Source organism: Stylophora pistillata, chromosome 1 (assembly GCF_964205215.1).
Source record: "Stylophora pistillata chromosome 1, jaStyPist1.2, whole genome shotgun sequence".
In the NCBI taxonomy this organism is placed as follows: Eukaryota; Metazoa; Cnidaria; class Anthozoa; order Scleractinia; family Pocilloporidae; genus Stylophora; species Stylophora pistillata.
In genome coordinates, this window is record NC_142519.1 from 53,357,817 (window position 1) to 53,501,995 (window position 144,179).

General features: G+C 39.3%; 5 protein-coding genes, 1 long non-coding RNA gene and 2 pseudogenes across 7 annotated transcripts in view; 3 read left to right on the forward strand and 5 right to left on the reverse strand.

The window, feature by feature from the left end:
• LOC148743088 (uncharacterized) overlaps positions 1 to 3,932 on the forward strand; it is a 9,946-nt gene extending 6,014 nt beyond the window's left edge. Inside the window, exon 5 of the mRNA XM_088749687.1 lies at positions 3,637 to 3,932. Within this exon, the coding sequence (XP_088605813.1) occupies positions 3,637 to 3,712 (76 nt within the window). The 3' untranslated portion in view covers positions 3,713 to 3,932. The remainder of the gene's footprint in view (positions 1 to 3,636) is intronic.
• A 12,427-nt stretch (positions 3,933 to 16,359) lies between these two features.
• LOC148743089 (uncharacterized) lies at positions 16,360 to 18,552 on the reverse strand. The gene has a single exon (XM_088749692.1). The coding sequence runs from the start codon at positions 18,550 to 18,552 to the stop codon at positions 16,360 to 16,362; it is 2,193 nt and encodes a 730-aa protein (XP_088605818.1).
• Positions 18,553 to 43,399: 24,847 nt separating this feature from the next.
• Positions 43,400 to 44,266, reverse strand: LOC148743090 (uncharacterized). Its single transcript, XM_088749695.1, has one exon. The coding sequence runs from the start codon at positions 44,264 to 44,266 to the stop codon at positions 43,400 to 43,402; it is 867 nt and encodes a 288-aa protein (XP_088605821.1).
• A 2,145-nt stretch (positions 44,267 to 46,411) lies between these two features.
• Positions 46,412 to 46,888, reverse strand: LOC148743091 (uncharacterized). The gene has a single exon (XM_088749703.1). It carries the CDS (start codon positions 46,886 to 46,888, stop codon positions 46,412 to 46,414), a length of 477 nt encoding a protein of 158 aa, XP_088605829.1.
• Positions 46,889 to 46,891: 3 nt separating this feature from the next.
• LOC148743092 (uncharacterized) lies at positions 46,892 to 48,367 on the reverse strand (annotated as a pseudogene).
• A 16,139-nt stretch (positions 48,368 to 64,506) lies between these two features.
• Positions 64,507 to 65,190, forward strand: LOC148743093 (uncharacterized). The gene has a single exon (XM_088749934.1). It carries the CDS (start codon positions 64,507 to 64,509, stop codon positions 65,188 to 65,190), a length of 684 nt encoding a protein of 227 aa, XP_088606060.1.
• Positions 65,191 to 93,933: 28,743 nt separating this feature from the next.
• Positions 93,934 to 98,303, reverse strand: LOC148743094 (uncharacterized). Its single transcript, XR_016002212.1, has 3 exons — positions 97,994 to 98,303; positions 96,751 to 97,182; positions 93,934 to 94,637 (listed from the first exon to the last, which is right to left on the reverse strand). It is a non-coding gene; the product is annotated as an uncharacterized LOC148743094 (long non-coding RNA).
• LOC148743095 (uncharacterized) lies at positions 94,386 to 97,855 on the forward strand (annotated as a pseudogene). Its single transcript, XR_016002211.1, has 4 exons — positions 94,386 to 94,655; positions 94,905 to 95,090; positions 95,297 to 95,631; positions 96,636 to 97,855. The product of XR_016002211.1 is annotated as an uncharacterized LOC148743095 (transcript).
• Positions 98,304 to 144,179: the final 45,876 nt, after the last annotated feature.

Sequence of the window (144,179 nt, forward strand, 5' to 3'; positions counted from 1 at the left end):
CAAAACTTTAATGAAATCAACCTGTAAGCCGAGTAACAAGCTACCCTACGGAAAATTTATTCATAACATCTTTTTCTGGTATCGCACATTAGCAAGACTGGTAAAAACCGTTACGATTGGCAAGATTGAATTTAAACGTATGGGAAGAGTTGATATAGTTTTCGGAACGATTATGTCGCTAAAATATTGCTACCTTATAAAGAGCATTGGGTTTCTGCTCGATGTTAAGCTTCGGCCTACGCTATGTTAACCGCAAACTGACTCTGAAAGTGAAATATCAACTTGGAACAGACCGTAAATCCTTGGGAAATTTTTCTTGTAGGTACTAAAATAGGCTTTGCTATTCATAGCAAGCAAAATAATGGATACGGACTTTTTGTCTGCAATCAATGCCCTGCAGAAATTCACACACCAAAAAAACTGGCGTTCACCTCACAGTAAACAAAAATTGAATTCACGGAAAACGCGGCATTTTATTAAAGTTTACTCGTGTTTTCCATACGGAAAATCCGACGTTTTCCCACCGGTGAATCCCACTATTCGTTTTATTATACGGTAGTTTTCCTTCGCGGTAAATACTGGTAAACAACTTATTTTCCGGCAGTAGCCGCTCGGTTAACGCACGGTAAATGCTGATAAACAATTTATTTTCCGCCATTAACCGCTAGGTTAACGCGCGGCAAACAGCTTGTTTTCCTGTTGTTCATTAGCATTTTCCGAGTGAAAAACAGCATATTCACTGGAATTAACGCCTGAAAAGACGTATTTTCCGGGAAGTTGAATGTGTGTAAAATACAGGAAAACCAAATGTTTTCCTGTGTTTGCCGCTCGTATAACGCACAGAAAATGTCATACCTTCTTTTGTTCGCAACCATTTTTTCGTCCGGTGAACAAAATGTTCACATGAGTTTTCCAGTCGAAAGCATGCATTTTGTAACATTTTTCCGCGATGGTGAACTCGAGAAAATTCGTTTAAACGCATTTTCCGGCGTCTTACCATTTATTGCTGTTCGATTAACCTCGGTAAAATAACATGCACTCTGCCATTTACAGCCGTCTTGCGTATTCTAACGTTATGTTCCCTGGACTTAGGCAGTCAAAAGCATGCATTTCCCGATGTTTTGTGCAATTGTGAATTAGTGTAAGGCATGCATTTTCTCGCCTTTACCGCCGCTTGGTTAATCGCTGTTCGACCCAATTAGTGCAAGTGACTCAACTGCCTGAAAGGCCCCAAGAAGCTTAATTTCCTCAAATGATCCAAACGGCTCCAATGACTGAATTGCCTCAAATGACCCAGTTGCGATCAGTATTCTAAATATTAGACAAAATATCCTGATTGGCGTTTCCATGGAGCAGGATAAAGAGCAGGAAATAACGATTACGATCGACGGACATCTTATATTCATGGCGTTGACCGTCAGCGTTTCTCGGATAAAACACTTAAAAAATGCATTGTTCGGATGCGTAGGAAAGCAGCAGGAAAACGTTCCGGAAAACGAACTATTCATTAGCCTCTCCTTGGAGCAAGAAAACAATCGACGACCATTGCGTTTTCTTTTCGTTCACTAGAAGTGGTTCTGTGTGGAAACGCTTGAAAAATGCAGCGCTTGTGCGCTCACGAAAACTACCGAAAAACATGTAGGAAAATAATTTAAGCTGTTGACGAGTGTTTCTACAGAGCAGGCAAACAATAGACGAACAACAATTTTTCATGGCTTAATCACGTTCATTAGTGATTATATGAGAAAAAACTTGGCAAATGCAGCGTTCGCGCGCTCGGGAAAACTATATATAAACTGGCTAAGGAAAACAAGCTATATACTAGCTTTTTCGTGGAGCAGGAAAACAATCAACAAACATCATGATTTCGTGGGTGATTCTGCGGTAAAACGCTTGGAAACTGAAATCTAGCTCTCGTGCGTTCGGGAAGACCATAGTAAAACGATTAGGAAAACAAGCTCTACACTAGCGGTTTAGTAAAGTAGGAAAGCAATCACAAACATCATGTTTTCATGGCATTCAGCGTTAGTTATTCTGTGGGAAGACGCTTGGAAAATGTAGGGTTCGTGCCTACGGGAAAACTATAGAAAAACATTCAGGAAAACAAGTTATTCATTGGTATTTTCCTGGTGCTGGATAACATGCAATGAACATAGTGCTTTTCTAGAGTTTTTCTGAGAATTTGCGCTCCTTTTCCAGATATCGGAAAACATTAGTATATTGTTGAATTTTTCAATCATTCACCATTTTGGACCTTGATACTTCCCTATTGTCTAGGCATAGATCTTTACAACTGTAACCAGGTTTGATCCAAGGGCGTGAATAGCGTGAAAAGGCCAGAAGTCCATTATCAGATTATTATATAGAATACAGAGATAGAAAATGTTGACTCGCACGGATCGACTCGACTCGTCATTAAGAAAGTCGATCTGTCTCACCGGGAGTCGATTACCAAAAGAAGACAATACAAACTTAAGCGTTGACTTGGAGTATTCAGTGTTGACAAATCACAGAAGTAGACAATACACAAATAAGCGTTAACTTGAGGTATTCAATGTTGACGAATGGACATGATTTGCACGGATCGACTCGACTCGTCATGATCACTAAGAAAGTCGATCCGTTTCATCTTTTCATAATTTGGGTTAAAGATCTTGCATGGTAAAGGGATTAATACAGATTCCATCACACGCTTGAGAGGAACAGAAAGTGTTTAAGAACAAATATACGAGCATATTTTCCCGCCCAATGGAGGCTGTTGTTTATACATGCATTTTACCGAGCCTTAGAGGGTTCAAAACTCAGCCATTCAAAAGGAAACTTGGATTTAACAGGTGTAGCAAATAAGATAGATTTTAACTACCTCATCCCTCCTTCCCACTTTGACTCTTAAATATCTGCGTGGCACACAAGTTTATGGAACCGTCACAAAATCTCATAACTTCTATCTGTAAGGCGAGTGCAAACTTAGTCGCGGACAAAACTGTTATAGAATATTATTTGGTCAGTGTCTTGCTTCAGGAAGACGGGTTCGAACCGAGTAGGACTGGTACTGGTATCTTTTCCTCAGCCAGATAGAAAATACAGAAGAAAAACAAATGAGATCAAACGTTCAACCTAAATCAAGGATATATCTTCCATCTGCAGACTTGAGACAACCTGATAGAGGAGCTAACACCTGAATTGTTTCAATAGAAAGCGTTTACCAATCATTTATCATAAATATATGAGCATTAGCGTTCATTTAGCCGGAAGAAATTCTCCGATGTTTGTCCGTTATTTAATCCGAAAAGTGAACAAAGAGCGAGGCTCGGTGAAAACTTGGAGCTTCAAGAAACACTTATGTTCAAGGACAAATATTATATGTTCAATCGTCTTACTTCATTATCAGCAAGACTAGTAAAACTTTTAATGGATGACTGTCAGATTACAAACAAGCTGCAAGGATCACAACAAATATGTTGATGTGAACAATTACATTAGTAATTATCATCCCCGTATAGAAAACGCTATTGATCGAGTCTCTAATTCATGATGAACCTAGATCACGTTTCCTAGTATTTTAAACGCAAGTTGACTCTGATTGCCTCACAAACTTAGGTAAAACCTAGAATTCTTGGTATATTCTTTACGTAGGAACTTATACGGGAATCAGATAGCAGAGCTACCACGTGGAGTCTTCCGCTACAACACCAAGTTGATTGAACTGTGAGTAAAAAATATGCAATGCCTATTCCAAGACATACATTTTTAAATGACCTATACAGACCCAATTACATGTCTAAAACGTCTCAGCTTGCGTAGTTGCAAAATTTTGGTTCCAAATTTTAAGTCCCAAGGGCTCATAAAACATGCAATGGAGATTAAAGCTTAAAAACTAATCGTTCTTATGTGCTTGAAAAATTGCTGGCTACCGGAAGCCTTACTAAGTTACCCGGAAGTAAGTTTACATTATTTACCTTACGTAATGAAAGCATGATGTGGTCTCTTAAACATTAGAGTTTAAATAGCCTAGTTTTAATAACCCAGAAAATACATTAGATCAAGAAAAGATACTGTTCGTAGTTACTTTAATTTCGATCAAATAAAAGGGTTACCACCTGGAGTCTTCGATAACAACACTGAGTTAACTGTATTGTAAGTAATACATTTATCCGTTCATATTTCACACTACTGCACTACTGTTCAGAGAGACGCCTTTAAACGAACGTTGCAGGGTTCAAAACAAAGCCATTCAAAGGGAAATTTGAGTTTATTTGTATAATACAATAGATAAACTCTAGCTTCCTCCTCCCTCCTCCCCTCTTTGACTCTTAAATATCTGCGTGACTCACAAAAGCCAATGTAACCGTCACACAATCTCATGACTTGGACCTGTAGCGTGAGTGCAAACCTATCCGCGGACAAAACTGTTATGCAATACCATGCAGCCAGTGTCTTGCTTATGAAGACGGGTTGGAACTAGTAGAGCAGGTACAACTGATCACAATTAGTAGCAAAAATCAAAATATTCATGGTGCTGCAAACGATCAAATAAATTGGTAAACATTGACTGGCTCTCGAAATGTATCGGGTGTCCATAACTTTTTACGGAAAATTATCGGAAAAATGGAAATTTTCTCTGGCCAGATAGAAATTGGCACAAAGAAATACACGAATGATAAACTGTTCAACCTAAATCCAGTATATGCCCTCCAGCTACAGACTTGAGACAACCATATGCAGGAGCTAGCATCTGAAGTCTTCCAAAGCAGAGCGACTATCAGTCCTATACTATAATTATATGTACAAAAACTTCCATAAGGCCCGTAGAATGCTCCGATATTTGTCTGTTTAAAAAAAAAAGAAACAAATTAACAGAGCAAGGCTCGAAGGAAACTGCGAGCTTCAAGGAACGACTTATGTTATTAAAAGAAACAAATCTCCAGGCATAATGTCAAGGCAAACGGCAATATTTTGTTCGTCATCCTTCAAATATTTCTAGAGATGCAGACAATAAATCATTTAAAACAGGTTATCTTCGAAAAAGCGGGTTAATTTCTCTGCACGTCATTAATCCATGAATTCGCAATGAAATATTTTCTTTTAACCCGCAGATTGAAAATCAAATTTAACAAATGGTGAACACCATAGCGCACACTATTGAGTTTTGGATGCAGGCGGGAGGTTGCCAAGCACAAAACTGAGAAGCGCATGAGTCGCGCAAGGCGATAGCCGAGAGTAACGCTAGCTTCTTGAGTGCCATGCAAACCACCCAAAAACATTGACTGGCTCTCGAAATATGTTGGGTGTCCAAATCATTTTACGGAGGATTATCGAAAAATTGAAATTTACGTTGTCCGGAATGTTTAACCTAGATCCGGGATGTGTCCTCCATACACAGACTTTAGCAACCTGATAGAGAAGCTATTATAGTAATTATCATTTATCATAATTACAGGAAGAATAGATTTTATTATGTTTGGCAGAATTGCTCTGATATTTGTCCATTACTTGAAGCCTGGATATACTTTAGGCTTAAACGGGATTCGAACTCGTGCCTCCCAGCATAGTTAGTAGAGGGGACTATACTAACTGTGCTCCCAGACACTAATTAAGCGCTACTACCAAGTGAGCACCAGAGCCAAACCTTGGAAGCGAGGCACAGTTGAGAGGGTTTACCTTTTCAGTGGAGGGGACTCATACAACTTGTAATTACATAATTGCTAAAATTTAGCAATTTCCGTAAATAAGCTTCAACGAGATGGTTCATTTTTATCTGATTTTAATCATTATAATCCCAGTAAGTTTTAAAACAGGTCAGAGGAACACCTTTCGAAAGCTTTTCCCCTAACGGAAGCAATGTAAAAAATCATCACATTAGCCTTCTTACATTCAGAAACTCAGCCATTCGAAAAGATGGTGTCAGAGTTATAGTTTTCCGAACTCTAGCTCCATCTAGACTTCAGTTGCTTTAAGGGAATTAAAAATATTTTTAAAATGATGTTTAGACGTACTACACTACTCTGTTGTCAGTACCGCACCAGGGGATAACTCCTTTCCCCTAATTCCTGCGTGGTTTCGAACGTTTCCCTTACAAGGGCCTTCCCCTAACGCAAACAATGTAAAAAAAATCAACTTGGACTTGTTATATTCAGAAACTCAGCCATTCAAAAAGATGATATGGTGCCAGAATTATAGCTCCCCGAACTCCAGCTCCATCCAGGCTTCAGTTGCTTTAATGAAAGGAATTAAGTTTTTTTTAACTATGCCTAGACTTATTACACTAGTCAGTTCCTCACCAGAGGATAACAGTTTTCCCATAGTTCCTTGTTTCGCCGTTTTTTGTTCAAAAATAAATAAACATCAACCCTCCCTCCTGGCATAAAACCCGATTATGACGCAACAACATTTCATGACTTGAACCATTCCAGCTAATACAAATCAAGCTTTAGAAATAATTGCTTTACAATGTCACATGTTCAATCCTCTTACTTTATTCAAAAGGATTACAAGAGATATGTTGCTGTGAACAATACGTCAATACTTATCGTCCCTGTATAGTAAATGCTATTGATTGAATTTCTATTTCATAACCGTGAAACCGAGAGCGCCTTCTCAGTATTTTCAATACAAGTTGACGTTGTTGAGCCGAGAAAAAATGAACTCTAACTTCTTGAGTGCTTAGCAAACCAATCCGAAAAACATGGAATGGCTCTCGAAATATGTCGGTGTCCAAAACATTTTTACAAAAAATTATCGCAAAATTTGAATTTACGCTAACCAGAAAAAAAAAAATTTATCAATTGCCGAAATAAGCCTAGAAAGAGAAAATTAATTCTTTAACCCGCACATTTAGCAATGCCTGGTTCCAAATTTTAATAAAAATCCATTCTCTTAGTTATCAATTGCACTACTTTCAGCCCTTATTTCACCCAGTTCAAGGCAACAGTATCAATCCAGGAGATTATAACCAATTAACTGTTTATATCCTCTTGATCAAAAGGACATATTTAACTTTATCTTCAAATGACGGTTTTTTTTTTATCACAATCTGATTTCAGTCTATATTAATCCCTACAGGTTTTAAAGCGAGTCAGAGGATCACCTTACAAGGGCCTTTTTCCCCTACCGCAAGCAATGTTAAAATCATCGAATTGGACTTCGTATATTCGGAAACTCGGCCATTCTAAAAGATGGTGTCAGAATTATAGTTCTCCGAACTCAAGCTCCATCTAGACCTCAGTTGCTCTAAAGGACTTAAAATTGTTTTTTTTTTGTCGCACCTTCTCAGTATTTTCAACACAAGTTGACTCTTTTGTACTGACAACAATCATTCACTTGATTCTGAGGATGACTTTCGCACAGGTTGTCGAAACGTCAGTCACTACCATCGACAACAGTCCTTCTTTTTCTAAACTCAGTTATGTTAATTTCTTAGGACGTTATGGCGAAACCAAATCAAGGAACTACCACCTGGAGTCTTCACTAACAACTCCAAGTTGACTTACCTGTATGTAAAACATGTAACGCTCATTTACCAAAACCTGGTTACAAATTTCATAGCTATCAATTCCACTGCTTTCAGCCCTTAATTTCACCCAGTTGAAGGTAATAGTATCAATCCAGGAGAATATAACTAATAAACTGTTTATATGATAAAACTCAACTCTCCCTCCCCCAAGCCTAATAAGTCTCGTAGCCCTTAAATATTTACTTAGCATAAAACCGATTACGACGCAACAACATTTCATGACTTGAACCATTCCAGCTAATACAAATCAAGCTTTAGAAAAAACTGGTTTACAATATTACATGTTGAATCGTCATACTTTATTCAAAAGCATCACAAGAGATGTGTTAATGTGACCAATCACGTGAGTTGTTATCGTCCACGTATAGAAAAACCTATTCATTGAGTATCTAGTTCAGTAGTAAGCAAGGACACTTTCTCAGTATTTTCAACAAAAGTTGACTCTGATAGCCGAGAGAAACTTTAGATTCTCGAATGCGTAGCAAACCATCCAAAAACATTGACTAGCTCTCGAAATATGTCAAGTCTCCAAAACGCTTTACGGAAAATAATCGCAATAGTTAAATTTACGTTGGCCAGAAGAAAATGACACGACAAAAATATACGGTATGTAAAATGTTTAACCTAAACCCAGGATATGTCCTCCATCAACAGAGTTATGGAACCTGATAGAGGAGATATCACAGCAATTATCAGCCACTTACCATAATTAAATGAAGAATAGCTTTTATTCGGCTTGAAAGAAATGCCCTGATATTTGTCTATTATCTAACACCTGGATATACTTCAGGCTTGAACGAGACTCGAACTCGTGCCTCTCACATGCTAATTCAGCGCTACAGAGCCTCACGTTGAAAACGAGGTACAGTTAAGAGGGTTCTTCTTTCTAGTGGAGGGGACTCATATAATTTGTAATTAGATAAATTTCATTTCATCGGTGTCATTGAATCAATAAAGCTTTATTACCATCAGGTCAGCGAAATGTTACCAATTACCGAAAATAAGGCTGAAAAGAAAGAATTCATCCTTCAACCCTCTAAAGTTTCCCTCGTTCCAAACGCACCATCTGTTGAGAAATCCGAAAAGAAGCCTATAGGGGTATTTTCTATTTCGAACGAAGTTTTCTTTTTTCAACATTTTAGTGTGTTAAAAATGTTATGAATTTACTGATTTGCTAATGCAATATTTGTGTTTATCAAGGGACTTCATAACACCTTTAAATGTTATCTTTTTTATTACTGAGTCAATTAAAACGAATTGGTCAAAAGGACACAAATATCTAGACACACTCTGAGATTCATGATTACCTATTTAGGAGAGATTTTAAATTTAGTTATGTTCAATTCTTAGGTATTTAAGTAAAAACCAAATCAAGGAGCTACTACCTGGAGTCTTCACTAACAATTCCAAGTTGACTCACCTTTATATAACACATGTAATGCACATTTACCAAAACCTGCTTTCAAATTTGAATAGAAATCCCACTCTCATAGCTATCAATCGCACTGCTTTCAGCCCTTATTTTCACCTCAAGGTAATAGTATCAATCCAGGAGAATATAACTGATAAACTGTTTACATCCTCTTGATCAGAAGGACATATTTAACTTTATCTTCAACTTACGGTTTCTTGTTATCAGATCTGATTTCAGTCATTATCAATCCCAGTAAGTTCTAAAACAGGTCAGAGGAACACCTCTCATAGGCCTTTTTCCTCTAACGTAAGCAATGTAAAAAGAATCGAATTGGAAATCTTACATTTAGAAACTCAGCCATTCGAAAAGATAGTGCCAGAATAATAGTTCTCCGAACTCCAACTCCACCTAGAAATCAGTTGCTTTAAAGGAATTTAAAAAAAATTTAATGATGTCTAGACTTGCTACACTACTCTTTTGTCAGTTCCGCACCAGGGAATAACTCTTTTCCCCTAGTTCCTGGTTTTGCACGTTTCCCGCGCAAAAGTGAATAAACCTTAACCCTCCTGCCACGATGACTACTTACTCTCATAGGACACTCTATAGCCCCTTAATATTTACTTGGCATAAAAACCGATTACGACGCAACAATATTTTATGATTTGAACCATTGCAGCAAATACAAATCAAGCTTTAGACATAATTGGTTTGCAACATCACATGTTCAATCGTCTTACTTTATTCAAAGGGATCACAATAGATACGTTGATGTGAACGATCACGTTAGTATTTATCGTCCTTGTATAGAAAAAACTATTGCTTGAGTCTCTATTTCATGACTAAGCGAGAGCACCTCATTATTTTCAACACGAGTTGATTATGATAGCCGAGTGTAACGTTAGCGTCTCTAGTGCCTTACAAACCACCCAAAAACATTGACTGGCTCTCGAAATATGTCAGGTGTCCAAAATATTTTACGAAAAACTTTTGCAAAATTTAAATTGACGTTTGCCAGAAGAAAATGACACAACAAAAATATACGATGGACAAAATGTTTAACCTATATCCAGGGTATGTCCTCCATCAACAGACTTTAGGAACCTGATAGAAGGGCTATCACAGCAAGTATTAGTCACTTATCATAGTTACATAAAGAATAGCTTTTATTCGGCTTGAAAGAAATGCTCTGATACTTTTCCATTATCTGAAGCCTGGATATTCTTTAGGCTTGAACGGGCTTCGAACCAATGCTTCCCACATACTAATTCAGCGCAACTATCAACTGAGCTACAGAGTCACACATTGAAAGCGAGGGACAGTTGAGAGGGTTCTTCTTTGTCGTGGAGGGGACTCATATAGTTTGTAATTATGTAAATTTCATTTCATCGGCGACATTGACAATCAAATAAAGCTTTATTTCTAGCAGGTGAGGTAAAACTTAAGCAATTGCCGAAAATAGGCCTGAAAAGAGAAAATTCATCCTTCAACCCTCTAAAGTTTGCCTCGTTCCCAACGTGCCATGTGTTGAGAAATCTGAAAACAAGTTTGGGGTTACTTTCTATTTCGATCGAAAGTTTTCTTTTTTTAACATTTCAGTGTGTTAAAAATGTTTTGAATTTACTGATTTGCTCTTGCAATATTTGTGTTTATTAAGGGACTTGATAACACTTTTTAAATGTTATCTTTTTTTATTACTATAAAACAATTAAAAAGAAATGGTCAAAAGGACACAATAACTTAGAGACACTCTCGGATTTAGAATTATCTATCTAGGAGAGATCTTAAATTCGGTTATGTCAATTTCTTAGGTACCTGGGTGAAAACCAATTCTAGGAGCTACCACCTGGAGTCTTCACTAAGAACTCCAATTTGACTGAACTTTACGTAACACACGTTTTCTAGATACATATTTCTACGGAGTTTGGACTTTAGCCTATATATTCGTTATTGGACTTTTTACACACAGATCGAGGGGGTACCTTTTGGAGTGTTCATTAACAGCACCAAAATTATGCAAGTGCTAGTTCACAATTATTTCACGAGCGCAAGTTGAATGTGAGATAATAAATAATCAACAAAGTGCACAGGCAGAGTTTTTTGTAAATATCTCACATTTTGACAACGAACGGAAGTAAAAAGGTAATTCCTTTCTAAATGGAGTACAGTTCCAATGGCCTCAGCTCAAGTTCTTTAGCCCTTTTCTAGCAAGAGTGTTTGATCCAGTGCTAACCACTGGGATTCCCCTTTCCCAGTACACAGACAAAACCCAGACATCTGCTTTCCCCTTTACCCCTTTATGACCCGTCACAGCCCTTTTAGTATCTTTTTGACGCACACAACAGTGACGACACTACAAAGCTTTAATTATGAAATCAACCTGTAAGCCGAGTAAAAAGCTACCCTACGGAGAATTTATTCGCAAATCCTTTTTCTGGTATCACACATTAGCAAGACTGGTAAAAAGCGTTACGATTGGCAAGATTGAATATAAACGTGTGGCAAGAGTTGATATAGTTTTCGGAACGATTATGTCGCTAAAATATTGCTACCTTATAAACACCATTGGGTTTCTGTTCGATGTTAAGCCTCGGCACACCCTATGTTAACCACAAACTGACTCTGAAAGTGAAATATGAACTTCGAACAGACCGTAAATCCAGGGGAAATTTTTTTTGTAGGTAATAAAATAGGCTTTGTTATTCATGGCAAGCAAGATAATGGATACCGACTTTTTGTCTGCAATTAATGCCCTGCAGAGACTCACACAGCAAAAAAACTGGCGTTCACCTCACGGTAAACAAAGATTGAATTCACGGAAAACGCGGCATTTTATTAAAGTTTACCCGTGTTTTCTATATGGAAAATCCGACGTTTTCGCGCCGGTGAATCCCAGTATTCGTTTTATTATTCGATAGTTTTCTCTCGCGGTAAATACTGGTAAACGACTTATTTTCCAGAATTAGCCGCTCGGTTAACCCACGGTAAATGCTGATAACAATTTTTTTTTCCGGCATTAACCGCTCGGTTAACGCACGGCAAACAGCTTGTTTTCCTTTTGTTCATTGGCATTTTCCGAGTGAACAACAACATATTCATCGGAATTAACGCGTGGGGAAACGTATTTTCCGGGAAGTTGAATATATGTAAAATATAGGGAAACCTAATGTTTTCCTGTGTTTGCCGTTCGTATAACGCACAGAAAATGTCATCTTCTTTTGTTCGCAACCATTTTTCGCCCGGTGAACAAAATATTCACATGAGTTTTGCAGTCAAAAGCATGCATTTTCTAACATTTTTCCGCAACAGTGAATTCGAGAAGATTCGTTGAAACGCATTTTCCGGCGTCTTACCATTTACTGCTGTTCGGTTAACCTCGGTAAAATAACATGTACTCTGCCATTTACAGCCGTCTTGCGTATTCTAACGTTATGTTCACTGGAGTGAGCCAGGTGAAAGCATGCAATTCCCGATGTTTTCTGCAACGGTGAATCAGTGTAAGGCATACATTTTCTCGCCTTTACCGCCGCTTGGTTAATCGCTGTTCGACCCAATTAGTGCAAGTGACTCAACTGCCTGAAAGGCACCAAGAAGCTTAATTTCCTCAAATGATCCAAACGGCTCCAATGACTGAATTGCCTCAATTGACCCAATTGTGGTCAGTATTCTAAATATTAGACAAAATATCCTGGTTGGCGTTTTCATGGAACAGGATAAATAGCAGGAAATAACGATTACGATCGACGGACATCTTATATTCATGGCGTTGACCATCAGCGTTTCTCGGATAAAACACTTAAAAAATGCATTGTTCGGACGCGTAGGAAAGCAGCAGGAAAACGTTCCGAAAAACGAAGTATTCATTAGCCTCTCCTTGGAGCAAGAAGACAATCGACGACCATTGCGTTTTCTTGTCGTTCACTAGAAGTAGTTCTGTGTGGAAACGCTTGAAAAATGCAGCGCTCGTGCGCTCACGAAAACCACCGAAAAACATATAGGAAAACAATTTAAGCTGTTGACGAGTGTTTCTACAGAGCAGGCAAACAATAGACGAACAACAATTTTTCATGGCTTAATCACATTCATTAGTGATTATATGAGAAAACACTTGGAAAATGCAGCGTTCGCGCGCTCGGAAAAACTATAAATAAACTGGCTAAGGAAAACAAGCTATATACTAGCATTTTCGTGGAGCAGGAAAACAATCAACAAACATCATGATTCCGTGGGTGATTCTGCGGTAAAACGCTAGGAAACTGAAATCTAGCGCTCGCGTGTTCGGGAAAACCATAGTCAAACGATTAGGAAAACAAGCTATACACTAGCGTTTTAGTAGAGTAGGAAAGCAATCACAAACATCATGTTTTCATGGCATTCAGCGTTAGTTATTCTGTGGGAAGACGCTTGGAAAATGCAGGGTTCGTGCGTACGGGAAAACTATAGAAAAAAATTCAGGAAAACAAGTTATTCATTGGTATATTCCTGGTGCTGGATAACATGCAATGGACATAGTGCTTTTCTAGAGGTTTTCTGAGAATTTTCCCTCCGTTTCCAGATATCGGAAAACATTAGTATATTGTTGAATTTCTCAATCATTCACCATTTTGGACCTTGATACTTCCTTATTGTCTAGGCATAGATCTTTACGACAGTAACCAGGTTTGATCCAAGGGTGTGAAGAGCGTGAAAAGGCCAGAAGTCCATTTTCAGAATATTATGTAGATTGCAGAGATAGAAAATGTCGACGAATCGTCTCGACTCGTCATTAAGAAAGTCGACCTGTGTCACCGGGAGTCGATCACCAAAAGAAGACAATACATACTTAAGCGTTGACTTGGGGTATTCAGTGTTGAAAAATCACAGAAGTAGACAATACACAAGTACGCGTTAACTTGAGGTATTTAATGTTGACGAATCGACATGATTTACACGGATCGACTCGACTCGTCATGATCACTAAGAAAGTCGATCCGTTTCATCTTTTCATAATTTGGGTTAAAGATCTTGCATGTTAAAGAGACTAATACAGATATCATCTCACGCTTGAGAGGAACAGAAAGTGTTTAAGAACAAATATACGAGCACATTTTCCCACCCAATGGAGGCTGTTGTTTATACATGCATTTTACCGAGCCTTGGAGGGTTCAAAGCTCAGCCATTCAAAAGGAAATTTGTATTTAACAGGTGCAGCAAATAAGCTAGATTCTAACTACCTCATCCCTCCTTCCCACTTTTACTCTTAAATATCTGCGTCAGTGGCACACAAAAGTCTATGGAACCGTCACAAAATCTCATGACTTCTATCTGTAAGGCGAGTGCAAACTTAGTCGCGGACAAAACTGTTATAGAATATTATTTGGTCAGTGTCTTGCTCCAGGAAGACGGGTTAGAACTAATAGGACTGGTACTGCTGCTCTCAACCACGAATGAAAGTTGTGAGGGTGCTGTAAACCGTCACATTAATTGCTAAACATTGAATAGCTCTCGTAGAGTGTCTGGTGTCAAATCATTTCATCGCAAAATCTAAAATTTTCCCCAACGAGATAGAAAATACAGAAGAAAAACACCTATGAGATTAAACGTTCAACCTAAGTCTGGGGTACATATCCTCAATCTACAGACTTGAGATAATCTGATAGAGGAGCTAACACCTGAAGCGTTTCAACAGACAGCGATCATCAGCCATTAATCATAATTATATGAGCAATAGCCTCCATTAGGCCGGAAGGAATTCTCCGATATTCGTCCATTACCTGTTTTGAAAAATGAACTGAGAGCGAGGCATGAGGAAAAATTTGAGCTTCAAGAATCAACTTATGTTCAAGGACAGATATTACATGTTCAATCGTCTTACTTCATTATCAGCAAGACTGGTAAAACTTTCAACAGATGACTGACAGAATACATGCAAGCTGCAAGGATCACATCAAATATGTTGATGTGAACGATCACATTAGTAATTATCTCATCCCCGCATAGAACACGCTATTTATTGAGTCTCTATTGCATGACTAACCTAGAGCACCTTCTTAGTATTTTCAAGACACATTTTTAAGGGACTCCTACAGACCCAATCACAAGTATAAAATATCTCAGGTTACGTATTTACAAAATCTTGGTTCCAAACTTTAATTGCCCAAGGGCTCATGAAACATGCAATGGCCGTTCCTTAAAGTTGAGGATTAAAGCTTAAAAATTAATCGTTTTTATGTACCTGAAATATTGCTTGTCACGAGAAGCCTCACTAAGTTACCCGGAAATAAGTTTGCATCATTGCTTTAGATAATGAAAGTATGATGTGGTCTCTTAATTTTATCAGGGCTTTAAAAGCCTAGTTTTAATAACCCAGAAAAAACTTTAGATTAAGAATATATCCTCTTCGTAGTGACTTGGATGAAAACCAAATAAAAGAGCTACCACCTGGAATCTTTGCTAACAACACTGAGTTAACTGTACTGTGAGTACTACATTTATCCGTTCATATTTAAATAAATAAATTAAATAAATGCGTGTTTATTAAAAAAACCATCCGATAAAATGACATATCTGATGTTACTGTAAAAATATATATTAATGGGAAAAATTACAGTAATTAAATAGAATAAAAATGATTAAAAATGATTAGAAATACACATGGGGTGTTTACACAGCTAGAATATTTTTAAAAATTAATCTATTAAAAAAGCTATGTTTAAAACGTTCAGTGTTAATGCTGGGCCTGACGATGGATTTCCTTCGAATGTTTGCAATATAATCTTTGTATCTTGAGAGTAGGCTTTTTAATGGATGGTCATCATGTTTGAAGTTATAAAAAAGGCGTCTGTCGCTTTTCTCCAAAAGTTCATATATGTTGTAATTGACCGACGTATAGCGCCTCTTATAGCATCTTTTTAGAAACCTTTATGTAACAGTAAGTTCGGAAACACTTGCAGCATAAACTGAAAGACCGTATAATAACTTAGGGATCACAATTGAATTAAAGAGGTGGTCTATTTCGTCTTGGGTATATCCTTCTTGACGTAGGCTTCTGATGACAAATAAACACCTGTTGGCTTCATGGAGCTTGGCCTTGACATGCATGCTGAACTTACAATTATCTTGAAATGTGACGCCCAATAAAGAAATGTTATTATATTGTTTGATATTGTGAAACATTGGGTAGACTGTTGAATTGCCTTTCTTACGCATAACTAGCTCCTTACACTTACTAGTGTTACAATGCATGCCGTTTGCAACAGTCCAATCCATAAACTTGGACAAGGCAATGTCAGATATATCCAGGGAATCTCAGTGATCGTGACTAAGACGGTTGAGTCGTCTGCAGACTTAAACAAGGATATATCTCTGTACCCATCTATCTCTAGGTCATTAAAAAATATGTTGAAAGGATATGGGCCACTGACACTACCCTGTGTCGTTCCCTTGTGACAATTCTCTACTGGCAAGTCAAATTATTGAAAATCACCTGTTTTTTGCCTTCAAGAAAGTTGACATACCAGTTAACAATGCATGAATCAAGTGGACTGCGTCTCAGCTTTTCAACTAGGAGATTGTGTTTAACGTTATCAAAAGCTTTTGAAAAATCCATCGTAAACATTCTCACCGCTAAGGTGTCCCGTCTATCCAATGCCGCAAGAAATGTATACTGCATTTCCAACAGAGCGTTTACACAAGTTCCACCTGAACGGTACGCAAATTGAGAGTGAATCAGATGTTGCTCCAGGCGCCTCTTGTTAAAAATGTTATATACTGTTCTTTCAAACGTTCTAGCAATAACTGGAGAAACATTGATTCCTCTAAAGTCCGCGTATTCGACTAGTGTTTCGACTTTTGGGAGTGGATTGATGTTAGCCTCCTTCCAACGGCTTGGCCAAATCTGCCGAGCAAGAGACATGTTCCATAAATTTTCGATCACTGGGGTAAACATCTCAGCATAATCTTTCCATATCCAGAAAGGAATCCCATCAGGTCCGGTGGCAGTACGCTTTCTTCGTGTTAAGGCAATAAACACTTGAAATGTAGATAGTTGTAGAGCAGGAGTGTTCGCATCAATCTCGGTAGGAACTGCTTCAGAATATTCTCTATCAAAGCAAATGTCACCGAAATAATCATCTAAAGAAATGATGAAATCCTTGTCTGGTTCGAAGCTGCTTTTATCTTTACGCATGGAGAGTCGATCAACTTTCCTCCACCAGGCTAGCGATCCAAGTCTTCCAGACGCTAAAGCTCGGTGATTTTCAGCTATTAGTCGTCCTATCTTCTCCGTCAGTTCAGCTAGGTCTCTCCCGCCGCCTTTTTGAGATCTTGGTTTTTTCTTCAAAAGCGATTTCACTAATGGACTCATCCACGGAGGGTCTCTGGAAGACATTCGAATCGATTTGCTTGGAAAACATTCGTTTATTAATTTAGCTAAGGTGGAGTCCAGCGAGTTCACCGCTGTATCGATGTCAGAGTTATTATTAACATGATTCCAGTCTTTTTCAAGGAGCTTATGGTAAAACATGATTTTGCGATGCTCTCGGTAATCACGCATTGTGCTACTGAATCTCAAGGGCTTTAGTCTCACAGCTGCTGGTAAAATTACGCCTTTATGGTCTGTTTTCATTTGTGCGACAATAGGGTAGCACCTAGAAAAGAGGGCCTCATTATTAGTCAAGCAATTGTCCAAAACAGAATCGCCTCGAGTTGGAAATTCAACCAGCACTTTTAAACCAGATAAATTCGAAAGCTTTTCTAAATCAAGCCGGTTGAGGTCTCCTCCACATAGCACTGGTCCCCTTGGATGACGCTCGAGAAACTGATCTGCAGTATCCGTGACATATTCAATTAAGTCATCTTCCTGGTATTTAGATCTTGGTGGATGATAAATACCACACATCAACATATGATGGTCCGATGGTAATTCAATTTCCAGACTGATGGACTCAAAAAACTCCGATCTCGAAACCGATTTCACTTTTACATTTTTCCTCACATAAATCGCTACGCCTCCTTTCTCTCGCTTGTCTTTGTCTTTGTCTTTGTCAAACCAGTTTCGATCCCTTCTGTGGATGGTATAATTGGATATAGCTGCGACCGAGTCCGGCACGATCCTTTTTAAAAGTGTTTCGGAAACAACGCAGATGTCAATATCATTCGTAAATAAGTCAGCTTCAAGTGCCAGATTAGCTTTAATTCCATTCCGTGTCTTAGTCAAGCTACAGATATTTAGAAACATGCATTTATGAACCGCATATTTGTCTTCCGTAGTGGAATTAGGGCTAGAGTTCTTAATTTGAGAACGGTTAATTCTTGTTAAGTTGCTGTGATTGCATCCGCGGCATATCGACGGGTGCTTCTCGACTGGGCTTTTGGTAACCGAAACAGGAATAGCATGCCGTGTTGTTTTTCGTCCACCTCCAGGCTTTCCTCTGTAGGTAAATATTCCAGATCTTTTCAGGTCTTCAAAGATATGCGTTTCAATGACAGACTTAGGATAATGGCTTAAACGGAAAAGCGAGTTCCTCGAGTAGTCGAAGCGTGACGCGGTTATTTGACAAGATGGCGGCGTCGCGCTCAATTCATGGGGAGGCTTGCTAGTCGACAAAGTCTCATTTTTCCAAGGACCAGGATTGATGGAAACATCCATATCTATGGTAATATCGATCGTAGGCTCAAAATCTGGTGGTGAAAAACATGTATAACCGTGCTTCGACCAGGCAAGTCAGTACACGCTGAGTCGATCAAGGGATTTTAACCAGCCTGCGAGAATCGGAACGAAAGCTGAATCCTGATATTTGTCCATTATCTAAAGCCAGGACATGCTTCAGGCTTGAACGAAACTCGAACCCGTGTCTCCCACATACTAATTCAGCGCTACTACCAAGTGAGCTACGAAGCCACACGTTGAAAACGAGGTACAGTTGGGATGGTTCTTCTTTCTAGCGGAGGGGACTAATATAATTTGCAATTAGGAAAATTTGATTTGATCGGCGGCATTGACAATGAAATGAAGCGTGTTATGTATATAACACATGTTTATTAAATACATATTTCTGCGGAGTTTGGACTTTAGTCTCGATTTTCGATATTGGATTTTTTACGTAGATAATGAGAGTATCTTTGGAGTGTTCAATAACAGCATCAAAATATTTCAAGTGCTATTTAATGTGAGATGATAAATAAACATCAAACTGTACGGTCCTGAGTTTTTTATAAAACAATTTTTTTCAATACTAACACAATCAAGAAACTGCGTGGTGATTTGCTTGGTCAATCCATCACGCTACAAGAGTTGCAAATAAAAAGAAAACATCTACTGTCTGCTTCACGACACATTTTAAAGCGACTAATACAGATCCTGACACACGCTTGATTGGCAGGATTCGAAGTCCCATTCTCACTGTTATCAATTCCACTACTTTAAAAAAAAAAAGGGTGGGAGGAACACAATTCCGTTATATCAATCAAATTTATTCAACCCATATGATCACCCAGTCCAAGGTGATAATATCAGTCCCAATAAAAAAAAAAATGTTGAGAAGGACAAATTGACCTTAATATTAAAATCACGGCTTTGTATTTTACCAATCGTAACTAATCCCACTAAGTTTCAAAACAAGTTAGCGGATCACCTTTCCTGTCGTTTTTTCCCTAACAAAAGCAATCACAATAAAAAACAGTCGATTTGGATTTCTTGGCATACAAGGTATGCGCATGCTGTACTGAAGGAAACGGGTCATTGAAAAAAATGATTTAAGAATTGTTTTTTCGAGCTCCGAGTGACTTCATAAAAGGTTTTAAATGATGATAAGAGTACTACAGTGCTCTGCTCGTGTGGAGTTGTGATTTGTTGGGTTGTGGATTTCTTGAGGCGTTCCTCAAACCTGCCCCAGAAGGAGTTTAACATCAATAAAGCCACCGTTTTGCGGCCTGGGTTCTTCTGAATCTGCTCAGAAACTAAATTGATTTTCTTCCGCTCCTTATACTCTCGCAAATACCGGGCCTTGAGTTCTTGCATTGTCACCCACGATGGTCAATGGCTGGCGGCCTCTTGATTAATTATCAGCCAGATGTTGACACAATTGGCAAAACGTCTCTTGGCTTTTTGTTCTTTGGGAAAGTTCCCAAAGTCCTCCTATGGTGTGATCGGGATGTTCACAGATTTGATCGCGATCTGGAAAGCACCCAGGATATCCCTGCCAAACGCAACCATAACACTCGCGAATGGTACTTGTACAAGTATCATATCTATCCATGTAAATAACGAGTTGAACTCAAGTTTTATGCAGAAAGTATTATGCCATTCCTCCCCGCCCCTTTTCAGGAAGTCAATTACCATAACTTATCCAGTGCTTCCCAATAAGCTAATGGCGTAATCTATCATTCTTGTAAGCTTTTTAGTGGAATTGCTGAACTGCAGAAACTCGGCCATTCGAAAAGATAATTTAAGAGCTCTACTCCTAAAAACTCCAGGTTCAGCCATTCCTCATGAAATCTTTTCTGACCAAATTGAAAACTGCACTCTGACAATTATGATTACCCTTTCAGCTTTGCCAATTTCGTTACTTGTATAGAAACCAAATCAAGGAGTTACCACCTGGAGTTTTCAATAACAGTTCACCTGTACATAACACACTGAGGCGTTAATATCTGATAGGTTTTCCCAGATATGACCATACAATCTCCTTATGGTAATAGTAGAAGAACCAAGTGGAGCCCAATTCGGTCTGTAATCATCCAAGAGATTAACAAAATAGGACAACCGCGAAGCAAGAAGTCCTCTTACCAATTGATCGAAACTATGACAAATATCAAGAAAGTAACTAGACATCGTTTATAGATTATCATATAAAAACAATAATTAACTCGGCGAAGTCGACGACAACAGCCTATCGTTCTTTTGTGCTCAATAGTTAGCTCAGTTGGTTAGAGCTGGACTGTTGTGCGGGAGGTCGAGGTCGATGGTTCGAGCCCCGACCGGACCAACATTCAAGGTCTTAAAATAACTGAGGAGAATGCGCTACCTTTCTTTGATGTCAAGAAATGGGTAGAGATTCTAGTCTTCTTCTCGGATAAGGACGAATAAACCGTAGGTCCCGTCTCCTGCATCTATTAATTAGTTAATTTGGTTAGGCAGGGGACGTTAAAGAACTCACTCACGCGATTACTTTGATGTGGTCTGGCCTGTTTACTGGGAGTTGAGGGGGAGGGGGCATCTTCAAATAAGTTTCCTTCGATTGTTTTGTAAACTGCTGATGCAGTCCGGCCAAAGTCCCCCGAAAAGTGTTGTGAGGATCATTTAATCATATCCACATGTTAATTTGCGCAATATAAATATTGAATTATTATTATTATTAAATTATTATTACTCGGAAGCGAAATAGCGTTATTTAACTTTGATAATGAGACTCTGCTCTGCTCTCTTTAAATCTCATTAGGGCTTAAAAAAGACTTAATTTTAATAAACCAGAAAAGACATGTAGTTAAGAATGTATCCTTTTCGTAGTGACTTGGATGACAACCAAATAGAAGAGCTATCAACTGGAGTCAGCCATTCGAAAAGACATTGCAAAATTTTCACTTTTCTCTGACCAGACAGAAAGAGGGACAAAAAAAATACATGGATGATAAAATTGATGTTTAACCCAAATTTAGGATATATCCACCATCTACAGACTTGAGACATTTTGATGAAGGAGCTACCACCTGAATTCTTCCAAAATACAGCGATTATCAGTCATTTGTCATAAGTAGTTTCCGTTTGCCTCGAAGAAATGCTCCGATATTTGTCCGTTATCTCTTCTGCAAAATGAAGAGAGAGCGAGGCTTGAGGGAAACTGTGAGCTTCAAGGAAAAAAAAGAATAAAGAGACAAACATTTAGTCTTATTTTTTGGTCAAACGGGAATATTGTGTTCATTCTCCTTCAAATATTTATCACCTCCCCTCAGTGCCTCTTTATTTTCTTAGAGCACTCCATAGTCCTTTAGTAATATGTGCGTGAGACAGAAGCCGATGGCGATGTGATTATAATTAATGACCTAAATTAATAGAGCTAGTACAAATCAAGCCTTAGACATAACTGGTTTACGACATCACGCACAACACATCATAGACCATAACTTTCTAAACGTATCAAACGTGCAGATATTTTCCGAAGTTTTAAGAAATGCTCAGCCAGACATCTTTGCCAGAGTAGAAGATAAGTCATCCTAAGGAGGAAAAATGCAACTTCCCCTTTTCTCCACAGGGAAAAGCTAAACAACAATATAAGGGGACTTCATGACACTTTTTAAATGGTATTTTAAACCCATTCCTAGTTTAGTTTATCTAACCCAATTAAAACAAAAAAATGTTGAAAAGGACAGACAACATAGACTCACTCTAAGACCGCCTTTCTTGACATGTCAGTTACGAAGGAACCAGACAGACGCCTGAACACCATGCAGTGTCTACAGAATACCAAATCACACTAACTAGTACCTTGCGTGTGATTCACACCACGCTTGATCAGTGGAGCCCGGTATTGTCTGACCGGGCGAAGTGCTGCGTCCGTATGCCTACGAAAAATATAGAAAAATTTTCAGGAAAACAAGTTATACACTAGTATCCTCGTGGAGCAGTAAAACATCAACAAACATCATCAAAGTTTGTGAATATATGAAAGTCATATATTTGAACTGTGGTCAAAGAACGAGTATGAGAGCGATCTTTGCAGTAACGAACACCACTTAAGCAGTTCATTCAGCACTTCATGGGTTTATTACCAACCAACCTAATGACCAGCTCCCAGTTGGCTTGTTAGCCCAGTTTGTGGAGCACTGCACCAGCATCGCGGAGGTCATGGGTTCGTACCTCATAGAGGTCAGAATTTTTTACAGCCCGCATTTACACTACTGCTTCAGTAGTGTTCGTTACTGCGAAGATCATCCTCTTAGTCGTTCTTTTACCGCAGTTCAAATATTATGGCATTCATATTTTCAGAAACGTTGATTCATCAATTGTCGACGGGTTTATTACGAACCAACATAATGACCAGCTCCCAGTTGGTTTGTGGGCTGAGTTGGTAGAGCATTGCACCTGTATCGCAGAGATCATGGATTCGAATCCCGTACAGGCGTGAACTTATTTCAGGCCTCATTTTCACTACCGCTAAGGAGTGCGTGTCCACAAAAATCAAAAATTGAGCGGCAAATTTAAAAATTTCAGAATCGGCAGAACTTTGGCTATTAGTAGTCCATATTGAACTATTTATCGCTATGGGGTTGATTTGTCAAATGGTGTTTCCTTTTGGCAGAAAATGATGATACCCGATTTTCAGGGCCAAGTATTGAAAAATTAGTTTAAAAAACTAGCCATCTGGAAGCTGATGGCCTCCCGTAACTATAAATTCAGAAGAAATCCAGTTGCAATCAGCCTATTTTGCAATGTTTGCAGGTTTCATATTATAATTCCTATGACATTTGAAAAACAATAAGATTTTCACTGAGACCTGAGAGGAAGCCCTCTGTTTTTCCATGGAAATAACTAGTAAACTTCAAAAAATAATTTACCCTACTACCTTTATCAGAAATCAAATGAAAATTTTTGGTTAGAATGCCGAAGAAATGGGATGTTAGCTGATATAAATTTTTTTTCTGTGGAGTTTAGGTTGTGCTAGATGAAAGGGTACTCAAAATTGCAATTTTTCGGGAAATCAAACAAGAGAGTCCGTGAAAGACCGTGACAGACAGCTCTCTCATTCCAGCCCAAAGTCCAAAACTGGAATAAAATATATCTTCTTGTTGTTGCGGAGTTTTGTTACTTATTACTTTTTTGAGAAAATACAGCAGCTAATGGAATGCTTGTTTTATCACTAACTTGTACAATTTTATTATGTGAACAGTACATAATTATGCAGCACATATACAAATTTCTTTCAGGTGAATGATGCTGTTTTACCGGTACAAGAGTTAATTAATTGATACCATTTCTAATTTTAGAGCAGCCACCAAGCTGGAGATAATTTATAGTTTAAGAATCAAGATTTTATCACTGATAAGTAGGGGTTATGCAATTGTTGATCTAAAAGCCTTGAAATGAACTATTCATCATTGTTGTTATAGTTGCTAATCATAAACAAGTTGTGATCCCAATTCGATTATAGGGAATTTTTCCCACGGCCTGTCGCACGCTATGCAACTTAGCAATGGCGTTCTCATGCTCCTTTCAGAGAATAACTGGAAAAGACTGCTCGTTTGATAAAGCAAGAGCCTTGAAATTGTTACTTTACGCAATTGCTCAAAGGATATTTCGAATCATTGTTCTCACTGCTCAATTTCTGGAGTGAAAACGAAAAGTGAAATTATACTTGGTAGAGTGGGTGATTTCCGCAAGGACTAGACGCAGAGCTTAGACACAATCTGCCCACACCACCGGCGTGAACTCGGACCTGGCTGGCGGCGAAACACTTCCACGTGCTGTGTGCCACAAATCTTATCCCAACATGGAGCAAATAGAAAAGCGGATCGAGTAATTTTAAAAATGTTGAATTAATTCTCAGGTTCATGTTTCCAAAAGCTCCGCTGTCCCTGACCACTGTAGAGCATATACTCTGAGTGATCCTGAGGACCCAGATTATTCTGTGACTTGTGGCCACACCCTTTGTGACAACTGTGACCGCTGCTTGATTGTCTCGTCTGTAATGAGGGTGATTAAGGAAGGCTTAGAAACGGCTGAATGCTCGGACAATGAAAATGAAGAACTGTCTTTTGTTATTTCCCAGGCCAAACATTGAATGCTGGAAAGCCCATTTATTGCGGTCTGTAACTCAGGATGAATGCAGGCTTGACATCATGAGCCGCCTCAGCGCCCCGTCCATTTTTTTAGTACTTGACTGGGTGATGAAATATCTTCCACGTAAGTTCCGGCAAAGCCAGTCGGATTGGTTTGGTAAAAGAGGTATATCGTGGCATATAGTAGTGGCAATTAAATGCAACAGCGGAGAAATGGAAATGATGACATTCGTTCATGTGTTTGAGAGTGCTACCGCCCAAGAAAGTAGCTCGGTGTCAGTCATACTTGATGACGTCTTTATTCAACTCAAGGCTATTATGCTAGAGCCGCGGGCCATCTATATTCTAAGCTACAACGCTGGATGTTATCACTGTGCGCAGACTCTGATTAAAGCTCCTCAGATTGCCAAACGTCATGACCTTCAGATCTCTCGGATTGACTTTTCAGAGCGACAGGGAGTCGAGGAAAGGGCGCTTGCGATCGCAAAGAAGCCACTATAAAGTCAAATGAATAAAGGCTGATAGTTTCGAAAGAAACTGTTTGGGGCTACGACTGTGGGAGTAACGAAATAATTTGGATATATCAACAAAGTTGAAATGGTAAATTGGCCACCGTAATGATTACAAAAGCTGACGTTTCGAGCGTTAGCCCTTCGTCGGAGCGAATAGAGGAATTGTGGGTTGTGTGTGCTTTTAAAGGCAGAAAATGGAGCTACGTTATTGGTGGGTGCATGGCAACGAGAAAAACATGAACTATAAAGTCACACATGGCGAAATATCTGAATTCTGGACACGACGTTGAGATTGCTGCACTGATGAAAGAAGCTATGGAGTCTTCCAAGGCTGTGCGCGGCGTAATTGCGAAGGTGTGCACTCCTCTCAATGCTCCATCCATCAAGAATTTCAAGTGGGAGAAAGTGAGTTTTGTCAGAAACCTTTGCTACGGCCAGGAAGGGATAAAAACGTGGAGAGCCTACGATATTGGTCCTGGAAAAAGTATTCCCTGGTCAAACTGCGATGTCCCTGAACAATCGGAACTGCCAACGATGGAGATCAGGCCCTCGACCAGCGAGACTATCACAAGCTTTGTTCCAGTAGTACCTAGACGAATAGGTGGCCCAACCCCTGCAACTGATATAGAAGGCAACTCCGATTGTGTAGATGAGTCTTCAGATGAGTAAGGCGTTGATGTTGATGTCGCTAACAATTGTCCATTATTTACAGGCGTAGAAGAGGGATGTGTGAAGACGTTTATACGGCATTCATCGCTGGTTCAACAGTTGGGCTACGGAAAGCACAAGCGCGTTCTAGATTATGAAATGCTCTTTGACAGGACCATGATAGAATACGCGACTAACCTGGATTGTGGCGCGAGTAAATGCTCGACGGTCCTGGAAGGTAGTAAACCATCACTACCAACTGTGCCCACTACTCTTCCGATGGGATGGGCACTGAAATCGACACAGTCTCGTAGTACAAAGGTTACTGACAATCAAAAGTAGTACCTTAATTCTAAGTTTCAAATTTGAGAGAGAACAGGGAAGACAGCCGACCCGACTGATGAAGTCTCTAAAGCCATGAGGACTGCAAAAGATAGCAACGGGGAGAGACTATTTAGCTATGGGAATTTTCTCACAAAGCAGCAAATTAGCAGTTACTTTTCTCGCCTTGCTTCTAAGCGAAGTGCAGAGGTAGATCAACCTGATAGTGAGAACGAGACTCCGAGAATAGACTCTCAGAGTGTACTTAGTGACAAGGTTTTGTCTGAAGTCAGCATTCAGCATTCACATTTAATCATATATGACTCCTACAACATCTGTGAGTTAGTGTTGAACTCCTAACTTGGCTCCTTTTCTGTAACTATGTTATAGGGTATCTGCGAATTCTTTGGTTCTCGCATATCGGAAACAACAGTTCGAAGGAAAAAGCCATTTGTGACCTTGCCCTCAAACCTGGTACAAGGCTGTATCTGTAGCTGTGCAAGCGCTCATAACTGTATTCAGTACACGTTATTACTACCTGGCAGCTCGATTTCATCGTATCTGGCCACCAAAATTATTCTCGTCGTTATTTGGCAAAACACCGTATTATTTGATAAATAAACCTTGTTTAGAGATGAATACTATTATAGGGACGACTAATCGCCGGAGTTTGAACAATTTCGAGTTTTCGCATTTTAATTTTTCCCCTAATTTACGATTTCCTTTGATCCTTGGAGACATTTGCTCTTAGTTTGTTGTAAAATTGAGAAGTATCTGTTCTGTAAGATATACTTTGGTATCTAGTATCTAAGTTAGAGAATCTAGTATTTGGTATCTAGTATCTAAGTTAAAAAATTTTTATGAATCGTTTGTAGAAGGCTCGTGAGCGAATTAAAAAACACAGTGGCGTATAAACAAACCCACTTGAAAGCCAATTTACCGCAGGAAAAAATAAACCAGTCAACCTCGGGCTTGAAGATGCTGCCCGGGTCCTGGGATCTCGGGAAGCATTTTCAAGTCCGAGGTTGACCAGCTTACAGTTTTTCACTATATGGACTTCCCAGCCGTCAAACAAACCTCACGAGCACGTTAATCTCTACATGTTAAAGATAAAGATAAAACAAGAATAAAGATAAAAACGTTAAGAAAAAAATTAATACATGTAAATAGCACGACTCAACTACCACAGGAATGACCACTATATTTTCAATGAGCTTTTTCGTTGAGCATGGGCGGAAATAATAGATCTGTCTGTCACGGTCGGTCGCAAAATCTCTTGTTTGATTTCGCGAATATGTGCAAGTTTAAGCGCTCATGTTTGTTACTGCGAAGATTGCTCTCAGAGTCATCAAACATCATGTTTTCATGGCATTCACCATTGTTCTACGGTAAAACGCTTGGAAACTGAAATCCAGCTTTCGTGCGCTCGGGAAAACCATAGTAAAACATTTAGGAAAACAAGCTATATAGTAGCGTTTTCGTGGAGCAGGAAAACAGTCATAAACAGCATGTTTTCATGGCATTCACCATTAGTTACTCTGTGGGAAGACGCTTGGGAAATGCAGCGTTCACGCACACGGGAAAACTTGAGAAAAACATTAAGGAAAACAGCTTTTCATTAGTATTTTCCTGGTGCTGAATAACATGCGATGAACATCGTGCTATTGTTCAGTTTTACTGAGAGCGAACAATGAATTTGCCGTCCTTTTCCAGATATCTGAAAACGTTGGTATAATGTTAAATTTTTCAGTCATCCACCATTTCGAACCTTGATAACCCCAGTAAACAACGCAGATGAGCAAGCGTGGTTGGAAATCAATTTGCCAAAGAATGCAGTACTTGAACAAGTGCTTGTTCGTTTGTTCAGATAAACTTTGTTAGCCAGAAGTTTTGGGTAAAGGTGTCCAAGCCTTCCAACCTTTCTTCAAGACTTTGCACTCGGTGAAAATCATAATCTTTGAACACACTATCCAGCTTTAGTATATAGAACTTTTTTGTCACGTGAAGCCTTTCAATTTCAAAAACATTAACAGTCCACTTATCTTTGTACTATGTACTTTTAGGCTTCGAAGGTTCAAACAAAAACTTTCTTGTGGTAACTTTTAGAGTTCAAAACCGGGTAGACTTACCTATTGCTGCTTCTTCCGCTTTTCAAAATTTCAATTGAGGTCAATGCAAAGTGCAACTGCCTCTGATTTAAATGAGAACACCTCTCATTACATTGGCTAGCAAAATGTACATGTGTTAATGAAGCAAAAGAAAGATAAACTAAATATATGAATGATCACTTTCCTCGTGATCAAGAAACCCTGAAAAAACACTCTCCCTTTTTTCATGAAATGCTACCTCCAAAAACTATAGTTCTAGTTCCCAAACTCTTTTCTAAAGGACACAATAACACAGACTCAGTCTAGGAATCATGATTACCCGTTAAGTACATGTTAAATTCAATTTTATTATTTCGATTTCTTAGGTATTTCTTATGACCTCAAAATCTCTTTATTAACAGTGCAATCTTATTAACTTCGGTTCTAAGCTCCTTCTTTGATTTCTTGCATCAGAAAGAGTTTGTAAGGCTGCAATTTTTGTTAAAGCTGAGTCTGAGGTGTTTAAGCTCAAGGGTCTTCGACAGCCATAATATGAATAAAAAAAAAAAACAAAACAAACAAAAGAGAGCGAGGCTCGAGGGAAACTATGAGCTTCAAAGGAACAGTTTATGTTAAGAACAAAACAAATATCCAGCATATTGTTAGGTCAAACGGGAATATAGTGTTCATTATCCTTCAAATATTTTTAGAAGTGCGGATAATAAATCATTTAAAAACAGTTCATCGTCGAAAGAGCGGGTTAATTTTACTGCACGACATTAATCTATGAATTCCTAATGAAATATTTTCTTTTGATCTGCGGATTGTAAATCAAATTTAACAAATGGTGAACACCATAGCGTACACCACTGAATATTTGGATGGTGCGGGAGGTTGCTAAGCACGAAACTCAGAAGCGTAGGAGTCGCGCAACTCGCTAGCCTAGAGTAACGCTAGCTTCTTGAGTACCTTGCCAACCACACAAAAACATTGACTGGCTCTCGAAATATGTCGGAATCCTAAACATTTTTTGGAAAGTTATTGCGAAATTTAAATTTACGTTTGCCAAAAGAAAATGACACAATAAAAATATACGATACGGATTAAATGTTTAACCTAAACACAGGATATGTCCTCCATCAACAGACTTTAGCAACCTGATAGAGGAGCTATTACAGCAATTATGAGTCATTTATCATTATTACATGAAGAATACTTTTTATTCGGCTTGAAAGAAACGCTCTGATATTTGTTCATTATCTTAAACACGAAGGCGCGCTATAGAAGTTTTGCACAGCAGCCATGTTGGATGGCAGGAACAATGAAAATATTTTGCATACGAAAGAATTTTTTTTCCTATTGGTAAAATAATCTATTGTTCCTGCCATCCAACATGGCTGCTGTGCAAAACTTCTATATAAGGAAGTCTTCCCTGGGAAGACCTGGGCTCATTTTTTACTCATCGTTAACGTGTGCGGGTCAAATTCAAATGCTGGTAGACGAACAAAAGGGGCTAATGAGATATCTATTGTTTACATCAACCAGCATGGTCGCATGAGGTAACGTGCGAACCACCTACTTCGATCTCAAATTTACCGCCCCAAATAAAGGCAGTTTCCATTGGAGAAAGGAGATATAAATCTCAAAAATTCTTGTATTGTGATGAAGACATAAAACAATTTTGAGTAATGCGCCCGCTGTTCACTGCTTTGGAGTAGCTGTAGCTCAAGCTGACTTGACTCTAAGAGTTCTACTTCACACGACGGTCGATTGACAAATGGTCCAGTGGGACCTAAGGCTCCTTTTATAGCGCGCCTTCGTATTTAAGCCTGGATGAACACAGGCTTGAACGGGACTCGAACCCATGCCTCCCACATACTATTTCAGCCCTTCTACCCAGTGAGCTACAGAACCACACGTTGAAAGCGAGGTACAGTTGAGAGGGTTCTTCTTTCTCGTGGAGGGGACTCATATATTTACTGACCCCATAAAATTCTATTGTTCTCTCTCTGTATTAAATCAACAATTGTAGTCTTTAAGATGACAAAACAACTGTAGGAGGAAAACGGAGGCGGTTTTTTTTGTTAGCAGGAAAATTATTAGGGGTATTATAATTAAACACGCCAAATAAGCATGCTGCAATATTAAAAATATTGCAGTGTCCGGGCTGAAATATCAAAAATATTGCAGCGTGCAGGTTACAATTATTAAAAATATTTCAGCTTGTTTTAGGAAATTTTAATGTATAAAGCGCACCAAAACTGATAGCTGACCACATTGTCAACATTACCGTTTGCGTTTACTCTCGTTCATTGCAACTTTACTTTTTGTTTCGAAGTGCCACTTTAATCAACTAAAACTTTCAAACACTGAAAAAATACAATTAAGGAAACTGATAGTATGGAGCACAATTTACTGCATTAAGAAATATTATATTCATCAGTTTATTTATAGGAAATAACAATTCTAGCGGAATTAGTGCTAACAACTACTGACTGATTACTACCCTCTTGATCACATTTTCCGGACTTACTACTTTGACCTCTCGTGCAGTACAATTTTCCCCGTAGAGCTCTGTGTAATAAGTAATCCTTCGACTTCTTACGAATCCATCCTCATTCTAAACCCACGTTCGCACTGAGTAAAATGACTGAATTCTCTGGCTTATATAGTATGCAAATTAGCAGTGTTACACGCCTTGCACGAATTAATTCGATCTTTAGAACTCTTTTAAACAACTTTAACAACGAGCTACAATAACAACCCTCGGCACAATTAAAATCTAAAATATATTCGTCACAACAAAGAACAATAGCAGTAAGCATCACAATTATCACACATAGGTGCGACTAAAATCGAAGATCCAACACAGACACAGAACAATAGGATTTCATGGGGATCAATAGTTATCATAGATAATTACTTCGGCACTTGGCATTATGAGAGATATTGCAGCCAGCTGAGACCGTAGGCCTCAGCTGGCTGCAGTATTTCTCATAATCCAATATGCCTCAGTAATTATCCATTAAATAATTTATAATTGGGTCAATTCCATTTGATTGGGGGCATTGACATTCAAATAGAGCTTTATTACTAGCGGGTGAGCTAAAATATTAGCAATTGCCGAAAATAAGCCTGAAAAGAGAAAATTCATCCTTCAACCCTCTTAAGTTTGCCTCTTTCCCAACGTGCCATGTGTTGAGAAATCTGAAAACAAGTTTTTGGTTATTTCTATTTCGAACAAAGGTTTCTTTTTTTAACATTTCAGTGTGTTAAAAATGTTACGACTTCTCTAAATTGCTATTATGATATTTGCGTTTATTAAGGCACTTTATAACACTTTTTAATGTTATCTTTTTCTATTACTATGAACCAACTTAAAAAAAAAGAGGTAAAAAGAATACAATAACATAGGCACACTCTCGGATTGATAGTTATCTATTTAGGAGAGATCTTAAATTTAAATATGTCCATTTCTTAGGTACTTAAATAGAAACCAAATCAAGGAGCTACCACCTGGAGTCTTCACTAACAACTCCAAGTTGACTCACCTGTATGTAAAACATGTGTATAAAATACATATTTCTGCGGATTTAGACTTAAGGCTCTATTTTCATTATTGGATTTTTTACGCAGATACTGGGGGCATGTACCCTTTGGGGTGTTCAGTAACAGAACTAAAATTAATCAAGAGCTATTTAACAGTTATTTTACGAGAGCAAGTCGAATGTGAGATGTTAAATAACCAAAAAATTGCACAGCACCGAGTTGTTTATAAAAAGCTCACATTTTGACTACGAACAAGAGTAAAAAGCTATTTCCTTTCCAAATGGAGTGGAGTTCCAATCGCTTCAGCTCAAGTTCTTCAGCCCTTTTCCAGTAAGAGTGTTTGATGTAGTGCTAACCGCTGGAATTTCCCTTTTCCAGTACACAGATAGAAAAAACCCAGACACATGCTTTCCCCTTTACCCCTTTACCCCTTTATGACCTATCACAGCCCTTTAGTATCTATTTTCAATATTGGATTTTTTACACAGATAATAAGAGTATCTTTTGGAAAGTTCAATAGCAGCATCAAATTTTTTCAAGTGCTATTTAATGTGAGATTATAAATAACCATCAAAGTGCACAGTCCCGAGTTTTTTAAGAAAAAAGTCACATTTTGAGGCCTTGTCTTATTTACTAAGTGATCTGCACAATGTTCTGAGGTTTCCGTCTCTTGTTGCTTCTCCTCCTTTATCGCGGATAGTTTATACTAAATACGAACACATGGCATGTTCAGGAGAGGCCGTTGTTCACCGGTTGAAACAGTTCATGTGCAGCACAGGCAGCCCAAGCTCACTACGAGAAAAGCGGACGTGACTCTTACCGTGTTGCGTAACGTTTTATATTTATGAAGGTTTGTATGGGATGTTATCGGTTTGCCTTAAAAGAGAGAAAAAAATGTCTTGTTTTGAAATAAAATGGGCTCACCTTATTGCCTTGTTGTTTTCTCTGTTGATTCCGAGCGTCTCAGGCCATTTTGAAGCGTTTTCGGCGAGTTAGCGCTATGTTGGTGTTCAACTGCTAAAAGGAAGACAAGGCCGGAAACCTATTTTAGAAGCGTCCGTCACCCGAAGCGAATAATTCAGCCAAAAAATTTCCACCAGTCTCGATTCCTCCAGAAAATCAAAGCAGAGATGTTGCAGTTCCATTTTCCATTCACTCGATTCACAATTCCTCACACAGATCTTTCACTAGCGATACTTTATCTCCAGATCGATAGGCTTTCCAATTTCGAATTTGGCTGCTTGAAACGATCGCTGCCCGTTTGCCGATCGCACATTATGTTGGGTAACAAAAATAAGCCCGGCGAGGGTAGCCAGCGGCCTGCAGTGCAAAAACAAACCCGTTAGCTCCCCTGGTCCCCTCGAGAGGTTTTGTCAAGACCGCATTGTTTTGATCGACCAATCACCATCGAATGGAAATGTGTTTACTAATTAAAATATCTCAGTGGAAACCCGAGATCGATCGCCATGTGCACGTTCCTGAGTGTCAAGCTATGAAGGAAACCTGCGGCGAAATTCCCCTTGCTTAACAATGTAAGTATGTTACCTTGTCATTTGTTTTATGAGGCACTCTGTACACAGAAGTTTCACGAATGGACAGTTGTGTTCAGACATTCGTTAATGATATTTCACGCTATGGACTGCAGACCGCTGGCTACCCTCGCCGGGCTTATTTTTGTTACCCAACATACTGTGCGATCGGCGAACGGGCGGCGATCGTTTCAAGCAGCCAAATTCGAAATTGGAAAGCCTATCGATCTGGAGATAAAAGTATCGCTAGTGAAAGATCTGTGGGAGGAATTGTGAATCGAGTGAATGGAAAATGGAACTGCAACATCTCTGCTTTGATTTTCTGGAGGAATCGAGACTGGTGGAAATTTTTTGGCTGAATTATTCGCTTCGGGCGACGGACGCTTCTAAAATAGGTTTCCGGCCTTGTCTTTCTTTTAGCAGTTGAACACCAACATAGCGCTAACTCGCCGAAAACGCTTCAAAATGGCCTGAGACGCTCGGAATCAACAGAGAAAACAACAAGGCAATAAGGTGAGCCCATTTTATTTCAAAACAAGACATTTTTTTCTCTCTTTTAAGGCAAACCGATAACATCCCATACAAACCTTTATAAATATAAAACGTTACGCAACACGGTAAGAGTCACGTCCGCTTTTCTAGTAGTGAGCTTGGGCTGCCTGTGTGTGCAGCTGTGATTTTTTGGGTTTTGGATTTGTTGAGGCGTTCTCCAAACTTGCCCCAGAGGGAGTTTAACATCGATAAAGCCACCGTTTTACGACCTGGGTTCTTCTGAATCTGCTCAGAAACTAACTTGATTTTCTCCCGCTCCTTATACTCTCGTACATACTCAGGCCTTGTCATATTTACCAAGTGATCTGCACAATTTTCTTAGGTTTCCGTATCCTTTTGGTTCTCCTCCTTTATCGCTGATAGTTAAGACGAAATATAACCACATAGTATGTTCAGGAGAGGGTTGTTCACTGGTTGAAACAGTTCGTGTGGAGCTGTGATTTATTGGGTTGTGGATTTGTTGAGGCGTTCCCCAAACTTGCCCCAGAAGGAGTTTAACATCAGTAAAGCCAACGTTTTACGACCTGGGTTCTTCTGAACCTGCTCAGAAACTAACTTGAATTTCTCCCGCTCCTTATACTCTCGCACATACCGGGCCTTGAATTCTCGCATTGTCACCCACGATGGTCAACCACTAGCCTCTTGATTAATTTTCAGCCAGGTGTTGACACAATTGGCAAAACGTTTCTAGACTCTTTGTTCTTTGGGAAAGTGCCACACCGCGTGAATTCTTACCATGGGTAAGTTCCCAAAGTTCTCCTACGGTGCGATCGGGATGTTCACCAGACTTAACCGCGATCTGGAAAGCATCTAGGACATCCCTACCAAACGCAACCATAAAATTCGCGAATGTTACGTGTTCAAGTATCATATCTATCCATGTACATAACGAGTTGAACTCAAGTTTTTATCAGAAAATGTTATGCCATCCCCCCCTTTTTTTTTTAAAGAAAATAAATTACCATAACTTATCCAGTGCTTCCCAATAAAGATAGTAGCATAATCTTCCATTCTTATGAGCTTTTTAGTGGAATTTCTGAACTGCAGAAACTCGGCCATTCGAAAACATCATGTCAGAGCTCCACTCCTAAGAACTCCAGGTCCAGCCATTCCTAGTTAAATTTTTTCTGACCAAATTGAAAAATGATGCTCAAAAGAACACAGTGACATAAACCGCACTCTGAGAACTATGATTACCTATTCAGCTTTGTTAATTTCGTTACTTGTACAGAAACCAAATCAAGGAGTTACCACCTGGAGTTTTCAATAACTTCTCCGAGTAGACTCACCAGTACATAACACACTCAGGCGTTAATATCTGATAGGTTTTCCCAGATATGACCATACAATCTCCTTATTCATAATAGTAGAAGAACCAAGTGGAGTACTCGGTACCCTTATCTCAATCCGATACCAGGGGTAGCTGTTTTTCCCAGTTCCTTGTTTTTCTCCTGTCCCTTGCGAAAATAGATAAATCTTAGCCCTCTCGCAGCTGTAACTATTTATTTTCTTAGGGCACTCCATAGTCGTTTAGTAATATCTGCGTGAGACAGAAGCCGATGTCAATGTGATTATAATTTATGACCTAAATTATTAGAGCTAGTACAAATCAAGCCTTAGACATAACTGGTTTACAACATCACGTACAACACATCATAGACCATAACTTTCTAAATGTATCAAGCGTGCAGATATTTTCCGTAGTTTCAAGAAATGCTCAGTCCCACATATTTGGCAGAGTAGAAGATAAAGCATCCTAAGGAGGAAAAATGCAACTTCCCCTTTTCTCCAGATATCGAGAAAACCTAAGCAACAATGTAGGGGAACTTAATGACACTTTTTAATGGTATTTTAAACCCATTCCTAGTTTAGTTTATCTAACCCAATTTAAACAAAAAAATGTTGAAAAGGACAAACAACATAGACTCACTCTAAGATCGCCTTTCTTGACATGTCAGTTATGAAGGAACCAAATAGACGCCTGAAAAGAACGCAGTGTCTACAGAAAACCAAATCACACTGACTAGTACTTAGCGTATGATTCATACCACCCTTGATCAGTGGAGCGCGGTATTGTCTGACCGGGCGAAGCGCCTTGTGAAAAAACTGTCAGTCATCTCCAAGGAAAAGGAACATTTGTCATCAGTTCTTTTTTCCAACAGCTATCCATCCTCCTTTGCACAGAAGGTCATGAAAAAAAAAAAGATAAGAATAATAAGAAACTCTTCCGTGAGCAGAGAGCCCGTTAGTTTATCTAACCCAGGTTAACCGGAGAAAATGGGCAAAAGGGAAAATAACATAGACTCACTGTAGGAATCACGATTATTCACTAAGAAGCGATCTTAGGTTCAGTTTTGTTCATTTCTTAGGTACTTAAATGCAAATCAAATCAAGAAGCTACCAGCTGGAGTTTTCAATAACAACTCCGAGTTGACAGAACTGTAAGTAAGACGTTCATAAGTTAATATTGGATGGATTGTTTGGGATATATAGGATCTTTCAACAGAAATGTGATTTCAATCGTTAATAATCCCACCAATTTTCAAAACAGGTCAGAGGAACAACTTTTATGAGATCTTTCCCCTAACCCAAGCAATCACGAGAGATAATAATCGATTTGGACTTTTTCCATACAATAGATGCATATACTGAACTGAAAAAAATGGGCCATTCGACAAGATGATTTAAGAAGTTTTTTTTCGAACTCCAAGGGACTTTATGAACTCTTTCAATGATGTGTCGACATAATACAGTACTCTTTTCTCAGTCCGACACCAGGGGTAACTGCTCTCCCTATTTCTTGGTTTTGCTCTTTTCCGGTGCGAAAATCACAGCCCCTCGACCCAATGCCTATTTATTCTCTTGGCACTCTCTCTTCACCTCACCATTTAAACATAGATCTCTACAACAATAACCAGGATTAAAAAGCTGGGGAATTTATCATTCTCAAGGCTTGAAATCAAAGAAGGGCCTCCAATGGAATTCTGATTGGTTTAAAGCTAAGGTCAAACCTTAAATTCTTGGCATCTTCTTTACGCAGGTCCTTACATGAGAATCAGATAGCAGAACTACCACCCGGAGTCTTCCATACCAACTTCAAGTTAATAAATCTGTAAGTTAAAAGCTCAAGACTTTAAAGATTAGTTCGATATGGTCTTTTTTTCTTTTTTCCCGCCAATTGCCTGCTTTTTTGCTATTTGAAAATTTCGAGCACAAATTTCTTCTGGCTAAAATGGCCTTTTTTTTCATGGCAAACAAAACGAGGCCAGGGATGGTCATATAGTAACAAACCATAGCAGTCTCTCAAGAAACCAACTTTACCATTTAGGCATAAATCTTTACAAAAGTAATCAGGCTTGACAGACTGGGGACTTATCATTCTCAAGGACAAGGAATAAAATGTTTGATCCACTAAGTTAAAATGCATGCAGTTAAAAGACTACATATCACCATGCATTTTGTGGTAAGAAATGAGTTGATGTGCTTTCCAGTGGCGAAATGTACCACTTGATATTTAAATAGAGCCAACCATTGCACAGTGCTTTAGTGTAGTTGGGATTCTCGTCTTATTGGTATGAACCGCTTGCATTTGGTTGGCATTTTTTCAATGTCAAGTACTCGAGATTAAGTGCACCAGACCATATTTGAGGTTGTCCTCAGTGCTGAGGCTAAGGAATTCATTGAGCTTAGGCTGGCTTATAGAGTGTCAGTTAAAACCAACTCAATAATATTGATCTTTTTATGGCCTATATTATTCATCTGATAATGTACCATTTGTGGAAAATATAAATTACTTTGTAGGAGGCTACGTAATAACAAGATTGGGAAGTTACCTGATGACCTGTTTACTCCACTAGTTGAGCTTCAGAAGCTGTAAGTGAGGATTCTTACTTTACATTTATTTTCCCTTGAAAGGATAACACTTTTCTTGGAAAGGTTTTGCGTAAGGTGTTTATTGGTGTTTGTTAGGTCCTCAGCGAGTTAGCGTCCCTTTCCAAAAGCGCGAAAAAAAGTTGCGAATACGAGAGAATGTTACTTAATGGCAACAATGCCTAAGATGTGCGACTTCATTCTTAAATCCAGAGAAAATCTTTCTGTAGGGATTGGGTAACAGTCAGACTGGAGAAAATGTCTTTCCTTTTTTGACCCTAAAGTACAATTTTCCTCTTTCCTTTAGTTTGTATTCTTTTTGTATTCACGCGCAGCGCGCGTGACTTTACAAACGAGTCAATCAGGTTAAAGAACTTTAACGTTTACACTGCAAAACTGACTTGGACAACTTTTTCTCGTGCATGTTTCATTGTTTTGTTTTTATGGAGTCGTTTACCGTTTTTGAGTTTTCGTTCAAGGCAATTTGTTATCCCTCAGTTTGGAATTCTGAGAAGTTTCTCAATTTTTGTTTAATCAGAATGTTGTGGTTTGTTCAATACATATTTCTGCGGAGTTTCGACCGTAGCCTCTTAATTCGTCATAGAACTTTTTACACAGATAATGGGGGTACTTTTCGGGGTGTTTAATGACAGCACCAAAATTATCCAAATGCTAGTTAATAATTATTTTACAAGAGCAAGTCGCATGTGAGATGATGAATGTGAAATGAATAACCAACAAGCCTAGAGTTGTTGGTAAAAATCTTACACTTTTACAAAGAACGAAAAAAGGAAGCTACTTCCTTTCCAAATGGAGTAGAGTTCCAATAGCTTCAGCTCAAGTTATCGAGCCCTTTTCTAGTAAGAGTGTTTGATCTAATGCCAACCGCTGGAATTTTCCTTTCCCAGTTCATAGATAAACAAAACCCAGACAGCCGCTCTCCCCTTTACCTTTCTATGACCTATCACAGCCTTGTTGTATCGTTTTGACACAAAAAAACATTGGCGACACTACAAAGCTTCATGAAATAAACTAGCCCTATGCAAAATTGGTTCGCAACATTCTGTTCTAGTATCATACATCAGCAAGACCGGTAAAAACCGGTACGAATGGCAAGATTGAATATAAAAGAGTAGCAAGAGTCAATATAAATTTGGGAACGATTATGTCGCTGAAAAAGTGCTACTCTATAAACACCATTGGGTTTCTGTTCTATGTTAAACTTCGAAACTCACTATTTTAACCACAAACTGACTCTGAGCCTAAAATATTAACTTAAAACAGAACGTAAATTCGGGGTAAACTTCTTTTTTTAGGTACTTAGAGAACAATGAGATAGCAGAGTTACCACCTGGAGTCTTCAATAACAACAGGAAGTTGACTGAACTGTAAGTAAAATATTCATGCAAGTTCCCGCTAAGTGACTGGCAGCACGCCCTTTGCCAAATTTGTACTAAAATAGACTTCGTTATTACTAGCAAGCAAAAGGGGGTCTGGGATAGTTAAAAATGGCAGCAGTAAACAAAGAATTAGCCATTGTTCCGTCCAACAGAGGACCAAAGAGCCAATACAGAGGAAGGACCGTATTAATGACACAATTTGATGTAAAATACTTAAAAAAAAAAGATGGGTCTTAATAAGCCATACAGGATACATACAAATAATACATATGGACTTTTTGTCTGCAATTAATGCACTTGCAGAGACTCACGCGGCAAACAAACTAGCGTTCACCTCATGGAAGATGAAGGCTGAATTCACGGAAAACGCGGCATTTTACTAACGTTTACTCGTGGGTTGCTAACGGAAAATCCGACGTTCTCGGTGTGTTTTCGCATCGGTAAATCCCAGTATTCGTTGAATTATTCGGTAGTTATCCTTCGCGGTAAACAATTCATTTTTCCGGCATTAACCGCTAGGGTAACGCACGGTAAACAGTTTGTTTTCGTTTTGTTCATTGGCATTTTTTTGAGTGAACGACAACGTATTCACCGGAATTAACGGCTGCCGGAAAACACGCATTTTTCGGGAAGGTTAATGTGTGTAAATACAGGAAAACGTAATGTTTTCCTGGGTTTGCCGTTCGTATAACGCATAGAAAATGTCATGTTTTCTTCTGTTCGCAAAGATTTTTCACCCGAGGAACCAAATTTTCAAATGAGTTATCCGGTCGAAAGCATGCATTTTCCAACATTTTTCCGCGATGGTGAATTCGAAAAAATTCGTTGAAACGCATTTTCCGACGTTTTACCATTTACATGTATTGCTGATCGGTTGACGTAAGAAAAATATCACGTATTCTGCCATTCACAGCCGTTTTGCGCATTCTAACGATATGTTCACTGGAGTTAACCAGAAAGCATGCATTTTCCGGTGTTTTCTGCAACGGTGAATTCGTGCAAGGCATGCATTTTTCCGCGTTTACTGCCGCTCGGTTAATCGCTGTTCTACCCAATAAGTGCAAGTGACCCAACTGCTTGAACCACTAAAATGACCCGATAAGCTCAATTTACTCAAATGATCCAAACGGCTCAAATGACTGAATTGCCCCTAATGACCCGATCGGGGTCAATCTTCTAAATATTAGACAAGATATCCACTGGCGTTTTCACGGAGCAGGATTAAGGGCAGGAAATAATGATCACAATATCGACGAACATCTTGTTTTCAGGGCGTTGACCGTCATCATTTCCCAGAAAAAAACACTAAAAATGCATTGTTTGGACGCGTTGGAAAACAGCTGAAAAACGTTCCGGAAAACGAACTATTCATTAGCGTTTCTGAGGCAAGAAAACAATCGACGAACATTGCCGTTCATCATCAGTAAATCTGCGCGAAAACGGTTGAAAGATGCAGCGCTCGTGCGCTCATGAATACTACAGAAAATCGAAGAGGAAAACAGCGCAAGTTGTTCACGAGCGTTTCAATACGGCAGGAAAACAATAGAGGAAACGCTTGGCAAATGCAGCGTTCGTACCCTTAGGAAAACTATAGAAAAACGTTCAGGAAAACAAGCCATACACTCTCGTTTGTGTGGAGCAGGGAATTAATCGACAAACATCATGTTTTCATGGCATTCACCATTAGTTATTCTATGAGAAAACGCTTGGCAAGTGCAGCGTGCGTGTGCTTAGGAAAACTATAGAAAAAGGTTCAGGAAAACAAGCTATACACTAGTGTTGTCGTGGAGCAGGAAAACAATGAACAAACAACATCAACGTTTGTAAATGTATGAAAGTCATATATTTGAACTGTGTTCAAAGAACGAGTATGAGAGCGATCCTTTCAGTAACGAACACTACTTAAGCAGTTGATTCACCTCTTCATGGGTTTAATTACTAACAAATCTAATGACCAGCTCCCAGTTGGCAATTGCTCAAAGGATACTTGGAATCATTGTTCTCACTGGTCAATTTCTGGAGTGAGAACGGAAAGTGAAATTACACTTGGTAGAGGGGTTGTTTTCCGCGAGGACGAGACGCAGAGCTTAGACACAATCTGCCCACACCACCGGCGTGAACTCGGACCTCGCTGGCGGCGAGACACTTCCACGTGCTATGTGCCACAAATCTTATCCCAACATGGAGCAAATAGAAAAGCCGATCGAGTACTTTCGAAAATGGTGAATTCATTCTCAGGTTCATGTTTCCAAAAGCTCCGCTGTCCCTGACCACTGTAGAGCATACGCTCTGGGTGATCCTGACGACCTAAATTATTCTGTGACTTGTGGCCACACCCACGGTGACAGCTGTGACCGCTGCTTGCTTGCCTGGTCTGTAATGAGGGAGATTGAGGAAGGCTCAGAAACGGCTGAATTGTCAGACAATGAAAAAGAAGAACTGTCTTTTGTTATTTCCCAGGCCAAACAGAGCATTGAATGCTGGAAAGCCCATTTATTGCGGTTTGTAAATCAGGATGAATGCGGACTTGACATCATGAGCGGCCTCAGCGCCCCGTCCATTTTTCTAGTGCTTGACTGGGTGATGAAATATCTTCCACGTAAGTTACGGGAAAGCCAGTCGGATTGGTTTGGTTAAAGAGGTATACCGTGGCATATAGCAGTGGCGATTAAATGCAACAGCGGAGAAATGGAGATGATGACGTTCGTTCATGTGTTTGAGGGTGTAACCGCCCAAGACAGTAGCCCTTGTTAGCCATACTTGATGACGTCTTTATTCAACTCAAGACTATTATGCTAGAACTGCAGACCATTTTTATTCTAAGCTACAACGCTGGATGCGCAGACTCTGATTACAGCTCCTCAGATTGCCAAACGTCATGACCTTCAGATCTCTCGGATTGACTTTTCTGAGCCACAGGGAGTCGAGGAAAGGGCGCTTGCGATCGCAAGGCAGGCACTATAACGTCACACATGGCGAAATATCCGAGATCCGGAAACGACATTGAGATTCCTGCACTGATGAAAGAAGCTAGAGAGTCTTCCAGGGGTGTGCGCGGTGTAATTGTAAAGCTGTGCAGTCCTTCGAATGCTCCATCCATCAAGAGTTTCAAGTGGGAGAAAGTGAGTTTTGTCAGAAACCTTTGCTACGGCCAGGAAGGGATAAGAACGTGGAGAGCCTACGACATTGGCCCTGGAAAAAGTATTCCCTGGTCAAACTGCGATGTCCCTGAACAATCGGAACTGCCAACGATGGAGATCAGGCCCTCGACCAGCGAGACTATCACAAGCTTTGTTCCAGTAGTACCCGGACGAATAGGTGGCCGAACCCTCGAAACTGATATAGAAGGCAACTCTGATTGTGTAGATGAGTCCTCAGATGAGTCAGGCGTTGATGTTGATGTTGCTAACAATTGTCCATTATTTACATGGGTAGAAGAGGGATGTGTCAGGAAGTTTATAGGGCATTCATCGCTGGTTCAACAGTTGGGCTACAAAAAGCACAAGCGTGTTCTAGAGTATGAAACGCTCTTTGACAGGGCCATGATGGAATACGCGACTTATCTGGATTGTGGCGCGAGAAAATGCCCAACGGTCCTAGAAGGTAGTAAACCATCACTACCAACTGTGCCCACTACTCTTCCGATGTGATGGGCACTGAAATCGACACAGTCCCGTAGTACAAAGGTTACTGACAATCAAAATAAGTACCTCAATTCCAAGTTTCCAAAATGGAGAGAGAACAGGGAAGAAAGCCGACCCGACTGATGAAGTCTCTAAAGCCACGAGGAATGCAAAAGATAGCAATGGGGTGAGACTATTTAGCTATGGGAATTTTCTTACAAACCAGTAAATTAGCAGTTACTTTTCTCGCCTTGCTTCTAAGCGAAGTGTCGAGGTAGAGCAGCCTGATAGTGAGACCGAGACTCCGGGAATAGACCTTCAGAGTGTACTTAGTGACAAGGTTTTGTCTGAAGTCAGCATTCAGCATTCACATTTAATCATATATGATGTCGAATAATATTTTAGCGTGTTTATTCGATGACTCGTATTCACAACTAAGCTTAATCAGAAAGCACATGAGTAATTAATTTAAAAGTCTCGTGATCAACTGTCAATCACAAACGTCCTTTGAACTCTGTACAAACTAAACAGAAAACAAAACCCTATGGGAGCTAATAAGTTTCACGACACACTCCCCCGGTTTGGGTTACATTCGTAACCAAACATACAAAAATTTGAATGCAATTTCGTATTAAGTACGAAATCTTCGCATGAGTTTACCCCTCATCGCAGCATTGCGTCGTGGTCTAGTGTTCGCAGAATTGCTCGGAGTATCACGAACAGGAGAACCGCTCGTCATTTCGGCTCCGTACTCTTCGATTTGATTAATGTCATCGTTACTGTTGACTTCAAGTGGAAACAAATGTTTGACACTTCGTTTTAACAGACGAGGAATACGATCTGCACTCGAGACTTTGATAATAGCAGCTCGAATGTTACCATCCCCTCCCGGGAAAAGTTCTTCCACTTTAGCTAATTTCCAGAACGTTCTGTTTGATGTATCGTTCTTGAGAATGACTACATCTCCGATGGCTATGTCAGCTCCCTTTCGATTCTTTGTGACTTGTACATGTCTCTCTCGAAGATTCAACAGATAGAATTTTCTCCATTGGTCGGTAAATTGGCGAAGAAGGTGGCGATGATGTCTTGCTCTTCGTGTAAGCGATTCATTGGTGCTGATGACCTCAGAATGACTGTCGTTCGCAGTATTGGTTACTCGTCGGCCATTTATTAGGTGCGAAGGGGAAAGTGTGTAACTCACGCCATCTTGATCGTCCTCCACGTAGGTCAGAGGTCTTGAGCTAACGACCGATTCGTTCTCGACAAGCAAGGTGTTTAACTCATCGTAGGTTAAGGTGGTTCTGCAAAGGGACTTTTTCATACAACGCTTGACGCTCTGGATTAATCTCTCCCAGAAGCCTCCCCACCAAGGGGCCTTCTCAATAATAAATCTCCAGCTGACACCATCGATGGCTAAGTAACGCAAGACTTCTTTCGACAGTGCAATCTTGACAATTTCCTTTGAGGATCCTCGGAATGATTTTCCATTATCGGACATTAGAGTTGCAGGCAGTCCCCGACGACTTGTAAAGCGGCGAAACGCTAATAGGAAAGACTCAACAGTGAGATTTGGCGTAAGTTCGAGGTGTACAGCTCTCGTTGAAGCGCATGAAAATAAACAAATATAGCACTTATTGCTGTCGTTTTCAGTAGTCGATTTACCACGTACGAAAAGAGGACCCGCAAAGTCTACTCCAGTATGAGTAAATGGTGGATCTTCGGAGACGCGAATGCTTGGTAAATCGGAGACATTGTAGCTTGAGTACGGCAGACCTTCGAGTCTTCGACAAGTAACACAACGTTTAAGCACGCGCTTCACTGCCTGTCTCCCTCGTAGAATCTAAAATCTCTCACGAATAGTCGTCAGCGTGTTGTTGACTAAACTGTGCTTTACTTTGTCATGAGTTTGACGGATTATCAATTCAACATAAGGATGTTTGGAAGGCAAAAGTATAGGATTTTTGTTGTCCGACGATAAGATTGTGTTATTAAGCCGTCCTCGACATCTTAGCAATTTGTTTTCGTCCAAAAACAGACCAAATTGATCCACACGCCGAGGTTTTTGTTGACACTGGTTTTGTACGAATTTGAACGCATCCTTGAACGAACTGGCTTGTACTGTTTTAATCCAGAGTGACTCAGCTCGGCTGATTTCTATTGAACTAAGTTCTTGATAATCTTCTCCTTTGGTTGATTCTTCTCTCTTTCCGCCCTTGCGTGTTGATGTACGTCGCTTTAAGATATCCACAAATCGTAGTACGTAGGCTGTAACACGTAGTAAGCGGTCAAGAGAGCTGACTTGTTGACAATTGATGAATTCGGCGAGATTGACCTCAGTTGGGATTTCGTTACTGGATGTTAACACACGGATCACATTCGGCGAGTTTTTCACAACTTCGGAGAGTGTGGCTTCATTGGTCTCGACCTTTGCTTGCTCTTGAGGCCACTCTTCTTCAGGCAATTGTAAGAATTGAGGGCCGCCCCACAACATAGAATTGTCGACCATTTCATTTACGGTCAACCCACGTGACGGTAAATCAGCAGGATTCTGCACTCCAGGACAATATCTCCAATCTTTCCTTGCTGTTATTTTGTCGAATCTCGTCTGCACGATGTTTGATGTATTGTTTCCAATGCTTATCGTTCTGAATCCAACAAAGCACAGCTCTGGAATCGACCCAGTAATTCACTCGATTCACTTGCTTCGGTAGCGTCTTCAATACGGTTGTCGTGAGTCGTGACAAAATGACAGCTCCAAGCAATTCTAAACGAGGGATAGATTGCTTCTTGATAGGCGACACTCTGGTTTTGCTTGCGACCAATCTCGTCTCGATGCGACCATCACTGTATACCACTCGCATATACACGACGGCTGCGTAGGCTCTCTCTGATGCGTCGCTAAACCCGTCGAGTTTTACATCAATCCTTGAAGTTCCACGGAAAAAATAACATCTCGGTATTCTGACATATCCCAGTGATTTCAATTCTTAGAATATCAAGTTCCAAGTTTTGTTCATTTCTCCTCGAAGTGGCTGATCCCATTCGAGTTTCTCGCAGCATAGAACTTGAAACGATATCTTTAATCGAATGACGAAAGGACTAAGAATTCCTAAAGGGTCGAAAATCTTGGCAGTAAGTTTAAGTACCGATCTCTTGTTGACCGGAACTGACTTTGCATATTTGTACAAATCGTCAAAGTTAAAGAATAGTTCGTCATTAACAGTGTCCCAGTTAACTCCTAGAACCTTGACTGTGTTCCCGTCGCTTGAAGTGAGGCTGTTCAAACTGGTACTTGTTTTAGCGTACGACTCGTCATCTTCCTTTGTGACATCCGGACAATCGCACGTTTGCTGACTTGCTTGGGTTTCAGTATTCGGCACTTCTAATTTCACAATTTCTTCGATTAAACTTGCAGAGTTGGAATTCCACTTTCTTAGACGAAATCCACCTTCGGCCATTATTGTTTTCGACTTCTTGTAAATAGCAAAGACGGTCTTTACGTCGTCTTCCCCAGTGACTAAGTCATCTACATACAGGGAATTCGCGAGCAATTTTGGCATTTCCGGTTCGCTTTGTCTGTAGAACCTCAAATGATGCTTGAATGTGGAGCACAAAATAGAAGGCGAGGGGCGTAGTCCAAACACTAAACGATTGAACCTGTACTGAACCATTTCAGTGTTTTCGGCTGTGAGTCTTCAAACCAAAGAAATCGAAGCATGTCTCGATCCTCTTTCTTGATTCCAACGTTCAAGAACGCTTTCTCGATGTCGGCTGTAAGCCCAACACTGTTCCATCTGAATTTCGCTAACATATCGAAGATATGTGGGATTAAATTTGGCCCTGTTTCTAAACAGTCGTTTAGTGATCTTCCTTCCCTTGAGGACTTCGCAGACCCGTCGTAGACGATGCGGACTTTAGTGGTTTCTCGATCCTTGCGGACTACCGCATGATGTGGCGAAAAGTGAATCCCTCTATTGATTTCTTCCTTGCCGCAAGATTTCTTTACTCGTTCAATGATTCCGTTTTTTTCCTGTTCTTTAATAATGTTGTCGTATTCGTTTAACAGTGCAGGTTCTTGACTCAGTTTGTTTCGTATTGAATTGAGTCGCGATGAGCACATCTGTTAGCTATCGGTAGCGGGTACGCAGTCTTCCTTCCAAGGTAAACCCACTTCGTATCTCTTTCCGTCGTAGCTTGGATCTCTTAAGACGTCAGCACTTTGTGTGGTTTCCACGTTAAGTTGCTCCTTAATTCCGATGGATTCGGTTTCCCAAAAATCCTTAACAGTATTCACAAGTTCGTCGTTTTCGTTCGCGTAATATAATGAGTCTACCTACCCCGTAATCACCAGATGAGAACTAACCTGTTTGCTCGAGAATTTCTCCCCTGTGGGTCCAGACAAAAGCCAACCAAGTTTACTCTTGACGGCGGTAGGGCCTGATTCGCCATGAACTGTTTCCCCGTTCACTATTTTCCAGTAATAATCAGATCCGATGAGAATGTCTATAGATTCGTCATCGCTTTCGTCGAATTCTTCAGCAAATTCTAAGCCGTCTAGGTGAGGAAACTTGCTTACATCAATCTTGTTCGGCAACGACGAACACATCACTGGAAAGCCAAGAGCGCAAATATCGATTTCTTCCCAACCAGCTCTTCCCAAACGGACTTTCACCACGTCACAGTCTTGCGTGCGGTGTCGCTGTTCTCCAAATGTGTTCAAATGTAGCATTTCTTTCCTCATAGGTTCGAGACTAAGTTGGGATTTTAATGTGTTGGTAACATAGGAGCGTTGGCTCCCATTATCGAAGAAAATCCGGACTTTGGATGATTTTGTCCCGTCTTCATTGGTGGCAACAGCTCGAGCAGTTTGCAGCAATACTGTTCCTTTCGTTCCGGAACTAGCAGTTGTTGTCGTTTGTACAAGTTGTGGACTCTCAGTTGCGTGACTTACAAGAGTCGAATTGTGCGTTTCCTGCAAATTTCTGTTTGGAGCAGATGGATCACGTTGATTGGAAATTGACTGGTGGCAAATTGACTGATGGTGATTGCCATGGCATCGGCGACAGTTCTTGCCGCATGATCCGCTCTGATGATCGCGTCTTAAACAAACAAAACATCTTCTATCTCTCTTGAAGATTTCGAAACGAGATTGCGGATCACTAACACTTTCACAAGAAGCTGAATAATGAATACCACTACAATAGACGCATTTGATTTGATTTACTCTTGGTGTAGGTCGCTTGCCGTCATGGGATAACAATGTTGAAGAAGTCGGCCTATTCCCGTTCGGTTTCGGTTTTTCTAAGTTCACATTTGTTTTCACACCATCGCTAATTTCACGGGCCTCGACTTCCTGTCGTATAACTTCTGATAGGTCGGACATTTCCCAGACCTCACGTACTGTATTTCTGGCCACTTGAATTCTGATTTCGGGCGGTAATTTAGACATTATCACAGGAATCAACAGATTTCCATACTGGCTAGAGCTAATGCCCAACGACTCTAAACCACGTATATTGATACTGATCCTATCGTAAACGAGTCGAGGCTGAGAGGCGTTGTCGTTAACACATCCTGGAATCTTAAGCATCTCATCCATGTGCTTAGAAATGATGTTCCGTGGCTTGCCAAAACGTTTATGTAATAGATCGATTGCAGAGTCGTAGTTAGCTTCAGTTCTAGTTAAACCTTGGATTGATCGTGCCACTTGCCCCCCCAAGAGCGAATGCAGATGATTAAATTTATCGATCTGGGTGAGTTATGGGTTGAAGTGTATGGAGCTATTGTAACTGTCCCAGAAATCTTGCCATTGTGTAACATCTCCCTTGAATTTCGGCAAAACTAGTTTCGGCAATTTTGCCCTTGGTTGAGTGGTCAGGGGATTAGCGTAATTCGGAGAAAGGACTGTGCTAACGTTACTGTTACATGATAACTGTAAATTCGTACCTGTAATATCCTGTGAATGCGATGCATGGACTCCAGCGTCCGCTGATAGCGTGGGATTGCCGTGAAATGGTTGACTCATATCACCAGTTGAACTCTCTGCGATTTTAACGACTTGAGTATTTCCAGAAGCCAAATTTTCACAACTACTTGTCGTTTGAAGCACTGACGTCGATTGTAACGATGTAAAAGGAGCAGTTTCACCATTCGTTCCCTTTACTGAGGAGGTTCCTTTGTCGTTAGACGTACAACTCGTGGCTCCCTTAATAGATTGTAGCATAAACTGCACACGCAGATTGATATCTTCAGATTCCTCTATTTCGTTCGCGGTTTCATCCACATGACAACCTTCAATAATTTCTTCATCGAGAGCTTTGACCAATGCTAGCTTTTCGTTCAATGAATCAGCGATAATCTTTAAACGTTGTTCGTCTATTTCATCAGCGTGTATAAGACCTTCGGCTTCGTTCATAAGTTTTGTTATCACACCTCGATTTCCACCACGTTTGGCACGGGTACGCGCTAAATTTTCGTCCATTCTTCGTCAGGGTTGAGGTCACTGCCCCACGTTGGGCGCCATTATGTCGAGTAATTATTTAACGTGTTTATTCGATGACTCGTATTCACAACTGAGCTTAATCAGAAAGCACATGAGTAATTAATTTAAAAGTCTCGTGATCAACTGTCAATCATAAACGTCCTTTGAACTCTGTACAAACAAAACAGACAACAAAACCCTATGGGAGCTAATAAGTTTCACGACATATGACTCCTACAACATCTGTGAGTTAGAGTTGAACTCTTAGCTTGGCCCCTTTTCTGTACCTATGTTACCGGGTATCGGTGAATCCTTTGGTCTTGACATATCGGAAATTACAGTTCGAAGGGAAAAGCCATTTGTGGCCTTGCTCTCAAACCTGGTACAAGACTGTACCTGTAGCTGTGGCAAGCGCCCATAACTGTAGTAGGTACACGTTATTACTACCTGGCAGCTCGATTTCATCTTATCTGACCACCAAAATGATTCTCGACATTTTTGGCGAAACACCGAATTATTTGACAAATGAACCTTATTTAGAGACGATAGGGACGACTAATAGCCGGAGTTTGGAACAATTTCGAGTTTTCGTATTTTTGCCCCTAATTCATGATTCCATTTGATCCTTGGAGAAATTCGCTCTTAGTTTGTTATAAAATTTAGAAGTCTCTGTTCTGTAGCAGATACTTTGGTGTCTAGTATCTAAGTTAGTTGTTGCGAAAAAAAATTTATGAATCGTTTGTAGAAGGCTCGTGAGCCAATTCAAAAACACAGTGACGTAAACAAACCCATTTGAAAGCCAATTTACCGTAGGAAAAAATAAACAAGTCAACCTCGGGCTTGAAAATGGTGCCCGAGTCCAGCGACCTCGGGAAGCATTTTTAAGCCCGAGGTTGACCAGCTTACAGTTTTTCACTATATGGACTTCCCAGCCGGCAAACCACACGAGCACGTTAACATATACATGTTAAAGATAAAGATAAAACAAGAATAACGATAAAAACGACAACAACAAAATTAATACATGTATATAGCACGACTCAACTACCACAGGAATGACCAATATATTTTCAATGAGCATGGGCGGAAATAATAGATCTGTCTGTCACAGTCGGTCGCAAAATTTCTTGTTTCATTTCGCGAGTATGTGCAAGCTTAAGCGCTCTTTCATTGACTACAGCCTTATTTCCCCAGAACAAAAGTCATATCAGTTAGAAGCCCATTTGTAAAGGGGTTTGACCTCTAAGTTTCGTTTAGTTTGTGATAAAGGTAGTAGGGTAAATCAATTTTTCAAGCTAGGTAGTAATGTCCATTAAGGAACATGGGGGGATCATTCAAATCACGCACAATGTCAGACTTCCTTTCAAATGTCATAGAAATTACAGTGCAAAACCTAGCAAAGTTGGAAAATAAGCTGATTGCATGTGAATATCTTCGGGCTCTTTATTTAAGGCGTAAGGTTTTCTTGAAAATTGCTAATTTCCAAGCCTAATTTGCTCACATCTGGCCCTGAAATCTAGTATCGCCATTTTCCGCCAAAATAAAAATCTATTCGAGAAATGAATCACATAGCGATGAATAGTTCAATATGGACTAGAATCGCATCATTGAGTAAAATCTCGCATTCTCATTGGTTAACGAAGTGAGGTATTTAGCGTGGAATTGCGAGTTGAAAACGAGGCTAAGCGAAATTGTTTCGCATCTACTTCACTAAGCACAACAACTATTGTCAAATTGTTACAAAGTTTGGTTTCTAAGTCAATTTAAAATGTTTTCAAAACCATTTTCACCTTCTAAAGAGCAAAAACAAACAAAGCGTTTTCAAAGTGAGCCTGAGGTTCTTCCTTGTTTTGAACTGAACTTCAAATTCTTGGAGAGGCATGAAAACCTCTTTCGCTCGCGACAACCCGAAAGCGAGAAAATCCTGTTAACACGGCCCAGAAAAAACAATCTCCGAGCTAACAGGTCACGCCAATCCGGGTTAAATATCCATCTGCAGACATAATCTTTTAGAAAAACAACAAAGGATGTAAAGCAAGTTGGCTGGGTTTTCAGTCGTACCACTACGACAGTAACAGCTGCCAATGCCAGCGACGGTCCACGCACTAGAGCTTTGCGAGAAATATATGTCAACAGCCTTGCACTTCCATCAGTAGTTGGCAATAACACAACATCAATGAATAATGGCATTGATGATCTAGAAGCAAGAGTTGCTGGTGGATTGTTCACCAATGTATCGCTATTAGGTAAATTTCCTTTGATCGGTGTCATTGAATGAAATAAAGCTTTATTACCATCAGGTGAGCGAAATTTTAGCAATTTCCGAAAATAAGCCTGAAAAGAGAAAATTCATCCTTCAACCCTTTAAAGTTTGCCTCGTTCCAAACGCCTTATTTGTTGAGAAATCCGAAAACAAGCCTAGGGTTATTTCTATTTCGAACGAAGTTTTTTTTTTTTTACATTTTAGTGTGTTAAAAAATGTTATAAATTTAGTGATATGCTATTGCAATGTTTGTGTTTATCAAGGGACTTCATGACACTTTTAAATGTTACCTTTTTTGTTACTATGAGTCAATTGAAAAGAATTGGTCAAAAGGACACAATAACCTAGACACACTCTCAGATTCATAATTACCTATTTAAGAGAGATCTTCAATTTAGTTAGGTCCAATTCTTAAGTATTTAAGTAGAAACCAAATCAAGGAGCTACTACCTGGAGTCTTCACTAACAATTCAAAGTTGACTCACCTTTATATAGGATATGTAACGCACTTTACCAAAGCCTTGTTACAAATTTTTTAATCGAAATCTCACTCTCATAGCTATCAATCGCACTGCTTTCAGTCATTATTTTCACCCAGTTCAAGGTAATAGTATCAATCCAGGAGAATATAACTGATAAACCGTTTACATCCTCTTGAGAAGGACGTATTTAACTTTATCTTCCAATTACGGTTCTTTTTTTATCAGAATCTGATTTAAGTCATTATCAACCCAGCCTGTCATGTATGTAACACATGTTTGTTAGATACACATTTCTTCGGAGTTTGAACTTTAGCCTCTATTTTCGGTATTGGATTTTTTACGCAGATTATGAGAGTATCTTTTAGAGTGTTCAATAACAGCATCAAAATTATTCAAGTGCTATTTAATGTGAGATGATAAATAACCATCAAAGTGTAGTCCCGAGTTTTTTTTATAAAAAATGTCACACGACAACGATCGGAAGTAAAATTCTACTTCCTTTCCAAATGGAGTACAGTTCTGATACTTCCAGCTCAAGTTTTCTAGCCCTCTTCTAGCAAGAGTGTTTGACCGAGTGTTAATCGCTGGAATTCCCCTTTCCTAGTACGCAGATAGACAAAAATCATGATTTCATAGGAGTAAAGCGAAATTATGTCCACCAGCGCACAGGGCTTCTAGCTGATTTAGCACGTGTCAAAGTTACAGTAAGTGGTCAGAGTTGGTCACTTATTAAATTACCACAGAAAACAATGGCGGATGTGAAGCGCGATAAGTAGAACATTTTCCTTTCTATATTTTAGAGGAAAAACGTTTTTTTTTAAGCCAGAACAGGAAACAGCTCTGATAGCTTTTATAAGGGTAGAAGATGTCCTACAGCAGCAGAGCGTGCGTCAGTAAGCATAAATGGAATACTGGAGAATTTGCAATTGCCCGCATTTATTTATGCTCCTACAGAGAATGCTGTTCAGGAACGGTTTCTTTGGCCCATGAGACGTTTTTTACAAGTAACATCGATTTTCGGCTATCTCTTCGTAAAAGAGATAAAAGAATATTTCTTGAATTCTGGGCGTAGAATTCTACCCTTACTCTCCATCAGAAAAGAAATCGCATCAACATCTGGGACCTGGAACGAATTTAAAAAAGAGATTGACTCAAGGAGATCCTGATATAAAAAGGCTGGAATGAATTGCCAAACAACATGACATCGTTTGTGCCAACGCTAAGAGTTTATAAAACAAGTGCGTTGCTGATGACAAGATGGTGAAAGCTGTCAGCAACTTGGCGGGCAAGACGACCTTGTTGGAGCAAATAGCAAAGAAAATTATTCAAGCTAAGAAACCACTCAGGTTGTGAAATAAGCAATCAACCCATAATTAATAAACCTCATTATTAAACGTTCTCCGGAAAAAATGAAACTAAATGGTCAAACGCGGATTCCACCAATGGCAACGTGAATATCACGTTCCTTCCCACACTCGAACGTCGTTCGAGCTGTAAAACTTCAATTTCTCGTGCACGATTTTTTTAGAAAACTGAAAACATAAAATCGAAGTATTGTTTCTCTATCTTACTAATTCATTAACGTATCTACATTGCTCATGTCCACACCTTCGTCCAAACTGACTAGTGCATATCCATAAGGATACGAAATGTAAGTCTCTCTGTTCACTACCCGCTTGTTAAAGACCCGGCACTCCGTATTATTTGACTAGTTTCACAGTTTTGACTTCTTTTCTGGAGGCTTCTCTGAAAAAGCGTGGCTGCATCTACATTGCGTCTCTCATCTGCAAGAGGGCGCTTAATTTCGTGCCAAACATTTATAAGCACGATCTCATAGTTCAGTAGGTTTCCGTGGCTTCCCGCTTCCCTTTTTTTCGCCGATTTCTATTCTGATCGAGAGTACTTCCTCCTGACACTCTCAGGCCTTGTCATATTTACCAAGTGATCTGCACATTGTTCTTAGGTTTCCGTCTCTTTTTGCTTCTCCTCCTTTATCGCCGATAGTTAAGACGAAATATAACCACATAGTATGTTCAGGAGAGGGTTGTTCACTGGTTTAAACAGTTCGTGTGGAGCTGTGATTCGTTAGGTTGTGGATTTGTTGAGGCGTTCCCCAAACTTGCCCCAGAAGGAGTTTAACATCAGTAAAGCCAACGTTTTACGACCTGGGTTCTTCTGAATCTTCTCAGAAACTAACTTGATTTTCTCCCGCTCCTTATACTCTCGCACATACCGGGCCTTGAATTCTCGCATTGTCACCCACGATGGTCAACGGCTAGCCTCTTGATTAATTTTCAGCCAGGTGTTGACACAATTGGCAAAACGTTTCCACACTCTTTGTTCTTTGGGAAAGTGCCACATCGAGTGAATTCTTACCATGGGTGAGTTCCCAAGGTTCTCCTACGGTGCGATCGGGATATTCACCAGACTTAACCGCGATCTGGAAAGCATCTAGGACATCCCTACCAAACGCAACCATAAAATTCGCGAATGTTACGTGTACAAGTATCATATTTATCCATGTTCATAACGAGTTGAACTCAAGTTTTTGTCAGAGAATGTTATGCCATCCCCCCCCCTTTTTTTTTTTACAGGAAATCAAATACCATAACTTATCCAGTGCCTCCCAATAAAGATAATAGCATAATTTTCCATTCTTGTGAGCTTTTTAGTGGAATTGCTGAGCTGCAGAAACTCGGCCATTCCAAAAGATCATGTCAGAGCTCCACTCCTTAGAACTCCAGGTCCAGCCATTCCTAGTTAAATTTTTTCTGACCAAATTGAAAAATGAAGCTCAAAAGAACACAGTGACATAAACCGCACTCTAAGAACTATGATTACCTATTTAGCTTTGTCAATTTCGTTACTTGTATAGAAACCAAATCAAGGAGTTACCACCTGGAGTTTTGATTAACTGCTCCGAGTAGACTCACCTGTACATAACGCACTCAGGCGTTAATATCTGATAGGTTTTCCCAGATATGACCATACAATCTCCTTATTCATAATAGTAGAAGAACCAAGTGGAGTACTCGGTACTCTTATCTCAATCCGACACCAGGAGTAACTGTTTTTCCCAGTTCCTTGTTTTTCTCCTGTCCCTTACGAAAATAGATAAATCTTAGCCCTCTCACACCTGTAACTATTTATTTTCTTAGGGCACTCCATAGTTTTTTAGTGATATCTGCGTGAGGCAGAAGCCGATGGCAATGTGATTATAATTTATAACATAAATTATTAGAGCTAGTACAGATCAACCCTTAGACATAACTGGGTTACAACATCACGTACAACACATCATTACCATAACTTTCTAAATGTTTCAAGCGTGCAGATATTTTCCGTAGTCTCAAGAAATGCTCAGTCCCACATCTTTGGCAGAGTAGAAGATAAACCATCCTAAGGATGAAAAATGCAACTTCTCCTTTTCTCCAGAGATCGAGAAAGGCTAAGCAATAATAGAAGGGGACTTAATGACGCTTTTTAATGGTATTTTGAACCCATTCCTAGTTTCGTTTATCTAACCCAATTTAAACAAAAAAATGTTGAAAAGGACAAACAACATAGACTCACTCTAAGATCGCCTTTCTTGACATGTCAGTTATGAAGGAACCAAACAGACGCCTGAAAAGAATGCAGTGTCTACAGAAAACCAAAATCACACTGACTAGTACTTAGCGTATGATTCACACCACCCTTGATCAGTGGAGCGCGGTATTGTCTGACCGGGCGAAGCGCCTTGTGACAAAACTGTCAGTCATCTCCAAGGAAAACTAACATTTGACATCAGTTCTTTTTTCCAGCAGCTATCCTTCCTCCTTTGTACAGAAGGTGACCTTCTGTACAAAGGAGGATGGATAGCTGTTGAAAAAAAAAAATTAAGAATAATAAGAAACTCTTCCGTGAGCAGAGAGTCCGTTCGTTTATCTAACCCAGGTTAACCGGAGAAAATGGGCAAAAGGGCAAATAACATAGACTCACTGTAGGAATCATGATTATTCACTAAGGAGCGATCTTAGGTTCAGTTTTGTTCATTTCTGAGGTACTTAAATGCAAATCAAATCAAGAAGTTACCAGCTGGAGTTTTCAATAACAACTCCGAGTTGACTGAACTGTAAGTTAGACGTTCATAAGTTAATATTGGATGGATTGTTTAAGATATATAGGATCTTTCAACAGAAATGTGATTTCAATCGTTAATAATCCCACCAATTTTCAAAACAGGTCAGAGGAACAACTTTTATGAGGTCTTTCCTCTAACACAAGCAATCATGAGAGATAATAATCGATTTGGACTTTTTCCATACAATGAATGCATATACTGAACTGAAAAAAGTGGGCCATTAGACAAGACGATTTAAGAACTGTTTCTTCGAACTCCGAGGGACTTTATGAACCCTTTTAAATGATGTGGCGACATAATACAGTACTCTTTTCTCAGTCCGACACCAGGGGTAACTGCTCTCCCCATTTCTTGGTTTTGCTCTTTTCCGGTGCGAAAATCTCAGCCCCTCGACCCAATGCCTATTTATTCTCTTGGCACTCTCTCTTCACCTCACCATTTAAGCATAGATCTCTACAACAATAACCAGGATTGAAAAGCTGGGGAATTTATCATTCTCAAGGCTTGAAATTAAAGGAGGGCCTCCAATGGAATTCTGATTGGTTTAAAGCTAAGGTCAAACCTTAAATTCTTGGCATATCTTTTACGCAGGTCCTTACATGAGAATCAGATAGCAGAACTACCACCCGGAGTCTTCCATACCAACTTCAAGTTAATAAATCTGTAAGTTAAAAACTCAAGACTTTAAAGATTAGTTCGATATGTTCTTTTTTCTTTTTTCCCGCCAATTGCCTGCTTTTTTGCTATTTGAAAATTTCGAGCACAAATTTCTTCTGGCTAAAATGGCCTTTTTTTTCATGGCAAACAAAACGAGGCCAGGGATGGTTATATAGTAACAAACCATAGCAGTCTCTCAAGAAACCAAATTTACTATTTAGGCATAAATCTTTACAAAAGTAATCAGGCTTGACAGGCTGGGGACTTATCATTCTCAATGGCAAGGAATAAAATGTTTGATCCACTAAATTAAAATGCATGCAGTGAAAAGACTACATATCACCATGCATTTTGTGGTATGAAATGAGTTGCTGTGCTTTCCTGTGGCGAAAAGAACCACTTGATATTTAAATAGAGCCAACCATCGCATAGTGCTTTAGTGTAGTTGGGATTCTCGTCTTATTAGTATGAACCGCTTGCATTTGGTTGGCATTTTTTCAATGTCAAGTACTCGAGATTAAGTGCACCAGACCATACTTGTGGTTGTCCTCAGTGTTGAGACTAAGGAATTCACTGAGCTTAGGCTGGCTTATAGAGTGTCAGTTAAAACCAACTCAATAATATTGATCTTTTTATGGCCTATATTATTCATCTGATAATGTACCATTTGTGGAAAATATGAATTACTTTGTAGGAGGCTACGTAATAACAAGATTGGGAGGTTACCTGATGACCTGTTTACTTCACTAGTTGAGCTTCAGAAGCTGTAAGTGAGGATTCTTACTTTATATTTATTTTCCCTTGAAAGGATAACACTTTTCTTGGAAAGGTTTTGCGTAAGGTGTTTATTGGTGTTTGTTAGGTCCTCAGCGAGTTAGTGTCCCTTTCCAAAAGTGCGAAAAAAAATTGCGAATACGAAAGAATGTTACTTAGTGGCAACAATGCTTAAGATTTATGACTTCATTCTTACATCCAGAGAAAATTTTTCCGTAGGGATTGGGTAACAATCAGATTGGAGAAAATGTCTTTCCTTTTTTGACCCTAAAGTACAATTTTCCTCTTTCCTTTAATTTGTATTCTTTTTGTGTTCACGCGCAGCGCGCGTGACTTTACAAATTAGTCAATCAGTTTAAAGAACTTTAACGTTTACACTGCAAAATTGACGTGGACAATTTTTTCTCGTGCATGTTTCGTTGTTTTGTTTTTATGGAGTCGTTTACCGTTTTTGAGCTTTCGTTGAAGGAAATTTGTTATCCCTTAGTTTGGAATTATGAGAAGTTTCTCAGTTTTTGTTCAATCAGAATGTTGTGGTTTGTTTAATACATAATTCTGCGGAGTTTCGACCGTAGCCTCTTGCTTCGTCATAGAACTTTTTACACAGATAATGGGGGTACTTTTCGGAGTGTTTAATGACAGCACCAAAATTATCCAAATGCTAGTTAATAATTATTTTACGAGAGCAAGTCGCATGTGAGATGGTAAATGTGAGATGAATAACCAACAAGCCCCGAGTTGTTGGTAAAAGTCTTAAATTTGGACAAAGAACGAAAAAAGGAAGCTACTTCCTTTCCAAATGGAGAAGAGTTCCAATAGCTTCAGCTCAAGTTATCGAGCCCTTTTCTAGTAAGAATTTTTGATCTAATGCTAACCGCTGGAATTTTCAGTTCATAGATAAACAAAACCCAGACAGCCGCTCTCCCCTTTACCCCTCTATGACCTATCACAGCCTTGTTGTATCTTTTTGACACAAATAACATTGACGACACTACAAAGCTTCATGAAACAAACTAGCCCTATGGAAAATTGGTTCGCAACATTCTGTTCTAGTATCATACATCAGCAAGACCGGTAAAAACCGGTACGAATGACAAGATTTATAATAAACGAGTAGCAAGAGTCAATATAGTTTTGGGAACGATTATGTCGCAGAAAAAGTGCTACTCTATAAACACCATTGGGTTTCTGTTCTATGTTAAACTTCGAAACTCACTATTACAACCACAAACTGACTCTGAACCTAAAATATTAACTTAAAACAGACCGTAAATTCGGGGTAAACTTCTTTTTGTAGGTACTTAGAGAACAATGAGATAGCAGAGTTACCACCTGGAGTCTTCAATAACAACAGGAAGTTGACTGAACTGTAAGTAAAATATTCATGTTCCCGCTAAGTGACTGGCTGCACGCCCTTAGCCAAATTTGTACTAAAATAGACTTCGCTATTAATAGCAAGCAAAAGGGGGTCTAGGATAGTTAAAAATGGAAGCAGTAAACAAAGAATTAGCCATTGTTCCGTCCAACAGAGGACCAAAGAGCCAGTACAGAGGAAGGACCGTATTAATGACACAATTTGATGTAAATTACTTAAAAAAAAATGGGTCCGAATAATCCATACAGCAAGGACTACATACAAATAATACATATGGACTTTTTGTCTACAATTGATGCACTTGCAGAAACTCGCGTGGCAAACAAACTAGCGTTCACCTTATGGAAAATGAAGGCTGAATTCACGGAAAACGCAGCATTTTACTAACGTTTACCCGTGGGTTGCTAACGGAAAATCCGACGTTCTCTGTGTGTTTTCGCATCGGTAAATCCCAGTATTCGTTGAATTATTCGGTAGTTTTCCTTCGCGGTAAACAATTTATTTTTCCGGCATTAACCGCTAGGGTAACGCACGGTAAACAGTTTGTTTTCTTTTTGTTCATTGCCATTTTTTTGAGTAAACGACAACGTATTCACCGGAGTTAACGGCTTTAAAACACGCATTTCCCGGGAAGGTTAATGGGTGTAAATACAGGAAAACGTAATGTTTTCCTGTGTAAGCCGTTCGTATAACGCATAGAAAATGTCTTGTTTTCTTCTGTTCGCAAATATTCTTCACCCGGTGAGCCATACGTTCAAAAGAGTTATCCGGTCGAAAGCATGCATTTTCCAATATTTTTCCGCGATGGTGAATTCGAGAAAATTCGTTGAAACGCATTTTCCGACGTTTTACCATTTACATGCATTGCTGATCGGTTGACGTATGAAAAATACCATGTATTCTGCCATTCACAGCCGTTTTGCGATTTTAACGTTATTTTCACTGGAGTTAACCAGAAAGCATGCATTATCCGGTGTTTTCTGCGATGGTGAAATCGTGCAAGGCTTGCATTTTCCCGCGTTTACCGCCGCTCGTTTAATCGTTGCTCGACCCAATAAAGTGCAAGTGAACCCAACTGCCTGAACCACCAAAATGACCCGATTAGCTCAATTTCCTTAAATGATCCAAACGGCTCAAATGACTGAATTGCCCCAAATGACCTAATAGGGGTCAATCTTCTAAAATATTAGACAAGATATTCACTGGCGTATTTATGGAGCAGAATTAAGAGCAAGAAATAATAAGCACGATCGACGAACATCTTGTTTTCAGGGCGTTGACCGTCATCATTTCCCAGAATAAACACTGAAAATGCATTGCTCGGATGCGTTGGAAAACAGCTGAAAAACGTTCCAGAAAACGAACTATTCATTAGCGTTTCTATGAGGCAATAAAACAATCGACGAATATCGTGTGTTCTTGCCGTTCATCATTAGTAATTCTGCGTGAAAACGGCTGGAAGACGCAGCGCTCGTGCGCTCATGAATACTGCAAAAAATCGAACAGGAAAACAGTGCAAGTTGTTCACGAGCGTTTCAATACCGCAGGAAAACAATAGACGAGGAACACGTCTTCATGGCCTAATCACGGTCGTTAGTAATTCTTTGAGAAAACGCTCGGCAAATGCAGCGTTCGCACCCTTAGGAAAACAATAGAAAAACGTTCAGGAAGACAAGCCATACAGCAGCGTTTTTGTGGAGCAGGGAAACAATGGACAAACATCATGTTTTCATGGTATTCACCATAAGTTATTCTGTGAGAAAACGCTTGGCAAGTACTGCGTCCTTGTGCTTGGGAAAAATATAGAAAAATGTTCAGGAAAACAAGCTATACACTATTCTCGTGGAGCAGGAAAACAATCAACAAACATCATCAAAGTTTGTGAATATATGATAGTCATATATTTGAATTGTGGTCAAAGAACGAGTATGAGAGCGATCTTTGCAGTAACGAACATCACTTAAGCAGTTGATTTAGCACTTCACGGATTTATTTCAGACCAATCTAGTGACCAGCTCCCAGCTGGCGTGTTAGCCCAGTTGGTGGAGCACTGCATCAGTATCGCAAAGGTCATGGGTTCGTACCTCATAGAGGTCAGAATTTTTTCAGCCCTCATTTTCACTACTGCTTCAGTAGTGTTCATTACTGCGTATCAAACTTTGCCTATTATTTTGGTTAGGATTTTTTAAGACAATGAAGCTTTTCTTATCTGTCCTTTGGGATTTTTCTCTTTGGTGAGGCGAACTTAGACTCGGTTTAACTCGGCTCTATTTCGCAAATTTTGAATGATGACATTTTGGTTCCCCACGGGAGCCTACTAGGGAAAACACAGACAGATTAGCAGGAGGTGAGTTAGTAAATGTCGCTACCTCGACAGGACGCGTCTGTTACGTTGATTCACAGTACGCGATTCGAATTGTAATCATGGCGTAAGCTTATCGCATGCGATAGAGTCCCAACGTGTAATGCTCCACTCAGTACACAGTATATAAATAAAATATGCATGAAATATAAAGTTTACGACGTATTTTATCAGTAAAAGTAATTTACTCCAGTCATGTTTTTGCGCGCAAGCGTTCTCGGGAAGCTGGGCCGGGAGCGATCTGTTTTCCATTTGCGTTAAATTTGTTGTTTTAAATTTCTTTTTGTTTTGCCCACGCGACGCCGTTTTAAAATAAACAGAGGGCAGGCAAAAAAAACCTGATCCTGAAAAAAAAAGGAAAGAAAACTGCGTGCGTTCTTTTTTCAACCACTGACGCAAGGAATGTAAAAGAAACAGTGCTGTTGTTGTCAAGCCTCAGGAACAAAGCAAGAGTGATTTCACACCTTACGTTTGAGTGATGTCACTTTTCGGACAGGGCCCAGATAGTTTGAAAGAACATATTTATCCTTCGTTTAGCGCGCAAAGCGACAGACTACAACGTGGAAAACAATGTGCTCATCACGTTAAAAAAATTCTTCTACCCACAAATTAAGAAAACCACTAAATCACAAACAATGAGCTTTTAACCTTACACTTTGCAATGCTAAAGTCGTCTTTAAAATGAGAACAATAAGAACACTAATGCGGCCTTGAATTACTGTCAAATATTGTAACTACTGTATCGTAGAAGTCCGAGCTTTCGCCGCTCAACGGCATCATCTAGAACAGATGAGATAAAATATTCCGCGAGGGCTGAAAAAAGGGAGAAAGGTGTCACTATACTAATGAGCTAGTGTCACTGTGAGGGGCTACAGTGTGGTATGGGAGGCGTTAGAACAATAGGTCCGCGAATTGGATGTATTCTTCTCAGGAGTTAAGTGTAGGTTATGTGCGCTTGTCAAATACTTTGAAGACTTCGTAAATCTTACTCACAGTGTTAGCTTTACGCCCAGTGGCAAGCTGTAGAAAGCGATTTCTGACTCCGGATTAGGTTCGCGAGCCTTTTTATGCCATTGTTGAACTTTAGAAGAATACCCTTAATTAATCTGCCCGCTTGCCGCCTCCCTTTATTTATAAACGTTGACAGGGTGTAACTACAACAGGTCATGTTTAACTTTTATAATCGCATGGCAGGTTATAAATGGCGTTAACGAAATCGAGGGAAGGGGAAAAAGAGGAGGGATAGAGCCTTGTTTCACTGTTTCACAAAGTTCCCCGGTAGCATACGTTGAAGCCGATTTGGGTACAAGTTTGATCTCCGCTTGTTGTTAAACAAGCCAGTTTACATTCTTAGAGATATAAACTGTACTGTATTACAACCTGATCTGCCCGAATCTCAGGCATTAACAAGCTTCTGTTCCACCTACAACCTGGAACAACTCATCTCAAGTGCAACTCGCACTATAGAGCCAACAATGTCCCTGATTGAAGTTATCATGGCCTCAAACTCCAAGCATGTTATTAAATCGAGCGTACTTCGCTCTTCGATAAGCGACCACGACCTTGCTTACGTTACTCTGAGATTAAAAAGGGAACGTAAATCAGCAGCATTCGTCACGAAGAGGAGCTTTAAAGAATATTCTAAAGAAAAATTTTCAAAAGAAGTTAGTTTTGCACCATGGTTAGTTGTGGATATTTTTGACGATTCAGATGATAAATAGTACATCTTTAACTCTTTGTTTAATCAAATGTTGGATGAACACGCGCCTGTGAAAACCTTTCGCATAAAGGGGAAGCCAAACCCTTACATTACAGACGAAATCCGCCAGCTTATGGCTACTAGAGATAGCTGGTAACGTGAATTCAAGCGAACAAAAGACTACTAGTCTCTTCGGAGTTCTATTGTTATCGCTATTGTTTTAATTGAACAAAGACTGAATACATAATTAATGTATGGGGTTATATGGTACTCTTGCCAGAAATCCGAGTTCGTTTCACAGCAAATTCAAGACAACAAGAATAATAGTAACACCATGTGGAAGGCAATTCGTAGTTGTATTCCAAAAAACTCTCGACTAAACCTCAGAATACCCGCCCATATCATTTACATGTCATTGAATAAGAATAGCGTCTATTGTGTTATACCTCAGTTTTCAAAGCCTCCCGACATATGTAAATGATGTGGACGGGTATTCTGAAGTTGCTCCAAAATCTCAATCAAAGATGACTTTTTCAAAGGACAGCGAAGTTGTTGCTAATGAATTCAAAAATTTTCTTGCATCCGTGGGCAAGAACACAGCCGAGAAAGTCAATTCAATGGCAGAGCAATTCAACGTCTTTGTCCCTAAAGAATATCTGGAGTTAGAACAATTTTCATTTGACGATTGTGTGAGTTGTGATCAAGTGGAACGTGTTATTTCCTCTATGTCATCAAATAGAGCTCCTGGAATCGACAAAATTCACATGTATGTTATCAAAGATTGCCTACCATTTATACTGCCATCAGTCACTTCAGTTGTTAATGCCACATTCAAATCATCTCAGTTTACGATCCACTGGAAAAAAGCTAAAGTTGTTCCTATTTTAAAGGAAGGTGACCCAGAAATTCCAAGTAATAATCGGCCTATCTCGCTTTTGCCAATGCTATCTAAAGTTTGCGAGAGGGTCGCCCATTACCAACTCAACTCATATTTGTCGATTAATCAACGACTGAGCTCTAAACAAATGGGGAATACGAAATGGGACTCAACTGAAACTTCTGTTATCCTTACAACTGATTCCATAATGGAAGGTATTGACAGAAAGAGACTTTCTGCAATTGTTCTACTCGATTTCAGTAAAGCCTTTGATTCCATCAACCACAGTGTTCTTATGGCATAGCTACAGGACGTTGGGCTTTTGGCCCAAGCCATTAAGTGGTTCAACAGCTATCTGTCTCCTCGATACGAAACCGTAAGGATTGACTCGTGCCCCAGCGGAGTACTCTGGGTCCACTTCTTTTCAATATTTATATTAACGACCCTCCAAGTATTGCCACATCTTGTAGTACTCAATGCTATGTGGATGATACTAAACTACTCTTGACGTTCAGCCTTGACAATAAAGAAAATGCCATCTGCAAGCTTAATGATGACCTAAGTAAAATATCTAACTGGACATTTGTGAACTTTCTTTTACTAATTCCCGAATAAACCAATCTTGTCATCTTTGGAAGTAGAACAATGACAGCCAAAGTTGGAGACTTCCGTCTAACACTTTTGGGAAAAGAGCTCCTGCCTGTCGATTGTGCCAAGGACTTGGGAGTGATGCTTGACTCAAACCTTACATACAGAGATCATGTGAAGTCAACAGTTGCTAGTTGCATGTCCAGGCTGGGACAAATCAACCGTGTGAAGCATGCATTCAACAAAGATACATTAAAAATCCTGATAAACGCATTAGTTTTTGGCAAACTGTATTATTGCTCCAACGTATGGTATAACACTACTGAAAATAATTTAAATAGAATCCAAGCTGTACAAAATTTCGCTGGCCGTATTTTATGCGACAAAAAGAAATACGACCATATTACACCAATTCTTAAACAATTGCACTGGATACCAATAAGACAACAACTGTACTACCGTAATGCAATTCTGGCTTTCAAATGCATGACTGGGTGCGCGCCTGAGGCCCTGACTTCACTTTTTGTTCAAAGATCAAAAATCTTAACACGTTCGACAAGGAACTCACAGAAACTACAGATCCTACTTTGCAAGACAGCAACCGGTCAAAGATCCTTCCACTATAGAACTGTTAGCCTCTGGAACGGTCTGGATACAGAACTGAAACTTGCCGCGAACATTGATATGTTTAAAAGAAAACTCAAATCTTTGCTTATTTCTGAATTTTTGAAATCTGATTAGTACTTCTGATTAGAATAGCTATTTATTTATTTATTTTTTTATTATTTTTTATTTTTTTAACCAAACGTATACATATGTTTTTATATATATTCTTAGATTATATCATATTAGATGTTGTGATTAATTAATTTTATTTGAATGTATAGTCAGTAATTTATATATTGTTTTTGAAAAGCCCCATTGGGGAGGCGACAGTAAAGTATGTATGTATGTATACACTGTTACAGTGCTAAGTTTACGAAGGAAAAGTGAGGTCACTCAAACGTAAAAAGGTGTGAAGTCAAACTTTCTTTGTTCCCTTCGGCTTGAGGACAAAGTGTTTTCTTTTATATTCATTGCGTTGAATACTCTAAACTGCCGGCACGCTGTTAGTTAAAAAAGAGGTAATTTTCAGGATCAGTTTTTACTATCCGCCCTCCGTGTTTCTTAAGTTGGCACCAAATTTTATAATCATATTGCACGTTATAAAATGGAGTTAAGGAAAATGAGCGAAAGGGAAAAGCGGAGGATTTGAACTTTGTTTCACTGTTAGAGTTCTTAGCATGATAGCGGTTTGTTATTCAAATACAAATAACTTCCAAGTTTGATTGTGAAAGTGCTGCTACTCTTCCTAGTAGACTGCGACTAGACTAGCTCTAGAGTAACGTTTTTGAATGAACATCACGTAATACGTAAAGTCAGGTGCATTTCAACGTACTACGTGATTGGTTTGAAACAAACTCACAACATTACTCTAAAAAAGCGGCAAAAAAAATAACATTCGTTGGGTGCAGCGGTCCACTAGGAAGACAAGTATCGTGGCCAGAAACATTCTCGTCTAAATAGCCGTTTTCGCTTGTCTTAGCCTGCTCAATGGGCCCGAAAAGATCAGATGACTTGTAGAAGTTGTATTTAGCCTAGGAGAGTTTGAATTAGGGAAGAAGCTGCAGTTGGAATGGTTCTCGTGTGTTCGAAAAGTTTTAATCAACATTCAGAGACGTCATATCAAAGCTATTATGCGTAAGTTTTCGCTTACTTATCGTCCAGACCTCGCTCTTCTTGTCACAAACCTCCCCACCCCACCCCCTTTAGATGTGTCTAGGCTGCGACAATCATTACTACACCCTCACCCACAAAGGCTGCGTTTGTAACACTAATCGCTTCCGAAGAAATTTGAATTTCGCGCTCGGTGAGCTGGCTACGCGCCGGTAATTACTAACCTTTGTCTTGCGAGCAATAGAAACCCTTTCCTTCAAACAATAGATAAGGACATATAAGGAGCGAAAGCTTGACTTATTGTGCAGCCAAAATCCCATCCAAATAATTTTTTACAGCCCTCATTTTCACTACTGCTTCAGTAGTGTTCGTTACTGCGAAGAGCATTCTCATACCCGTTCTTTAATCGCAGTTCAAATATATGACTTTCATATTTTCAGAAACGTTGATTCATCAATTGTCGACGGGTTTATTATGAACCAAAATAATGATCACCCGGCCCAGTTGGCTTGTGAGCTTAGGTGATAGAGCACTGCATCTGTATCGCAGAGATCATGGATTCGAATCCCGTACGGGCCTGAATTTATTTCAGGCCTCATTTCACTACCGCTTAGGAGTGCGTGTCCACAAAAATCAAAAATTGAGCAGCAAATTTTAAAATTTCAGAATCGCCCAAACTTTGGCTATTAGTAGTCCATATTGAACTATTTATCGCTATTGGGTCCATTTGCCAAATGGTGTTTTCTTTCGGCAGAAAATGACGATACCCGATTTCAGGGCCAAGTATTGAAAAATTAGGCTAAAAATTAGCCATCTTGAAGCTGACGGCTTGCCGTAACTTTAAATACAGAAGACATCCAGTTGCAATCAGCTTATTTTGTAATGTTTGCAGGTTTCATATTATAATTCCTATGACATTTGAAAAACAATAAGGTATTGACTGAGACCTGAAAGGAAGCCCTCTGTTTTCCATGGAAATAACTAGAAAACTTCAAAAAAGAATTTACCCTACTACCTTTATCACAAATCAAATGAAAATCTTTATTAAGAATGCAGAAGAGATGGGATGTTAGCTGATATAACTTTTTTTTCTGGGGAATTTAGGTTGTGCTAGGTGAAAGTGTACTCAAAATTGCAATTTTTCGGGAAATCTAACAAGAGATTACGTGACAGACCGTGACAAACAGCTCTCTCTTTCCAGCCCAAAGTTAAAAACTCGGTTAAAATATATCTTCTTGTTGTTGCGGAGCTTTTTTTTTTTTTTTTTTAATGTTTTGAGAAAATACAGCAGCTAATGGACTGCTTGTTTTATCACTAACTTGTATAATATTTTTATGTGAACAGTGCATAATTATGCAGCACATTTACAGTATTTTTTCAGGTGAATGATGCTGCTTTACCGGTACAAGAGTTAATTAATTGATACCATTTATACTTTTAAAGCAGCCGCCAGCTGGAGATAATTTATGGTTTAGAGAATCAAGATTTCATCACTGATCACTAGGGGCTACGCAATTGTTGATCTAAAAGCCTTGAAATGAACTATTTATCATTGTTCTTATGGTTGCTAATCATAAACAGGCTGTGATCCCAATTAAATTATAGGGAATTTTTCCAACGGCCTGTCGCACGGTATGCAACTCAGCAATGGCGTTCTCATGCTCCTTTCAGAGAATAACTGGAAAAGACTGCTCGTTTGATAGGTTAGATAAAAGCAAGAGCTTTAAAATTCTTACTTTACGCAATTGTTCAAAGAAGATTTCGAATCATTGTTCTCACTGGTCATTTTCTGGAGTGAAAACGGAAAGTGAAATTATACTTGGTAGAGTGGGTGTTTTCCGCGAGGACGAGACGCAGAGCTTAGACACAATCTGCCCACACCACTGGCGTGAACTCGGACCTGGCTGGCGGCGAGACACTTCCACGTGCTGTGTGCCACAAATCTTATCCCAACATGGAGCAAATGGAAAAGCGGTTCGCGCAATTTCGAAAACGGTGAATTAATTCTCAGGTTCATGTTTCCAAAAGCTCCGCTCCCTGATCACTGTAGAGAATACGCTCTGAGTGATCCTGACGACCCAAATTATTCTGTGACTTGTGGCCACGCCCATTGTGACAGCTGTGACCGCTGCTTGCTTGTCTCGTCTGTGATGAGGGAGATTGAGGAAGGTTTAGAAACGGCTGAATGCTCGGAAAATGGAAAAAAAGAACTATCTTTTTTTATTTCCCAAGCCAAAAAGAGTATTGAATGCTGGAAAGCCCATTTATTGCGGTCTATAAATCAGAATGAATGCAGAATTGACATCATGAGCGGCCTCAGCGCCCCATTCATTTCTCTAGTACTTGACTGGGTGATGAAATATCTTCCACGTAAGTTCCGGGAAAGCCAGTCGGATTGGTTTAGTAAAAGAGGTATATCTTAGCATATACCAGTGGCGATTAAATGCAACAGTGGAGAAATGGAGATGATGACATTTGTTCATGTGTTTGAGACTCAAAGACTATTATGCCAGAACTGCAGACCATCTATATTCTAAGCTACAACGCTGACTCTGATTGCACAGACTCTGATTACAGCTCCTCAGATTGCCAAACGTCATGACCTTCAGATCTCTCGGATTGACTTTTCTGAGCCACAGGGAGTCGAGGAAAGGGCGCTTGCGATCGCAAGGCAGCCACTATAAAGTCACACATGGCGAAATATCTGAATTCTGGACACGAGATTGAGATTACTGCACAGATGAAAAAAGCTATGGAGTCTTCCAGGGGTGTGCGCGGCGTAAGTGTGAAGGTGTGCAGTCCTCCCAATGCTCCATCCATCAAGAGTTTCAAGTGGGAGAAAGTGAGTTTTGTCAGAAACCTTAGCTACGGCCAGGAAGGGATAAGAACGTGGAGAGCCTACGACATTGGCCCTGGAAAAAGTATTCCCTGGTCAAACTACGATGTCCCTGAACAATCGGAACTGCCGACGATGGAGATCAGGCCCTCGACCAGCGAGACTATCGCAAGCTTTGTTCCAGTAGTACTCAGACGAATGGATGGCCGAGCCCCCCCAACTCCGATTGTGTAGATGAGTCTTAAGATGAGTCAGGCGTTGATGTTGATGTTGCTAACAATTGTCCATTATTTACATGCGTAGAAGAGGGATGTGTCAAGACGTTTATACGGCATTCATGGCTGGTTCAACACTTGGGCTATGGAAAGCACAAGCGTGTTCTAGAGTATGAAACGCTTTTTGACAGGGCCAAGATAGAATACACGACTAATCTGGATTGTGGCGCGACTAAATGCCCAACGGTCCTTGGAGGTAGTAAACCATCACTACCAACTGTGCCCACTACTCTTCCGATGGGATGGGCACTGAAATCGACACAGTCCCGTAGTACAAAGGTTACTGACAATCAAAAGCAGTACCTCAATTCCAAGTTTCAAAATGGAGAGAGAACAGGGAAGACAGGCGGACCCGACTGATGAAGTCTCTAAAGCCATGAGGAATGCAAAAGATAGCAATGGGGAGAGACTATTTAGCTATGGGAATTTTCTCACAAACCAGCAAATTAGCAGTTACTTTTCTCGCCTTGCTTCTAAGCCAGCATTCAGCATTCACATTTAATCATATATGACCCCTACAACTGTGAGTTAGCTTTGAACTCTTAGCTCGGCCCCTTTTCTGAACCTATGTTACGGGGTATCTGTGAATCCTTTGGTCTTGACATATCGGAAATTACAGTTCTAAGTAAAAAGCCATTTGTGGCCTTGCTCTCAAACCTGGTACAAGGCTGTACCTGTAGCTGTGGCAAACGCTCATAACTGTAGTCGGTACACGTTATTACTACCTGGCAGCTCGATTTCATCGTATCTGGCCACCAAAATGATTCTCGTCATTTTTTGGCGAAACACCGAGTTATTTGACAAATGAACCTTATTTAGAGATAAATACTATTATAGGGACGACTGATAGCCGGAGTTTGAACAATTTCGAGTTTTCACATTTTTGCTCCTAATTTACGACTTCGTTTGATCCTTGGAGACATTCGCTCTTAGTTTGTTGTAAAATTGAGAAGTATCTGTTCTGTAACATATACTTTGGTGTCTAGTATCTAAGTTAGTTGTTGCGAAAATTTTTTATGAATGGTTTGTAGAAGGCGTGTAAGCCAATTAAAAAACACAGTCGCGTAAACAAACCCACTTGAAAGCCAATTTACCGTAGGAAAAAATAAACCAGTCAACCTCGGGATTGAAAATGCTGCCCGAGTCTTGCGACCTCGGGAAGAATTTTCAAGCCCGAGGTTGACCAGCTTACGGTTTTTCACTATATGGACTTCCCACCCGGCAAACCACACGAGCACGTTAACATATACATGTTAAAGATAACAATAAAACAAGAATAACGATAAAAACGAAAAGAAAAAAATTAATACATGCAAATAGCAGGACTCAACTACCACAGGAATGACCATTATATTTTCAATGAGCTTTTTCGTTGAGCATGGGCGGAAATAATAGATCTGTCTGTCACGGTCGGTCGCAAAATGTCTTGTTTGATTTTGCGAATATGTGCAAGTTTAAGCGCTCTCATTAACTACAGCCTTATTTCCCCAGAACAAAAGTCATATCAGTGAAAAGCCCGATTGTAAAGGGGAGTGACCCCTAAGTTTAATTTAATTTGTGATAAAGGTAGTAGGGTAAAATTGTTTTTTCAAGCAAGGAAGTAATTTCCATAAAGCCTGAACATGGGGGGATCTTTCAGGTCTCGCACAATGTCAGATTTCTTTTCAAATGTCATCGAAATTACAGTGCAAAACCTGGAAAAGTTTTGAAATAAGCTGATTGCGTGTGAATATCTTCTGGCTCTTTATTTAAGGCATCAGCTTTTCTTGAAAATTGCTAGTTCCCAAGCCTAATTTGCTCACCGTCTGGCCCTAAAATTTAGTATCGCCATTTTCCGCCAAAACAAAAATCTATTCGAGAAATGAAGCACAAAGCGATGAATAGTTCAGTATGGACTATCATTACATGACTCGGGCAGTCAGAGGGCCAATAACTAAAATCAACCAATCTAAATGCTCTATTGCCGGTCAATATTCTCTCAGTATTGGACCGGCATTGTCCCGAATGGTCCCGAATGATACCGCTCTTGTGTCCCTTCGAACTTCAGTCGTATAATAAATCTCTTATTAACCAAGCTTGCTCGGGACCGTAATGGAAGAATATCGGCCCTCGGTCTTTTTTTTACGGACTGAGCACAGCGAGGTCCGTACTGTCAAGACCTCGTGCCGATATTCTCCCCGTACGGCCCTCGCGCTTGGTTAATAAGATATATTTAGTAGCCGGAGTTTGAGCAAATTTCGCTTTTCCCTTTTTTGCCGCTAGTTTCCGATTTTGTTTGATTCTTGTTGACAATCACTCTTAAGTCATGTTTGTTACTGCGAAGATTGCTCTCATAGTCAACAAACATCATGTTTTCATGGCATTCACCGATGGTAATTCTGCGGTAAAACGCTTGGAAACTGAAATCCAGCCTTCGTGCGCTCGGGAAAACTATAGTAAAACATTTAGGAAAACAAGCTATATACTAGCGTTTTCGTGGAGCAGGAAAACAATCCCAAACATCATATTTTCATGGCATTCACCATTAGTTATTCTGTGGGAAGACGCTTGGGAAATGCAGCATTCACGCGCAGGAGAAAACTTGAGAAAAACATTAAGGAAAAACAGCTCTTCATTGGTATTTTCAAGGTGCTGAATAATAATTATGCGATGAACATCGTGCTATTGTTCAGTTTTACTTAGCACGAACAATGAATTTGCCGCCCGTTTCCAGATATCTGAAAACGTTGGTATAATGTTAAATTTTTCATTCATTCACCATTTCGAACCTTGATAACCCCAGTAAACAAGACAGATGAACAAGCGTGGCTGGAAATCAATTTGCTAAAGAACGCAGTACTTGAACAAGTGCTTGTTCGTTTGTTCCAGATGAACTTTGCTAGCCAGAAGTTTTGGGTAAAGTGTCCAGGCCTTCCAGCCTTTCTTCAAGACTTTGCACTCGGTGAAAATCCTAATCTTTGAACACACTATCCAGCTCTAGTAAAAAGGAACTTTTTTGTCACGTGCAGCCTTTCAATTTCAAAAACATGAACAGCCCACTTATCTTTGTACTGTGTACTTTTAGGCTTAGAAGATTCAAACAAAAACTTCCTTGTGGTAACTTTTAGAGTTCAAAACCGGGTAGACTTACCTATTGCTGCTTCTTCCGCTTTTCAAAATTGCAATTGAGGTCAATGCAAAGTGCAACTGCGTCTGATTAAAATGAAAACACTTCTCATTACATTGGCTAGCAAAATGTACATGTGTTAATGAAGCAAAAGAAAGATAAACTAAATATATGCGTTGTCACTTTCCTCGTGATCAAGAAACCCTAATAAAACACTCTCCCTTTTTTTATGAAATGCTACCTGGAAAAACTATAGTTCTAGTCCCAAGCTCTTTTCTAAAAGACACAATAACACAGTTTCAGTCTAGGAATCATGATTACCCGTTAAGTACATGTTAAATTCAATTTTATTATTTCGATTTCTTAGGTATTTCTTATGACCTCAAAATCTCTTTATTAACAGTGCAATCTTATTAACTTCGGTTCTAAGCTTTTTCTTTGATTTCTTGCATCAGAAAGAGTTTTTAAGGCTGCATTTTTTGTTAAAGCTGATTCTGAGGTGTTTAAGCTCAGGGGTCTTCGACAGTCATAATATGAATAAAAAAAAAAACAAAACAAAACAAAAGAGAGCGAGGCTCGAGGGAAACTACGAGCTTCAAAGGAACAGTTTATGTTAATAACAAAACAAATATCCAGGCATATTGTTAGGTCAAACGGGAATATTGTGTTCATTATCCTTCAAATATTTTTCGAAGTGCGGATAATAAATCATTTAAAAACAGTTCATCATCGAAAAAGCGGGTTAATTTTTCTGCACGACATTAATCTATGAATTCCTAATGAAATATTTTCTTTGACCAGCGGATTGAAAATCAAATTTAACAAATGGTGAACAGCATAGCGTACACCACTGAGTTTTTGGATGGTGCGGGAGGTTGCTAAGCACGAAACTCAGAAGCTTAGGAGTCGCGCAAGGCGATAGCCGAGAGTAACGCTAGCTTCTTGAGTGCCTTGCAAACCACTCAAAAACATTGACTGGCTCTCGAAATATGTCGGGACCCAAAACATTTTTCGGAAAGTTATTGCGAAATTTAAATTTACGTTTGCCAAAAGAAAATGATAAATGAAATGAAAAGATAAAATGTTTAACCTAAATCCAGGATATGTCCTCCATCAACAGACTTTAGCAACCTGATAGGGGGTCTATTACAGCAATTATCAGTCATTTATCATTATTTCATGAAGAATAATTTTTATTCGGCGTGAAAGAAACGCTCTGATATATGTTTATTATCTCAAACACGAAGGCGCGCTATAGAGGTTTTGCACAGCAGCCATGTTGGATCGCAGGAACAATGAAAATATTTTGCATAAGAAAGAATTTTTTTCCCAGTGGTAAAATAATCTGTTGTTCTTGCCATCCAACATGGCTGCTGTGCAAAACCTCTATATAAGGAAGTCTTCCCTGGGAAGACCAAGGCTCATTTGTCACTCACCGTTAACGTGTGCGGGTCAAATTCAAATGCTGGTAGACGAACAAAAGGGGCTTATGAGATATCTATTGTTTACATACACCAGCATGGTCGCATGAGGTAACGTGCGAACCGCCTACTTCGATCTGAAATTTACCGCCACAAATAAAGACAGTTTCCATTGGAGAAAGGAAATACAAATCTCAATAATTCTTGTATTGTGATGAAGACATAAAACAATTTTGAGGAATGCGCCCGCTGTTCACTGCTTTGGAGTAGCTGTAACTCAAGCTGACTTGACTCTAAGAGTTCTACATCACACGACGGTTGATTGACGAGTGGTCCAGTGGGACCTAAAGCTCCTTTTATAGCGCGCCTTCGTATTTAAGCCTGGATGAGCTCAGGCTTGAACGGGACTCTAACCCATGCTTCCCACATACTAACTCAGCCCCTCTATCCAGTGAGCTACAGAGCCACACGTTGAAAGCGAGGTACAGTTGAGAGGGTTCTTCTTTCTCGTGGAGGGGACTCATATAATTACTGATCCCCATAAAATTCTATTGTTCTCTCTCTGCATTAAATCAACGATTGTAGTCTTTAAGATGACAAAACAACTGTAGGAGGGAAATTATTAGGGGTATTATAATTAAACACGCTAAATAAGCATGCTGCAATATTAAAAATATTGCAGTGTCCAGGCTGCAATATCAAAAATATTGGAGCGTGCAGGTTACAATTATTAAAAATATTGCAGCTTTTGTTAGGAAATTTAATGTATAAAGCGCACCAAAACTGATAGCTTACCCCATTGTCAACATTACCGTTTGCGTTTAACTCTTGTTCATTGCAACTTAACTTTTTGTTTCGAAGTGCCACTTTAATCAACTAAAACTTTCAAACACTGAAAATAAATACAATCAAGGAGACTGATAGTATGGAGCACAATTTACTGCATTTAAGAAGTATTATATTCATCAGTTTATTTATAGGAAATAACAATTCTAGCGGAATTAGTGCTAACAACTACTGAATGATTACTACCCTCTTGATCACATTTTTCCGGACTTACTACTTTAACCTCTCGTGCACTACAATTTTCCCCGTAGAGCTCTGTGTAATAAGTAATCCTTCGTCTTCCGACGAATCCATCCTCATTCTAAACCCGCGTTCGCACTGAGTAAAATGATTGCATTCTCTGGTTTATAAAGTACGCAGATTAGCAGTGTTACACGCCTTGCACGAATTAATTCGATCATTAGCACTCTTTGAACAAATTTAACAACGAGCTACAATAACAACTCTCGGCACAATTAAAATCTAAAATATAATCATCACAGCAAAGAACAATAGCAATGAGCATCACAATTATCACACATAGGTGCGACTAGAATCGAAGATCCAACACAGACACAGAACAATAGGATTTCATGAGGATCAATAATTATCATAGATAATTACTTCGGCACATCGCATTATGAGAAATATTACAGCCAGCTGAGACCTACGGTCTCAGCTGGCTGCAATATTTCTCATAATCCAATATGCCTCAGTAATTATCCATTAAATAATTTATAATTGGGTCAATTCCATTTGATCGGGGGCATTGACAGTCAAATAGAGCTTTATTACTAGCGGGTGAGCTAAAATATTAGCAATTGCCGAAAATAAGCCTGAAAAGAGAAAATTCATCCTTCAACCCTCTTAAGTTTGCCACGTTCCCAACGTGCCATGTGTTGAGGAATCTGAAAACAAGTTTAGAGTTATTTTCTATTTCGAACAAAGGTTTCTTTTTTTAACTTTTCAGTGTGTTAAAAATGTTACGAAATCCCTAAACTGCTATTATGATATTTGCGTTTATTAAGGCGCTTCATAACACTTTTAAATGTTATCTTTTTCTATTACTATGAACCAACTGAAAAAAAAAGGTAAAAAATTACAATAACATAGGCACACTCTCGGATTGACAGTTATCTTTTTAGGAGAGATCTTAAATTTAAATATGTCCATTTCTTAGGTACTTAAATGGAAACCAAATCAAGGAGCTACCACCTGGAGTCTTCACTAACAACTCCAAGTTGACTCACCTGTATGTAACACATGCATATGTATAAAATACATATTTCTGTGGAGTTTAGACTTAAGCCTCTATTTTCATTATTAGATTTTTTTACGCAGATACTGGGGGTACCCTTTGGGGTGTTCAGTAACAGAACTAAGATTATTTAAGAGCTGTTTAACAGGTATTTTACGAGAGCAAGTCGAATGTGAGATGAAAAATAACCAACAAATTGCACAGCACCGAGTTGTTTATAAAAAGCTCACATTTTTACTACGAACAGGAGTAAAAATCTATTTCCTTTCCAAATGGAGTGGAGTTCCAATCGCTTCATCTCAAGTTCTCCAGCCCTTTTCCATTAAGAGTGTTTGATCTAGTGCTAACCGCTGGAATTTCCCTTCCCAGTACACAGATAGACAAAACCCAGACACATGCTTTCCCCTTTACCCCTTTATGACCTATCACAGCCCTTTAGTATCTACTTTCGATATTGGATTTTTTACGCAGATAATGAGAGTATCCATATCAAACTCACGGGGTCCAAATAGTTTGTTACTGAATTTCGTGACCACGCCCACTTCATCGGCCCACTCAAATCGAGTGCGATTTTTGGATGTTATACCATCTTGCCGACTCTCTGTGTAAAAAGTTACCAATGTACCACCGAAATATTGAACTATAATATCATGGCTTTCCATTTTGTGTATTTTCGTACTACAAAGTAAAGTTTTTTCCTCGTCATTTTCACCTTTTCCCGAGCGGGTCCGTCAAGATTAAGAAGGCGTTCGTGGTCAAAACAAGACCGAGCGAGGAGTCTTGGGCGATTTCTCTCTTACGCAAGCGCAAATTGAAAATGTGCCGCCAAAATCAAAGAGAGGAACAAATTTCCTTTGTTTTGATATGTAAATTGTCAAACAAGGAGCAGATTGAACCTCGTCAAATGGCTAGTCAAAACAGCCACACCTTCCTCCTTTTGCTCGTTTCCTGTTTTATAAGCGTGAAAGCAGTGGGAGAAGAATCGGGTAGCTCGAAAAGCGCTCCGGGTATTAATTTACCATCGCCTACTTACGAGATAAACAAGTAAGATTTGTAAAGTTATTCTCCAAAAGAGTCGGAATAAATACATTTTTTTCAGGTTAGAATGCTGTTTTTACCCTAAACGTCGTCCAATAAAATTTTTTTCCAGCCTACTAATCTATACAATTTCGAAGGAAAATATTCAGATGCTTCACCGTCCCCGAAGGGTCTCCACTCATCGTAGCGTGTACTGTAGTCAATGTAGTGAATTTTCAGTGTCTTGTTGGGTTTGTCAACCTCCGTGACCTCAACATCATACGATTTTGTATCTTTTCTCTGTGAAATGACCTTTTTAACAGCGGTGTATGTTGAGTATTCGTTGCAGAATCGCTTTGGTTCTCTTATATCTCTCTTTGGCTTGTCCGCCATTTTGAAAATTTGCTCAGGAGGGCATCTGGGTTAGCGGCCGCGCCAGGCTGGAACCGACAAAAACAAATGTCCATCGCAGTGGGGAGGCAGTTTGATATGTTTGGAAAGTTCAATAACAGCATCAAAATTTTTCAAGTGCGATTTAATGTGAGATTATAAATAACCTTCAAAGTGCACAGTCCCGAGTTTTTTATTAAAAAAGTCACATTTTGAGGCCTTGTCATATTTACCAAGTGATCTGCACAATGTTCTTAGGTTTCCGTCTGTTGTTGCTTCTCCTCCTTTATCGCTTATAGTTTAGACTAAATACGAAAACATGGTATGTTCAGGAGAGGGTTGTTCACCGGTTGAAACAGTTCGTGTGGAGCTGTGATTTGTTATGCTGTGGATTTGTTGAGGCGTTCCCCAAACTTGCCCCAGAAGGAGTTTAACATCAATAAAGCCACCGTTTTATGACCTAGGTTCTTCTGAATCTGCTCAGAAACTAACTTGATTTTCTCCCGCTCCTTATACTCTCGCACATACCGGGCCTGGATCGGAATTCTCGCATTGTCACCCACGATGGTCAACGGCTAGCCTCTTGATTAATTTTCAGCCAGGTGTTGACACAATTGGCAAAACGTCTCTTGACTCTTTATTCTTTGAGAAAGTGGCACACCTCGTGAATTCTTACCACGGGTGAGTTCCCAAAGTTCTCTTGTGGTGCGGTCGGGATGTTCACCAGCCTTCAACGCGATCTGGAAAGCATCTAGGACATCCCTGCCAAACGCAACCATAAAACTCGTGAATGGTACGTGTACAAGTATCATATCTATCAATGTACATAACGAGTTGAACTGTTATGCTATCCCTCCCCCTTTTTAGGAAGTCAATTACCATAACTTATCCGGTGCTTCCCAATAAAGATAATGGCGTAATCTTTCATTCTTGTAAGCTTTTTAGTGGAATTGCTGAACTGCAGAAACTCGGCCATTCAAAAAGATGATTTAAGAGCTCTACTCCTAAGAACTCCAGGTCCAGCCATTCCTAGTTAAATTTTTTACTAACCAAATTGAAAAATGATGCTCAAAAGAACACAGTAACATAAACCACACTCTGAAATTATGATTACCCTTTCAGCTTTGCCAATTTCGTTACTTGTATAGGCGGATTCATGCTGACGTCATTGTTTACATTTTTGCTCATTTGCATACGGCATTGCGTAAAGAAGGAAGCCTGTTGATACAAATTGACTTCAGGCAGCTAAAGAGCTAGAAAACCTTAGTACATGGTGAGTTTTTTAGCTCTTTGGGTGTAATATTCAAGGAGAAATAGTCCATCAAAAACTGCAAAATTTCTGGGTGGCAAAAGCGCTAATGAGCTCATACATTCTATGTAAAATTTTGAGTTTTTAAACCCGTGTTGCACAAAAAGTATTCAATGCATCAGGCTCGTATTCTTTGGCCGAGTTAATCGTACTTTCACCTTTCACTATTCAGAACTGATCTATTTTTAGCTCCATCAGAAACTGAATTGTTTATGCTAATGAGGCAAATATTGTAAACAAGGATTCCCCTATAGAAACAAAGTCAAGGAGTTACCACCTAGAGTTTTCAATGACAGCTCCGGGTAGACTCGCTTGTACATAATACACTAAGGCGTTAATATCTGACCAAGTCAGGAGTCCAATTCGGTCTATAATCATACGATCAATCAACAAAATAGGACAACCGCGAAGCAAGAAGTCCTGTTACCAACTGATAAAAAATATGACAAAATTGGAGAAAGTAACTAGACATCGCTAATAGACTTTGGTAAAAAAAAAAACAAAAAACAATTAACTCGGCGAAGCCCACAACAATCGTTCTTCTGTGCTTAAGAAATTGCTGGCTAGTAGCAGCCGCACTAAGTTACTCGGAAGCGAAATAGTGCTATTTAATTTTGATAATGAAAGTATGCTACGGTCTTTTTAAATCTCATCAGGGCTAAAAAAAAAACTTAGGTTTTGTAAACCAGAGAAGACATTAGATTAAGGATATATCCTTCTCGTAGTGACTTGGATGACACAGAACTAAATAGAGGAGCTACCACCTGGAGTCAGCCATTCCAAGAGACGTAGTGCAAAATTTTAAATTTTCTTTGGCCAGACAGAAACTGGGACAACAAAAATACATGGATGATAAAATTAATGTTTAACCTAAATTTAGGATATATCCACCATCTACAGACTTGAGACAACTTGATGAAGGAGCTACTACTTGAATTCTTCCCAAATACAGCGATTATCAGTCATTTGCCATAAATGTATCAACAACAGCTTCCGTTTGGCTCTAAGAAATGCTTAGATATTTGTCCATTTTCTGTTCTGAAAAATGGAGAGCGAGGCTAGAGGGAAACTGCAAACGACAAGGCATTCGCGCAATATTAAAGATCGTGTTTAGTACGACCAGAAGGCACTCTCAATCCAGCTAGACAGTACGGTGTAGTTTACAGGAGTCACTGTGAATGTGGTAAAATTTAGATTAGTGAAACAAGAAGACCTATGCAGAAGAGAATGAGAGAACACGAAAGAGCTATATGTTTAACCCGTACCGAGACCTCCGCCGTTTTTAAGCATGCCAACAAGACCGGCCACCGTTTGCCTCTAAGAAATGCTCCAAAATTTGTCCGTTATCTGTTCTACAAGATTAAGAGAGCGAGGCTTGAGAGAAACTGTGAGCTTCAAGGGAAAAAATAATAAAAGGACAAACACTCAGGCTTATTTTTAGGTCAAACGGGAATATTGTGTTCATTCTCCTTCAAATATTTCATTAAGTACGTTTAATAAGTCATTTAGAAACGTATTGACGAGAAGGAAAGTTAGTTTAAGAGTATTTAAGCTCAGGGGTCTTCGAAAGGGATAATACGTGATTAAAAGAGAGTGGAATGATTTTTAGAGCGTGTGAGTTAATCAGAGGAGAGTATCTTTTTTCATTAGTTACAGGTGAATTGAATAAGATTTCTTAACCCTCACCGGTGACCAATTCCGCCCTCTTAGAGCACCTACTTCATTTGCATTTGCGAACACATCCTCGTGACTGGTAACAATAAAGTAATGTTAGAAAAACTTTTTTCATTAATAACACAATCAAGAAACTGCGTGGAGATTTATTTGGTCCATCTATCACACTGCAAGTGGTGCAAGTTAAAAAAAAACATCTATTGTCTGCTTCACGACACTTTTAAGCGACTAATACAGATCCTATCACACGCTTGATTGGTAGGATTAGAAATCCCATTGCCATTGTTATCTATCCCACTACTTTAAAAAGAAAAAGGGGTTGGAGGAACACAATTTCCGTTACATCAATCAAGTTTATTCAACCCATATGATCACCCAGTCCAAGGTAATATTATCCATCCCAATAAAAATTTAAAAAAAAAAGTGTTGAGAAAGACAAAATTGACCTTAATCTTAAAATCTCGGTGTTGTATTTTATCAATCGTAACTAATCCCACTAAGTTTCAAAACAAGTTACCGAATCACCTTTCATGTCATTTTTCCCCTAACAGAAGCAATCACAATAAAAAAAAAATAGTCCACTTGGATTTTTCGGCATACAAGGTATGCATATGCTGTACTGAAGAAAATGGGCCATTCGAAAAAATGATTTAAGAATTGTTTCTTCGAGCTCCGAGGGACTTCATAAAATGTTTTAAATGATTATAAGAGTACTACAGTACTCTTTTCTCAGTCCGACACCAGGGGTAACTTTTCTCCCCACTTCTTGGTTTCGCTCTTTTCCGGTGCCAAAATCTCAGCCCCCTGAACCCAGTGCCTATTTATTTTCTTACGACACTCCATATCCCTTTAGCAATATCTGCGTGACATAGAAACCGATGACAATGTCACTATAATCTGTGAATTAAAATATTAGAGCTAGTACAAATCAAGCTTTAGACATTACTGATTTACAACATCACTTGTCCAATCGTCTTGCTTCATTGTCAACTAGACTGGCAAGACTTTCCACAAACGACCGACTGAACACAAGAATCAAAACAGTTATGCTGGTGTGAATAGCCGCATAAATATCAGTAATAATAATCTACTTATTGATTGGGTCGCTGTTCCATGACAAGAGCACCTTGTAATTTCATTCCAAGCTGGCTCTGATTAGTTTTAAAAATTTAGATCAAATGTTACATTCGTAGCACTCTCTCGACTTTACTATTTAAGCACCGATCTCTACAACAGTAATCAGGCTTGAAAGGCTGGGAAATTTAGATTGGAGTTCAGATTGGTTTAAAGCTAAGGTCAAACTTTAAATTCTCGGCACATCCTTGACGCAGGTCCTTACATGACAATCAGATAGCAGAGCTACCACCTGGAGCCTTCCATACCAACTTCAAGTTGATAAATCTGTAAGTTAAACTCAAGGATTTAAAGATTAGCTTGATAATGCTTTTTTTAATCTGCCCGCCAATTGCCTGCCTTTTCGCTATTTCCAAATTTCAAGCACAAATTTCTGCTGGCTAAAATGGCCCTTTTTTCATGGTAAACAAAACGAGGCCAGGCATGTTTACATAGTAATTAGCAAACCATTGCACTCTCTAAAGAAACCAACTTTACTATTTAAGCATAGATCTTTAAAAAAATAATCAGGCTTGATAGGCTGGGGAATTATCATTCTCCAAAGCAGGGAATAAAAAGTTTGATCCACCAAATTAAAATGCATGCAGTTAAAAGACTACATATCACCATGCACTTTGTGATAAGAAATGAGTTGCTGCGCTTTCCAGTGGCGAAATGCAATGCTTGATACTCAAATAGAGCGAACCATCGTATAGTGGTAGGGCTTCTCGTTTTTGTGGCATAAAACAATTGGAGTTGGTTGGCATTTTTTTCAGTGTCAAGTACTCGAGATTAAGTGCACCAGACCATACTTGTGATTGTCCTCAGTGTTGAGACTAAGGAATTTATTGAGCTTAGGCTGGCTTAGAGAGTGTCAGTTAAGACCAACTCAATAATATTGACCTTTTTATGGCCTATTTTATATCTTAGATGTATTTATATATTATTCATCTGATAATGTACCATTTGTGGAAAACATGAATGACTCTGTAGGAGGTTACGTAATAACAAGATTGTGAAGTTACCTGGTGACGTGTTTACTTCACTGGTTGAGCTACCGAAGCTGTAAGTGAGGATTCTTACTTTATATTTATTTTCACTTGAAAGGATAACATTTTTCCTGGAAAGTTTTTGCGTAAAGTGTTTATTGTTCTTTGTTAGGTCCTCAGCGAGTTTGTTTCCCTTTCCAAAAGTGCGGAGATCCAGGAAAATATACCTGTAGGGATTGGGTAACAATCACATTGTAGAAAATGTCTTTACTTTTTAAATTTCAAATTTCAATTTCCCTCCTCCCTTTTGTATTGTTTTTGTATTCACGCGCAGCGCGCGTGATTTTACAAATTAGTCAATGAGGTCAAAGAACTTTAACGTGGACACTGGAAAATTGACGTGGACAGTTTTTCTCGCGCATGTTTGGTTGTTTTGTTTTTATGGATTTGTTTACTGTTTTTGAGTTTTCGTTCAAGTCAATTTGTTATCCCTCAGTTTGGAATTCTAAGAAGTTTCTCAATTTTTATTTAATCAGAATGTTGTGGTTACTTCAACACATGTTTGTTTAATACATATTTCTGCGGAGTTTCGACACAAGCCTCTTCCTTCATCAGAGGATTTTTTACAGAGATAAGGGGGGTACCTTTTGGGGTGTTTAATGACAGCACCAAAGTTATCCAAATGCTAGTTAACAATTATTTTATGAGAGCAAGTCGAATGTGAGATGATGAATAACCATCAAAGTGCATAGCCCCGAGTTGTTGATAAAAATCTTACACTTTGACAACGAATGAAAGAAAGAAGCCACTTCCTTTCCAAATGGAGGACAGTTCCAATAGCTTCAGCTCAAGTTCTCCAGCACTTTTCTAGTAAGAGTGTTTGATTTCGTGCTAGCTGCTGGAATTCCCTTTTCCCAGTACACAGATAGACTAAACCCAGACACCTGCTCTCCCCTTTACCCCTTTATGACCTAGCACAGCCCTTTAGTATCTTTTTGACACAAAGAACATTGACGACACCTCAAAGCTTCATGAAATAGACCTGTAAAGCGGGTTAAAACCTAGCCCTAAGGAAAACTGCCTCGCAACATCTTGTTCTGGTATCATACATCAGCAAGACCAGTAAAAACCGGTACGATTAGCAAAATTGATTAGAAACGAGTAGCAAGAGTCAATATAGTTTTGGGAACAAGTATGTAGCTAAAAAAGTGCTACCCTATAAACACCATTGGGTTTCTGTTCTATGTTAACCTTCGACACTCACTACTTTAACCACAAACTGACTCTGAACCTGAGATATTAACTTAAAACAGACCGTAAATTCAGGGTAAACTTCTTTTTGTAGGAACTTACAGGACAATGAGATAGCAGAGCTACCAGCTGGACTCTTCAGTAACAACAGGAAGTTGACTGAACTGTAAGTAAAATATTCAAGGTCCCGCTAAGTGACTGGCTGTACGCCTTTTGCGAAATTTGTACTAAAAAAGACTTTTTTATTAATAGCAAGCAAAAGGGGGTCTGGGATAATTAAAAATTGGACCCAGTAAACAAAGAATTAGCCATTGGTCCGTCCAACAGAGGACCAAAGAGCCAATACCTCTAGAGGAAAGACCGTATTAATGGCACAATTTGATCTAAAATACGAAAATAAACAAAACAAAACAAAACAAAACAAAAAACAACAAGAAAAAAGCAGGGTCTTCATAACCCATACAACAAGCATTACATAAAAATAACACATATGTAAAAACAAACTAGCGTTTACCTTATGGAAAATGAAGGTTGAATTCATGGAGAACGCTGCATTTTACAAACGTTTACCTGTGTTTTGCTAACGGAAAACCAGACGTTCTCTGTGTGTTTTCGCATCGGTAAATCCCAGTATCCGTTTAGTTTTTCGTTAGTTTTTCTTCGCCGAAAACAATTCATTTTCTGGCATTAACCGCTCGGTTAACGCATGGCAAACAGTTTGTTTTCGTTTTGTGCATTGGCATTTCTCGAGTGAACAACAACGTATTCACCTGAATTAACGGCTGAAAATACGCATTTTCCGGGAAGGTTAATGTGTATAAATAGAGGAAAACGTAATGTTTTCCTGGGTTTGCCGTTCGTGTAACGTACAGAAAGTGTCATGTTTTCTTCAGTTCACAACCATTTTTCACCCGGTGAACGAAATGTTCAAAAGAGTTTAGTGGTCAAACGCATGCATTTTCCAACATTTTTCCACGATGGTGAATTCGAGAAAATTAGTTGAAACGCATTTTTCGGCGGTTTACCATTTACATGTATTGCTGATCGGTTAACGTTTGGAAAATACCATGTATTCTGCCATTCACAGCCGTTTTGCGTTCGGTTAATCGCTGTTCGACCCAATTAGTGCAAGTGACCCGATAAGCTCAATTTCCTCAAATGATCCAGACGGCTCAAATGACTGATTTGCCTGAAATGACCTAATCGGGGTCAATCTCCTAGATTAGACAAGATATCTACTGGCGTTTTCATGAAGCAGGATTAAGAGCAGGAAATAATGATCACGATTGACGAACGTCTTATTTTCAGGGCGTTGACCGTCATCATTTTCCAGAAAAAAAAAACACTCTAAAAATGCATTGCTCAGACGCGTTGGAAAACAGCAGAAAAACGTTCCGGAAAACGAAGTATTCATTAGCGTTTCTATGAGGCAAGAAAACAATCGACGAACATCGTGTGTTCTTGCCATTCATCATTAGTAATTCTGTGTGAAAACGGTTAGAAGATGGCAGCACTCGTGCGCTTACGAAAACTTCAGAAAATCGTACAGGAAAACAATGCCAGCTGTTCACGAGCCTTTCAATGGGGCAAGAAAACAATAGACGAAGAACACGTCTTCATGGCCTAATCATAGTTGTTAGGAATTCTGTTAGAAAACACTTGGCAAGTGCAGCGTTTGCACGCTTAGGAAAACAACAGAAAAACGTTCAGGAAAACAAGCAATACACTCGCGTTTTCGTGGAGCAGGAAAACAATCGACAAACATGATGTTTTCATGGCATTCACCATTAGTTGTTCTGTGAGAAAACGCTTGGCAAGTGCAGCTTCCGCGTGCTTAAGAAAACTAGAGAAAAATTTTCACCAGCGTTCTCGTAGAGCCGGAAAACAATCAACAACTATCATCAACGTCTATGAATATATGAAAGTCATATATTTGAACTGTGGTTAAAGAGCGAGTATGAGAGCGATCTTTGCAGTAATGAACCCTACTTAAGCGTTGACTCATCATTTCACGGGTATATTACGAACCAACCTAATGACCAGCTCTCAGTTGGCTTCTTAGCCCATTTGGTAGAGCACTGCACCAGTATCGCAGAGGTCATGGGTTCGTATCTCGTAGAGGCCGGAAGTTTGTACAGCCCTCATTTTCACTACTACTTCAGCCGCGGTAACGAACACCACGGTGGTGTTTGGTACCGCAAAGATCGTTCTGATACTCGTTCTTTAACCGCAGTACAAATATATGACTTTCATCTATTCACAAACGTTGATTCATCAATTGACGGGTTTATTACGAACCAACATAATGAGCAGCTCCCAGTTGGCTTGTTAACTCAGTTGGTAGAGCACGGCACCGGTGTCGCAGAGATCATGGTTTCGAATCCCGTACAGGCCTGAATTTATTTCAGGCCTCATTTTTATTACCGCTTGAGAGTGTGCGTCCATAAACTGATCAAGAATTCAGCGGTAAATTTCAAATTTTCAAAAATTTCAAAATCGCCCAAACTTTGGCTATTAGTAGTCCATATTGAACTATTTATCGGTATGGGGTTGATTTGTCAAATGGTGTCTTCTTTCGGCAGAAAAGGATGATACCCGATTTCAGGGCAAAGTATTGAAAAATGAGACTAAAAAAACTAGCCATTTTGAAGCTGACGGCTTGCCGTAACTATAAACCCAGAAGAGAACCACTTGCAATCAGCTTAGATTGCAATGTTTGCAGGTTTCATATTATAATTCCTATGACATTTGAAAAACAATAAGGTATTGAGTGAGACCTGAAAGGAAGCCCTCTGTTTTTCCATGGAAATAACTAGTAAACTTCAAAAAATAATTTACCCTACTACCTTTATCACAAATCAAATGAAATGTTTTTGCTTAGAACGCTGAAGAAGTGGGATTTTAGCTGATATCGATATAGTTTTTTTTTTTTTCTGGGGAAATTAGGTTGTGCTATGTGAAAGTGTGCTCAAAATTGCAATTTTTCGGGAAATCAAACAAGAGATTGCGTGACCGACGGTGACAGACAGCTCCATCATTCCAGTCCAAAGCCCCAAAGTCGATTAAAATGTATCTTCTTGTTATGGCGGAGTTTTGTTATTTATTAATTTTTGAGAAAATACAGCAGCTAATGGAATGCTTGTTATATTACTAACTTGGAAGATATTTTTATGTGAACAGTCCATAATTATGCAGCACATTTACAGTATTTTTTCAGGTGAATGATGCTGTTTTACAGGTACAAGGGTTAATCAATTGATACCATTTCTATTTTAAAACAGCCGCCAGCTGGAGATAATTCATATTTTAAAGAATCAAAATCTCATCACTGATCACTAGGGGCTATGCAATTGTTGATCTAAAAGCCTTGAAATGAACTATTTATCATTGTTGTTATGTTGCTATTCATAAACAAGTTGTGATCCCAATTCAATTGTAGGGAATTTTTCCCACGGCCTGTCTCACGCTATGCAACTCAGCAATGGCGTTCTCATGCTCCTTTCATAGAATAACTGGAACAGACTGCTCGTCTGATAGGTTAGATAAAAGCAAGAGTCTTGAAATTGTTACTTTACGCAATTGCTCAAAGGATATTTCGAATGACTGTTCTCACTGGTCATTTTCTGGAGTGAAAACGGAAAGTCAACTTATACTTGCTAGAGTGGGTGTTTTCCGCGAGGACGAGACGCAGAGTTTAGACACAATCTGCTCACACCACCGCCGTGAACTCGGACCTGGCTGGCGGTAAAACCTTTCCAAGTGCTGTGTGCCACAAGTCTTATCCCAACATGGAGCAAATAGAAAAGCGGATCGAGGAATTTCGAAAGTGGTGAATTAATTCTCAGCTCCGCTGTCCCTGACCACTGTAGAGCATACGCTCTGAGTGATCCTGACGACCCAAATTATTTTGTGACTTGTGGCCACGCCCATTGTGACAGCTGTGACCGCTGGTTGCTTGTCTCGTCTGTAATGAGGGAGATTGAGGAAGGCTTAGAAACTGCTGAATGCTCGGACAATGAAAATGAATAACTGTCTTTTGTTATTTCCCAGGCCAAACAGAGCATTGAATACTGGAAAGCCCATTTATCGTGGTCTATAAATCAGGATGAATGCAGACTTGACATCATGAGCGGCCTCAGCGCCCCACCCATTTTTCTAGTACTTGACTGGGTGATGAAATATCTTTCACTTAAGTTCCGGGAAAGCCAGTCGGATTGGTTTGGTAAAAGAGGTATATCGTGGCATATAGCAGTGGCGATTAAATGCAAAGGCGGAGAAATGGAGATGATGACATTGGTTCATGTGTTTGAGAGTGCTACCGCCCAAGACAGTTGCTCGGTGTCAGGCGTACTTGATGACATCTTTAGTCAACTCAAGACTATTATGCCAGAACTACAGACCATCTATATTCGAGGCTACAACGCTGGATGTTATCATTGTGCGCAGACTCTGATTACAGCTCCTCAGATTGCCAAACGTCATGACCTTCAGATCTCTCGGATTGACTTTTCTGAGCCACAGCGAGTCGAGGAAAGGGCGCTTGCGATCGCAAGGCAGCCACTATAAAGTCAGAGATGGTGAAATATCTGAATTCTGGACACCACATTGAGATTGCTGCATTGATTAAAGAAGCTATGGAGTCTTCCAGGGGTGTGCAGTCCTCCCAAAGCTCCATCCATCAAGAGTTTCAAGTGGGAGAAAGTAAGTTTTCTCAGAAACCTTTGCTACGGCCAGGAAGGGATAAGAACGTGGAGAGCCTACGATATTGGCCCTGGAAAAAGTATTCCCTGGACAAACTGCGATGTCCCTGAACAATCGGAACTACCGACGATGGAGATCAGGCCCTCGACCAGCGAGACTATCACAAGCTTTGTTCCAGTAGTACCCAGACGAATAGGTGGCCGAACCCCCCAACTGATATAGAAGGCAACTCCGATTGCGTAGATGAGTCTTCAGATGAGTCAGGCGTTGATGTTGATGTTGCTAACAATTGTCCATTATTTACATGCGTAGAAGAGGGATGTGTTAAGACGTTTATACGGCATTCATCGCTGGTTCAACACCTGGGCTATGGAAAGCACAAGCGTGTTCTAGAGTATGAAACGCTCTTTGACAGGGCCACGATAGAATACGCGACTAATCTGGATTGTGGCGCGAGTAAATGCCCAACGGTCCTAGAAGGTAGTAAACCATCACTACCAACTGTGCCCACTACTCTTCCGATGGGATGGGCACTGAAATCGACACAGTCCCGTAGTACAAAGGTTACTGACAATCATAAGCAGTACCTCAATTCCAAGTTTCAAAATGGAGAGGGAATAGGGAAGACAGGCGGACCCGACTGATGAAGTCTCTAAAGCCATGAGGAATGCAAAAGATAGCAACGGGGAGAGACTATTTAGCTATGGAAATTTTCTCACAAACGAGCAAATTAGCGGTTACTTTTCTCGCCTTGCTTCTAAGCATTCACATTTAATCATATATGACTCCTACAACATCTGTGAGTTAGTGTTGAACTCTTAGCTTGGCCCCTTTTCTGTACCTATGTTACGGGGTATCTGTGAATCCTTTGGTCTTGACATATCGGAAATTACAGTTCGAAGTAAAAAGCCATTTGTGGCCTTCCTCTCAAACCTGGCACGAGGCTGTACCTGTAGCTGTGGCAAGCGCTCATAACTGTAGTCGGTACACGTTATTACTACCTGGCAGCTCGATTTCATCGTATCTGGCCACCAAAATGATTCTCGTCATTTTTTGGCGAAACACCGAATTACTTGACAAATGAACCTTATTTAGAGATAAATACTATTATAGGGACGACTGATAGCCGGAGTTTGAACAATTTCGAGTTTTCGCATTCTTGCCCCCTATTTACGACCTCGTTTGATCCTTGGAGACATTCGCTCTTAGTTTGTTGTAAATTGAGAAGTATCTGTTCTGTAACATATACTATGGTGTCTAGTATCTAAGTTAGTTGTTGCGAAAATTTTTTATGAATGGTTTGTAGAAGGCTTGTAAGCCAATTAAAAAAACACAGTGGCGTAAACAAACCCACTTGAAAGCCAATTTACCATAGGAAAAAATAAACCAGTCAACCTCGGGCTTGAAAATGCTGCCCGAGTCTTGCGACCTCGGGAAGCATTTTCAAGCCCGAAGTTGACCAGCTTACAGTTTTTCACTATATGGACTTCCCACCCGGCAAACCACACGAGCACGTTAACATATACATGTTAAAGATAAAAATACAACAAGAATAACGATAAAAACGACAAGAAAAAGATTAATACATGCAAATAGCACGACTCAACTACCACAGGAATGACCACTCTATTTTCAATGAGCTTTTTTGTTGAGCATGGGCGGAATTAATAGATCTGTCTGTCACGGTCGGTCGCAAAATCTCGTTTGATTTCGCGAATATGTGCAAGTTTAAGCGCTCTCATTAACTACAGCCTTATTTCCCCAGAACAAAAGTCATATCAGTTAAAAGCCCTATTGTAAAGGGGTTTGACCCATAAGTTTAATTTTATTTGTGATAAAGGTAGGAGGGTAAAATTGTTTTTTCAAGCAAAGAAGTAATTTCCATAAAGCCTGAACATGGGGGGATCTTTCAGATCTCGCAAAATGTCAGATTTCTTTTCAAATGTCATAGAAATTACAGTGCAAAACCTGGAAAAGTTTTGAAATAAGCTGATTGCATGTGAATATCTTCTGGCTCTTTATTTAAGGCATCAAGTTTTCTTGAAAATTGCTAATTCCCAAGCCTAATTTGCTCACATCTGGCCCTGAAATCTAGTATCGCCATTTTCCGCCAAAACAAAAATCTATTCGAGAAATGAACCACAAAGCGATGAATAGTTCAGTATGGACTATCATTACATAACTCGGGCAGTCAGAGGGCCAATAACTAAAATCAACCAATCGAAATGCTCTATTGTCGGTCAATATTCTCTCAGTATTGGACCGGGCGCTGTCCCGAATGGTCCCGAATGATACCACTCTTGTGTCCCTTCGAACTTCAGTCGTATAATAAATCTCTTATTAACCAAGCTTGCTCGGGACCGTACTGGAAGAATATCAGCCCTCGGTCTTTTTTTTACGGACCGAGCACAGCGAGGTCCTTACTGTCAAGACCTCGAGCCGATATTCTCCCCGTACTGCCCTCGCGCTTGGTTAATAAGATATATATAGTAGCCGGAGTTTGAGCAAATTTCGCTTTTCACATTTTTGCCGCTAGTTTCCGATTTTGTTTGATTCTTGCTGACACTCACTCTTAGGTCGTGTTTGTTACTGCGAAGATCGCTCTCATAGTCAACAAACATCATGTTTTCATGGCATTCACCGATGGTAATTCTGCGGTAAAACGCTTGGAAACTGAAATCCAGCTTTCGTGCGCTCGGGAAAACTATAGTAAAACATTTAGGAAAACAAGCTATATACTAGCGTTTTCGTGGAGCAGGAAAACAATCCCAAACATCATGTTTTCATGGCATTCACCATTAGTTATTCTGTGGGAAGACGCTTGGGAATGTAGCGTTCACGCGCACGGGAAAACTTGAGAAAAACATTAAGGAAAACAGCTATTCATTGGTATTTTCCTGGTGCTGAATAACATGCGATGAACATCGTGCTTTTCTTCAGCTTTACTGAGAGCGAACAATGAATTTGCCGTCCGTTTCCAGATATCTGAAAGCGTTGGTATAATGTTAAATTTTTCAGTCATCCACTATTTCGAACCTTGATACCCCCAGTAAACAAAGCAGATGAGCAAGCGTGGTTGGAAATCAATTTGCCAAAGAATGCAGTACTTGAACAAGTGTTTGTTCGTTAGATCAGACGAACTTTGTAAGCCAGAAGTTTTGGGTAAAGGTGTCCAGGCCTTCCAACCTCTCTTCAAGACTTTGCACTCGGTGAAAATCATAATCTTTGAACACACTATCCAGCTCTAGTAAAAAGGAACTTTTTTGTCACGTGCAGCATTTCAATTTCAAAAACATGAACAGCCCACTTATCTTTGTACTGTGTACATTTAGGCTTCGAAGGTTCAAACCCAAACACTTCCTTGTGGTAACTTTTTTAGTTCAAAACCGGGTAGACTTACACATTGCTAGCTCTTCCGCTTCTCAAAATTGCAATTGAAGAGGTCAATGGAAAGTGCTACTGCCTCTGATTAAAATGAAAACACCTCTCATTACGTTTGCTAGCAAAATGTACATGTGTTAATGAAGCAACAGAAAGATAAACTAAATATATGCGTGATTTTCCACTTTCCTCGTGATCAAGAAACCCTGATAAAACACTTGCCCTTTTTATGAAATGCTACCTCCAAGAACTTTAGCTGTAGTTCCCAAGCTCTTTTCTAAAGGACTCGATAAAACAGTTGTTTGGTGGAAAACCTGTAAACTAGCTTCTAGCTAAGTGTTTCTCCACGTTCAAAACTGTTTATTATGTTTACTATCATTATAAAACAGACTCAGTCTAGGAATCATGATTACCCGTTAAGTACATGTTAAATTAAATTTATTTCCATTTCTTAGGTATTTCTTATGACCTCAAAATCTCTTTATTAACAGTGCAATCTCGTTAACTTCGGTTCTAGGCTCCTTCTTTGATTTCTTGCATCAAAAGAGTTTGTAAGGCTGCAATTTTTGTTAAAGCTGAGTCTGAGGTGTTTAAACTTAGGGGTCTTCGACAACCATAATATGGGATTGAAAGAAAGTGGCATTGTTGTTAGAGCATGTGAGTTGAACAGAGGCAAATTTACCCTGTCAAAGGTTATAGCATCACCCACAATACCTATAAACAATTGCTCAGCAGGAGGACAAATTTACTTATGGTGATTCCCTTGTTTTGCACTGCGCAACCTTTTCTGCGCATAACATTGCAACATCGAAGATGGCAGCCATTCTTCCCGCGAGCGTGAGAAGGACAAGGGCCGCTTTTGCAAAGCGAAAGCTTTTATTCGCAATAAGAATGCCAAAAATTGGCTGAAAGCTTCCTGGTCTGCTCTTAAGAAACAAGAAAATGAAAAGAATATGCATGATCCGGATGTCCCCAGTGGATTTCCACTTTGCAGCCGTCGAGTTGTAGAATTAAATGTCCTCACTGAGGTTTTCGATGGACGCTGTGAAGCCTGTGGGGCAGCTCTACGGCTCTCCGACTGCATATGAGAAACACTGTCTGGGCTAGGATCCTTACTCTACATATGCTGTTCAAACTCTGAATGTGGAGAGACAAATATCGGTCGAACAAACAAGACCAACCGTAGCACCGGAACAACGCGAGGGAGACCAATCTTTAGTGAAAGCAGGAAGCTCGCGGCAGGTTTGTTTACATTTAACGTTGAGAAAAATATGGTTTTCCAGCATCTATTTAAGATCTAGCCAATTTTTTGAAATGTTGAATGGACATATCTATAGGAATGCTACACGTAGGAATAGGTCCTACCCACGTAAACGAGTTGTTGTCATCCATTAATATACCATCACTTGGAGAGTCCACGCTGAAGGCTCGCGAGACGGAAGTAGGGCCCCAAATTAAAAAGTTGGCAAAGGAATTATGTCTGGAAAGTTTAGAAGGCGAAAGAAACCTGTGGAAAGATGATAATGAAAAGGGAAATGTGGAGATAGGAGCATCATATGACATAGGATGGCAAAAAAGGGGAAAAGCCCACAACAGCCTGACAGGTACACTGCAAATTCTACATCTGAAAGAATTGAAAAGGGCGCATTTGGATATGCATTTTCATACAAAGCTGCTATTTTTTTCCTCTGGATTGTTCTTTAGCTTACTGACAGTTCTGGTGTCAGCCAATAGTCAAAATTAATTAAACAAATGAATAAAATATTATATCCTCACTTTCACCACTAGGTGTTGGCGTCCATGGTTGGCCTAAAAACTGGCAAGGTGATTTGCTATGGTTCAAGGTCAAAAAGGTAATGTATATACATGTATTTTGTCTACTAGCACCTTGTTGTAAACAACAAGAGCTATGGTTTTTTTCAATTTGATCAAAAAAGTACAGAATCATTCGACATATGACCTCACCCATATTTGCCTCCTATTGAAAGTGTTACCCAGGACCTTTACTCACAATGTCTTTTGCAAAGGTGTGCAACATGTGAAACTGCCAGCAGACAGTCAAAAAAGCCTCACATACACAACTGCAGGCTCAACTGGGAAGGCTCGTCAAAAGCTATGGAAGCTGATGTTTGTGTTAATCTAGTCAAAAGGTAATTACTAACCAGGTATGTAAGAGTAAAAATAAAATATAAAATAACAATTATAATATAGTTGTTAACATGTTTAAATCATAGTTTATTGCTGCAAAGAGAGACTTGTGGAATCTGTTCTTATGATATCAGTGTTATAGTAATGACACTTGAGCCATAAACAGTGGAAAGTGTTACAATACCTTACACCCTTGGTAATAAGGATTCAAAATTTGACAAGAAAGCAAACATAAAAATGCACCTTCATTTTATAATATGAGTATGTTAAAAATGCAGAAAAGAAAATACTTTAGGATAATGCCTTGGTGTAGTTTGAATGCCCTCACTTTTTATGGCAAAAAAATTTATTTTTGTGGTTTTACTCTGCTTAACAGTTGTGGAGAAAAAAATGTAGTTGTATCTGTACATGTTGGGGATGATGACTCATCCACCATAAGCAAAGTGAGGAAAAATGTTGACCATGAGGTTGAAAAATGGTCAGACGTAGTCCATGCTGAAAGATCCTTTGGTAGCTCACTATACAGCATCAAGACCCAAAAGAAAGCCTGACAGATATGGTGATACAGTATTTCCAGCGATGCTTTGGTTACGCACTAAAGCAGAGTAAGGATGATGAAGAAGGTGTGCGAAATGGTGTGAAGTCTATTGTGCCCCATGCTTATGGTGACCATTCTTCCTGTGTCAACTGGTGTGGCTACTTAAAAAATTCTGCATCCTACAAACACAGAGGCCTTCCCCATGGCAAGGATCTGATGGACAAAAGCTTGAGGCAGTCCCTGGAAAAGATCCTAGAAGTAAGTACAGTGTACATGTATGGTGGCACAGCTCGCTCCTCACAAATTCCCTATTCCCACCATTTTACATGTAGTAGAGGAACACAACTCTTAGAAAATGGTGTTCATGCTTATGATTGTATTCTAATTAATAACTACAAGGGATAAAGTTATAAGTGTTAGGGGACTATCAATTTCTTTCTCAGTTTTACAAGCTTTCATGAGATACCAAATTTTAGTGAATAAAAATCATTTGTTTCTTCAATTTAGATTTATGCTTCAAATGCCAAGAAGCTAGCTGACCCCTTGGGTTGAACCAGGTAAATGAAGCACTCAACAACACTATAGGAAGCAAAGCTCCAAAGACCAGACACTATGGATCTAGCGAAAGCAATGACTTCCGGTGTTGCATATGCTGTTCGCCAAAAGAACTTAGACCAATCTAATGTTTCTCAGGTGAGCAGATATAATATTATGAGCATTTTGTACACTTCCCAATTTGTGAGATCTATAATTTGAACATTACACATTATCCACCATGTCCCGTGTTGTACTACCAGTACCTTGCATATCATAAGTCACAAAAAAAAACAAATCAGTAAAACTTCACAATATTATTACTTAGAATATGGTTTTCACTAAGACTGGTGAATTTCTCTTAGGCTTTTATGAAGACACAAGTATCTCCAGGTTCCATTTCTTTAAAGTTTGCAAAGAAAATGGACAAGAAAAACTCTAAGTTTGAAAGAGAAACAGAGAACAAGAGAGTACAAGAAGAAAAGAATTGAGAAGAAAGAGAAGCAGTTGAAAAAGACAAAACAGCTTGAGAACAGAGAAGGGCAACAGTATAGTTGTGGAATGGGCTTTCATGGACACAATGCTGCTCAGGAAATTCCAGTACCACCTGCAGCCTCAAAGATTGAGAAAGTATCATTGACCAAAGACTACCATCAAATCATATTTGATTTGGAAACATCTGGAAGGGGAAATTAGCTTTGCAGGGTGGCGGCAGCTAGTTTAGTAAAAATGTAACAACGTGAATATAATGATGTTTGTCTTAGCAGGGTATTTCTGAATTGCACATTAGAGAATAATTATGTTTAATGATGGAATTGTTTTTCTATTTTGCTAGATTGCTGAATACTCATCTTGATAATTTGCATCACATAGATTCCTTTGTTTTATCGTGCCTTGTTCTTAAAGTGCACCTAAACCCAAAAACTTTTTTTCGCTTAAGGGTATTTTTTGGAGTATTCCTTTGCAAAAACTTTTTGATTTGCTCAAATCTTCGACTTTCTCTGCCCAGTCAAAATGAGGAAAATCTGCCGCCATCTTGGCTCACGACCGAGTTTAAAGAGGAATGGTTCTAGCAGGTAATGTGACGTCAAATTAAGAACACGAACGTTTACATTTCACACATTTTCATTTTTTTGGGAAGGTTGTAGTTGATATTGTCCGAAAATATGCCGACTAAGTGTGTTGGACATAGGACTATGTAGCAATGTGCGAAATTTGCAAGAAGGTATCGCGCTTCATACATTCCTCCTACAGCACACCTAGTCGGCATATTTCGGACAATATCGACGACAACCTTCCCAAACAAGTGAAAATGTGTGAAATGCAGACTTTCATGTTCTCGAGTTGACGTCACATTACCCGCTATAGAACCATTCCTCTTTAAACTCCATTCTGAGCCAAGATGGCGGCCGATTTTCTGTATTTTGACTGGGCACAGAAAATTGAAGATTTGAGCAAATAAAAAAATTTTTGCATAGAAATACTCCAAAAAAAAACCCTTTTTTGTTACGCGAAAAAAAAATTTGGGGTTTAGGTGCCCTTTAAACAAAATAGGTGAGATGCAAATTAGCAGGACAGGTATTCAGAAATGGCTCCTATTTTTACTTTAGATATACCCTGCATAGATGCACTAAGCTTTTTTATTACACTTTTCTTTTTATTATCTTTATAAAGTAATAATTGGATTACAATATTGTAAAACAGGTAATGATGCTGAAATCCTACAAATTGCAGCAACAGATGATAAAGATGAGTTCTCTATTTATATCAAGCCCTGTAATGTAATATCACCAGAAGCATCTGCTGTGAACAGACTCACCTTCCAAAGAGGAATACTGTTTTATGATGGGAAGCCAATCACTGATGCCATTGCAACTGATGTGGCCCTTAAGACCTTCATTGAAAATTGAAAATCAAGAATGCCTTGCATTTTAGTTGTACACAATTGCAAATCCTTTGATGCCAGGTTCTTGGTGCAAGCAGCAGAGAAAGATGGAGTCATGGAGGACTTAGTCAAAACAGTTTCTGGCTTTACAGACTCTCTTCCAGCATTCAGGGAATTGCTTCCTGAAAGGAAATCCCATAGCCAAGAAAACCTTGTACAAGATCTTCTGTGTAAATCCTATGAAGCTCACAATGCTCTTGCAGATGTGCAAACACTCTACCAGCTATAGTGAACAAGTTTCTAAATGTCAAACTGATACAAAAGCACAGCTTCAAAGTTTCATGGGTGGCATCCTATCAAAAGCTCCTCGAGGAAAAGAAACTTCTGGTTAATACCCTGCAGCCATTAGTTAGAGAGAAGTACATTTCAGCCTCAATGGCCATTAAGTGTACAAGCTCAGGTTTGGGTCTCCCTCACCTACAAGTGGTATGCCAAAGAGGCAAGGAAGAAGGGGTGAAGCAAGTTCTGATGGAGAGGTTTGACAACAAACCCAGAGTCTCCTCAAACAAGCGGGTGCTGGCGCAAATATGTCAGTACCCTATAGATAATGCAAATTAAGATTGTGATTTGCGCAATTAATGTTTTGAAATAATTTTTGCACAGAAAATGTAGTAGTCAGAATGAGGACCAGTGAGACATTGAAGTGTGGTTCTCAGTGAACTATAAAAAGCAAATTTTAAAGTACAGTTTGTATTTTTCAGAGTATACTACATTCTACTGTATATATCACTTTTCGATATTTCATATTTCATATTTCCACCGTGAGTTTTGACTTATTAATTACGTGATTACTCATTGTATACATCGTTAGTTTTAAGGGCCTCACTGAAAACCGCTATGGCGAGCTGGGCTCCCTCTTTAAATATTTCTTAATTAAGAACTCCTATTAGAGTGATGGGTGAAGAATTCCCATTTTGCTGTGTATAGAAACCGAAAAACAAAACATACAAAGAATAGGAATCAATAGTCTTTTTTTCAAGTTTCTTTGTCAAGCCTTTATTGCCCCAAAGCAAAAAATATTGAACCCTAGCTCACTGGAATTAACAAAACGCCAGCGCAACAAAACAGTTTCAACTAAAGGTTTATAGCTTCAAAATCTCATCAAATCTTGACTTACCTCATATCTGTTATTTATGCAGGCTTTCTAAGTATGAATTTCTGTGTTGGCGATATCAAGAACATGAAAACAACCGAAAACAAGCTTAATATCTAGTGCATACTTCGAACACGATGGGCACCATTTTGTGTCTCGTCCCAGTCCTCACCGTGCAAATTCTCTATCCTGACTGTGATCTCAAAACCACGTCCACCTTTCACGGCAGTTTGTGAAAGTGTCACAAGCACGGTGACACCCGTTTTTTTTTTTTTTTTTTTTTGGTATTTGCTATGAATAGTCTAAGAAAGAACATATTTGAAGAAGGAAAAATTTTGGTTGTAGAACAATTTTTTTTTGGAAAATAGTTCCGTACTTGGTGTATTTTGGCCAAGGCGAGGACTTCAAGCTAACCACGAAACTGTCCGAAAAAGAGCAAAATCCCCACAACCAGGCCATCAAAAACAGCTAAAAAGAAGCAATGCTACTTATTTTGATAAAAAAAGCTTTAATTTTAAAGTAAAATTTTGTGTCTTTCAAGTTAGCAAGGCTAAATTCTGTATAAAGGTGATTTTGTTTCGAATTTTTAATGCACAACCAGTAAAAATACTCCATTTTAAGAGCCTGCTGACGCTTAAACAAGCACGTTGACCCCATTTTTTTATTGCATTTTTTTAATGTTTATTTCATGAATTACCCTAAGTCACTTTGAAGTCGACTTAAATCGCCTAAAGTTGCAATGTTCTTTTTGCCAATTTTGTTTAAGTCTCCTTAAGTCACCTTGAATTGCTCAAAGTCGCCCAAAGTTACGGCGACTTAAGACCCCAGAGTAGGCCTGAATTGGGAAACAAAATGTACGTGCTCACAAGTCTGGTGCTGAAAGTAAAGACAAAAAATTTATATCCGAGCCTGCAAATTGTCCGACCTACAATTCTGCAGACTTTCTTGTCTAAGTTTTTAATTTGGTTTATGACTTGTACCTCCATCACTGATCACACGAGTGTAACCTTATCCAATTTTTACATAGGTTACATAGGTTAAATTGACCACTCCCCATAAGGGCTTTTCAGGGTCAGCACCCACCCATCCCACCCCAGGGGAGGAAATCCACCACATAGTAGTCTCGTGCGTACCAAATTAACGTCTGCTACCCCTAACCCTGCAGGAGACGAGGCCTACGGTTTATTCGTCCTTATCCGAGAAGACTAGATTATCTATCCATTTCTTGTTCCAGAAAGGTAGCAAATTCCCCTTAGTTATTTTGAGACCATGAGTATTGATCCGGCCGGGGCTTGAACCCTCGACCTCTCGCACAACACAATCCGGCGCTCTTACCAATTGAGCAAACAACTCTGATAGGCCTTATAAGGGCAGAAGATGTCTTACAGCAGCAAGGCGTACGTCAGTAAGCATAAATGGAATACTGGAGAATTTGCAATTGCCAGCATTTATTTATGCTCCTGCGGAGAATGCTCTTCAGGAACGTTTTCTTTGGGCCATGAGATGTTTTTACAAGTAACATCGATTTTCGGCTATCTCTTCGTAGAAGAGATCAAAGAATATTTCTTGAATTCTGGGCGTAGAATTCTACCCTTACTCTCCCTCAGAAAAGAAATGGCATCAACATCTGGGACCTGGAACGAATTTAAAAAAGAGATTGACTCAATGAGATCCTGATATTAACAGGCTGGACTGAATTGCCAAACAACATGACATCGTCTGTGCCAACGCTAGGAGTCTATAAAACAAGTGCGTTGCTGATGACAAGATGGTGAAAGCTGTCAGCAACTTGGCGGGCAAGACGACCTTGATGGAGCAAATAGCAAAGAAAATTATTCAAGCTAAAAAACCACTCAGGTTGTAAAACGAGCAATCAACCCATAATTAATAAACCTCGTTATTAAACATTCTCAAAAATGTAACTATACTAAATCGTCAAACGTGTATTCCACCAATGGCAACGTGAATATCACGTTCCTTAGCACACTCGAACGTAGTTCGAGCTTTAAAACTTCAATCTCTCATGCACGATTCTTTTAAAAAACCGTAAACATAAAATCGAAGCATTGTTTCTTTATCTTACTAATTACTTAACGTATCTACATTGCTCATGTCTACATCTTCGTCCAAAGGCAATCGTGCATATCCATAAGGATACGAAATGAAAGTCTCTCTGTTCGCTACCCGCTTGTTAAAGACCCGCAGTCCGTATCGTTTGACCAGTTTCACAGTTTTGACTTCTTTACTGGAGGCTTCTCTGATAAAGCGTGACTACATCTCAATTACGTCTCTCATCTGCAAGAGGGCGCTTAATTTCGTCCCAGACATTTATAAGCGCGACCTCCTAGTTCAGTAAGTTTCCTTGGCTTCCCGCTTCTCTTTTTTTCCGCCGATTTCTATTCTGACTGAGAGTGCCTCCTCCTGATATTCTCAGGCCTTGTCATATTTACCAAGTGATCTGCACAATGTTCTTAGGTTTCCGTCTCTTGTTGCCTCTCCTTCTTTATCGCCGATAGTTTAGACGAAATACGAACACATGGTATGTTCAGGAGAGGGTTGTTCACCGGTTGAAACAGTTCGTGTGTAGCTGTGATTTGTTGGGCTGTGGATTTGTTGAGGCGTTCCCCAAACTTGCCCCAGAAGGAGTTTAACATTAATAAAGCCACCGACGGTTTTACGACCTGGGTTCTTCTGAATCTGCTCAGAAACTAACTTGATTTTCTCCCGCTCCTTATACTCTCGCACCTACCGGGCCTGGATCGGAATTCTCGCATTGTCACCCACGATGGTCAACGGCTAGCCTCTTAATTAATTTTCAGCCAGGTGTTGACACAATTGGCAAAACGTCTCTTGACTCTTTATTTTTTGGGAAAGTGGCACACCTCGTGAATTCTTACCATAGGCGAGTTCCCAAAGTTCTCCTATGGTGCGGTCGGGATGTTCACAAGCCTTCACCGCGATCTGGAAAGCATCTAGGACATCCCTGCCAAACGCAACCATAAAACTCGTGAATGGTACGTGTACAAGTATCATATCTATCAATGTACATAACGAGTTGAACTGTTATGCCATCCCTCCCCCCCTTTTCAGGAATTCAATTACCATAACTTATCCAGTGCTTCCCAATAAAGATAATGGCGTAATCTTTCATTCTTGTAAGCTTTGTAGTGGAATTGCTGAACTGCAGAAACTCGGCCATTCGAAAAGATAATTTAAGAGCTCTACTCCTAAGAACTCCAGGTCCAGCCATTCCTAGTTAAATTTTTTCTAACAAAATTGAAAAATTATGCTCAAAAGAACACAGTAACATAAACCACACTCTATACTTGTGATTACCCTTTTAGCTTTGCCAATTTCGTTACTTGTATAGAAACCAAATCAAGGAGTTACCACCTAGAGTTTTCAATGACAGCTCCGGGTAGACTCGCCTGTACATAACAAACTCAGGCGTTAATATCTGACCAAGTGGAGTCCAATTCGGTCTGTAATCATACGATTGATCAAAAAAATAGGACAACCGCGAAGCAAGAGGTCCGGTTACCAATTGATCAAAACTATGACAAAAATCGAGAAAGTAACTAGACATCGCTCATAGATTTTCGTAAAAAAAAAAAACAATTAACTCGGCGAAGTCCGCAACAACACCTTATCGTTCTTTTGTGCTTAAGAAATTGCTGGCTAGTAGCAGCCGCACTAAGTTACTCGGAAGCCAAATAGCGCTATTTAACTTTGATAATGAAAGTATGCTATGGTCTCTTTAAATCTCATCAGGGCTAAAAAAAAAACTTAGGTTTAGTAAACCAGAGAAGACATTAGATTAAGGATATATCCTTCTCGTAGTGACTTGGATGACAACCAAATAGAGGAGCTACCACCTGGAGTCAGCCATTCGAAGAGATGTATTGCAGAATTTTAAATTTTCTTTGGCCAAACAGAAACTGGGACAACAAAAATACATAGATGATAAAATTGATGTTTAACCTAAATTTAGGATATATCCACTATCTACAGACTTGAGACAACTTGATGAAGGAGCCATTACTTGAATTCTTCCCAAATACAGCGATTATCAGTCATTTGCCATAAATCTATCAACAACAGCTTCCGTTTGGTACGAAGAAATGCTCAGATATTTGTCCATTTTCTGTTCTAAAAAATGGAGAGCGAGGCTAGAGGGAAACTGCAAACGACAAGGCATTCGCGCAATATTAAAGATCGTATTTAGTACGACCAGAAGGCACTCTCAACCCAGCTAGACAGTACAGTGCAGTTTAGAGGAGTCACTGTGAATGTGGTAAAATTTAGATTAGTGAAACAAGAAGACCTATGCAGAAGAGAATGAGAGAACACGAAAGAGCTATATGTTTAACCCGTACCGAGACCTCCGCCGTTATTAAGCATGCCAACAAGACCGGCCACCGTTTGCCTCGAAGAAATGCTCCGATATTTGTCCGTTATCTGTTTTGCAAAATTAAGAGAGCGAGGCTTGAGAGAAACTGTGAGCTTCAAGGGAAAAAATAATAAAAGGACAAACACTCAGTCTTATTTTTAGGTCAAACGGGAATATTGTGTTCATTCTCCTTCAAATATTTCATTAAGTACGTTTAATAAGTCATTTAGAAACTTATTGACGAGAAGGAAAGTTAATTTAAGAGTATTTAAGCTCAGGGGTCTTCGAAAGGGATAATACGTGATTAAAAGAGAGCGGAATGACTTTTGGAGCGTGTGAGTTAATCAGAGGAGAGTATCTTTTTTCATTAGTTACAGGTGACTTGAATAAGATATCTTAACCATCACTGGTGACCAATTCCGCCCTCTTAGAGCACCTACTTCATTTGCATTTGCGAACACATCTTCATGACTGGTAACAATAAAGTAATGTTAGAAGAACTTTCATTAATAACACAATCAAGAAACTGCGTGGAGATTTATTTGGTCCATCTATCACACTGCAAGAGTTGCAAGTTACAAAAAAAACATCTGCGTCTTAAAAATGTGTCTGCTTCACGACACATTTTTAAGCGACTAATACAGATCCTATCACACGCTTATTTGGCAGGATTCGAAATCCCATTGCCATTGTTACCAATCCCACTACTTTAAAAAGAAAAGGGGTTGGAGGAACACAATTTCCGTTATATCAATCAAGTTTATTCAACCCATATGATCACCCAGTCCAAGGTAATATTATCAGTCCCAATAAAAATTAAAAAAAGAATTGTTGAGAAAGACAAATTGACCTTAATCTTAAAATCACGGTGTTGTATTTTATCAATCGTAACTAATCCCACTGTCTCAAAAGAAGTTAGCGGATCCCCTTTCATGTCATTTTTCCCCTAACAAAAGCAATCAAAATAAAAAATAGTCTACTTGGATTTCTCGGCATACAAGGTATGCATATGCTGTACTGAAGAAAATGGGGCATTCGAAAAAATGATTTAAGAATTGTTTCTTCGAGCTCCCAGGGTCTTCATAAAATGTTTTAAATGATTATAAGAGTACTACAGTACTCTTTTCTCAGTCCGACACCATGGGTAACTGTTTTTCCAAGCTCCTTGTTTTGCTCTTGTCCCTTACGAAAATAGATAAATCTCAGCCCCCCTCGCCCCAGTGCCTATTTATTTTCTTAGGACACTCCATATTCCTATAGTAATATCTGCGTGAGACAAAAGCCGATGGCGATGTGATTATAATTTATGACCTAAATCATTAGAGCTAATACAAATCAAGCCTTAGACATAACTGGTTTACAACATCACGTACAACACATCATAGACCATAACTTTCTAAACGTATCAAGCGTGCAGATATTTTCCGTAGTTTCAAGAAATACTCAGTCAGACATCTTTAGCAGAGCAGAAGATAAGCCATCCTAAGGAGGAAAAACGCAGCTCTCCCCTTTTCTCCAGAGGGAAAAGCTAAGCAATAACATAAAGGGACTTCATGACACTTTTCAGTTAAATGGTATTTTAAACCCATTCTTAGTATAGTTTATCTATAACTCAATTTAAACAAAAAATATTTGAAAAGGACAAATAACATAGACTCACACTAAGATTGCCTTTCTTGACACGTCAGTAACGAAGGAACCAGACAGACGCCTGAACACCATGCAGTGTCTACAGAAAACCAAATCACACGGACTAGTGCTTACCGTATGATGCACACCACCCTTGATCAGTAGAGCCCTGTGTTGTTTGACCGGGCGAAGCGCCTTGTGACAAAACCGTCAATCCTCTCCGAGGATAAGGAACATTTTCTCTCTTCCCTGAGCGGAGAGCCCGTTAGTTTATCTAGCCCAATTTAAAGAAAAAATGGTCAAAGGGTAAATAACATAGACTCACTGTAGGATTCATAATTATCCATTAAGGAGCGTTCTTAGGTTCTGTTTTGTCCATTTCTTAGGTACTTAAATGGAAATCAAATCAAGAAGCTACCAGCTGGAGTCTTCAATAACGACTCCGAGTTGACTGAACTGTAAGTAAGACATTCATAAGGTAAAAATTTGATGTATCGTTTAGGATATATAGGATATTTTAACAGAAATATGATTTCAAATAGGTCAGCGGAACACCTTTTTATAGGGTTTTTCCACTAACATAAGCCATCATGAGAGATAACAATCGATTTGGACTTTTTGCATACAATGAATGCATATCCTGAATTGAAAATAATGGGCCATTCGACAAGATGATTCAAAAACAGTTTCTCCGAACTTCGAGGGACTTTATAAACCCTTTTAAATAATGTGTAGACGTACTGCAGTACTCTTTTCTCAGTCCGACACCAGGGGTAACTTTTCTCCCCATTTCTTGGTTTCGCTCTTTTCCGGTGCGAAAATCTCAGCCCCCTGAACCCAGTGCCTAGTTATTTTCTTAGGACACTCCATATCCCTTTAGCAATATCTGCGTGACATAAAAACCGATGACAATGTCACTATAATCTGTGAATTAAAATATTAGAGCTAGTACAAATCAAGCGTTGGACATTACTGATTTACAAAATCACTTGACCAATCGTCTTGCTTCATTGTCAACTAGACTGGCAAGACTTTCCACAAACGGCCGACTGAACACAAGAATCAAAACAGTTATGCTGATGTGAATAGCCGCATAAATATTAGTAATAATAATCTACTTATTGATTGGGTCGCTGTTCCATGACAAGAGCACCTTGTAATTTCATGAAAGCTGGCTCTGATTAGTTTTAAAAATCTAGATGAAATGTTACATTTGTAGCACTCTCTCGACTTTACTATTTAAGCACAGATCTCTACAACAATAATCAGGCTTGAAAGGCTGGGAAATTTATCATTCCCAAGACTTGAAATTATAATAGGGCCTCCAATGGAGTTCTGATTGGTTTAAAGCTAAGGTCAAACCTTAAACTCTTGGCACATCCTTGACGCAGGTCCTTACATGACAATCAGATAGCAGAGCTAGCACCCGGAGCCTTCCATACGAACTTCAAGTTGATAAATCTGTAAGTTAAAAACTCAAGGATTTAAAGAATAGCTTGATAATTCTTTTTTTAATCTGCCCGCCAATTGCTTGCCTTTTCGCTATTTGCAAATTTCAAGCACAAATTTCTGCTGGCTAAAATGGCCCTTTTTTCATGGCAAACAAAAGGAGGCCAGGGATGTTTACATAGTAATTAACAAACCATTGCACTCTCTAAAGAAACAACCTTACTATTTAGGCATAGATCTTTAAGAAAATAATCAGGCTTGATAGGCTGGGGAATTATCATTCTCGAAAGCAGGGAATAAAAAGTTTTATCCACTAAATTAAAATGCATGCAGTTGAAAGACTACATATCACCATGCACTTAGTGGTAAGAAATGAGAAGCTGCGCTTTCGACTAGCGAAATTTACTGCTTGATTTTTAAATAGAGCGATTCATCGTACAGTGGTAGGTGTAGTTGGGCTTCTCGTTTTTGTGGCATAAACCACTTGCAGTTGGTTGGCATTTTTTTCAGTGTCAAGTACTCGAGATTAAGTGCACCACACCATACTTTTAGTTGTCCTCAGTGTTGAGACTAAGGAATTCATTGAGCTTAGGCTGGCTTAGAGAGTGTCAGTAAAGACCAACTCAATAATATTGACCTTTTTATGGCCTATTTTATGTCTTGGATGTAATTATATATTATTACTCTGATAATTTACCATTTGTGGAAAACATGAATGACTCTGTAGGAGGTTACATAATAACAAGATTGTGAAGCTACCTGGTGACGTGTTTACTTCACTGGTTGAGCTGCAGAAGCTGTAAGTGAGGATTCTTACTTTATATTTATTTTCACTTGAAAGGATAACATTTTTCCTGGAAAGTTTTTGGGTAAAGTGTTTATTGTTCTTTGTTAGGTCCTCAGCGAGTTTCTTTCCCTTTCCAAAAGTGCGGAAAAAAAGATTGTAAATACGAGAAAATGTTACGTCATGGCAACAATGCTGAAGATGTACGACTTTATTCTTAAATCCAGGAAAATATTCCTGTAGGGATTGGGTAACAATCAGATTGTAGAAAATGTCTTTCTTTTTTAAATTTGAAATTGCAATTTTCCTCCTCCCTTTTGTATACTTTTTGTATTCACGCGCAGCGCGCGTGATTTTACAAATTAGTTAATCAGGTCAAAGAACTTTAACCTTGACACTGGAAAATTGATGTGGACTATTTTTCTCGCGCATGTTTGGTTGTTTTGTTTTTATGGATTTGTTTACTGTTTTTGAGTTTTCGTTCAAGGCAATTTGTTATCCCTCAGTTTGGAATTCTAAGAAGTTTCTCTATTTTTATTTAATCGGAATGTTGTGGTTACTTTAACACACGTTTATTTAATACATATTTCTGCGGAGTCTCGACCCAAGCCTCTTGCTTCGTCAGTGGATTTTTTACAGAGATAATGGGTGTACCTTTCGAGGTGTTTAACAGCACCAAATTTATCCAAATGTTAGTTAACAATAATTTTATGAGAGCAAGTCGAATGTGAGATGATGAATAACCAACAAAGTGCAAAGCCCCGGGTTGTTGATAAAAATCTCACACTTTGACAACGAATGAAACAAAGAAGCCACTTCCTGTCCAAATGGAGCACAGTTCCAATAGCTTCAGCTCAAGTTCTCCAGCACTTTTCTAGTAGAGTGTTTGATTTAGTGCTAACTGCTGGAATTCCCCTTTCCCAGTACACAGATAGACAAAACTCAGACACCTGCTCTCCCCTTTACCCCTTTATGACCTAGCACAGCCCTTTACTATCTTTTTGACACAAAGAACATTGACGACACCACAAAACTTCATGAAATAAACCTATAAAGCGGGTAGAGACGTAGCCCTGAGGAAAATTGCCTCGCAACATCTTGTTTTGGTATCATACATCAGCAAGACCGGTTAAAACCGGTACGATTAGCAAAATTGAATAGAAACGAGTAGGAAGAGTCAATACAGTTTTGGGAACGATTATGTAGCTAAAAAATTGCTACCCTATAAACACCATTGGGTTTCTGTTCTATGTTAACCCTCGACACTCACTACTTTAACCACAAATTGACTCTGAACCAGAAATACTAACTTAAAACAGACCGTAAATTCAGAGTAAACTTCATTTTGTAGGTACTTACAGGACAATGAGATAGCAGAGCTACCAGCTGGACTCTTTAGTAACAACAGGAAGTTGACTGAACTGTAAGTAAGATATTCATGTTCCCGCTAAGTGACTGACTGTACGCCCTTTGCCAAATTTGTACTAAAATAGACTTTGTTATTAATAGCAAGCAAAGGGGGGTCTGGGATAATTAAAAAATGGAAGCATTAAACAAAGAATTAGCCATTGTTCCGTCCAACAGAGGACCAAAGAGCCAATACCTCTGGAGGAAGGACCGTATTAATGGCACAATTTGATCTAAAATAAGAAAAAACAAAAAAACAACAAGAACAAAAAAGCAGGGTCTTAATAACCCATACAGCAAGCATTACATACAAATAACACTTATGGAAAAACAAACTAGCGTTCACCTTATGGAAAATGAAGGTTGAATTCTTGGAAAACGCTGCATTTTACAAGGGTTTACCTGTGTTTTGCTAACGGAAAACCGGACGTTCTCTGTGTGTTTTCGCATCGGTAAATCCCAGTATTCGTTTAGTTATTCGCTAGTTTTTCTTCGCCGAAAACAATTCATTTTCCGGCATTAACCGTTCGGTTAACGCATGGCAAACAGTTTGTTTTCGTTTTGTTCATTGGCATTTCTCGAGTGAACAACAACGTATGCACCTCAATTAACGCTTGAAAATACGCATTCTCCGGGAAGGTTAATGTGTATAAATAGAGGAAAACGTAATGTTTTCCTGAGTTTGCTTTTCGTGTAACGTACAGAAAATGTCATGTTTTCTTCAGTTCGCAACCATTTTTTACCCGGTGAACGAGATGTTCAAAAGAGTTTTGTGGTCGAACGCATGCATTTTCCAACATTTTTCCACGATGGTGAATTCGAGAAAATTAGTTTAAACGCATTTTTCGGCGTTTTACCATTTACATGTATTGCTGATCGGTTAACGTTTGGAAAATACTAGGAATTCTGCCATTCACAGCCGTTTTGCGTTCGGTTAATCGCTGTTCGACCCAATTAGTGCAAGTGACCCGATGAGCTCAATTTCCTCAAATGATCCAAACGGCTCAAATGACTGATTTTCCTGAAATGACCTAATCGGGGTCAATCTCCTAGATTAGACAAGATATCTACTGGCGTTTTCATGAAGCAGGATTAAGAGCAGGAAATAATGATCACGATTGACGAACGTCTTATTTTCAGGGCGTTGACCGTAATCATTTTCCGAAAAAAAAACACTTTAAAATTGCATTGCTCAGACGCGTTGGAAAACAGCAGAAAAACGTTCCGGAAAAGGAACTATTCATTAGCGTTTCTATGAAGCAAGAAAACAATCGACGAACATCGTGTGTTCTTGCCATTCATCATCAGTAATTCTGTGTGAAAACGGTTAGAAGATGCAGCACTCGTGCGCTCACGAAAACTTCAGAAAATCGTACAGGAAAACAATGCAAGCTGTTCACGAGCCTTTCAATGGGGAAGAAAAGAATAGACGAAGAACACGTCTTCATGGCCTAATCATAGTCGTTAGTAATTCTTTTCGAAACCACTTGGCAAATGCAGCGTTTGCACGCTTAGGAAAACAACAGAAAAACGCTCAGGAAAACAAGCAATACACTCGCGTTCTCGTGGAGCAGGAAAACAATCGACAAACACCATGTTTTCATGGCATTCACTATTAGTTATTCTGTGACAAAACGCTTGGCAAGTGCAGCTTCCGTGTGCTTAAGAAAACTATAGAAAAATGTTCATCAGCGTTCTCGTGGAGCCGGAAAACAATCAACAACTATCATCAAAGTCTGTGAATATATGAAAGTCATATATTTTAAATGTGGTTAAAGAGCGAGTATGAGAGCGATCTTTGCAGTAATGAACTCTACTTATGCGTTTATTCATCATTTCACGGACCAATTCGTATTGTCTGACCGGGCGAAGCGCCTTGTGACAAAACCGTCAATCATCTCCGAGGATAAGGAACATTTTCTCTCTTCCCTGAGCAGAGAACCCGTTAGTTTATCTAGCCCAATTTAAACAGAAAATGGTCAAAAGGGTAAATAACATAGACTCACTGTAGGAATCATAATTATCCATTAAGGAGCGTTCTTAGGTTCAGTTTTGTCCGTTTCTTAGGTACTTAAACGGAAATCAAATCAAGAAGCTACCAGCTGGAGTCTTCAATAACGACTCCGAATTGACTGAACTGTAAGTAAGACATTCATAAGGTAAAAAAATTAATGGATTATTTAGGATATATAGGATATATTAACAGAAATATGATTTCAAATAGGTCAGCGGAACACCTTTTTATGGGGTTTTTCCACTAACATAAGCAATCATGAGAGATAATAATCGATTTGGACTTTTTGCATACAATGAATGCATATCCTGAATTGAAAATAATGGGCCATACGACAAGATGATTCAAAAACTGTTTCTCCGAACTTCGAGGGACTTTATAAACCCTTTTAAATAATGTGTAGACGTACTGCAGTACTCTGTTCTCAGTCCAACACCAGGGGTAACTTTTCTCCCCATTTCTTGGTTTCGCTCTTTTCTGGTGCGAAAATATCAGCCCCCTGAACCCAGTGCCTATTTATTTTCTTAGGACACTCCATATCCCTTTAGCAATATCTGCGTGACATAGAAACCGATGACAATGTTACTATAATCTGCGAATTAAAATATTAGAGCTAGTACAAATCAAGCTTTAGACATTACTGATTTACAAGATAACTTGTCCAATCGTCTTGCTTCCTTGTCAACTAGACTGACAAGACGTTCAACAGACGACCGACTGAACACAAGAATCAAAACAGTTTTGCTGATGTGAATAGCCGCATAAATATTCGTAATAATAATCTACTTATTGATTGGGTCGCTGTTCCATGACAAGAGCACCTTGTAATTTCATTGCAAGCTGGCTCTGATTAGTTTTAAAAATCTAGATGAAATGTTACATTCGTAGCACTCTCTCGACCTTACTACTTAAGCATAGACCTCTACAACAATAATCAGGCTTGAAAGGCTGGGAAATTTATCATTCCCAAGACTTGAAATTAAAATAGGGCCTCCAATGGAGTTCTGATTGGTTTAAAGCCAGGGTCAAACCTTAAACTCTTGGCACATCCTTGACGCAGGTCCTTACATGACAATCAGATAGCAGAGCTAGCACCCGGAGCCTTCCATACGAACTTCAAGTTGATAAATCTGTAAGTTAAAAACTCAAGGATTTAATGATTAGCTTGATAATTCTTTTTTTAATCTGTCCGCCAGTTGCCTGCCTTTTCGCTATTTGCAAATTTCAAGCACAAATTTCTTCTGGCTAAAATGGCTCTTTTTTCATGGCAAACAAAAGGAGGCCAGGGATGTTTACATAGTAATTAACAAACCATTGCACTCTCGAAAGAAACCAACTTTACTATTTAAGCATAGATCTTTAAAAAAATAACCAGGCTTGATAGGCTGGGGAATTATCATTCTCCAAAGCAGGCAATAAAAAGTTTGATCCACTAAATTAAAATGCATACAGTTGAAAGACTACATATCCCCTTGCACTTTGTGGTAAGAAATGAGTTGCTGCGCTTTTCAGTGGCGAAATGTACTGCATGATATTCAAATAGAGCGAACCATCGTACAGAGGTAGGTGTAGTTGGGCTTCTCGCTTTTGTGGCATAAACCACTTGTAGTTGGTTGGCATTTTTTTCAGTGTCAAGTACTCGAGATTAAGTGCACCAGACCATACTTGTGATTGTCCTCAGTGTTGAGACTAAGGAATTCATTGAGCTTAGGCTGGCTTAGAGAGTGTCAGTTAAAACCAGCTCAATAATATTGACCTTTTTATGGCCTATTTTATGTCTTGGATGTAATTATATATTATTACTCTGATAATGTACCATTTGTGGAAAACATGAATGACTCTGTAGGAGGTTAAGTAATAACAAGATTGTGACGTTACCTGGTGACGTGTTTACTTCACTGGTTGAGCTTCAGAAGCTGTAAGTGAGGATTCTTACTTTATATTTATTTTCACTTGAAAGGGTAACATTTTTCCTGGAGAATTTTTGCGTAAAGGGTTTGTTGTTCTTTGTTAGATCCTCAGCGAGTTTGTTTCCCTTTCCAAAAGTGCGAAAAAAAAAATTGTAAATACGAGAAAATGTTACGTCATGGCAACAATGCTGAAGATGTACGACTTTATTCTTAAATCCAGGAAAATATTCCTGAAGGGATTGGGTAACAATCAGATTGTAGAAAGTGTCTTTCTTTTTTAAATTTGAAATTGCAATTTTCCTCCTCCCTTTTGTATACTTTTTGTATTCACGCGCAGCGCGCGTGATTTTACAAATGAGTCAATCAGGTCAATCGACGTGGACAATTTTTCTCGCGCACGTTTGGTTGTTTTGCTTTTATGGATTTGTTTACTGTTTTTGACTTTGCGTTCAAGGCAATCTGTTATCCCTCAGTTTGGAATTCTAAGAAGTTTCTAAATTTTTATTTAATCAGAATGTCGTGGTTACTTTAACACACGTTTATTTAATACATATTTCTGCGGAGTTTCGACCCAAGCCTCTTGCTTCGTCAGAGGATTTTTTACAGAGATAATGGGGGTACCTTTCGGGGTGTTTAATGACAGCACCAAAACTATCCAAATCCTAGTTAACAATTATTTTATGAGAGCAAGTCGAAAGTTAGATGATGAATAACCAACAAAGTGCATAGCCCCGAGTTGTTGATAAAAATCTCACACTTTGACAACGAATGAAAGAAAGAAGCCACTTCCTTTCCAAATGGAGCACAGTTCCAATAGCTTTAGCTCAAGTTCTCCAGCACTTTTCTAGTAAGATTGTTTGATCTAGTGCTAACTGCTGGAATTCCCCTTTCCCAGTACACAGATAGACAAAACTCAGACACCTGCTCTCCCCTTTACCCGTTTATGACCTAGGACAGCCCTTTAGTATCTTTTTGACACAAAGAACATTGACGACACCACAAAGTTTCATAAAATAAACTTGTAAAGCGGGTAAAAACCTAGCCCTAAGGAAAATTGCTTCGTAACATCTTGTTCTGGTATCATACATCAGTAAGACCAGTAAAAACCGGTACGATTAGCAAAATTGAATAGAAACGAGTAGCAAGAGTCAAAATAGTTTTGCGAACGAGTATGTAGCTAAAAAATTGCTACCCTATAAACACCATTGGGTTTCTGTTCTATGTTAACCTTCGACACTCACTACTTTAACCACAAACTGACTCTGAACCTGAAATATTAACTTAAAACAGACCGTAAATTCAGGGTAAACTTCATTTTGTAGGTACTTAAAGGACAATGAGATAGCAGAGCTACCAGCTGGACTCTTTAGTAACAACAGGAAGTTGACTGAACTGTAAGTAAAATATTTATGTTCCCGCTAAGTGACTGACTGTACGCCCTTTGCCAAATTTGTACTAAAATAGACTGTTATTAATAGCAAGCAAAAGCGGGTCTGGGATAGTTAAAAAATGGAAGCATTAAACAAAGAATTAGCCATTGTTCCGTCCAACAGAGGACCAAAGAGCCAATACCTCTAGAGGAAGGACCATATAATGGCACAATTTGATCTAAATTAAGAAAAAACAACCAAAAAAAAAACAACAAGAACAAAAAAGCAGGGTCTTAATATCCCATACAGCAAGCATTACATACAAATAACACATATGGAAAAACAAACTAGCGTTCACCTTATGTAAAATGAAGGTTGAATTCACGGAAAACGCTGCATTTTGCTAACGTTTACCTGTGTTTTGCTAACGGAAAACCGGACGTTCTCTGTGTGTTTTCGCATCGGTAAATCCCAGTATTCGTTTAGTTATTCGTCAGTTTTTCTTCGCCGAAAACAATTCATTTTCCGGTATTAACCGTTCGGTTAACGTATGGCAAACAGTTTGTTTTCGTTTTGTTCATTGGCATTTCTCGAGTGACCAACAACGTATTCACCTGAATCAACGGTTGAAAATACGTATTTTCCAGGAAGGTTAATGTGTATAAATAGAGGAAAACGTAATGTTTTCCTGGGTTTGCCGTTCGTGTAACGTACAGAAAATGTCATGTTTTCTTCAGTTCGCAACCATTTTTCACCGGGTGAACGAAATGTTCAAAAGAGTTTTGTGGTCGAACGCATGCATTTTCCAACATTATTCCACGATGGTGAATTCAAGAAAATTAGTTGAAACGCATTTTTCGGCGTTTTACCATTTACATGTATTGCTGATCTGTTAACGTTTGGAAAATACCATGTATTCTGCCATTCACAGCCGTTTTGCGTTCGGTTAATCGCTGTTCGACCCAATTAGTGCAAGTGACCCGATAAGCTCAATTTCCTCAAATGATCCAAACGGCTCAAATGACCGATTTGCCTGAAATGACCTAATCGGGGTCAATCTCCTAGATTAGACAAGATATCTACTGGCATTTTCAAGGAGCAGGATTAAGAACAGGAAATAATGATCACGATTGACGAACGTCTTATATTCAGGGCGTTGACTGTCATCATTTTCCAGAAAAAATGTTTTAAAAATGCATTGCTCAGACGCGTTGGAAAACAGGAGAAAAACGTTCCGGAAAAGGAACTATTCATTAGCGTTTCTATGAAGCAAGAAAACAATCGACGAACATCGTGTGTTCTTGCCATTCATCATTAGTAATTCTGTGTGAAAACGGTTAGAAGATGCAGCACTCGTGCGCTCACGAAAACTTCAGAAAATCGTGCAGGAAAACAATACAAGCTGTTTACGAGCCTTTCAATGGGGCAAGAAAAGAATAGACGAAGAACACGTCTTCATGGCCTAATCATAGTCGTTAGTAATTCTGTTAGAAAACACTTGGCAATTGCAGCGTTTGCACGCTTAGGAAAACAACAGAAAAACGCTCAGGAAAACAAGCAATACACTCGCGTTTTCGTGGAGCAGGAAAACAATCGACAAACACCATGTTTTCATGGCATTCACTATTAGTTATTCTGTGACAAAACGCTTGGCAAGTGCAGCTTCCGCGTGCTTAAGAAAACTATAGAAAAATGTTCATCAGCGTTCTCGTGGAGCCGGAAAACAATCAACAACTATCATCAACGTCTGTGAATATATGAAAGTCATATATTTAAACTGTGGTTAAAGAGCGAGTATGAGAGCGATCTTTGCAATAATAAACTCTACTTAAGCGTTGATTCATCTTTTCACGGGTATATTACGAACCAACCTAATGACCAGCTCTCAGTTGGCTTCTTAGCCCATTTGGTAGAGCACTGCACCAGTATCGCAGAGATCATGGGTTCGTATCCCGAAGAGGCCTGAAATTTTTACAGCCCCTTACCACTTCAGCCGCGGTAACGAACACCACGGTGGTGTTCGTTACCGCGAAGATCGTTCTGATACTCGTTCTTTAACCGAAGTACAAATATATGACTTTCATATATTCACAAACGTTGATTCATCAATTGACGGGTTTATTACGAGCCAACCTAATGACCAGCTCCCAGTTGGCTTGTTAACTCAGTTGGTAGAGCACGGCACCGGTGTCGCACAGATCATGGGTTCGAATCCCGTACAGGCCTGAATTTATTTCAGGCCTCATTTTTATTACCGCTTGATAGTGTGCGTCCATAAACTGATCAAGAACTCAGCGGTAAATTTCAAATTTTCAAAATTTCAAAATCGCCCAAACTTTGGCTATTAGTAGTCCATATTGAACTATTTATCGCTATGGGGTTGATTTGTCAAATGGTGTTTTCTTTCGGCAGAAAATGATGATACCCGATTTCAGGGCCAAGTATTGAAAAAATAGATTAAAAAAATAGCTTTTTCGAAGCTGACGGCTTGCCGTAATTATAAACCCAGAGGAGAACGACTTGCAATCAGCTTATTCTGCAATGTTTGCAGGTGTCATATTATAATTCCTATGACATTTGAAAAACAATAAGGTATTGAGTGAGACCTGAAAGGAAGCCCTCAGTTTTTCCATGGAAACAACTAGTAAACTTAAAAACATAATTTACCCTACTACCTTTATCACAAATCAAATGAAATGTTTTTGCTTAGAATGCAGAAGAAGTGGGATTTTAGCTGATATCGAGATAGTTTTCTTTTTCTGGGGAAATTAGGTTGTGCTATGTGAAAGTGTGTTCAAAATTGCAATTTTTGGGCAAATCAAACAAGAGGTTGCGTGACCGACGGTGACAGACAGCTCTATCATTCCAGCCCAAAGCCCCAAAGTCGATTAAAATATATCTTGTTGTTGTGGCGGAGTTTTGTTATTTATTACTTTTTTGAGAAAATACAGCAGCTAATGGAATGCTTGTTATATTACTAACTTGGATGATATTTTTATGTGAACAGTGTATAATTATGCAGCACATTTACAGTATTTTTTTAGGTGAATGATGCTGTTTTACAGGTACAAGGGTTAGTCAATTGATACCATTTCTATTTTAGAAGAGCCGCCAGCTGGAGATAATTTATTGTTTAAATAATCAAGATTTCATCACTGATCACTAGGGGCTATGCAATTCTTGATCTAAAAGCCTTGAAATGAACTATTTATCATTGTTGTTATGGTTGCTATTCATAAACAAGTTGCGATCCCAATTCAATTATAGGGAATTTTTCCCACAGCCTGTCTCACGCTATGCAACTCAGCAATGGCGTTTTCATGCTCCTTTCATAGAATAACTGGAGCAGGCTGCTCGTCTGATAGGTTAGATAAAAGCAAGAGTCTTGAAATTGTTACTTTACGCAATTTCTCAAAGGATATTTCGAATCATTGTTCTCACTGGTCATTTTCTGGAGTGAAAACGGAAAGTCAACTTATACTTGCTAGAGTGGGTGTTTTCCGCGAGGACGAGACGCAGAGTTTAGACACAATCTGCTCACACCACCGCCGTGAACTCGGACTTGGCTAACGGTAAAACTTTTCCAAGTGCTGTGTGCCACAAATCTTATCCCAACATGGAGCAAATAGAAAGGCGGATCATGGAATTTCGAAAGTGGTGAATTAATTCTCAGCTCCGCGGTCCCTGACCACTGTAGATCATACGCTCTGAGTCATCCTGACGACCCAAATTATTCTGTGACTTGTGGCCACGCCCATTGTGACGCTGTGACCGCTGGTTGCTTGTCTCGTCTGTAATGAGGGAGATTGAAGAAGGCTTAGAAACGGCTGAATGCTCGGACAATGAAAATGAATAACTGTCTTTTGTTATTTCCCAGGCCAAACAGAGCATTGAATGCTGGAAAGCCCATTTATCGCGGTCTCTAAATCAGGATGAATGCAGACTTGACATCATGAGCGGCCTCAGCGCCCCACCCATTTTTCTAGTACTTGACTGGGTGATAAAATATCTTCCACGTAAGTTCCGGGAAAGGCAGTCGGATTGGTTTGGTAAAAGAGGTATATCGTGGCATATAGCAGTGGCGATTGAATGCAACAGCGGAGAAATGGAGATGATGACATTCGTTCATGTGTTTGAGAGTGCTACCGCCCAAGACAGTAGCTCGGTGTCAGCCATACTTGAGGACGTCTTTATTCAACTCAAGACTATTATGCCAGAACTGCAGACCATCCATATTCTAAGCTACAACGCTGGATGTTATCATTGTGCGCGGACTCTGATTACAGCTCCTCAGATTGCCAAACGTCATGACGTTCAGATCTCTCGGATTGACTTTTCTGAGCCACACGGAGTCGAGGAAAGGGCGCTTGCGATCGCAAAGCAGCCACTATAAAGTCGCACATGGCGAAATATCTGAATTCTGGACACGACATTGAGATTGCTGCATTGATGAAAGAAGCTATGGAGTCTTCCAGGGGTGTGCGCGGCGTAATTGTGAAAGTGTGCAGGCCTCCCAAGGCTCCATCCATCAAGAGTTTCAAGTGGGAGAAGGTGAGTTTTGTCAAAAACCTTTGCTACGGCCAGGAAGGGATAAAAACGTGGAGAGCCTAGGACATTGACTCTGGAAAAAGTATTCCCTGGTCAAACTACGATGTCCCTGAACAATCGGAACTGCCGACGATGGAGATCAGGCCCTCGACCAGCGAGACTATCACAAGCTTTTTTCCAGTAGTACCCAGATGAATAGTTGGCCGAACCGCCCCAACTCCGATTCTGTAGATGAGTCTTCAGATGAGTCAGGCGTTGATGTTGATGTTGCTAACAATTGTCCATTATTTACATGTGTAGAAGAGGGATGTGTCAAGACGTTTATACGGCATTTATCGCTGGTTCAACACTTGGGCTATGGAAAGCACAAGCGTGTTCTAGAGTATGAAACGCTCTTTGACAGGGCCACGATAGAATACGCGACTAATCTGGATTGTGGCGCGAGTAAATGCCCAACGGTCCTAGAAGGTAGTAAACCATCACTAACAACTGTGCCCACTACTCTTCCGATGGGATGGGCACTGAAATCGACACAGTCCCGTAGTACAAAGGTTACTGACGATCAAAAGCAGTACCTCAATTCCGAGTTTCAAAATGGAGAGAGAACAGGGAAGACAGGCGGACCCGACTGATGAAGTCTCTAAAGCCATGAGGAATGCAAAAGATAGCAACGGGGAGAGACTATTTAGCTATGGGAATCTTCTCACAAACTAGCAAATTAGCAGTTCATTTTCTCGCTTTGCTTCTAAGACAGCATTCAGGATTCACATTTAATTATATATGACTCCTACAACATCTGTGAGTTAGTGTTGAACTCTTAGCTTGGCCCCTTTTCTGTACCTATGCTACGGGGTATCTGTGAATCCTTTGGTCTTACCCTATCGAAAATTACAGTTCGAAGGAAAAAGTCATTTGTGGCCGTGCTATCAAACCTGGTACAAGGCTGTACCTGTAGCTGTGGCAAGCGCTCATAACTGTAGTCGGTACACGTTATTACTACCTGGCAGCTCGATTTCATCGCATCTGGCCACCAAGATGATTCTCGTCATTTTTTGGCGAAACACCGAATTATCTGACAAATGAACCTTATTTAGAGATGAATACTATTATAGGGACGACCGATAGCCGGAGTTTGAACAATTTCGAGTTTTCGCATTTTTGCCCCTAATTTACGATTTCGTTTAATCCTCGGAGACATTCGCTCTTACTTTGTTGTAAAATTGAGAATTATCTGTTCTGTAACATATACTTTGGTGTCTAGTATCTAAGTTAGTTCTTGCGAAAATTTTTTATGAATCGTTTGTAGAAGGCCTTAAGCCAATTCAAAAACACAGTGGCGTAAACAAACCCACTTGAAAGCCAATTTACCGTAGGAAAAAATAAACCAGTCAACCTTGGGCTTGAAAATGCTGCCCGAGTCCTGCGACCTCGGGAAGCATTTTCAAGTCCGAGGTTGACCAGCTTATAGTTTTTCACTATATAGACTTCCCAGCCGGTAAACCACACGAGCACGTTAACATATACATGTTAAAGATAAAAATAATACAAGAATAACGATAAAAACGACAACAAAAAAATTAATACATGTATATAGCACGACTCAACTACCACAGCAATGACCACTATATTTTCAATGAGCTTTTTCGTTGAGCATGGGCAGAAATTATAGATCTGTCTGTCACGGTCGGTCGCAAAATCTCTTGTTTGATTTCGCGAATATGTGGGAGTTTAAGCGCTCTCTCATTGACTACAGCCTTATTTCCCCAGAACAAAAGTCATATCAAGTAAAAGCCCATTTTTGAAGGGGTTTGACCTCTAAGTTTCGGTTAATTTGTGCTAAAGGTAGTAGGATAAATTTGTTTTTCAAGCTAGGTAGTGATTTCCATAAAGAAACATGGGGGGATCTTTCAAAATCTCGTACAGTATCAGAGTTGTTTTGAAATGTCATATAAATTACAGTGTAAAACCTGGAAAAGTTGTGAAATAAGCTGATTGCATGTGAATATCTTCTGGCTCTTTATTTAAGGCATAAGGTTTTCTTGAAAATTGCTAATTTCCAAGCCTAATTTGCTCACATCTGGCCCTGAAATCTAGTATCGCCATTTTCCGCCAAAACAAAAATTTTTTCGAGAAATGAACCACATAGCGATGAGTAGTTCAGTATCGACTATTATTAGCCGGAGTTTGAGCAAATTTCGCTTTTTACATTTTTGCCGCTAGTTTTCGAATTTTTTTTATTCTTGCTAACACTCACTCTTACGTCGTGTTTGTCACTGGGAAGATCGCTCTCATAGTCAACAAACATGTTTTCATGGCGTTCACCGTTGGTAATTCTGCGGTAAAACGCTTGGAAACTGAAATCCAGCTTTCGTGCGCTCGGGAAAACTATAGTAAAACGTTTAGGAAAACAAGCTATATGCTAGCGTTTTCGTGGAGCAGGAATACAATACCAAACATCATGTTTTTATGGCATTCATCATTAGTTATTCTGTGGGAAGACGCTTGGGAAATGCAGCGTTCACGCGCACGGGAAAACTTGAGAAAAACATTAGGGAAAACAGCTATTCATTGGTATTTTCTTGGTGCTGAATAACATGCGATGAACATCGTGCTTTTCTTCAGTTTTACTAAGAGCGAACAATGAATTTGCCGTCCGTTTCCAGAGATCTGAAAACGTTGGTATAATGTTAAAGTTTTCAGTCATTCACCATTTCCAACCTTGATAACCCCAGTAAACAACGCGGATGAGCAAGCGTGGTTGGAAATCAATTTGCCAAAGAATGCAGTACTTGAACAAGTGCTTGTTTGTTTGTTCAGACGAACTTTGTAAGCCAGAAGTTTTGGGAAAAGGTGTCCAGGCCTTCTAACCTTTCTTCAAGACTTTGCACTCGGTGAAAATCATAATCTTTGAACACACTATCCGGCTCAAGTAAATAGGAACTATTTTGTCACGTGCACCATTTCAATTTCAAAAACATGAACAGCCCACTTATGTTTCTGCTGTGTACTTTTAGGCTTCGAAGGTTCAAACACAAAAACTTCCTTGTGGTAACTTTTAGAGTTCAAAACCAGGTAGACTTACTTATTGCTGCTTCTTCCGCTTCTCAAAATTGCAATTGAAGAGGAAGAAATCAATGGAGAGTGCAACTGCCTCTGATTAAAATGAAACACCTTTCATAACACTGGCTGGCAAAATATACATGTGTTAATGAAGCAAAAGAAAGGTAAACTAAATATAATTATGCGTGATTTTCCAGTTAACTCGTGATTAAGAAACCCTGATAAAACAGTAAATGGTTTGAACCCGGGGTAACATGTGAAGGTGTAGTCTGATCGTCCGGGTGAGTATAGTCCTGAGAAGGACTGTTGTCGGTGGTAGTGACTGACGTTTCGACAACCTGTGCGGAAGTCATCATCAGAGTCAAGTGAATGATTGTTGTCAGTCAACAGTCCTTCTCAGGACTACACTCACCCGGACGATCAGACTACATCTTCACCTAATAAAACACTTGCCCTTGTTTATGAAATGCTACCTTCAAGAACTTTAGCTATATTATAGTTCTCAAGCTCTTTTCTAAAACGACACAATAACATAGACTGGCTCAGTTTAGGAATCATTATTACCCATTAAGGCTACATATTAAATTTAATTTATTTCCATTTCTTAGGCACTTAAATGAAAATAAAATCAAGGAGCTACCAGCTGGAGTCTTCAGTAACTACTCCGAGTTGACTAGACTGTAAGTAATACATTCATAAGTTAATATTTGATGGATTGCTCAGAATATGAGCTCAAAATCTCTTTATTAACAGCGCAGTCTCGTGAACTTCGGTTCTAAGCTCCTTCTTTTATTTCTTGCATCAGAAAGAGTTTGTAAGGCTGCAGTTTTTGTTAAAGCTGAGTCTGAGGTGTTTAAGCTCAGGAGTCTTCGACAGTCATAATATGCGGTTGAAAGGGAGTGACATGACTTTTAGAGCGTGTGAGTTGAACAGAGGTGAATAACTTTTTTTATCAGTTACTGGATACTTGAACAAGATCTCTTGACAATAGCACGTGACCATTTCCGCCTTTTTAGGGCATCTATTTCGTCTGTATAAGCGTATATATCTTTATGACTAGTAATAATGAATTATTCTCAAGAAGAAAGATTTTAAAACCCCAATGAATGTTACACTTACACAACTTCAAGAAACTGTGTAATATTTATCTACCCGATTTGTCGAGCTGTGAGAGTTGTACGTGAGAAAAAACATCTATTGTGTGCTCCACGACACAAAATTTTAAGGGACTAATACTAAGGCTCGAAACATGGAAGTTGATGCAAATCTCATATCTCAACGCGCTCTTTTACCAAAAACTCGGTTCCAAATTGTGATAGGAATCCCATTTGCTTTGTCATCGGTCCAAGTGCATTAAAAAAAATTGGTTTAAGGGACGTTATTTACGTTTTGTTAATGTAATTTATTCAACCCATATCATCATCCAGTCAAAGGTTATAATATCAACCACAATACCTATAAAAAATTGTTCTGGAGGACAAATTTGCCTTAACCGTCACATCGCGGTTCTGTATTTTACCAGAAATGCGATTTCAATCGTTACTAATCTCACTAATCACTGACATGATTAAAGGCCAAATCAGACTACAATTGGAATAGTTATCTGGTTGTGTCTTTGATTTTCTTTGATTTTCTCTGATTTTTCTATTATTATTAAAAAAATACAGTAGATAATCCCTTGAAATGGAAGGAAAAGCTCTCGTAATGAAGCCTTTAAAAACCAATATATATATATATATATATATATATATATATATATATATATATATATAATTATTACGAACTGGTTCACGATGAACTGCCTCTGAAGTCTTGAACCAGGTCGTAATAATTATGAATGCTCCTCTAAGAGTTGAGCGCTCTTCGAAATACATTCATATCAAGTCCAAGAATTTATATATATATATATATATATATATATATATATATATAAATTCTTGGACTATCTTGGATTATCTCTTGGACTATCTGGATATATATACGTGTGTGTGTTTGTGTGTTTGAACTTCGCTTTTTTTTACGCATGGTGAGGTAGTATTAATCATAGGTTAAGTATGCGTTAATAGAATTGGCAATCGATGTCCTTCACTTACAACCACTGCAGCTTGACCAATTGAGAAAATAGATCTCCATGCAATTTCTTGATGTTGTTTTCGTGTAACCATCTATAGATGATCTTAAAAAAACTTTGTCTGAGAATATAATCACCAGTAATTAAGCGTTTTGTGTTTTCTAAAAGAAATCACAACCCTGCTAAGGTGGATTTGGTCATCCGTTGATAACTGAGAAATCTTATAAAGGTAACTGCAAAACAGAGAAACCTGCTTTTGTTTTGCTCACACACTCTCTACAAATAATGCCACTCTCTTTTACTGGCATATTATGGTTTTCGAAGGTCCCTGGGCTTAAAGACTCACACGCACATACTTCTCATACTTTTAGCACTCGAACGTTTTTAACTTTAGCTAGATAAGGAAATCATAGACACTACTGAACGCCAGTAGATAACTGACCCATATTTAGTCTAATTTGGCCCGCAATCGTATGAGTGATTAACAAAATCAATTTGGTAATCATGAGTAGGATTAGAAACAGAATTGGATGACATTAAGCCCTGTTGCCCTGTTGTCCTGTTGCACTGTTTAAGGCGGGATTCAGGTCTGATTTATACTGCCTATTTATCTTCACCAAGCTAACCCTCTTGTAAATAACCAATCATTCTTGAGTACATATCCATCTTGCGTATCCAAAAAATCCATCTTTATCCATCTTGCATATCCAAAAAAAAAAAAAAAAACTCGGGAATTTGTCCACCAATAGAGAGCGTTTTAAACAAATTTGAAAGATAATAAACACACTATTCTCCATTTTTCCCAAAAAATGGTCGTATATTTGCCCCTGAACATTGTCTGTTACCCGAAACTCACGATTTTCGCATCATTCATAGCCTGAATTTCAGCCGCATCCTACGTTCGCTAAGTAGGGACTTTAAGCAAACCACGACGGCTACGGCAACGAGAACGTGGAAAAACAATAGATCTAATTGGCAGAACAATAGCCCAGCAGGTGCGTTTTAAAACTTTGTGCATTTCTTAGCCGTCCTTTGCAAAACAACAACGTGAAATAACCAAAATTTGCGTCGTCTGCGAAGCGAAACCGCGGCGGCAAATTATTTTAATTTACATTTGGAACTCAACGCTACTTTTATGTGATATGTTGAGTTTGAGGTCTGGCGCCCTATGAGACGGTAAACACATGCAGTCATTTTCGAAATTCTAACTAACAGTAGAAACTAATTTTTTAATCGACGTCTTCGGTGGCGTTGCCGTCCTGACTGCTTAAAGTCCCTAATCACTCGAGGAGAGAGCTGAAATTCAGGCTACATCACTTATATCCGTGCATATTTTCGCGCTAAAAGAGGCTATTGTTTATGTATGTTGAAATCAAAGGGATACAGCTGTGTTTGTTATCTTTCTAACATACTCTAAAAGGTAAGGGATTAGCCATTTAGTATCGCCTAAGGGAAAAAAACATGTTTCGCAGTGTAAACTTGTGATCCATAAATCCACGCCCCTTGCGAAATCCAGATTGCTCGTTCCGCAGGATGTCATCAACAGCTTGGGTGATGCGCTGTATAATGACCTTGCAAAAGATTTTACTCGGCACAGACAAAAGGGTAATTCCTCGCCAGTTGTTATAATCACTTAGAGACCCTTTCTTTGGGATCTTGATTATCACTCCTCTGCTCCAATCTGTGGGAATCTCTTCCCATTTCCAGATATTTGTAAACAGAATTGTAAATGATGCCCTTCATCATTAGTAACTCTGTGTGAAAACAGTTGGAAAATGCAGCGCTCAATAGACAAAGAACACGTCTTCATGGCCTAATCAGGGTCGTTAGTTATTCTGTGAGAAAATGCTTGGCAAATGCAGCGTTAGTACGCTTAGGAAAACTGTAGAAAAACGTTCAGGAAAACAAGCTATACACTCGCGTTTTGGCTCATCCTCGGTGGAAAAGCCTGTGAAGCACACGAATGACGTAAAAAAAGACAACAAAACATTAGAAACAATAACGTAAAGCAAAACAATACCTCATGAGACAAAGAAAACTTTGTCAGGTTTTTACAACTAGGATGACCCCGCGTTTTCATGGAGCCGGAAAACATCATGTTTTCATGGGATTCACCATTAGTTATTGTGTGAAAAAAAACTTGGCATGTGCAGCGTCCATGTGCATAGGAAAACTATAGAAAAATGTTCAGGAAAACAAGCTATACACTAACGTTCTCCAGTGGAGCAGGAAAACAATCAACAAACATCATTAGCGTTTGTGAATATGTGAAAGGCATTTATTTAAAGAACGAGTATGAGAGCGATCTTCGCAGTAACGAACACTACTTAAGTTAGCTTGTTAGCCCAGTTGGTAGAGCACTGCACCAGTATCGTAAAGGTCATGTGTTCGTATCCTGTACAGGCCTGAATTGTTTTACAGCCCTTATTTTCACTACTGCTTAATAAGAGGCGTTGGTTACCACGAAGATCGTTCTCATAATCGTTCTCTAACCGCAGTTGAAATATATGACTTTCACATATTCACAAACGCTGATTCATCAATTGAGGGGTTTTTTACGAACCAACATAATGACCAGCTCCCACTTGGCTTGTGAGCTCAGTTGGTAGAGCACTGCATCGGTATCCCAGAGATTATGGATTCGAGCCCCGTACAGGCCTGAGTTTAATTCAGGTCTCGTTTTTACTACCGCTTAACTAGTGGTTCGTTACTGCGAAGATCGCTCTCATTCTCAACAAACGTTGTGCTTTCATGGCATTCACCGTTGGTAATTCTGCGGTAAAACGCTTGGAAACTGAAATCCAGTTTTCGTGCGCTCGGGAAAGCTATAGTAAGACTTTCAGGAAAACAAGCTATACAGCCTTTTCGTGGAGCAGGAAAACAATCAGAAACATCGTGTTTTCATGGCATTTACGGTTAGTTATTCTGTGGGAAGATGCTTGGGAAATGCATCGTTCACGCGTACGGGAAAACTTAAGAAAAACATTCAGGAAAACAGGCTATTCATTGGTATTTTCCTGGTGCTGGATAACATGCGATGAACATCGTGCTTTTCTTGAGTTTTTCAGAGAGAGAACAATGAAATTGTCGTCCGTTTCCAGATATTCGAAAACTAGTATAATGTTGAAGTTTTCAGTCACTCACCATTTCTAGCGTCGATACCCCCCAGTAAGTAACGCAGATGAGCAAGCTTAGTTGGAAATCAATTTGCCAAAGAATGCAGTACTTGAACAAGTGTTTTTTCGTTTGTTCAGACGAAATTTGTAAGCCAGAAGTTTTGGGAAAAGGTGTCCAGGACTTCCAACCTTTCCTCAAAACTTTGCACTCGGTGAAAATCAATCTTTGAACACACTATCCAGCTCTAGTAAAAAGGAATTTCTTTGTCATGTGCAGCATTTCAATTTCAAAAACATGAACAGCCCACTTATCTTTGTACTGTGTACTTTTAGCCCTTGAAGGTTCAAACAGAAAATTTCCTTGTGGTAACTTTTAGAGTTCAAAACCGGGTAGACTTACCCATTGCTGCCTCTTCCGCTTCTCAAAATTGCAATTGAAGAGGTCAATCCCAAGTGCAACTGCCTCTAATTAAAATGAAAACACCTTTCGTTACATTGGCTAGCAAAATGTACATGTGTTAATGAAGTGAAAGACAGATAAAATAAATATTTAATTGAGTGCGTTCAATAATCATCTAGAAATATTTTATTGAGGGAAACGAAGGTTTATCATTTCTTCACGACATTAAACTATGAATTTGCAATGAAATAAATTTGTTTTGACCTGCGGATTAAAAATCAAAGAGATCATGGTCCTTGTATGTGAGCTGCAATTTGACTTGAGTTGAAGAAAATAAGCCTCAAAAAAAGTTAGGCCTGGACGGGATACGAACCCGTTTCTTACAGATACTAATAGGGTGCTACTAAGCTATGATACTTGCAGTTGAACTAAAAATTTAGCAATTGCGGAAAAGAAGTCTAAGAAAAGAAAATTTATTCTTTAAGCCCATCAACGTTTTTCTGTTAAATATTCTAGGTGTATTAAAAATCTTATGAAATTACGAATTTGCTACATTTTGTTCAATATGGAACTTCACAACACTTTTAAATGTTTTTTTAAACCCATTCACCGTTTAGTTTATCTAAACCCAAGTAACCAAACACATGTTCCAAAGGACAAATAACATAGGCTCACTCCAGGAATTATGATTACTCATTAAGGAGCGATCTTTGATTCAGTTTTTTCCATTGTTAGTGGTATAAACCGCTTAAAGTTACTCGGTATTTTTTCAATGTTAAGTAATCGAGATTAAGTGCACTAAGTGGCGAACATGGTAAGAAATGATTTGCTCTACTCTCCGGTCGCAAAATGTCCTGTTTGATATTTAACAAAGCCATCAACTGCATGATATTGTGTGACTTGGGTTATCTGTTTTAGTGGTATTAACCGCTGGCAGTTACTTGGCATTTTTTCAATGTCAAGTACTCGAGATTAAGTTCACTAGAACATACTTTTCTAAATGTACCACAAGCACACAGATTAGAGTAGAGTAGAGGATAAGCCATCCTAAGAAGAAAAAAAGACAGCTTCCCCTTTTCTTCAGAGGGAAAAGCTAAGCAATAGCATTAGGAGACTTCACAACACTTTTGAAAAGGTTTTTTAAACCTATTTCCAGTTTATTTTATCTAACCCAATTTAAAAAAAATGGTCAGAAGGATAAATAACATAGACTTGGTCTAGGAATTATGATTATTCGTTAAGGAGCGACCTTAGGTTCGGTTTTGTCCAATTCGTAGGAACCTAAATGGAAACCAAATCAAGGAGCTACCAGCTAAAGTCTTCAATAACAACTCCGAGTTGAGTGAACTGTAAGTAACACATTCATGAGTTAATATTGGACGGATTGTTTAGGATAGGTAGGATGTTTTAATAGAAATGTGATTTCAATCGTTAATAATCCCACTAAGTTTCAAAACAACTTCAAGTCGATAAATCTGTAAGTCAGAAATTCAAGACTTAAAAGATTACCTCGGTAATTTTTACTTTTTCATTTTGCCCGCCAATTGCCTGCTTTATAAATTTCAAATTACAATTTTCCTCATCCTCTCCCCCATTCGTATTCTTTCTGTATTCACGCGCAGCGCGCGTGAGTTTAAAAACTAGCCAATCATGTCAAAGAACTTTAACCTTGACTTTGAAAATTGACCTGGACAATTTTTTTGGGGTATCCTTTGCTGTTTTTTTTTTTACGGAGTTGTTTCCGTTTTTGAGTTTTCGTTCGAGGAAATTTGTTATCCCTCAGCTTGGAATTCTAAGAAGCTTTTCAAGTCTTATTTGATCCAAATGTTGTGGTTGTTTTAACACATGTTTGTTACATACATATTTCTGTGGAGTTTGGACTCTAGCCTTTTTTTTTCGTTATTGGTTTCTTAACACATATTACAGGGGACTACCTTTTGGAGTGTTCAATAATAGTACCAAAATGATCGAAGAGCTAGTTCACAATTATTTTGCGAGAGCAAGTCGAATGTGAGATGACCGCAAAAGTGCACAGCCACGAGTTGTTTATGAAAATCTCTCATTTTGACAACGAACAGAAGTAAAAAGCTACTTCCTTTCCAAATGGAGTACAGTTTGAATAGCCTTTGCTAAAGTTCTCCAGCCCTTTTCTAGTGAGAGTTTTTGATCTAGTGCTAACCGCTGGAGATCTCCTTTCCCAATGCAAAAATAGGCAAAACCCAGACACCTGCTCTTCCCTTTACCTCTTTATGACCTATCATAGCCCTTTAGTACCTTTATGACACACAGAACATTGATGGCAATACAAAGTGAGGCGAGTAAAAACCTGGCCCTACGAAAATTGGTTCCTAACATCTTGTTCTGGTATCATACATCAGAAAGGCTAGTAAAAACCGTTACGATTGGCAAAATTGAATGTAAACGTACGGCAAGAGTCAATATAGTTTTGGCAACGATTATGTCCTGAAAAAAATTGCTACCTCATACGCACCAGTGGGTTTCTGTTCAATGTTACCCTTCGACACTCGCTATTTTAACCACAAACTGACTCTGAAACTAAATTCAAAATATCAACTTGGTACAGACCGTAAATTCAGGGTAACCTTCTTTTTGCAGGTACTTAGAGGACAATGAGATAGCAGAGCTACCAGCTGAAGTCTTCAATAACAACAGGAAGTTGACTAAACTGTAAGTAAACTATTCATGTTCCTGCTAAATGACTAGCTTTGCGCTACTAGCCAAACTTATACTAAAATAGGCTTTGTTGTTCATAGCGAGCTCGAGCAAAAGGGGTCTGGAAATGTTTAAAAAAATGGAAGCAGTAAACAAAAAATTAGCCATTGTTCCGTCGAGCAGAGAACCAAAGAGCCAATACAGAAGAAGAGCCGTATCATTAACACAATTTGATCTAAAATAATAAAAAAACTACGTTAGTTCTCGGCCTCTTGCACTATTTACCTCAGGCAATGACTGTATGTTATGGACTCTTAAACTTTACCAGGTTATAAAAAAACTGGGTCTTAACACAGATCGCACCTAAAAAGAAAAAAATGATAAGTGATAACAACCTTTTTTATTTTAATTTTTATTTGACAGGCATTTGCACTAGTGACTAGTACTATATCACATTTAAAAGAGGACAAAATAAGCTTTACATAAAATTGTTTGTTTCCTAAAATGCATGTATTTTAAATAATATGAAGGAAATGTCATAAAATTTGCCTAACTTCTCAAAAAACTTGTGACTCTGAAACAGCCTAAGCCTAAATGGAGTGGAATTATAAGGTAACTTTTAAACAAAAAATATGCCTTATTTTATGGGCAAGAAATCCAGGGAGTTTCGCTGAAAAAGAATAGAATGATACAGAATTAATAACCCATATAACTACCACTACATACAAATAATACATATGGACATTTTTTTTGCAATCAATGTACTTGCAGAAACTCACAGGACGAAAAACCTAGCGTTCGCCTTTCGGAAAACCAAGGTGGAATTCACGGAAAACGCGGCATTTTACTGACGTTTATCCGTGTTTTGCAAACGGAAAATCCGATGTTTTCTGTGCGTTGTCGCATCAGTGAATCTAAGTATTCGTTACATTATTCGGTAGTTTTCCCCCGCGATAAATGTAGGTAAAGGATTCATTTTCCGGCATTAAACCCTCGGTTAACGCAAGGCAAACAGCTTGCTTGCGTTTGTTCATTGGCATTTTCTTAGCGAACAACAATGTATTTACCGGAGTTAACGGCTGAAAACACGCATTTTCCGGGAAGATTAAATGAGTGTAAATACGAAAAAGCGTTATGTTTTCCTGTGTTTGCCGTTCATGTAACGCATAGAAAGTATCATACTTTCTTCTATTCGGAACACTTTTCCGCGATGATGAATTGGAGAAAATTCCTTGAAACTCATTTCCGGCGTTTTACCATTCATTTCTGTATTTTCGCATTCCAACGTTGTGTTCGCTGGAGTTAACCAGAAAGCACGCAATTTCTGGCGTTTTCTGCAACGGTTAGTTCGTGCAAGGTATGGATTTTCTCGCGTTTACCGTCGCTCGGTTAATCGTTGCTCGACCCAATCAGTGCAAGTGACCCAACTGCCTGAAAAGACCCAATCTACTTAAATGACCCAAACGGCTCACATAAGTGTGTTGCCTCAAATGACCCAGTCGTGGTCAATATTATAGATATTAGACATAATATCCACTGGCGTTTTAATAGAGCAGGGTTAAGAGCAGGATATAATGATCATGATCGACGAACATCTTGTATTCATGGCGTTCACCGTCAGCATTTCTCGGATGAAACACTTTAAAAATGCATCGTTCCGACGCGTAGGAAAACAGAAGGAAAACGTTCCGGAGAACGAACTATTCATTAGCGTTTCCTCGGAGAAGGAAACAATCGACGAACATCGTGTTTTATTCTCGTTCAGTTTTAGTAATTCTGTGTGAAAAGGCTTGGAAAATGTAGCGCTCGTGCGCTCAAGGAAACTACAGAAAAACTTATACGAAAATGATGTAAGCTGTTCACGAGTGTTCCTATAAAGCAGGAAAACAATAGACGAACAACACGTCTTCATCTCCTAATCACGGTCGTAAGTAATTCTGTGGTCACGAGAAAACGCCTGGAAAATGCAGCGTTCGCGCGCTTGGGAAAACTATAGTAAAAAGTTCAGGAAAATAAGCAATACACTAGTGTTTTCGTGGAGCAGGAAAACAATCAACAAACATAATGTTTTCAAAGCATTCACTGTTGGTAATTCTGCGGTAAAATGCTTGGAAACTGAAATCCTGCTTTCGTGCGCTCGGAAAAACTATAGTTAAACGTTCAGGAAATCAAGCTATACACTACAGTATTTTCGTGGAGAAGGAAAACAATCACAAACATCATGTTTTCATGGCATTCACCCTTAGTTATTCTGTGGGAAGACGCTCGGGAAACGCTGCGTTTGCACGCACGGGAAAACTATAGAAAAACATTCAGGAAAATAGACTATTTATGGGTATTTTCCTAGTGCTGGATAACATGCTTTTCTTGAGTTTTACTAAGAGTGAACAATGAAGTTGCAGTCCATTTCCAGATATAGGAATCGTACATCGTTTGCTTAATAATCGCACCTGACAGCAAATGCTCCTGTTATCAATTCTTAGTTTTAGTATTTCTTCGCACATGGCTTTTCAATTAAGCAATAAATTTCACCTATTTGAAGTATTCTCGGATTTCGGTTCACAGTGAACTTCATTTCTATTTAAAAAGTGTGTTTACCAATGAAGGTATTCTTTTTCAATTCGCTCTTCGACGAAGTTCAGCGCGGGCTTTCGGTATCGCGAGAGAGAGAGAGTTGACTAACGTTTCTTCTCTATGAGAATGCAAGTAAATACGTCAAATTCGGATTGGGTTTAAATAGAATGAAGTCGAAGTGAATACAACTGCAGACAAACAGCCAAATAGGTCAAAATACGACAAATGCTTCCAAATAACAGCCTTTTGCGAAGCTGAAACTTATGTCTATGAGCAAGCAACAGATGAAACGGGCGGTGCCAGGTGATGGATGTGATAAAATTATTTCAGGAGTGGATAACTTGTATCGCACTCCACTTTCACTGATTTCCCTTCCCCGTTGTTGTTGTTGTTGTTGTTGTTTTTGCTAACTCTAAGAGATGCGTTTGCAGTGAAACATTGTTTTTTTTAGAACTGAGTCTGGCAATTTCCAATTGAGTAAAAAAGGGTTCTGCCAAGAATATTGTTCAGAAGTTTGAAAAACCTAGACTTGGTCGGGGAAAATGCAAAGAAAAATCTTGATGAAATGCATAAGGTGATAACATGGCGTTCAAGTCATTCTAAATACTAAAAAATAACTTTTAGGTGCCTATGACACTTATTTTGTATAATTTTACATCAAAATGTAATGACTCTAGAACATGTTTTAGCAACATTAGAGGTGTTTTACCGTTTTCTGAATTTTTTATCAAGCTTTATAATCCGAAGATAAAATGTCTGGCCGAGCAAGAGGGGACTGGGTACCGTTACGTCACAGTAGTAAGCATATGTTCTTATCATGCAAAGAAATGGGTTTTGTAGTTAGTAATTTCCCTGGCTATTTCGGTCATAGGTTCGTGTCATTATGTCCGATAATTCCTGTTTTTCTGACGAAAGTTTCTTCTCCAATGACTCGGAGTTTAATTATATTCCGGAATACGTGCCGATTGAATCCGAAGTTGCAACTCAAAGCGGTGAGATGGAGGTCAAGGAGGACAACATAGAAGGGCCAAATTTAAACGAGCCATTAGCGTATCGAGAACAAAAAGAAATGGGACAGAATATTAACAAGTCGTTCGAAAGGTCTCGAATCTACGGAAAGTGGTACGTTACGTGTATTTTTTCCGACTTAAGTGACCACATATATGTTTAAGTTGGACATCGTCGTCTTCTCAAGCCGGGTTCTCAAATCTTAGGTAAGACTTAGTTTTGAAGAAAACAACTTGTAATTTGTTTGATATGGTTGAACACAAGCAGAAACGTAAATTATGTAATCAGTGCATCGTCTTAGATCTTTCGAGCGGGAATTTACAAACTGTAATTAGTCTCCTAGTTTAGTTTGCGAATGTTATTAGGTGTTTTTCTGGCAATTGATGCACCGAGTTCTTGTTAAATTTTACAGAAGGCCATTGTTGTCAAAAGAGCAAAGAATGTTCTCATTCTCTCAAATCGCCGGCTGTAATGGAAGATACGAGAGAGCCGATCGGTTGAGAGATCCTCCGGCTTGAAATGTACCATATTTATTTACGAGGCTGAGCCATTTTTGCACGAAAATACACTGAGAACTAATCAAACGTTAACAAGACTAGGGGTTCGGCTTACGGCCGAGTATTTCTTTAAAGAACAAGATTCTTACGAGAAAATACCGTAAATGTAATGTATATTCGGCTCAGAGCCGTGCAATCATCAACTTACACTAATTAATAGTCCTACGCAAAGTTGTAGTTACCCAATCACTGTTATTTGAATGGAGCCGCTTTGTTAAGTGATAACTTCAAGAATGAGTGTTAATTTGTCATATTCTTTGCTTTCGGCCTCAAGGCCATCCTATCTTCCGGTAGTTTGGGAAATTTCGTCCGTGTGGATGTTATCATCTTTTGTCGCGTTGAGCGCGTTCAAAATCCCGCGTGTTATAGACGAATTCTCCATCATCTCATCTGGAATTTCTTCGCAAGCCCGTTTCACTTTGAATCGCTGCGCAATTCCTTCACTTTTATCCGCAGAATTTACCCGTAAATAATGAATAAAAGTCACACGATCTGACAGAAATAAGCTGAGGCTTTGCTTCCTAACATTGCATTTTATCCTGACTACTATGCCCGAAAAGGCGAAAACCACTTCAGAAGTGTTTGAACTAATACAGGATACTTTGAATACAGCTCGCTTTGCTGAAATTTTAAGTTCATTATTCGTCTCAGTTGACAACTCGCGTGGACCTTTTTAAAATATTTCAACAAAACTTTTGGTCTCGGTCTAAAGACGGGATCGGCTTATAGACAGGATCGGCTTATAGACGGGATCGGCTTATAGACGGGATCGGCTTATAGACGGGATCGGCTTATAGACGGGATCGGCTTATAGACGGGATCGGCTTATAGACGGGATCGGCTTATAGACGGGATCGGCTTATAGACGGGATCGGCTTACAGACGGGATCGGCTTAAAGGAAAATGATTGCAGTATTGAACATACGCGTGAGTTTGAAGTCGGTGTCTACTTGTGGCTTATTTTTTAATAAAAATCCAACAGCTTCTGAAAGCTAAAAGTTTAGGGTCTCGGCTTATAGCCAGGATCGGCTTATAAATAAACAATTAGGGTATTGAACGTGTGCGTGAATTTTCTGACTACCAATACGTTTAAAAGTTGTCGGTGCCAAAAACAGCCTTGAATATTGAGCTCGCCAGCGTCTTGCATCGTCTCCAAGCGCCCTCCGAAGCATTCTTGCTGATCTTGAGTAATTTACATCTAAAACGGTTGTTAATCGTGGTCGCTTCACATTACAGATTGTTACATGAACTGTCATGGCGGCTGGACCGACCTGGGCGAGCTCGCTACAATTTCTAGTACTCCTGCTTGGAACAGCAGTTTTAATCCAAGAGAGTATAAGTGGTGACTTTTTAAGGTCTTACCAGGCTACAAGCGTCTCAAAGACGTTTATTGCACCTGAATTCGTCTCATATTTGACAAACCACAGAAGATTTAAACCTCGCGCTAAACGATTTACTTCACGGAGGGTCTTACACACGGTCAAAGGAATAAGCAGCTTCAATCTGGAAAGGGATGTGCTTCTGTGCGGGGACGTGGCCATAAATCCTGGCCCGAAAGGAAAGAAGTCTATGTTGAAATACCCATGCAGTGAATGCCACAAAGCAGTTAGAAACAACCAAAACGCCATTTTGTGTGCCACATGTGGTAACTGGTCACACGCTAAATGCCTCAATATGTCTCGGACTATTTTCAAGTACTACTTAGACCAGCCTGATATTGATTGGACCTGTCCAGCTTGTGCTCTACCGCCACTAACGGACTCCTTCTTTGAAGAAGTTTCTGAAGGTGATACACTAATTCCAGCCGAGGAGTATCAAGCGGAAACAACTCAAAATACGGCCTTCGAGCAGTTTCTTTATAGAGATGTCACAGAAATTACTTCTGAAAACGATCAGCTAGAACTCTTTAGGAAACATCACAATAAGGATTTCTTAATTGCCCACTTGAACATTAACAGCATCCAAAATAAATTTGAAGAACTGACCGAAGTAATCAAGAAAATCAACGCCCACATAATGTTCGTAAGTGAGACCAAGATCGACGCGAGCTATCCCAACGCTCAGTTCAAAGTTCCGAACTACTCCCTCTACCGAAATGATAGGAAAAAGGGCGGCGGAGGAATTATGGCTTTAATATCTCAATCGCTAGTCAGGACACAGCTTAAACCTGATAAATCCTTTAAGACACTGGAAATAATTGCCTTCGAAATCAAAACAGATATGGACAATATGGTAATTGTTGGCATTTATCGTCCCCCGAGAGCTCTGTGTGGCGAATATCGAACACTGTTGGAAAGCGAACTCAGTTATGTCTGTAACTGGGCAAGCTTGAACGGAAATTTTGTTGTAGTTACTGGCGACCTAAATCTGAACAGACTTCGCCCTGACAAACCTGAAGGTAAACTGCTTCTCGATTTGGAAGTTGAACAAGGTTTTGAATGTCTAATTACTAAGCCAACAAGAATAGAAAAGCGTGGAATAATTATAACAGAGAGTTTGATAGATGTTTTTCTCACTAATAGACCGGACAGCTTCCAGCTATCTGGTAATTACCATCCTTGCTTAAGTGATCACGACCTTGTTTACGGTGTCCTGAAGCAGAAAATAAATCACAACAAACCAAAGGTCATCACATTTAGGAGCTATAAGAACTTTGACCCTGAACATTATAAACAGCTTTTGTCCTCTGCCCCATGGCACGTTGGACAATTGTTTGATGACTTCGACGATCAAGTTTACGTGTGGAATGCACTTATGAACAATATACTGGACGAAGTGGCACCTGTGAAAAAAATGCGTGTGCGTGATAAAGATGTGCCCTACATGACGTCTCATTGGAAAGCGCGATTAGAACTAAACGCAAAGCAAATGACAAGTACTTGAAAGACAAAACACCAGAAAATTGGGAATTACGACGTGAAGCCAGAAACGAGGCCACTAAACAAAGAAGAATCGCCATCAAACAGTACTGGTATAACAAGTCAAACGATTTGAAAATCAATCCCAAGGCGTTCTTCAAAACTTTCAAGCCATTTTTGGGCTCTAAGAGCTGTACTGAAAGAAACGACATCCACTTAAAAATAAACGGCAGTATGATAACGAATCAACAACAAGTGGCTGAGGAATTGGTTGAGCATTTTGCTACCTTGGCGGATGGCATTGGCGGTACAGCGATTGAAAGAAAGTCAATAGAGGACTTTAGAGACCATCCTTGTGTTCAAAGGATACAACATGAAAATAGGAATTCCACTCAGACCATCGAAATCGAATTGGTTACACAGGGACAAGTCCTTGCTGTTCTCGATTCGCTGAACATAAACAAAGCCACCGGCACTGATGGAATTCCTTCAAAGGCTTTAAAAATAGGTGCTAATGAATTATCCGCTCCACTAACCACCTTGTTCAATTCTTGTATTAACAAGAATGCATGGCCTAGTGAATGGAAGTATGGGCATTGGGCCCCAGTATACAAAAAGGATGACAGGAATGCAAAGGAAAACTACCGGCCCATAACTCTCTTACCATGTGTAAGTAAAGTTCTTGAGAAGTTGGTTGGAGCGCAGATCAACTCTGGCTTCGGTAATCGCATTTACCAACACTCATCCGCCTATCGCAAAGCTCACAGCTGCGAAACAACATTGATCAATTTAGTAGAAGATTGGAGACTGGCAAGGGATCGAAAACAGGTTGTGAGCATACTTTCAACTGACATGTCAAAGGCATTTGACTCGTTACATCCACCACTACTTCTGAACAAGCTTGAAGCGTACGGTTTTCAGGAAAGCGTTATTCAACTTTTAAACAGCTACTTAAATGAACGGAAATATCAAGTAAAGATCGGCTGTCATGTTAGTTCGAGCCGATTCGTGAGTCGTGGCTGTCCTCAGGGTTCCGCGCTTGGCCCGTTGTTATGGAATGTTTTCCAGAATGACCTATCCTACTGCCTAACAGCGAACTTGTCTATGTATGCCGACGACCATCAAATTTACCACGCAGGAGCAGACCAGGCAGCTGTGACATCCCAGTTAAAGGACAGTGCCAACTTAGCAACAACGTGGTACAATTCTAACTTATTGGCGGGAAACCTCAAAAAGTACCAAGTTTTGAACTTGGGCTCCACTCAAAATGACAGCAATATTTGCGTGAATGATGTTGTGATTGAAACTAAAGATAATATCATACTTCTAGGAGTAGTGTTGGATTCTAAGCTAAATTTCTCTGAGCATGTAATCTCTATTTGTAAAAAAGCCAGCCAGAGAATTGGTGTTTTGATGAGACTACGTAATTTAATTCCTATGAAATCTAAGTTAATATTATTCAAAAGCGCGATATTACCATTCCTCACGTACTGTCACCTAGTGTGGCATTTTTGTAAAGCGAGTGACACTCGAAAGCTTGAAAGACTACAAGAAAGAGGACTTAGAGCGGTTTTCAAGGATAATAATTCTAGTTATGAACAACTATTAGAGAAGGCAGATCTGCCAACACTACTAAATAGTCGCTTACAGGATCTGTGCATACTTATGTATAAAGTAAGGCATAAACTGTGCCCTGCATATATAAGTAACATCTTTAAAAAACCAAATAGTAATTACAATCTGCGGCAAGCAGATTTCTCTATACCTAGGTAGGAGACAGTCACCTATGGCAAGCACTCTATTAGATATTTAGGGCCTAAGCTATGGACAAAACTACCCAAGAGTATCAGGGACGTCACAATCCTAACGTCGTTTAAAAGCAAGATACGCCAACTCAATATAAGTGAACTTTTAGATGATGGCTGCGCAGGCTGTAGCCTTTGTTCATTTTGACTTCTGTGTGTTTTTACTATAAATCTCTTAATAAGTTAACTATAGATATTTTATCTACTACTGTATTTAGTTTGTATATTCTCCCCTAATTGGTGTCCCCAAATTAGTAGGGGATTTGTTCCCTGGCTAGACGGTTTTTGACACTTTAATAAAGTTTCTACTACTACGACTACTACAGTCGGTGTCCAGTTAGCGCCAAACTGAATCCACCTCTTTCTCCTTTTCATAGCCTCTGGCCTTTGATCGCCCTCAAAAGGAATGTCGTGGAGCGAAATATTCTTTTTCGAGTCAGGGGTATCCGAACAAACCCAAACTACACATCAAAATGGCATTTTTTTGCTTAACGATCGTAAACAATAGATTTCACACTCACTTTGATTCTCTGATTTAATAAACTTGGCCTTACTACCTTGACGTCACCAATATTTGGGTACCAGTACTCTTTCACGCTGGCAAAGAGATACGGGTAGCCTAAGTTCGCTACAATTTCGGACTTTTATCCCCTCGGAAAATATCAAAGACGCATCAGAACCACTCCCAAATCATACCAGACACACTCTACATGCTTCTATTCTATAATTTGATGCAAAAAATAGGTGTTATAGGCACTTTAAAGGACACCACCCTCAGTATGGACCATCTCACCGGAATGGGATAAGATAGGTGAAATGAGTAAAATAATGTTATGAGCCGGAACAAAAGGTAACACTTCGCCAAATAAAATAAAAGGTGCAATAAAGGAAAAAACGGATTTTTCTGTGGACTAGAACTTTGTACTAAACGGTCGAGTGCAGAACTAATTATTCACTTTGGTTATATTCATATTACAAATAAAGCGACCTTCATTAGATCTAGAGGAAAATGAACACAAATCAAAAGAACAATGTGTCATAAAACTTACGATGTTTACTGGAAAATGGCATTTTATCCGAAAAAGTGGTATAAAAAGTAAACACGTGATTGTAGCTGGATAGTACAATATTTAATTCATGGAGAGTTTTTAGAAGCAAAAAAACCGATATTTATTAAGGGAGTCGACGAAGAAGTTCAATATAACTTGTTGGTCTTTTCAACCTTTGCAAAAAGAGCAACCACGAGGCAAAAACAAAATTAACAATCAAATATGATTTATGCAAATGTTTTTCGCAATTTTTATCTGGGTCAGCAAAAATAGCCTTCCAAAACTTTGCGTGCGTTGTAATTGACGGGCCGGTTCACAAAACAGGTTTGAACTTGAAAATGGTAGAAACATTTCGGCCTGACGGCCTTTCTAATCCCAACCGATCATAGCGAAAAATTCCTCACGAAGGACATGAACCATTTCACTGAGTAGATGAGCTCACGAGTCTTGTTAATGTCATTCTTGATGTGTGTTAAAGTTGGGTTGATTCCTTCGCAACGTATCGTGGTACCCTAATTTCCTGACATGATTGGCATGAGTGACAGCATTCAGATTTGCGCAAGCATATCCCAATGCTCTGATCTGGTTGGTACTTTATTCGCACTCTAATGCGGCAATCTAACTGGTTTGAGATACCAAAAATGCGGCAATCTGATTTAGAAAGGGATATATACCCTTATGAGGCAATCTGATTGGTTTGTGACACACCAAAATGCGGTAATCTGACTGGTGCGAGTGACGTACCACTCTTTACGCTGACATAAAGTTTTTGTTTTTGTTTGTTTGTTTTTTTTAATAAAACTCAAAAGTTATAGAACTGTCTGTATAATACTCTTATCAAAAAGTTTTATATCGGCTAGTTGTATGGACAGTCCTTCTTCATATTCATCGAAAAGAAATCGGTTAAAAAAAATCGAACAAACTGCCGCAACTTCATTGTCGTTATTTTTTTTATAATTGCGGCTGATTGACACCAGGCCTTTATAGATTATGCTAGCATAATAATGGCATAATTTGAGCAAACTGGCATAATTTTTGCCAACTAGCAATGCTAGCATAATTCACATATTTTGATAATTATCGGATCCTTTTTGATGCAACAGTTTGATAATTTTTTTCATCATCTTTTCTCCCAAGCACTTGGTGACATTATTCGATGTTTTAAGTTTTAGTTCAAGTAGTAGCATTTGTAGTTCACTCTGAATCACTGAGCGGCGTCTGAAACGGTCTGAGCCCGGGTCTGAGGTGCACCGGAACCGGAAGTCACATTGTATGCCATGTTGGTCCCAGTACCTCTCATCAGGCAACTCGCAGAAAAGCTACATGAGAGTATGGTCCAGTACTAGTCTGCATGTTAACATGAACCACATGTTTATTTGAATTTCATCTTGGACTTGTTGCGTTTCTTTCTGGTATACCAATGGTTTGTAATTAAAAATGCATTTTTTAGACTTATTTGCATTTTTTTCAAAGAGCATAATTTAAAAAAAAGGGGCATGATTTGAAAAAAAGAGCATAATTTTAGCATAATTTAGCCAAAAAAAAAAAGCAGTGCTACTAGCATAATATGCTACTTTTACTACTATAATCTATGAAGGCCTAATTAACAGCCGTCCTTACCGAAGCATTAGTTGGAGTCTCTTATTGTTCAAATCAGCAATCCCATGAAAAAAAACTCGTTGATTCTAGGACTTTGTCCGTCTTGACTGCTTCACTTTTGAAGACTGGTAAAGGCCGAGAAAATCTAAAAGGTCAGAGAGCGTTGGGTTTCTTTAATTTTGACCGCTGACGTAAACCCCATTGCGACTTCTTACGCACCGCGTAGGTTATTACGCCAGTAAACTGATAGAAAATGTGGTCGTTTTGCTTTAACAATTAACTCGTTTGGACCATTCAGAATCGGTTGTTCTCGTTGGGTATATTCATGTTATATGAGTCAATAAACTGACCTTCACAAGAGAAAATGGACACAAATCGATAGAACAATGTCTGAAAAGCCTCAGTTTACCGAAAGATTCGTTATTATGTCTTTGGTAAGCCTTAGATACTGTTGCTTTATTTTCATTGTCAGGGACGTAAATTTTATAGATGGGATTGTAACCATTCTAGCGAAAGTAGCGGCAATAAAATATTTCACGGAGGCTAAGGGGGAGTGGCTTTTGAAGTGAAGTATCATTTCTCATAAAATAATTCACGGAGGCTTAGGGGGAGTGGCTTTTGAAGTGGAGTATGATTTCTAATACAATGTCGACTTAATTATTTATGTAGCTATTTAAAACAGTCGTCGATTATATTATGAGTGAGGGGGGAGGGGAAGAGGGCAATCGAGAGCTGGTTAAACTATTACCTTTTGTTGCTCCAATCCAGAAAAACCTTGAATTATCTGTCTATATAATACTTCTACCAAAGAGTTTTATCTTAGTCAGTTTTATGGAGAGTCCCACTTCTTGTTTATCAAAGAAGCCTTCCTTCAGAACTCATCGACCAATGTTATTTGTCTCAGATGAGAAAGGAAATCATAGTCAACTGATATTTGGTAACGTTAAGGCCTATCCTTACCATTTATTTTGAAGTGAAAATTAAATCAGCAACTTTTTGAGCCCTCTCCACCCGATGAGAGTCATGTAAAGTTCTAGTCGTTATCTAACAGTGCAAATCTAACTACTTGATGCAATGATTTCTTGTTTGTGAAAGGGACTTGTCCAATAATCAGTTTAAGAACTTACCCCTGGGAGTTTTGAAAAGGACTACATGGCTCAGAGAACTGTAAGTACCCGCAACCAACATAAATCTTTATATACTGCTGTAACATCCATGCGAGTAATGGGACGGAGTGAGGCAGTTTCGGGCAGAATTCCACTACATGCAAATGAAAAATATAAAGTCGGTGGAGAAAAAAAGTCAACGCCTGGCGAGCAAAAAAACACCGCCGGTCTAATTCTACATCCCCGCCCCCATGCCCCCCCCCCCCCCCGTCCTTTTTCACAAACTCCATCTCCCCACCAAACGAGGACGAGAAGCTGAAATCTGCAGAAAAAGTCTGCAGCATAAACGTTCCCAATACGGATTGTATGCAACAGGTTAGAGCGTGTTTTTTTCTGGATTATTGAATCCCAATAATTAAATTCAGCTGAAAACAATCCACTTTATATTAAGAAAGCTGGCACTTATTTCAGAATTCATCCAGGCGAGAGCAATAAAAAGTATTGTATTTCTCGTTTGATTTGTATAAAGTATATCAAAAAGGTGATTTTGACCGAGTTTTGTAGTTTCTAGAGCCGTGCCTTATTGAACGTAGACCTGCCAGAAGCGATCACTGATTGTAACCATACACTGGAGATGACTATCACTAGAAGTGATAACCAGACCTTCTGATCGGTACATGTCGGCCGCGAGTTAGGGATCTCAGGAAATGTGCGACAAAGAGCGCACAGCAAGTTATGGCGATTAATATATGGCGAAACATCACTTGAACTCGATAAAGAACTTGTTGGAAACACTTGCACCACTACTCGGAGCTTCGACGGCTTTCTTGATGTTATTGACAATATTTAGACTGGAATGAGACCCAAATAATTGCTTCTTAGGTAAATGGAGCCTCAAGTACACGACCCAATAGATTTCATAAGTTACTTTAAGAAAAAAATTAGAATCACCTGACTAAGGTATTTGACACCCTCAGGAGACAGCTATGGCGAGTCTCGACTTAAACCTATGGTTAGGATTGGGGTTCCAGAAATCGCTTCAGTTCCATTGACCTTTTTCCAGTATTTTGACGTTAGGTTTACAGTTGGGTTAGGGTTACAGTTGGGTTAGGGTTATAGTCGGGTTAGGGTTAGGGTTAGTACAAGTCAAGTGACCAGCATTTTCATTGCCCTTCAGCACCCTGGGGCAAGTAGCCAGATGGCACTGGTCTTGCTGAGGCCAAAACATTTTGCACTAACCCGATAACTTAAAAAGTGACCACCCCCCTTACCTGCACTTCGTGTTCTAATCCCAAATTGAGCCCTGCAAGGCTTTTGAGAACTACCCTCCCCCTCTAAATTTTTATTCTTTAGTAAGATTCACACATAGCTAGAGATATGAAAATAGCAATATAGTGACAAAAGGAAGATTTTATTAATTAATTCATTAATACACGATAACAGTCCGAGTTATTTCAGTCTGGTGAATTCCTTTCTCATCTTGATGGCAATCTCAGAAATAATTTAACTCGGGTGCCGCACGAATATAACTTGACAGTGACATTCAGTGACATTTTGGACCGGGCTTCTAAGATCAGAGTTCTTCATTTAATTTAATTCTTGTCGGTGTTTCTCGCAATTTTAGAGATCACCATTTACCCAGTAACATACTCGCGTGGAAGCAGTTTGAGGTTATAGAATAGAGAATCCAAACCGCCAGTAACTCCACTGTCTTTCATAATACACTGACGCCTGGTTTTTAAACTGTGGCTGATTGACACCTGTCCTTACCGAAATTTTAGTTGGAGCCTCTTGTTTGCTCAAATCAGCAATCCTACAAAAATAATATTGCTGATTCTTGGAATTTGTCCGTCGTGACTGTTTCGATTTTGAGACTAGCAAAGAGCTGATTCAGTTTAAAAATTAGAAAGCAACACGTTTCTTTTAATATCCCAGAGACACGTGCCACTTTATTTGCCGAGGGGATGATAGACGCCCAGTCTGAGCGATTCTCTCGTACGCTAGGCAGAGAACATTCCAATTGTTACGTGCACGAATGACCAACAAATGTCCGCTAACAAAGCATATATGAAAATAGACTCCCGAGTACAATATATGGCACGGAACAAAAATGTAACAACAAGCGGTTACCCATTTTAACTATTATTTAATTAGTTTTACACTGTTTAATCTACTTAGGTTAGATATTAAGTTAAGCAGTTCATAAAGCAGGCTTACAATCCTTCATGTCGTGTAAGTGTTCGTCGTCTTGATCAACTTCCAATTTCAACATCCGCAGACTGAAGACCACAGCGCTTGGCTTTCTTGATTTATCGCATTCTTTGCTTGTACACAAACTCTTCCGGAGGACTCCATAGTAAACTCTGCATTCTCTATCTTCTTCCTCTCTCGACTATCGTCTTTTTCATCTCTTTCTTCTCTCCGGATATCGCAAGGTCAGAAGGTCAAAGCCTTGTCACATCATAGCTTCCAAAGGTTCAGTCAGCAAGCCACGAGGGTAAGCCCTCGGGCAAATCTTTTATGTACTTCTCACAAGCCAGCTTTTATACATTTACTTTAGTTATCTAGAATGTTCTATTGCTATTTATAGTGTATTACAAGTTGTACTATTTTTGGAAACTACTGAGTCACATGAAAGAAGTTTCTGGAATATTACAGATTATATATAATTCTAGAAAAGTCTGGGATTGCGTGACAGATTCAGTGAAAACAATTCGATCCTCGTAACATAATTGTAAGGAGCGAAGAGACGGTGTACAGAGTCGAGAAAACCTCTCTGGACACGATAGATACATCTGCATTTTGAATGGAATAGCACAAAGACGCACCTTCA

Coding starts and splice junctions, on each gene's coding strand:
- LOC148743089 (XM_088749692.1), bottom strand. CDS start 18,552: ATGGATGTTTCCATCAATCCTGGTCCTTGGAAAAATGAGACTTTGTCG.
- LOC148743090 (XM_088749695.1), bottom strand. CDS start 44,266: ATGTCCGATAATGGAAAATCATTCCGAGGATCCTCAAAGGAAATTGTC.
- LOC148743091 (XM_088749703.1), bottom strand. CDS start 46,888: ATGTGCTCATCGCGACTCAATTCAATACGAAACAAACTGAGTCAAGAA.
- LOC148743093 (XM_088749934.1), top strand. CDS start 64,507: ATGACAGCCAAAGTTGGAGACTTCCGTCTAACACTTTTGGGAAAAGAG.